Below are 121,896 nucleotides of genomic sequence, written 5' to 3' on the forward strand. Positions count from 1 at the left end.
GGCCTCTTGTCGTCCCACGTGGTTGGGAATTGTGTGACACATTAGCAGCCGTTGATTAGCATTGTAAAATGGCCATCTGCTTTAATTAATTGGTCCTTTGGTAAACACACGTTGTGTAATTTCTTTTATTTGATGTGTGTGTGTGTGTGTGTGTGTGTGTGTGTGTGTGTGTGTGTGTGTGTGTGTGTGTAGCCAGGGACAGTGAGTGCCATGGACTATGGACTGGAGAGACGAGTTGATCCAAACGCAGACGAGGTAACAGGTGAGTCTCTGCATGACCTGTATGAACATAATTCCTGTCAATCAGCTTATATTCAATAAGAGGCTTTAATGCATGGATCCAGGTGCAGTAAACGGCTCCTTATCTTCCTTTTCCTTTCCCCTGTCTGCTGTTTCAATCATTAAACTCACCTTTAACTAAAATAAATTCTCTTTTCTCTTCTCTCCTCCCCTTTCCTCTCCTCTCCTCCTCCTCCTCTTCTTTCTACTGCAGGCATTTTCCATGGCTCTCTTTTTGTATCCAGACTTTTAAACTGGTTATAAACACCTACACACACACACACACACACACACACAAACCTTGGCCGTCACTTAACCTACTTGCAACCACTTTAACTCTCAAACAGCCTTTTCAAGAATCATTCAAAATGTAGTCTAAAACTCACAATGGTCCACAAAAACCACTGAAGTACAAGAGCACACACACAAATACACCCAGCACAAATATCCCACTCTGTCTCTGCAGATGTAGATTTTAAATCTGTGATATGACACATAACCTGTTATGTAACATTTCATATATTTTCTCCTCCAGACAAAAACACCCGACTTCTACGAGAGAATCGTAAGTGAGATTTTGCAGCCCACTTCTTTCTCTCGTCCTGTTTCATCTCAACCAAGTGTTATCATTAGCAGCGATGGCGTTTTTATAGCCGTCATCTCTCTTCTGCTTCCTCTAGATGATCTTTACCCAGCAGTCCATCATGAGGCCCAGAGTGAAGTCGTCTGTGTCCATTGGCGCGTAAGCTAGTCCATCATATTTCCAGCTTGCCTACAGTATATCTGTGAGAAAAAAACAAGTCGCCATAGATCGGTTGCATCATACTGCACATCTCATAATAACAAACACACATTACTCTCACTGTATCGCCACTGACCTGCAAATGTAGGACAAGGGGAAGTCATGCAGAGATGAGATTTGACATGATATAGATACAGTAACTGAAGGTTTGGTGACTTGCTATCATGTCATCAGCCTGCTAGCATGTGATAAGCAATTTGTAAGATGTATGAGGAAGAACATACTTGTGCCAAAGCTGCACAATCCTATAAAATGTTTTTATTAAAATGATAATTTGCAGCTGGGAGCAGATCTACATTCAAATACATGTACTTATAGACATTCAGGGTCAGGTTTCTTTCATTCAGAAAGGCAGCAAAGATAGCAAAAATGTAAAAAATTCTGGATTCAAAACTAAAATCTTATTACTTATTCTTTGACCAGTGGCTGAACTTTCCATTCAATGTCAATAAGAACCGTTCGCCAGAATTGTACTATGTGTTGTTAACTAACAAACAGATAAGAACAAAAACATTAACTCCCGTAATAAATTTTATGTTTCAACATTCGGTCAAAAGAGAAAAGCTGCTTTAGTCACTAATTTACCATCTATCATTAGTGTCAGTAATGTCCCACTTTTGTTACCATTTAGTGGTGACTTGACATATTTGGTGACAAGATTCCTTTTAACACCTGAGTGTACTGAAGCAACAGGACGTAACTTTTAGGAAATGACATTACAGGAGATGTATTTATATACTGTTATAATGTCAGATATCTATTTTGAACATGATCAAAGTTCCAAAACTTTAGGTTGAACGTATGTAAAATGCTCCCAGCAAGTCAAAAGCCAGGCTTCAACCTGCTCTGAATGTTAAATTTGCAAAGTTACTTCTACTTTCTCCTCTTGATGACGTCAGATTGTTTGTGCATGCCCACAAACAGCCATCCGTTCGGTAGCCTTTGTTGCTAAGATTTTTGTTGTTCAGGTTGTCCACTTGCATATTTCGGTTCAGATTTTGGCTCTAACATGTATGGATGTATTTGAGCAGTTTTTATTTTGAGTAAAGATCCGGAAAAAGAAGTGAAATCGTATTACTGTAGTTTGTTTACGTAGCCTGCAGAGCTGCTAACCAATCAGAGTTGGCTCATCGGGAGGGGGGTCCTTAAAGAGACAGGCGCTAAAACAGCCTGTTAGAGACAGAGGCTGAGCTGAGGGGCTGCATAAAGGACCAGCATAAGATAAATAAGGTTTTTTTTAAACTGTAAGTCATGCAAAGATATTCCAGTAGTTGAGATCCAGCAGTCCCTTTGGTTGTATCATTGCCTGCTATTTTGACGCTCCTCTCCAGTAAATTCCTTTCCCTGTCTTTGCAGATTGGTGAAATACTGCTCCACCTACAACAGCCACGACCCTTTCCTCTCCAAGTGTCTTCCCAGCAACCCCTGGCTCACTGATGATGTCACATACTGGAACTTGAACATGCCCAAGTGAGTCAGCTAAGGATGACACATAATTTATATGTCATTCATTTAACAGGTGTTTGAGATTCAACTGATGGTTGGAATATAATTTACAATAACTAGTACAATTTGTTCTTTTTTGGTGATTTGTTTTTTCTTTATTTGTGTGTGTCGCAGTGTGGAAATCCCAACTAAAATGCGTGTGGAGAGATGGACGTTCAGCTTTGGAGAGCTGCTCTCAGACCCTCGAGGACGAGATGATTTCAGACTCTTCCTGAAGAAAGAATTCAGTGGTACGATGGTTGTTGTTTTAATTAGATGACCTACAAAAACATGCATTGAACAAGACTGATTAGAAGGGGCAAACATCAGCTTAGTAAACCTTTATCTCTTTTCTATTTAATTGTATTCCGTTGTCAAATATCTTAGGTGAGAACTTGGCGTTCTGGGAAAGTTGCGAGGATCTGAAGTGGGGAACAGCTGCGACAATGAGAGAGAAAGCCGAGCACATCTACAAGTAATGTCTTCATTTCTTCTCTGTGTGGAATACGTCCACAGCTATCTCTAATGACTCTAATTCACGGCTGTCGAGGTTTGAAATAATATAGTCAAGTGCAGCCGTCACTTGACTATATTAAGCTTTTTAATTTCACAATTTTAATCTCCTGATCCCAGGACATTCCTCGCCCGTGGTGCACCTCGGTGGATCAACATTGATGGAAAGACAATGGAAATCACCGTGAGTGGCTTGAGACATCCACACAGATACGTGCTGGACGCAGCCCAAACTCACATCTACATGCTCATGAAGAAGGACTCATATGGTCGATACATGAAATCTCCAGTGTTTAAGGACACGACGAAGAAGGCCATCTCTCCTGATGAGCACAAGTTCTCGTAAGTGGCAGCTTTAAATTCCCACGTTTTTGCATTTAACTGATGGCACTTTTTCTGAATATATTTAGTCTGAATACGGTTATCTCATCCAGCCTGATAAAGAACAAGTGCACAGTCAGAAATTGCTCAAAGAGTGACTTATTAGTACATCTGAAAAACCCAAATTCTCATCTCTCTGGCTGATAATTGGTCTCACTGCAGCTCACTGCAGCTACTTCATCCATCACTCTAAAAAACGTAATTTTTACCTTGTCTTTTCCTCCCTTCTCCTCTCTTTTATCATCCCTCTCAATCCCCCCCCAGTGACGCCCAGTTGGAGCATAATGCGAAGAACAGGCGGCCCAGCCTCAGCCCCATCATCCTCCGGCAGCAGGAGCAGGAGCAGAGGGCCAAGCTGGCCGCCAGCGCCCCCGTTGACATCACACAGGTCATGAGCAAACTCAGCAAGCAGGGCAAGGAGGTCCCTCCTCCTCCTCCTAAGAGATGAACACAAACACATGGTGCTCAGTGATAAATGAGTTTACATACTGACGCTCAGTCAGGGTTCTGATTATTTCACTTTATGTAACTGAATTATTTAGTGCAGTCATTTGAATAGGAGCTGTAGTACATTTCTTACTGATGATGTCTACATTTTAAAGCCATCGTAGTTATCCTTTAAAGCTGCTATAATCGAGATTTTTATATTAACAATGGATCAAATGATTATGTGTAACGTGAAAAGTTGCTTCTAGTGATGATTCCAGAGAGAATTATCACCCGAATGCAGTTCCCCACAGCATTATGGAGCTTTAAAGCGTCTTTCAGCTCATTGTTTTGGTTTTGTGGCCAACTTTAAAGTGCTCTCATAGTGCCATTTTTGGCAGCAGCATCAGCAGAAGAGCTCCAAAAAGCCACTTAAAACAACCTGCAGCACCAAACGGCAGACACGGTTAGAGACTAGCTGTTGAACATAGTGGAGCATTTAGCAGTTAAGAATCCAGATATTCCCAAAGCAGAGCAAAACATACCTTTTATGGAGAGAAAATATTAGATTTACATCCACCACATGTCCCGAATGCTAATGTTGCTTTGTATATGTTGGATGTGTAAATAGGCAACTGTTTGCTAATAAGTTCGCCAAAGTTCATAGCATGTTTCTGCTGACCCCAAGTGGTTAAAATCTCAGTTATCGCAGGTTTAATGATATTCAAACAAAAACTGACAGGCATATCCATGCTAATGTCAAAGAATCAAGAATATTTATTTCCAACATGATGTTCAGTGGAGAAAAAAACTCCTATTTGGAGGTTGTTTCATCCTCAACATGCCACAAAAAATCATTCAAACTCGACCTGGCGAGCCTCTGTCATGTTGGTGCAACAGAAAGTGTTAGTAAGTTACTTTCAGGGCCTAAAAAATTAGCTGTTTGCTGTTTGAGAAAGTGGAAAGTGAAGTTATTGAGAATGGGAATGTGCAATACAGAATATGAAATCATAATTTAGTTGCATGGTATTACAGCCAGAGTGTTGTAGACACATTAGGTGTAGTAGACGTATAGTGAAGTAAAGTAGGACTATTTTAAAAGGTCACTTCACTGTAATTACAAACATCATTGCACAAACGTTACCTCTCGTGGTATCTAGCCCTGCACTTATTTACATTTTGAGATGTACACTGCCGAGACTTTTTAAATGCTTTTACTACCACAGTGTTTCAACTAATGTCTCTTTTCAAATAAAACCAAAAGTATCTGCATGGCTAGAAATATGTTTTTAAGTGATTACAGTGAATTGACTCTTTAAACACACACAGATTTATTGAGAACTGACTACAGGCAGAAGACGATTGGACATTTTCGGACGTCTGTTACATTTCTGTCCATACATGCTGTAACCCTTGTCTGTCATATTGTTTCCCATAATGCATGTGTTGTACTGTCCGTCTTCACTGTCAGAGCGTTCTGTACTGGTCTGTATGTTTTCTGTGTGTCATCAGTCATAAGCTAATAAAACATCCACAAACCACCTCATGTTTATCTGTTTGTCCTGAGTCGTCATTCACTGTTTTCATCAACGTCATGACACACATTCCTCTTGTCCTTCCTCGAGTTTTCAACACTGTCTGCTTGAAGTGATTGATGACGATTCTGTCCTGATTATCGGCAATGACGCTGAACTAATCTCAGTTAAAACTAGAGACAGTACATGTGATGCAAAGATCAGCCATAGGTGCATACATAATGCACTGTAACATATGTATTAGAGCTGAAATTATTAATTGATTCGTTGATCGATTTAAAACTAATTTGCAGCTTTCTAAAAAATAATTGATTAATTGTTTGTTGGACAAAACAATTGACACTTTAAACAAAACGACTGTTGTATTAATCAAGAAAATAATCAGTTGCAGCCTCATATGTATCATGTCTAAAACATTATAAGAGTAAATCTTCATCTTGCATCATCATCATAATAGTAATACAGTAATAATGATAATAAATCTGATTTTAAGCACCTAGCATGTAACCCAAAGACACTTCACACACAGGAAAAAAGCAAAAAAAAACTGCATTAATGAAAAGTTTAGCCAAAAATATGGGTCTAGATTATATGATAATGTCCTATAACATCCATCACATAGCAGTATGAAAGTATTCTGAACATCATGATGTTGAAGTTTGTGTGATTAGAAATGCTTTTTCAGTTCCAGTACATAGTTTTTGCTACACAGAAACAAAAGTAAAGCTATAATACATCAAAATTTCTGAATAAATATGAATTTAATTAGGCTATAAATACATAAATATATACACTGAGCAGAGAACAACCCTGGTGCTTATTGTATTCTTATTGCCTTCAAGCATGTCGGAGCCGGTATTCTCCTTCTTTAACACATCTGTGGTTTTGTTTCCCCTGAGAGAGCTGCTGCTCTAAAGAAGTCTCTGATGTCAGGAACAAAAGGCCGTATGATGGTCATATCATGTCTCTCTCACTGTCAGAGGAAATATTAGCTGGTCATCAATACACCTTTTCTTAGTGCAATCAATGAGCTTTCATTAAGGTGTTAACAGTAAAACCACAATCTTCATTCATTTTTTCGAGCAACAGCTTTTAAAGAATAAGAGTGACTATGAGCAACTGTATTACTTGACCTTGCAAATGTAATTTTACCACATTTATGTCTTATGACTGTTATAAAAAGACATGATGCATGATTAATAGTTAATACTCTTATGATGCATGTGCATTACATGTGCTGTAGTGCATTATGAAGGTATAATGCATTGTAGGTATGAGCTTCATAGGATATTTCTGGTGATTTTCTATATTTTTCTTATTGGCAACATCATGTGCAGAACCAAAACCAACAATGAATTCATCCTACTTACAAATATTGTGTGTGTATCCAAAGCCTGACATATCATATTCCTCTGTGCTGTAGACCTCCGTTGTTGTCCAAAAACACGTCAATGAGTGCCACAGTGGCATCTGCCATACAAGGAACTTCTCTCCTGAGACTGAAAATGTGATCGTTGTTATTAGTCTTTTGGAGCCGTTTCTAACAAACTACTGTAAATGTAAACTTTGTGGTGAAGGAACATGTCACCCAGTGCAGCAGTGTGGCTCATTGATGTGTTTTTAATAGCTTTTGGTCAGCTACGGAGATCTATGGCACAAAGGAATAAGATATATCAGACTTTGGATACACACACAATGTTTGTAAGTAGGATGAATTCATTGTTGGTTTGGTTCTGCACATGAGATCTTTTCCTTTAAAGTAACATATGATCAGTCATTTCTTTCTAAATGTTTGGAAGGAATCATCTGCTGAAAACCTTCCAAAATACACACACACATGTATTTGGAAGGAAACCCTCTCTCGCCGCCCTCTGACTTGTTTCTCTTGCCCTTTGACCTCACAGCTGTGCCGCTTCACCACCCCCGTCCCCCACCTTGCTGTCTACTCTGGCATCACCGACTCCCCTTCTGCCAACGCCTCACCTTCTCTCCCTTTCCTGGCCCACACCCCAGTCTGTCCGTCCCCCATCAGCGTGGCCTTAGACAGCACCTCTGCCTCCGAGCGGCGAGTGGAGGCAGGTGAAGGGGAGCGTGAGGGGAACCCTGAAGCTCGACCTTCTGTAGGAGGAAACGTGTCCAAGTCTCGCATGGCTCTCTCCCTGCGGCGTCTGCTGAAACGGGGATGCACCCCATCCACCATGTTTGCCAGCCTGTCGCCTAAATGCCACTCAGCTGCCGGGACAAGCAGCCGCATTCAGCCAATCAGCCCGGATCAACCCAGCCAAGCTCCAACTAGGAGGATCGGCAAGTGAGTGTGAGACAAAGACAGTCACGTCTACAAAACTGCACAGAAAACAGAATTTACAACATGATCCCCTCACTGACAGTGCAGTCAGAAAGCATTGTGTTTTCTACAGTTATATATTTTCAGTCTTTCAGTTTGGATTTTAAATGAAACAAACACTTAAATATGAATGTTTAACTGGTAGTGGTGGTTGTGTGAGGGTGTTTCCAATGCACCAATCATCCTAAACATACAGACAATGCAGCCAAGAGCTTTTTTTGTTCTTGATTCTGAAGTCAGAAAATAAAAAAGTACAGGCCTGATGGTGTCTGTTGATGTCTGTGGGTTGTAGAGTATTAGAGCGACTATTAGCTTATCACAGAAGTGTAGCTATCGACCTCAAAAATTAATGAAATTAGTTGTGTTCTACTCCATCGACTGCAAAGGAGTTGACACCAAATTTAAAGCTGCATGAATCAATATTTTTATATCAACAATGGATCAAATGACTACACATATAAATTTGTTGCTGTTGTTGTTGTTAACTCTGCAATTCCCCTTAGCTCTAGTGTTTTAGGGTCCTTCAGCTCATTGTTTTGGTTTTTCAGCCCACAACTTAACTGTTTTGGTTTGTCTCACTGCGCTCATTTCCAGCAGCAGCAGCAGGCAGCGTTTTTCAGTGAAAAAGCTGCGATAAACCCACTGAATGCTACCTGTCAAACACCCAACAGCAGACAGACAAAGTTAGCGATTAGCTGGTGAGCATTTAGAAGCTAAAGAGCCAGACATTTCCTTCAGGAATTGGCAGAGACCAAACCAGAGATATTATGAATATTAGACTTATATTCAACAGGAGGCCAAAAACACTACTTAAAATGTTGCTCTGTGTCTGCTGTTGGCTAAGGTGTTTCCCATAACAGTTTTATAAGGCGATAATTCATTAGTATTGTGTTTACAGCTTGTTCCACCTCCCCCAAGTAGCCACATAAATAATAAAATAAAATAAATGAATACTGCTTTAATTATAATAATTCTATTTAAGTTTATATGTTAACTCGTCCAATTACTTTCTGTTCCTCTAAAATAGGGGAATATGTATAAAAACGGCTAAAAATTCAAGTCCCTCTAATGTGAATGTAAACAACCTCAAATTAAAGCTGAAAGTCAGCACTTTAACCACATACTTATTTTGTCATTTCAAATCCAACGTGCCAGAGAAAAGAGCCGACAAAACAAAAAAATCTCACTATCTTAATACTGTCTGACTGCATAGTATTTTAACAGAACATTAACGTCGGACAAGTGTCTCACTTTCTGCAACCTTTCACAGCTTTTTCCAGATTAAAGTGGATATTCCCCCAGAGTGCCGTATCTACCCCATAGAGTCTGAGGATGAGGAGGAGGAGAACCGAGCTGCCTCTCGGGGAGGAGTAGGAGCCAAAGAGATCATCTGTCCCTGGGAGAGCCTCACTCCGCAGAATGGGACGGGCTAACGGGCTACATTTACACAGGTATAAAAAGACAGGGGTTCGCAGATGCAATGTGTCTGTCTAAGCAGGCTGGAAGTAGATTTTTCCCATTTCACAGAGCATAAAGGGGTAAAATCTCATTGTTAATCGTTCCCTGTGTAGGTGTGGCTGAATTCTCACCACAAAATACAATATAAATACCAAACAACAAAGAGACTGACACACAACAATCAGTCTGGGACACTCTAGAGATGGCTGACAGTCTACAGTAGACTGAGCATCAAGTTTCACACCTTAAAGGAATATTTCACAAAAATCTCATGTTTTAAATATCAAACATTCACCATACCTGCAGGCTTGAAAGAACCCGATTTTATGACTGTTGTAACTACACCCACCTGAAGCCAGGATTTTAGAAATACTGAGTCCAAATTCCTCCAGTTTAATAAAATTCCTCTATAAAAAATGTTTGACTGTAAAATTTCCTAACTGTTTACATTTTTGATTTATTGATCTGCAAATTTTCTCTCATTTTATGGTCTAAATGCTATTTCAAAACATTATCCAAACAGCTAGAAGTATAATTCTTGTAGACAAAAACAATCCAAATGTAATTTGTCATCATTCAGGAATTTAATGGAATCAACACATTTTTTGTCATTAACTTATAATACGTAAGTTTTATTAATTTCAAATTAAATCAACTTAAAATGTCTAGTTTTCATTTTCAGACCATTTCTGAACATATTAAACCTGAGTTCACCTGATTTGAAGTATTTTGACTTGAAATCATGAGTTAAATTGAACGAACTGCAACTTGTTAAATTAAGTTTTTACAGAAACATTATCTATTCGCATACTTCCCAACATGCATTGTTTGAGGGTTAAAACTCTTCAGAGACCCTTCTTTTTCGTAGTTTGAAGAAAACATACATGATGGTAAGCTCGCTGTGGGTCTTTAATACACATTAAGATAAGTCATGGTTGTTTTAATGAAAACAATGCAAACTGTGATGGGTGTTAGTATCAAATTCAGTCCCTACCCCTGTAAGTAGCCTTGCATGTTGACTTTGTACTGACTCTGGTATAAAGTAGTTCCAACAACAACAAGTCCTTTGACTTACATGAAAAACTGAATCTTCAAACTGAGAAAATGTAAATAGAAAGCAAAGTCTGACCGTGACCTTTTATCAGTGTGACTGAACAGTTGTTGATTCAACTCAATACCTTTTGTTTTATGAACTTGATATCTTTAGTTATCTCAGTTTTACATTTTTAAGGCAGCAGGGAACTTACGTTAAGTTGAAACAGCTCATAATGTATTACAGCACAGTAAAAAAAAAAAAAAACTGAGAACATGACGTTGGTTTCTCAGCTGTAGCTATGGCCTCACAACTGTGTTTGCTGACATTGGTTGCAAACAACAAACTCACACACAAGTTGTATTCAACCATATTTCTGTATATTTGGTGTTTGGAACAAGCACAAGCCTTCACCTTACAAACCTACAGAAAATAAGTATTTGATACTAAAAACATTTGTTTTTGGTGGTGTATTCCTCTAACTATAGCCTTATTGTCACCAACCCTTACTGATGTGAGCACCAGCTGAGCCCGCTGTTCAGTTTTGTCAGGCTCAGCTCCTCCAGAAGACAACCGGGGGAGGGGGGTGTGTACGAACGTCCGAGAGCTTTTCAAACCTGAGCTGTAGCTTTCACTTTAAAACCTCAGTCTGTATCTTCTTCATGAACAGTAGCCCAACAGCAGCCTTACCCTCCTGCACACACCTGAGATCTTTTGTTTTTTGGCCTTGCAAGTTTCTAAAAAAAAAAAAAGCAGGCATGTGCACGGACATTTTTTGAGAGCCATGCAGGCCCACGAGACAACAAAAACTATAAATGGGGGAAAAAATATATGAAAAGGAAATTCCTATTAGCATCCTATCCTTATTGAAAACACATACATATACAGTATATATACATTAATGTTTACATCCAAATGAGCAAAGCCAAAGAAGACGGACATATTTGGACTCTGCCTGTGCACATGCCTGTTAAAAAAGTATAGATACTGTATTTATATATTTAATATATTGAATAATGATCAGTTTTCTGAAGTAGAGAAGTGTTCTTGTGCTGCTTAATAGACTTAGATGCCTCATCCCCAATTTGCTTACCTCTTACACATGTTATGTGAAGCGACTGGATAGATGCATTTTCAGGTAAAACGAGAGCACATGAACAGCTTGTCTACATGTTGGTTTTTTGCTGACCCACTCCTGTCAGATCTGCGCTCTTCACGACAGAGGAGCTAACAGGGGGTCGGGTAATAGTTTTGTATTTGGCTCCACTGCTGTTTTGTACACTCTGTGTAGCTGTCGTTTGATGTAAACTACCCTGAGCGAGGGGTTGATATTTTTCCTCGCGTGTCTCTCCGTTGCTGGGGGGGCAGTGCAATGTGAATTAACTGTCAGAATGTATTATCTTTACCATGTTTACAGATGCAAGAATGTGAAAAATACCTTAAATTTGTTGTATTTGATTTGTACATTCCATGGCTTGTGTCAAGTGCCTCAATAAATGACTGTCTTAACAAAATGTTTCGCCTTCTTAATGAGATGCTGATACATGTAATCTTAAAGGGTCAGTTCCCTCAAATTACAAAACTCTGTATCTCGACATGATGATAATTTTTCGGGCTTATTTGCCTCTAAGATTTGCATCGCCACCCCACAAAAATGGAGGTGAATGGAAGTGCATTTAATTAATTCAGCAGGAATGTGTCTCCAGAATCAGTGTCCTGTTTATTCTGAATAAGCCACAGAACACACTGATAACAGGTTTCAAAGGGACTATTTCTTTAGTGGAAAGTAGTTGAAAGCAATGAAAACTGTTCACAGTGAGCAACAAGGATACTTATTTTGTGCTGTTGAATTTTTCCATTGGATCACAGTGGAGGCAGATGATTCAGAGAACTCAGGCAAATAAAACAACAACTTCCTGCATGGGGTAGATACCACTAGAGGTAAATAAGAATAAAGAGTTTTTGTTTAAAGATCTCCAGAAAAAGTTTCATTATTTTGTTATAAGCCTTAAAATGACATCTCCTTCTCCTCCCTCATTAAAAACCCAGAATCTATGAATATGCAAATCTGTCTCCTACTAGTCCAATCTCAGTGTTTGTGCACTGGAGGCTTCAAGTTTTCACATCACACATAAGTTGAATACTGGACCATGATTGGCTCCAAATTAATTGTGATGTCACAAATCCTGCTCATAGGTGTACACCTCTTAAACTGAGATTTATGGTGAAAACAGAGAAACTTTCCTTCTTCAGTAGATTAATGTTAAAGAGTCCTCTAGTGTCACACTCTGCACATACATCATTCTGCACAGTGAAGCTCAAACAAGTCGGAGAACAAGAAGCAGAACACGTTTGACTGGACGAGGACTTTAAATTTGGTATGAACCAGCCCTTTGATGTTTGTCTGCTCTCTTACAGTTAACACCTTATAATTGTCTTTTAATGAGCTAAAATGATCAAGTGATTACACATTGCTTTACAAATGAATAACCAACTTATGTAACTCAGGTGAAGTAACCCTTTAAATGATTTGTTATTCAAGTGAAATACTTTTCAATGTGCAAAAAAAATTCCCTTCAGCCTCACATCTTGGTAAACGGTGATGACTGTGATCAACCACAAGGTGGCGATAAAGCAACATCAGTTGTAACAAGGTGTCAGCATAACCCTTCCTGGTAGATAAGATAGAGATCTAGGTGCCATAGTTCACTGAAACTTGAAATATTGACCATGAGAATATTTTTAAACATAATATTTTGATATTTTGTACAGTGTAAGACATTGTTAATAGACGCTACTATGAGGAATAGACCTTTAAGTGTGACCTCTCCTCTGCGTCGTGATAAAAAATCATACTGCAAACAGGACTGCACAGCCATCTGATGTCCATATAGACATTACTGCAGAGTGTATCTACATAAAAGCATTTCTGCCATTACACATCTTTCTGAGAAAACACAGCATCACTGAGGTTAGTGAACTGAGGCCAGAGCAGAGCTTTGATCTGTGTGTGTGTGTGTTTTTGGTGTCTCTGAGCAGAAACATCCGATCGCTATCTCACAATACCCACACAGGGACGTCCACACACAGTCCATTCATGCATTAGCTTACTGAGGAGGACAGAATATATGCAACACGCTTAACATTCATTTGAGGTGTGCATAATATTAAAATACATTTGCGTGGAAGCGTCTTTTAATGAAGCCCTTGGTGTTTGCTGTCGTACCTGAAAGTGTTTCTCTGTCAGATTGCCTCAGTTTGATCAAATTTTTTTACATTTTGTAGATTATCTGTCTGCTTACCTTCAATTTTTTAATTTCCAAATTATCGCTTGAATGTGCACAGCATTTTAAGCAGCCAAAACTTAACAATGTCAGCTCCTATGTCCTATATTGCTGCTTATAGATTTTAAAAAGATGAGTGTTGAAAAGGTTTCAAATTCAATCTAATGTTCATTAAAGGAATAGTTCAACATTTGGTGATGTTGAGAGGATTGATACGAATCTCATGTCTGAGCTGGGAGGCGATTAGCTTAGCATAAAGACTGGAAGCAGGAGGAGACAGTTAGCCTAGCTTGCCAACTAACACCACTAAAGCTCACTGATTAACACATTATTATCTTGTTTGTTTAATCTGTACACAAACAGAAATGTATAAACAATTAGTGGTTTAGTTATAGGCTATTTCTTAGCCAACAACAGCCTGATGCACACACATGGTCGGCGTGAACTTTGCTAGCTACCTTACAGCACCAACACATCCTCATAATTAAACAACAGTATAGGTCTAAAATTCAGCACAGGCATAGTTACATTTATGCCATCTAGTGGCCGTGGTAATACACTCCAAAATAACCCATATAAATATATATGTCTATGTATATATGTACCATAATATAAATAATTATGTTTTATGGTGTGACAACACTGTGGTTGAGGTCTGGTTAGGTGCAGGCACAAAAAACACTTTGTTAGGGTCAGGTAAAGATCATGGTTTGGGTTAAAATGATCACTTGAAACTTCCTTAAAGTTAAGCAAACTTTGTCATCATGGCAACAGTAAACACAACAATGTTATGTTTTTTTTTTAAAATGTCCTGACTCGTGGTTGGAAACATGACACTCGTGGTTTTAAACGGGAAGTGAGCATTGGACTGTACAGTACATTTGGTACACAGACAAAGTCCAGAGGTAAAGCTGTGTGAAAAACACAAAGTGAAATTTGCATTTGGTCTGAACACAACTTCAGAGGTGTTGGTTCACATATTTTTGAGCCTTGAACAGTTTTTATGTTAACCTAAGCTAATCAGCTCCTGCCTACAGCTGTACTATACTATACTATAATCTTTATTTTTTATGATAGCAGTGTATCAAACAACAATGTGTAATGTCAGAGGCATTGCTAGTAGTGATGAACCTACAGAGAATTATCAGTGACTCGGCTTTATAGTGAGTTTCAGCTCATTGTTTAGCTGTCAAACTGCAACTTCACAGTTTTGGTTCACTCTCAGCGCTCTCATAGCGTCATTTTAAGCTGCGGCAGGCAGCTGTTTCCAGAGAAAAAGCACTAAGAACTGACTGTACATTGCCTGCTCAGCACCAAACAGCAAACAAACACAGTTAGTGACTAGCTGGTGAATGGGTGGAGTATTTATCATCAGTTAATGCAGGTTTAAGGTACAGATATAAAAGTGATATCAAATCAAATAAGATGTCGTTCCTCACCCCTTTCATTTGAATTGAACAAGTGTAAGTGCACTCTGCCTGCCTTGAAGGGTAAACTGGACCAATAAACAACAAAAAACAAAGCCTTCATACCAAACACGTGTACACACACACTCACAACCTGTACACTCTCACACACACACACACACACACACACAGAGTCTCAACAGACATAAACTTGTGTTGGCTTCTGTGTGTGACCTCAGTGTGACATGATGAATGACCAAATCAGAAGCGTAATGAAACACTGCACATTCGCCTGCTGCTGCTTCCATGTATGCATCATGTGTGTATGCCTGTGTGTGTGTGTGTGTGTGTGTGTGTGTGTGAGTGTCCAGGACCTCAATCAGAATCACAGGTGACCCGGTGTCTCGCTGAGCCCCCGAGGTATGACAACACCAGATAATTACCAGTGACCCCCCACCTCGTAAAATCAACCAAGGAGAGAAAGCGAGTGGTGATGAAGAGGAGAAATGACCTTGAAACTGCTCCTATATTTAGGTGACCATTAATGGCCTTCTCTCGCACCTCCTCACTTTTCTTCCACTGATCAGACAGAGTGCTTTTTAGCTGCCTGGGGGCAGCTTTTTGTAATTGTTTTCAATGAGAGTGAAGCTTTTTGCTCACTGCTTTAGCGTTGCTGAGCGCCTTCAGCTCTATGCGCCTAACGTTTTTGCAGGAGCGCCCTGAATGCCTCGAGTTGTGGACAAACTGGTGGTGGCTTTTGCTAAATACCCACAGCTATATAACTTTACCAACCATAGTTATGGTCTTAACAGCTACTAACTAGCTAACTAATGATGTTAAAAAATAAACAGTACAGATCTGTGAGTTTACTTCACAGCAAAAAAACAAAAAAACAGTTAGGTTAGGGACAGGTGATTTGGTGGTTGCCTAGCAGCAATAAAAATAAAAAAGACAGAGCAATCTGCTCTTCTTTTAAATTGTAGGCTTCAACAAAAAAGGCAGTGTGTTATGCCTTGCGTTTTGCAACCTGCAAAAAGTGCTCTGCGTGATCGGGGCCTTAACCTTTAACCCCCCCACACACCCTCTTGACCTCCTTTAATTCTTTGTCCGTTCCTCCGTACCTGAGGGAATTTGATCATTATCTGAACGATACTCTGCTGATTCAACTCGACCATAAACCTGTCAGCATGCCTACATCTGTGAGGACTGGTTACACATGTTTCTGGGACACATTTACACACACACACACACACACATACACACACATACATTTATGGACACCCACGCATACAATCTTTGTCTCATGAGAAATGGTATTAATACCTGGCAGGCTTTAAAATGTCAGCCAGTCTCAAACAAAGTGCACAAAGACCCAATTTATTTATGGATCTGACAAGTCTCATGTCTTTCTGCTCTTGAGCTATTTTCGCTTTCAAAGTGTGTCTTTACAAGGAGGAGGAGGAGGAGGAGGAGGAGGAGGGGGAGGAGGAGGTGGGATGCAGATGAAGATGCAGACAGACGGACTGACCAAGTGCTGGGTAAACTGTGCGGGCCAGCGGCCAAAGAGATCAGCCGTGAAGCCCTGAGGAGTCTGTATTTCAACTCATACTTGGGGTAAAATGTCCCTCAGGATGCTTCTTCCTTTTCTGACACATGGCTTTGATAAAAGAGTTGCATTGGATGATAAAAATACCACAAATGTGGGTTAATCACAAATCTGCATGCAGCCCTGATGGCTGCTTTCTAATATGAGCTGATAGAGTTTTGTCTGTACTTCCTTTGTCTTTTCATTCGCACTCTCTGTCTTCCTCTTTTAGTATTCACCTCCACAGTCACACACACTTTAGTCCAATCTCCAGAGCTGTTTACTCATTGAGTGATGATTGCCTGTTTAAACATCTGTCCTCACCAGTGTACACAGCTACACACATGCACACAAACACACACACACACAGCTTAATGTCTGATTGTATCTCAGAAAGGCGGCAACCTCATTGTTAAGATCTGGAACTAGAAAATGCAACAATAATTAACATAGATTTAAAGTAATCACACATAATATAGTATTGGGCTAACAAAATGCCTTTTATGCATGAGCTGGTTGTGTTTGACTTGAGCTTCCTGGATTGGACACACAATTCTTATATTTTCTGTATTAAAGTAGAGTTTGTTTTATCTATATTCTCCTTCAAATGGAACTGCTGCAGTGTTGCACTGGACTTTGTGGTTTCATTGTGGAAATCTAGTAAACATTATGCTTGGCATTCCAGTCACTTACACAACAAGCTGACATACACACATTATCCTCTCTACAGATCCAACATTTTGGGATGGGTTTTTTGTCCTCAAAAAATGTGAAAAGTCTCTGCACACCTGAATATGTGACAAGTGTCTCAGTGGAAAGCACAACTCAAATGAAAATGAGAAAACTCCAGTGCACCGTCTTGCTTACTGCTGGAACATACTGTACTGTGCAAACATTTTAGGCACTTGAGATGTTTAGATTCTTATACATCACGCATTATAAATCGTGGAGGCGTCTGATCGGTCCCAAATTTATTCTGCAGCATGACAACAACCCCAAACATACAGCCCGAGTCATAAAGAGCTATGCTCAGCGACAAAAGGAACAAGGAGTCCTGCAACAGATGGTTTGGCCCCCACAGAGCCCTGACCTTAACATCATGCAGTCAGTCTGGGATTACATGAAGGGACAGAAGCAACTGAGACGCCTAAATCCACAGAAGAAATGTGGCAACTTCTCCAAAATGCAGGAACAACCAACCTGTCAAGTACCTTGAAAAACTGTGTGCAGGTGTACCGAGGAGAACTGCTGCTGTTTTAAAGGCAAAGCCGCTCACAGCAAATATTGATTTGATTTAGGTTTCTTCTATTTACTGAACTTTGCATGAAGTTAGATGATAAGTAAAAGATATTCATGGCATTATTTTTGAAAGCATCCTCACTTTACTTTTAGTGCCTAAAACTTTTGCATGGTACTGTACGTTTCAGGCAGTTAGATCTTGATAAGGACAAGCATCACAACAGTTTCATAAATACACGAAGGTTGATCAGACTGAAATGTTGTAAACTAATAAATATTCCAGCAGTAAGCGAGACAGTATGCAGGTTTTTTTCTCATTTTTATTCAAGACTAGCTAGATGTCATTAGCTATTAGCTTGATCATTAGCTAGTAGCTAACTGTCTGTCTGGTGCTAGCAGGTATCGTAGTGTAGGTATGTAATGAGAAAGCTGAAACTGAATCATACACTAAATCAATTAATTAAAACCAAACAATGAGTTAAAAGAGGCTAAAAAGTTACTTCTGTGTGTCTTTACCACCTTGACTGACCCTTATACCTTATACCGTATACTGTACTCATTTGATTTGTTGTTAAAATAAAATAATATTGACTGGTGCAGATTTAAGTTTGTTTAAGTCATGAGAACAGTCCTACTAGATGACTAACAAGAAAAAACATTTTTAAAAATACAATTTTAACAAGTTGGAATTTTATTGGTGGTGAACTAAAAGCTATCAAATGTGTCTTGTTAATGCCACAAGTAGGCAATAGGCGATGTGGATAATTTATCTTAGTCTTACCCAGTGATGTTGAAAATTGCTAAAATGCAGCTTTAATAGTTCCCTTCCTTCCTCAAACATGCATTAGTCCAAGAAAACAATGTTCCAATGACTGATTCTGGTGAATATTCAACTAAAATGTAGCTCTACCTTTGACACAGCAGACCTTACAATCCTAATTAACTGTCTGGAAAAAACGTGTCAGCAACACAGACCATGACTTCTAGTGCATATGTTCCCGTAAAAAAAAAAGAATCTCAGTTGTAGTCTGAAACGCTGGCTCATGTCTGGCTCTCTCTGCACTTGTTTCTGCTCCTCAAGGCTTGGTTTGTGGACACACTGTTTTAAATTTGCATTCTTCCTTTAGGGCACATCATTTGTAAGCATGATCATTTGTAAGCATAAAATCGTGTGTAATTGCTATGTGGATGACACTGCTTTGTGTCCCATGGAAACAAGGTGATGCTAGCGAACCTCACGCACACTATGGCTTGTTATTTCTCGGATATGAAGTGCTGGATGTGTCAGAACGTCCTCCAACACTGTGACATAAAATCAGAACACCATTATCAGTAACAAAATCCACAGGATCTATGTCAAGATTTTTGTGGTATTTGGCTTGGAGCTGTCTTTCATTAGTCAGATAGTCGTTCAGTCGTTCTTTCTTTTAGAACATCTCTAAAATTAGAGGTTTCATTCTTATGCTGCTCTTCAGATGGTTATCTATTCTTTTATCTTTAATCATAGACTAGTGTAACTCCCTCTACTTCACACTATCAAAGCTATTTTATTCCTGCAAGGCTTTTATCTAACTCCTGGATAGATCATATTGCCCGTATCATTGCTTGTGTTTAATGGTTGCCTGTCAGTTTTAGAGCTGCTGAGGTTTAAGGATCTTTGGGTTTAAGACCCAAGAGGGACCAGGCTTTAGCTTTCCAGTCTTGTCACTTTTCAATTTTTTAAAAAACATGCTTTTTTTAAACTTAAAGTATGTTTTATTCCTAATCTTTTGATTTCTTTTATAGCTTTTATAATATTTTCACTTTTTCTTCTTTTATTTTCGTTTTAGTCCTCATAATTACAATTTAGTTTCAACTTATTATTGTGAAACACTGTGATCCTTAAGCTCCCACACTTGAACTCAATTTGTAAGTTATTCCTGTCTGATATGAGAATACAGCACAGCAGTATAGTTAACGTTGGGCGTCTTTGCCTTGATTTCATCACTACCGGGAGCCTACATGCATGTAAGCCTGCGCAGAGAGAGATTGGGGGTTGATGATAGCAGACATCTTCCCTTCCCCGAAGACTAGAGTCAGAGCTTATAGGTGGACCCTGGAGCGAAGGTGGAGCTGATTAAAAGCTTAGCAAGCAGCAGTGATACTTGCAGGAAGCCGTGAAGCAGCGACTGCACTGGCAGAGCGGAATAAGAACAAAGCATTTTAGAGGCAAGAAAAGAAAAACAGCAGCATCAGTCGTTTGTTCAAATGTCTAAAATGACAGATGTTTAAGTTTACTTGACAAAGACATCTGGTGGCTGTGAGAATTATCATTCTTCCCTGTTTGGAGCAACGGCAGAAGCTGTGTGATGTTATTACAGAGCAGCAAACCCTCAAACTTAACCAATTTTTTTTTTTTTAACCCAAACTGAAATCTTTTCTTTACCTTAGTCTTGTTAGTTTTAAACTTAACCAACCCTTTACACAGTTGAAGCAGATCAGAAAATGCTCATGTGAACAGGAGTGGCTGCCGTAGGGCACCGCCCTCCTTGAGCCACAATTAATAATAATATTATAGTAATAAAAGTTATACAAATTTTCAATATTTGTGTGTTTGAAATATGGAATGCACCCAGTAATATGTGTTAAATATGACAGAAAATCATCTACACAAAATATATGCTTAGTTTCCTGCATGTCTCAACCGTGGGGCAATGGAGTAATAGTCCACAGGAGGCGGGACTGTGTAGCAGTTTAGCCAATTGCTGATTCACGATACGACTGTATGACATAAATTTAGCCAATCAGCGTCCTCAAATCTAATCTGAAAAGCGTGATTATATTATTGCTCCAAGCAGGATGTAGCGCGTCCTTGAGCCACTGCAGGACTAGTCTCTGTGGGCGCCATTATAACTACATGACAATGAGCACGATCACTACTCCTCCAAGACCCAAACCTAACTTGGTAAAATCTCTCCTCTAAGATCCGTTTGAGAGGAGATCAACCTGACCTCACAATCAGACAGCAGGCTAGCAAAAAAGGGAAGCAGTACATGCGAGTACACCAGAAAGGCCTGGTTAGCTGGAGTCATGCTAATGCCTTATTTTGCTTTCCGTGCTTGCTTTTTAAAACAGTGGGGACAGATCCAGTATGGACAGTTAGGGGAGTGGGAGATATGAAGCACATGTCACATGAGAAAGCAAGGAAATATGAGAACACCAGGGCACACATGGATAATTCTGTCAAGCTAGCCACATTAGGCAGAGTGAACATCGCTACCCAGCTGGATGATGGCCACAGGAAGTTTTGGAGGGCTTTTGAGTTGGCCTTGTGTGGGCATGACGAGAATGAGTCCACAGACAACCCTTGCATTTTCAGGGGATTGGTGGATTTTGTTGCCTCCGTAGACAGTGTGCTGGAGGAGCACCTTAAGACAGCTACCGTTTCAAAAGGCACGTCAAAGATGGTGCAAAATGAGCTGTTGGACTGCATGCTGTCAGTGCTAAAGGATTACATTCTGGAGGAAGTAAAGAATGCTGATTTATCGCCATTCAAGCAGATGAGATGACATTTCCACCCACTGCCAGCTGGCGCTTGTGCTATGCTACATCATCGCCAACAGTAACGTCCAAGAGCGGTTTTTCGAGTTCATTACCATCCAGAACGCAACCACCAACACCATCACTACTGCACTTCTGGAGAGGCTAAGCACCATACTCCCAAAGGGACAAAAAGCCAAACTTATTGACCAAGGGTTACTGTACAGGGTTACTGTAATGAGGGGAGCCACTGGCAGAGTGCAGCGTAAGATAATGGATGTCTACGAAAATGCTCACTGAATCCACAGCTATGCGCATGCAGCAGGCAACACATCCCCTGGATCGGCACTTTTTTTTCTGACCTTGGTGGATTTTCTTCTTCTCCAGGCTCCCCAGGGCTCCTGTAACACAATGGAAATTCCACATTCGTGTTGTAAACACTGTGTACCAGCACAAGGATGACCTCCTAAAGTGTTTCCAGACTATCAGAGACTCTGGGAACTTTGATCCCCCAACTGACAGAGAGGCTGGGGGCTTTGTGAGGATGCTTGAAGATGAAGCTTTCTGTTTTTTCCTGGCATTGTTCCACAATATCATGCCAAATGTGGACATGATAATCAACCAGCTGCAGAAAAGGAACATTGACCCTGTGTTAATTAAAGCACTTGCTCAGAGGTTCACAGCATACAAATGATCAGGTAAATAACTATTTACTATTGGCTGATAAAGCTGTTGTTGTCAGAAAGATGAGTTGTTCACCTCCAACAGTCTGTAAAAGCCAAAATCTACCTCGTCACCAAAGTGCATAGAGTTCATCACAACTATATTTGTTTTAATATTTTAAAAAGGAAAGAGAAGAGACATTCAGATTTGGTTAATAACGCAGGTAAAGTTGTTATTAAGCACAGTTTGTAATAACATGTGTATTCAGGTGTCCACCAGGTCAATCTAGAAGAGGCCTCGTTGTTATTGTAGATGGCAAGTTAGCAACTTAAACTTTATTTTTTTGACCTGGGCCTCCATTTCCTTTCTGTGTGGGGACAATGCATCTGACCAGCAGCACCAGCAACAGAGGATGCTGGGACCAGGAGAACAACAGAGCAGCACAGTGGCTCAGCGATTAATACTGTCTCCTCCCAGCAAGAAGTTCCTGGGTTTGAATCCCGGCTCGAGCAGGGCCTTTCTGTGTGGAACTTGTGTGGTCCATCAAAAACATGTATATTAGGTTAATTCTCCTGTCAGTGCCCCTGACCACCACACAATGGCTGCCCACTGCTCCTCAGGGATGGGTTAAATGCAGAGAACAAATTTCACTTTGTTGTATGATTGTATGTGACACTAAAACCTGATTTACAACAGAGGATGTTTCCCCCAGAATTGTTTTCCAGGCCTGGTGGTATGCAGCCCCCCCTAAAAAAAACAAACAAACAAAAACAGACACGGCACACAGGATGGCATATTGCCACAGCTAACTTCGGTCGAATGATTCAGCAGGCAGTCCGCAATTTATATTTGCATTTATATATTTGTTCACTCGGTAGATAGGTTTATGACAGAGCAGTCACAAGCAGCATGATGATTTTTTTTTTGTCATACATACGCATAGGAAAGAAATTCTGTGTAGAAGGCATCCTCACATATAACTGAAAATATGTGGTTTATTTATTGAAAAGCTCCTGTAGACATTGTTTTGTTAGGAAAACCAATAGGGAGTAAAAGATCAGGAGAAGTAAACATACTGTAAAGTGCAACTAGGAATAATGGCATTAAAACCTTTGGAGTCATTTACTTGACTTGGACATAGACATGTGTTCAGTCAGAATCACTTTTATCATAATAGCTTTATTGCAAATTTAAGCTGATGATGTACTGAATGTAGATTTGTTCCCACAGCACAGCGTGAAGTTCCCTGATGCAGTGTGTGAAACAGTGGAAGCTTACCCCATGTTGATCAAGGCCAAGCTCAAAACAAAACTGTCCCTCATGTATGAGAACAGTGAGTTCAAGGTTTGCAGTGGTGCAGTTTCATAGAGAACAACCGTCAGAGCACTTTCACAGAGACTGTCAATCTTCTCAAGATCCTCATCACCACGCCAGTGACAACAGCTGAATCCGTGAGGTGTCAGGATCAAGACCCTCCTGAGAGACACCATGACACAGGATCGCCTTAATGCTCTGGCTATGCTCTCCACGGAGAAGAAACTTGTCCTGACTTCAAAAGGAAGGTCATTGAGAGATTTGCCATTCAGAAGGGAGAGAAGAGCAAAATTCCTCTACAAATAAGCTGTCAGACAAACATGCAGGTTTTCTCACCATGTTGATTTTTCTTGTACATAGTTGTCCTCAATCTCATATGCTTAAATTAGTCATCAAAATTTAACTGGTAAATTAACAGTGAAAACTCCTCACAGCTGCTTTAATAAATAACCAGGTATCATACAGATGTACTCAAACTTTGACTGATAGTGTACACGTCATGTTCATGTTCAGCCCCAGTCTGGTGTTTTTGTGCTCTGTGCATAGTTGACAGAGTCTTCAGGCATACTTACATGGAGCAGGGAGTTTGCTTAAAATCCTTTATTTCATGGGTTTTACAAGCAGTTTTACATAAATTGAAATGCCCGCGAAATAAAGGATTTTAAGCAAACTCCCTGCTCCGCATAAGTGTGCCCAAGACTGTCTAGTTTTTGGTGGGCACCTTATTTCTTGCTGCAGTTTATTGTCTCCTCACCTCAGAGCACTTGACTCCCATGCTTATGTCCATTCAATTGTCTGAATAACAAAGACTTAACACCATTATTCCCTATTCCACTTCATGTTTACTTATCCTATTCTATATTATACTGAATTTGCCTGTATAGGTGACAAAAATAACACCCTGATATGTTTGTCAATGTGTTATATACGGCTTTATTTACTGTTGGAATAACATAATTGTTAGTAGTAGTAGTAAAGTGTTTTTGATAGCTTCTCTTTTTTTTGCATTAAATCATACTGGGATGTTTGCTGAAACTGATTGGATGTGGCACAGCTCTACCTAGAAAATTTTCCAGCAGCTGCCGTTGAATGTGAATTATCTTTTTATCTTTTTTCGAAGGCACCGACAAACGATGTCATCCTCCTGATAAGGGTGTCAGATCAGAAAACATTTATATAGACTGGTTTTGGAAGACAATGACAATAAATCAAAGCTCTCGATGCTTCGGCCAACTTCAGGTCATTCTCAGGCAAAAATATCTTTTGTATCCAGCACTAATCCCATTGAGGTTGTTTGGATGTGCACACAACTACTCTGACTTATTAAATTAAATATTTTGTCATTTACTTTGGAGGACTTGTTGGCAATGCAACTCGAGCTGATTGTCTGGACTAATTTGCAAGCTGCACTCTATCAGCCAAATATATTATACACATATTGATCACTTTTACAGCACATTTGGGTCTGGCTCCAAGCTACATAACAGATATGTTGACCCCATATAATATATCTATAAATAATCTAAAGGTGACAGTGCTTTTGCCATCAGGGCCCTTCGGCTTTGGAACGACCTGCCTGAGGAGATAAAGCTCGCAGAATCAGTGACTTCTCTTAAATCACTTCTTAAAAACCATTTTTATGGACTTGCTTTTATGTGATGTCGTCTTTTTACTGCCTCACTGTTTTATTTTTCATTATCTTTTGGTATTCTTTCTGTGTTTTTGTGTCTTCTTAATTTTATCTTGCTTTTGTTTCGTTTTGGCCTTACTGTTTGGCTTCCTGTTGTTAAATTGCTTTCTGAGTATCCTGATTTTGTTTTGTTTGTCAAGTCACTTTGTAAACTCGGTTTTTAAAGGTGTTATATAAATTTTGTTTTATGAGGTCACAGTGACCTTGACCTTTGCCTCTTGACCACCAAAATCTAATGAGTTCATCCTTGAGTCCAAGTGGATGTTTTTGCCAAATTTGAAGAAATTTCCCCAAGGCGTTCCTCGCGTTAACAAGACTTCATCTGTGACCAACATTTATCTTCCAAAAGGAATTATATCATTATCAAAACGCTACGGAGACATTAGAGCCAGCGGTAAATCACCAACAAACTGAGCAGATCAGGTATCAGATCATGATGAGGATAGATGTTGACCAGCCGACCCTCTCAGGAGTCGGGCTGACTGGCTGGTCTCACCTGACCAGCGGCTCCGAAACATCTCCGAAAATGCCGGGGCAAATTTCCAAATTAAAACTTAATAAAGTGACATAATAACTATTCTACAGCAACAATTACAACAACTTTTAGCCTGGCTCAAAATCTCATTCTATCATTTACATTTCTAGTGGTGGCCCAGCTGTTGCAGCCAGCCTAAAACAGTTGCCCTCAGGCACAATAACAGAATTGTCAAATAGGAGGATAATTCACAAAACTTGCCAAGACGTCAAGGAAAGTTTCTGATGTTTGGACTTTTTTAGTGGATACAATGTGAAGCGCTGTCCATGGTGCTGAATACTTTGCCAGTTGTTTCATACATGATTAGAGCTGCAACTAACATATTTCCACAATGGAAAAAATATGTTAGGGGAGGGAGACAGAGTGAGAATAGAAGGAAACAGAAATGATTTAAGAGGCGCTGGATTATTTACATGATATTATCATATGTGTATTATCATGGTTATCGTCAACATCGTATACGGTGACACTCCTAATCCTAACCTTAAAGTACTAACCCCCTAAACCTTTTCTTAAACCTAACAGTGTTTTTTGTGCCAAAACATAACCAAATCTTAACCATAGCATTATAACATCATAAAAAGTATGTATTTTTCAACAGTGGTAATGGATTTGGCACAGACAAATTATGTCGTCCTGCTGATAACTGCCAAGTAGGGGCATCAGATCAGAAAACGCTTCTTTATGTCGTTCTGGAGTGCACGGACCATCGACGTACTTTGTTGTTTGATTTTGAGGACTTGTTGTTGTTCTTGAGACGACAGTCTTGAAATGTCAGAAATTAGTGAAGAATGCCCATGATGACATCTTGTAATTGCCTCTTTTGTCCCATCAAAGCCCAAAGATACAGAAGTCACAATGAAGCAGAACATCCTCACTAAAAATGTTTTTCATTTTTGCTTGAAAAAGTGACTTAAAAGATGAATTTATTATCAAAATTACTGTTGAACTAATTGTTTTGGCACTACACAGTATGATGATGCAATGTGTAAATGCAGGACAGTGTGTACAGGACAGCTGCAGCTGTTCCGCTGCATATACTCTGGATTTGTTGACAATCTCAGAGAACCAATACTGTATCCGCACACAGTATGGGTTCTCAACAAATCCACGTCTCACAAAACATATATAACACAAATCCTTCTTGACAACACACAAAATTGTAGAATTAATTATTTGCCTGTCACCCAGCAAGCTTTTCCCAGCGAACATAATTTTGTTACTCGCTGAATCAATCTGAGTTAATCTGTAGATCTGATCTGGCTGCTGGCCGGAGAACATATGTTCTCTGCAGGGCTGGTTTACGCACTGTCCAGCTGCTGAGAGAGAGAGAGAGAGAGAAAGAGAGAGAGAGTCTATCCTTTGATGAATTACAGACAATAGCAGACAGATGTTTCAGAGGTATCACTGTATCTGCTACACACATCCCATACAGATATAGACACCTCAGTCACACATCTCACATCTCAAACACTCTATTTTAACACTCATTTGTATTTATAGCGCTGTGTTAAAAGGCCTGTCACCTGACCAAGCTGCCTAGTGAGGAAAAAAAAGAAGAAAACAGCTTTTATTAGGAGTGATGGTAACCTGCAAAAGACAGCGCTCTTTAAAATTATGAAACGCCTGTCTGACAATGTGAGTGAAAGAGGGGAGGAGAGCAAAGTGAAATTGTTTGTCTCTCTTCAGTGAAATTACTGTCACAAGTAAGCCATGAAGAGAGGAAAAAAGTAAGAGGCAGACAGTTCTCTCTCTTTCTTTCTCTCTCGCTCTCAGCATTACTCACTACTTTCTGCTCTCAGCACACAGACACACACATTTATGCATGTCAACACGATTCCAGTCAACATTACTTAAAAACTGTGTGTTTCTTTCTGCAGAACGAAAGTAGTGAGAATTATGATGGATTGATTTTTCCTGCTTTTCAGCTTCCTCACAGGCAGATGATTGCCTTCACAATGAGCACTTTGATCCGTGAATGAGATGAGCAGCAGACAATACAGAGAGACACATTTGTATGGGTGTAGCACTTCCAAGTTCATTGTGATATTTGCTTTGTCTCTTTGCTTTTACTGGCTCGTGTCTGTCTCTCTAATCCAAGCTAAATGTGCTGACTTTACAGCTGTGACCAAAGATTATTTTCATATTAATTAATATGTCGATTATCTTTTTGATGAATTTTTCAGGCGATAAAATATAAGAAAATAGTGACACAGAGTCCATAAAAAGCTAAATGCACTGGAACTTAATGAAACACAAGCAAATGAGCAAATCTTCGCCACTCTGACAACACATATGTTGCCTTAAGAAACCCCACTACAAATAGATAAAACAGATACACACAGCTTCTAGAAGACACTAAAAACTGATTGACATGCCTGTAATTAGTACAAGGCCACAGTGCTAGATGTACATCGCATCATAAAATTAGAATGTTCAAATTAAAAAGAAACATCTCAACTCAAACGTCCACTAGCTCTTCAGAGGTTTCAACTGCATCTCATAACGCTGTAACATATTTAGCTCATTTTCCATCACATTTGCCTCATCAAAATACCCGTCTTCCATAAACTTCCATTTTTTTTTGTACAACTTACAGCGTTTCACTATTTTTTTCATGTTTTCTGAATTTGCAGCGTTTTTTTCTATGCTGCATATATTGTTGACTGTTGAAATTGTTCCTTACATTTTATTTATTTGATATTAATTTTACAACGACAAAACAGAGAAAAATATAAAATCGTCAATTTGAGAAGCTTTAAAACGTGAATGCATTTTTTGCTTGTTAAACACCTGGTATAGTTTTTATTATTATATTATAATTATTAGTCATAATGACGACTAAGTCATCATGATGATATAAGGCCTCCAATTTTTCTTCCTTTGGTGAATGCAATGTGCTTCTATAATCAATCAATTATCAAAATATTGTTGATCAATTTTCTTTCAACTAACTAATCAATTAAAGTGATGCTCTAGTTCTGCACTCTCACAAAATTTGGAGACTTTCAAGTGATCCTACATTTCCCATAATGCAATATGACAGCATCTTTTGTTTTTGAGTGCTAAGACAGAGCATGAAGCAAATTTTAAAAGTGGTACATGTCAAATAAACGGAAAGATGAAAGCTGGCGGTGAGCTAGGCCCCACGAAGAGATCCAAAGAATCGTTCATGTCCAATGTTTCAAGCTAAATGGAAAATTCATGCTTATCGCAGAGATTTATGAATCTACTTCAAGAATATACAGAGATGCGAGGAAAAAAGAGAGAAACTGGAGGGAAATAAAAGAAAGACACGGATTTCCTGGTGAGTTCACACAAACATGCACCACACACACGGTCGGTGCGTATGTTGATAGCTAGCCAAAGCTAATATCTGTACTGTCTGTACTGGCTGTTCGGGCCGAACAAACAAAGACCGCACAAACAGTTTTGCAGTAAACTTCATGCAAATAACACAAGGATAAAATTCACTTCCTCTGTCTAGTAAATGCCTATATCTTTTAAACCCCCTGTTTGTAACGTAGACTTTCAGTTTCCAAAGTGAGAAAACTGTGATGGTATCATGAGAGGTTATTTTCTTTAAAAAGCTCCTCCAGAGCCGCTGCAGGATTGCCCCTTTAATTGACTCAATGTTTCAGCACTACTGAGTTCACTGTGATATTTGCTTTGTTTCTTTGTTTATAGGTGACTGGCTTATGTGCCTCCTGTCAAACTAAGGTAAATGTATGTTTGTTTGGCTTATGGACTTTGATTATGGACTAAAATGTATTCACACCCATAAGCAATGGACAGTGCCTGGGGGTCCTGACTGGAAAAACAATACTTTTAATAGGATTCATTTCAGACCTGTTGAAGGCAAAGGAAAAGAGAAAAAAAGACAGAGAGAGGGGATGAAACGACAGCGCAATATGGTGAGGTGATTTAGGGAAAAGAAGGCAGGATACATGACAGGATGATGCGAGGAGAGAAGGTGAATAATACCGAGAAAACGGGAGCAAAGTGGGCTGGGAGAGGAGGAGGGGTTGCGCTGAAGTGAGCGAGAGGGAGGAGAGGAAGGGAGGCAGGCTAAATCCTCACACCATTATTATCAGGACTCACATGCAGCCCCTCAGTGAGAGGAGATAGAGAGAGAGATAAAGAAAAGATGGAGTTAAAGAGGAAATGGAAAGCGGGATTACTGGTGTGACAGCACCGGCAGATGAACGGCGCGACGGTGAGAGAGAGAGAGAGAAACTCTGGTGGAGAAAAAAACAAAGAAACAAATCAGTGCAACAGGATGAGGACCTGCTAGTGCACAGCCGGCCCGACCCCGCAGACCTGCCATCTGTCCCGCTGTTCTCTCCGTGTTCCTGACGCTCCCGCCGTCAACCAACATCTGGATCACTTCGCCTCCATATGGGAAAGAGGGTGAAGAGGGAGGGGGGCCCAGAACCAAATCTTATCCTCCCCTCATCCTTTTTGATCACACAGGACCTGAAGAGGCACATCATCATCAACTGAGGGGATCCCTTACTGCGATGGAGTACCATCACCACAGGGGCTGATAACTGGACAAAAAGAGGGAAAAACTTTTGCTCCGAAGATGCAGAGAGTGTGCTCAGGACCTTTCTTTATCCGTCTGTGAGATTTTCTAACTTCCCATGGATCTGTCGTGTCTGTTACCCCCAAGCAGGGAGAGGGAAAAGGAGACAGAGGAGGTGGAGAGGGGGAGAAAGGAGGAGACAGCGGGGAAGCGCCGCCGCTGCTGCTGAAGTGTTACCGGCGTTTGTGCTCCTCCGCTGAAGAGGCATTTTATCACTCTTCCTCCCCCCTTCGCTCCTCTCCTCATCCGACCAGCGGGGAGCCTGAGGGATACAGACGGAGAGCTAAACACAGTGGGTTTATGCACATATGCACACACACTCTTAACACACAAACACTCCAGCTGGCTGCTAGTCTAGGGGCTCCCGCACCTCTCGTCGTCTGTCACCCTCCTTTTCCCTCACTTTCCTTTCCTTCTCTCTCCCGTTTTGATGTCCTGTCTTCACCTTCGTGACCACTTGTAAATGCTGTCACTGTCACAGAAAAAAAAAAGAGAGAAGTGAGAGAAGAAAGTGAGGAGTTAGAATGAGAGAATTTTAGGAGAAACAGTGAGATCGCTGTCACGTTGTGAAGTCCTCCAGGGGAGTGTGCAGACATCCAAAGCTGCCAAACACACGCACACACACACACACAGTCACTGATAATTCACACACACTCGCTCTCACACAGAGACTTGGTCTAAATGCGTACTCCTACAGGTGCTGAGAGGGGAGAGAGGCAGGTGAAAACCGGGTGAAAAAAAAGGAAAGAAACAGGAATAGAGAGAAAGAAAAGGAAGCAACATTTGGAGGAAAGCAGCCGGGGGAACGATGGAGCAGCAGGAGTTGAAGTTGGATGACAGCAGAAAGCGCAGGTAAGTCTCTCTCCTTCACACTCTTAGTCTGTCAATCTGATCTACTGTCAGAAATTCATAGTTTATACATAAGTGGGAGGGACAGACAGACAAAAAGACTAGAACAGACACATACGATTGCAGTCATACTTTCGATTTTCATAAGTGAAGGGTTTCCTCGAGAGAAAGCTCCCATCTGCTGCTGACAGAAACAGAACAGCCAGTTGTTACTATAACAGGAACTATTTTAAGAGGACATATTAGCATTTTTCACTCTGAGCTTTGGTGGTTAACTGCTTGTTTGGAGTGTGTTTGTGTGTGTGTGTGTGTGTGTGTACAGTCCATCCATACATGCACTCTTACTCCAATATGACTCATTTACTTATGGATTATTGATGATCCAGTTGCAGTGTTTTACTGTCGTATCAGTTATCTGGTAATGCTCATTGATTTGCACCATAAGCTGCATGCAGCAGCTCTCATTTTTCTCCATTAGTGGAGGAAGCCCTCTGCTCCAGTTTACATATATATCATGTTGCAACACCATGTACCACAGTTTCTTTTAGATGCACAGTTCATAGTTACATAGACAGTGGTTCCCAACATGGGGTATGGGGCCCTCAGGGGTCCCAAGATAAACTAAAGGGGTCACAAGATGATTAAAAGGATAAAAGAACCAGAAAATGACTATGCAAAAAAATTGTTTTTATTTACTTCTTTTAGGATTTTTGTCTGATATTTTCATTCTTTTGATGAAATACTGGATATTTTTGACCTCTTCAGCCTTCTTAAAATCCTTCCTGAGGCTTTTAGATGCACAGTTCATAATTACATAGACAGTGCTTTCCAACAAGGGTTCCCAAGATAAACCAGAAGGGTCACAAGATGATTAAAGGGAAAAAGCATATTTCTTGTATGCTATATTTATTTTTAAGGAATTTGTCTAACTTTTGCATTTTTTAATGAAGTACTGGATATTTTTTTTTTTACCTCTTCAGGCTTCTGAAAATCCCTCCTGAGGCTGCAAACTGCTCCACTTTACATATATTATGTTGTAACATCATGTACCACAGTCTCTTTTAGATGCACAGTTCATACTTACATAGACAGATGTCACAACATTATTAAAAGAAAAAGAAAACATACTGTATGTCTCCTACAAAAAATAATTTTATCCAATTTTTACATTTTTGTTGAAATATTGGATACTTTTCCCACTTTGGGATTTGCTCCAGATTGTGTATTTCATGTTGCAACATCATGCACCACAGTTTGTTGTAGCTGCTCACAGTTATATATACCTGTGGTTCCCAAAATGGGGTTTGAGGTCCCCTAAGAGGTCCCAAAATAAATCTGAGTGGTCACATGACGATTAAAGGGATAGTACAAGAAAAAAACAACAAAATACTTCTTGTTAGCGAAATTATATTTATTTTGTTGTCTAATTTTGGTAAAATACTAGATGCAGTTCACATATATCATGTTGCAACATCATGTATCAGTTAGTTTTAGCTGCTCAAATCAGTTACATAGACAATTGATTCCCAACTTGGGGTAGTCACCAAAGCGTCACAAGGCAATTAAAAATGTTAATACAAGACGAAATGTATTTCTTTTACACAAAATATTATCGATGTACTTTGACTTTTGTCAAATTTTAGGCCTTTTTGTGAAATACTGGATACTTTTGCTGCTTCAGGCTTCTGAAAATCTATCAGATGAGACAAATTTAGCTGTTCACAACACTTGTCCACACATACATACTACACCCGTCATAAGGGGCTGAAAGTAGACAGTAATTTTATTTTAAGACATCGCAGGCCAAACAGGTTAGAAACCGCTGACATAGATAATTAGGAATAAATGTGTTTGCCTATGTGAATGATTGCATATTTTGTGTGTTTGTAAGTGTGTAAAATGTCTTTTTTAAGCAAGTACAGCTGCAGATTTTTATTGCTTTACATTTGAGTGGCAGGGGGCCAAGCCGATCTAGAAATGCCCCCGTCCCGTCAACGTCACTCATCTCCACCGATACATCCGGCCTGCAACGATTTCCTGTAAAGCTGTCAAATCTTTATGTGTGAGAGCAGGAACCCACAGAGAGATGCGGTTGCCATATTAGCAGTTAAAACCCTAATTATGATAAATTTATGTGGCAGGCATTATGTGATATGTTTCATAATAAGCTCAGAGGTTAAGCATGACACACTCATTTATTCACATTGTGAGTTTAATTTGTATGTGGAAGGTTTATTAGCTGTGTGCGTGTGCTTGTGTGAGCTGCATGTGTAACACTCACAAATCAACCCGTGCTTCTACAAGTCATCCATAAGGAGGAGAGACGGAGGGATGGAGGGATGAGAAGAGGAGAAGAAGGGTGGAGCAGTTGAGCTGGTTGACGTTGACAGAGTGGTTCAAGCTCCATGGCGGTGTTTATACTGTCATATTCACCACCATTAATGTGACTGTTTTAAAAAATGACTTCAGAGATTGACTGGAGTCTCATTAATCCAAACTGACTGATTTTTTCAGAGTAGTGACTTGTATTGAAGTCTTAAACAATTTATAAAAATGTTTGCCAGGTGTCCACAAGCTTAATATAGAGTAGCACAAAAACCACACCTGATCAACAAATTTCATGCATCTGTTGCTCATAAAGTTTGTTAATGGAGGAATGTTGAATATATAAAATCACAGATGTGAATGTGTAGCCTGATAATCAGACTGAATTGCCGTTTAATTTTCACTCACTGACAAAAAAATCTGAGATCTGGGCAGTGATGGAAAGTGAGCTTCTTAGCAGCCTATCAGGAGAAAAAAATGCCAATATCAGGTGTGTTAGTAACAATTAGCAATGTTTTAGTCCATCTCTCAACACTTTCCCTGATTTTTTTGGCCACTTGGGGTGGAAACACACTGTAAACACAACATTAATATATCATCACCTTTTGAATTGGTATGGCCAACTTGTTTGCAAACAGTTTCTATTTAGACATTTATTAGAACCAGAGCAACATTAGCATTAATTTGGAGTCATATTTCTGGCAATCTGATGAATGTAAGTCCAAAATGTACTCTCCTTTCATTCTGTTTTACTCTCCACCAACTCCTGGGGGAAGTATCTGGCTCTTTAACTGCTAAATGCTCCGCTATGTTCACCCGCTTGTTGCAGAGTTTGTTTGTTTGCCATTTGGTGCAAAGCAGGTAGCGTAAAGTGGGTTTTTAAAAGAGCTTATTTGCTGCAACTGGAAATTATGCTGATGAGAGAGGTAAGAGTGAAGCAAAACAGGAAAGGTGAGCTTTGAAAAACCAAAACACTGAGGTCAAAGATGGTAAAACATTGAGGGGAACTGCAGAGTTAGTGTTACACATACACATACGATCCATTGCTAATGTAAAAATATTGATAATACTTCCTTTAAACCTGCATTAACTGATTTATTGACCACTTTGGGCAGCAGAAAAAACACTGACATATCATCACCTTTTAAGTTGATATGTTGAACTTGTTAGCCAATAGTTGCTTATTTCCACATCCGGCAGTTAGGGAGCAATATTATCATTCATTTGGAGTCGCGTTTCTGTCCACCTGGTGAACTTAAGTCCAATATTCACTCTTTTTTAGCTCTGTTTTTGCTCTCTACCAAATCCTGATGGGAATATCTGGCTCTTTAGCTGCTAAATGCTCCACTAACAGTCTGTTTGCCGTTTGGTGCTGAGCAGGTAGTGTACAGCGGCCGAAAAAAGAGCTACGGGAGTGCTGAGAGTGAATTAAAATGGTAGCTGGACAGCTAAACAATGAGCCGAAACTCACTATAAAGCTTTGCAAAGCCGAGGGGAGCTGCAGAGTTGGGTGATAATTCTCTGGAGGTTGATCACTATGAGTGACGCTTCTGACATTACACACTGTCGTTTGATACATTGGTTTTGCTAAAGATATTGATTATAGCTGCTTTAAGTAAAAGAAACACAAGTCACCCCCATAGAGTGCATGTAAAATCCTAGATGGCATATAATATCTGCTGCCACTGGTGAAAGATACATGGCAACAGTCATTTTTTCATACATCATTAACTTACAGGTGTCAGAGCTAAGCACAGTGAAGTAATTCTTGCATTTTAAATTCAGCCAGAATACCAGTATCAGAAAATAATGAAATCATTGCTGCAGAATAAATTTTCACACTGGGATTTCTTGGAATGATCTCAAGTCTGCATAAATGAGGCTCTAGAGAATCCTGATGTTTCATGCAGCTGTCAGAGCACCGTTCCTGCAGTAAGTTGATGAGAGAAGACCGTCTACTACATTAATACCAGCCCACTAATTCAAGCTCCCTAATTAATGCAATCAAATCAGTTTGGAAGGTGCGGTTAAAACAAGGTTCAAGCCAGACATGTTGATAATTCTCTGGTGATGATGCTCATCCCATCAACTAGATCCTCTCTGCTCATTTCCTTTCCGCCCCCTGGGGACTCAGTACAGGGACTCCATCATATTCTAGCTAAGTCGTAAAATGACTGAATGTTCCCCACTGTATCTACTGTATGTCCCAGGAGGTATATGAGACTGGAAGCACCAGCTGTACATGTGGTCCAACAGGTTCTCTCATAATATAATAATAATTATCTAATAATTATATTATTTATTTTCTTTATTATTATAACATTTAATTCTCTTTATAGACACCTTTGGGTTTACACTCCTTTCAAGCAGTGAACTATTTTTTAGCTCATGAAACACCTTAATCAAGACCTGTCATGGGTCTCATGATCAGAGAGGTGAACAGTTCAATGAAAGAATGTTTTTTTATTTTTTAGGATGTTTCATTTTTAAAAAATGGTCACAGGCCAATAAGCTTAAAGGAGACATGACCTGCTTTTTGTGATTTTCTGTTATTTTTACACTGTTATAATGTTGGATGTCTATGTTAAACATGGTCAAAGGTCCAAAACTTGAGGTGAACGTATGTAAAAATGCTCCCTGAAAGTCCAAAGCTCAGGCTTCAGCCTGCTCTGAACATTTCATTTGTTACCCCTATGTCCCCATTGAACTGACGTCAGATTGTTTGCCCGCAAACAGCTGTCCATTTCAGCCTTTGTTGCTAAGGTTGTTCCACAGGTTGTTCATGTTGTCCACTCGCGTATTTTGGATTGGATTCAGGCTCAAACATGTATGGATGCATTTGAGAAGTTACCATTTCTAATAAAGAATTAGAAAAAGAAGTGACATCTGACTTCCACTGATTGTTTATGTTGCCTTTTGAGCCACCAGAAGTCTGTAGAGGGGCAGCTTCTGGAAGCTAACCAATCAAAACAGAGTTGGCTCATCAGGAGGGGGGCCTTAAAGAGACTGGAGCTAAAATGGCCTGTTTCAGACAGAGGCTGAACTGAGGGGCTGCAGTATAAGATAAATAAGGGTTTTTTTAAAACTGTAAATCATGCAAAGATATACCAGTAGAGCGCCAGAATAAAAATATAGACCTGGAAATTAGCATGATATGTCCACTTGAAAATATTCAGAATTGCTAAATAACTATAAAATTCTTTTAGAGAGCTATGATACATTTGTATGGCAATAGCAAAGTGTGTTTTTATCATTCAATATATCATATTTGAATAATCTTGAAAGCTGTTAAAATCAACCTGCAACCAATATTAGAACCAACCAGTGGAGTATAGGAAAGGCTGCTCTGTTGTTACAGGTTTTCCCTTTTTTCTGTCAAGTCTTTGCTTCCCTCATTTGTGTGCACTGTCACACAGTACTCCCGTGGTTCATCTCTCCAATGTTCTATCTTGTGTCTTCAAAAACTTATCACTACAGCTGTATGCTAAGTTTTCATTAATAGTACACGGTTGGATGATTTTTGGATGTGTGTGTGTGAGTAGTCATGTCGATGCTGACACATGTACAGCCCTACCTGAGTCCCAGTGAGCGAGGAGAGACTTTATCCCTGATGGCAGAGCTGCACTCCATCTGGAAATCTACATAATGATAGAAATCCTGTTCATGCACCGCCACGCTCACTCACTTGATCTGCACACGTGAATATAATTTTGGAAAATAAGTGTGCATTATTTTATTAATCTTTCTCTCGCTGCCACTGTGTGAATCTTTTTGTATGTATTTAAAATAATTTTAAAAACTGTTGGCAAAAGATGGCAGTCTGCTGGTTGTTGTGTGACGTGTTTGTGTGTGATTGAAATTCATATGCAACACATTGTGGCTCACATCCTTTCTATGCCATAATCACACTCTGTTACAGTATATGGCTGCTAATCTGGAGCAGATGCACCCACTCTGTCAACTTCTGAACCACCACCCCCACCACACACACACACACACACACACACTGCTAATCTGAGGTGCCATTATGCTGCTTTTTCCCAGAGATTACACTATTAAACGAACACTTGATACAGCCATATACCATACCATATAGCCATACATTTAACTGGTTTGATTTTTCCTTCATTGCTTAAACATTTAGAGGTCAGTCAGTGCACTTAAGTGGTTTAAAAGTGAACAGTTATTTCCCAAAGCATTTGAATTAGCATTTAGGGTATAGGGGGGTATTTTAGTAGTACTAATTTTTGTTCATAATAAAATGACTATTATTTGTGGTAAATTGACCCACTACACTCCAGACATAACACACATTTTTCTTCAAAACATAGGTTAAGAAAGATCTATGCTCCTCGCCCTCCTTGCTTTCAGTTCGATGCGGACAATCTATTAAAAACGCTGCCTTAACCTTGTTACGCTCTGCACCTCAGCCTGTCTGAACTTGAAAAAAAACAAACAAACTGCTGTTCCTTTGCTTAAAAAAAAAAAAAAAAATTTACATCGGAGGAAGCAAAGACAAAAGTTAGCGTGAGAAAAGGCATCTATGGCGTGAGATTGTGAGAACTTTGTCAATTGCATGAGTCTCACGGCCAAAGCGTCAAAGACTTTAGAGAACTATTGATATTTACCAGTATCCAGGAGGTGCTACTTGGCCACCATTTCCATATAATCTTAATTTTCAAATACTCCCCCTCTAGGTTCCAGCAACATGGTGTAATTACTGTGTATGGTACTGTGTATGGTTATAAATCTATCTCAGAATATGAAAATATTCTCATCCACAGACTTTAATAATGTTAAGCAAAAACATCTCTCAACCCTCAGGATATGAAGATGTCTCTCTGTCAACAATATTAACTCTGTAATTCTGTAAGGTTGTAGAATTAGCAGCACAGCTGTGGTGGTGCATAAAAGGGGGTTGAGGTTAGAAATATAATCTGGTTTTCTGCTTCAGCTGTACATGGAAGTTACTTTCTTATTTTGTAATGTTTTATTGAACAGATTATTAGTGATGAATCATTTAAATAATATTTGTGGAGATCAGTTGAGACAAATAAAGTGATCTCAGTGAGTCAAAACAAACAATTTCAGGATTTACAAGAGATAAAATGATTTAAGTCAGCCACTGCAGTGTATAAAATGTTTATAAACCACCTGGGGGATCTGCTTAATCCCATTTCAGATTTTGAGATGTGGGTTTATTTATGTTTACCCTCCAATAATCCCCTCTGTCTATTTGGACTTGATAATATATCCACAATGGCCAAATTTTCAAAATGTCACTGTATGCAGATGACACTGCTCAATACATTTCTAATATTATCAGTGGTGTTGCACAATCTAGGAAAAATGTGCAACATCATTGACTTTTTGCAAACCCAAATATCTTGAAGAAAACATCACTGTGTCCATAAGATTGTGGAGCCAAACATCTTCCTCATAACATACTGTTCCACTTTTCTACTTATCCACTTTACATTTACTCATCCATGCACTTGGCATAAATAAAAACGGAAAATATAGGAAGAGAGGGCTGGTCAGATTATTACTGCGGTTGTAAGAAGGTTTTTTAAACTCTGTCGCTCCAGTTGCACCAAATCTGAAAATGAGATGAGAATCTCCTCAACAATTTAAAATTGGCTCTTCCACAGCATTTCATAGAAGTATTAAACTGATTTAATTTTCTTTGTGCATAAAAGATGGAGATTGATATAATAAATCTATAACAGTTATCTAAGAACAAGGCACACTCTCTCCCTCTGTACATGTTTAATCTTGTGGCGCTGTGGTCTTTACTTTAATCTGACAGCTTTCAAGTCAGATTTTAAAGTGTTGAAAGTGTTATAGAAATGTTAAGATCGCTGTTGTAACTTTTACGTAAAAAGCGTCTCGGGTTCTTATTCAGACACGAGACCGACATGTTGAAGTGCCATCAGATTAACATAAAGGGGTGCATGTCAGAAAGGCTTAACAAAAACACACAGATCCATGAATTATTCCTCAAAAAAGGCTGCTTTATAGCCGTCATTCTAGCTTTGACCATGTATTGACTGAGGTATTAATCTGTTAGCAGCATCTATGACAGGGATTGGATTGTCTCTCAAAAGTTCAAACTGTATGTTTATTTCTTTGGGCACCTAAAGCCCTGGAGTTTAAAAACCTCATTAAGATGGATGATTGATATGCCAGGAGCATGAACAGTAAGGAGGGGTGGGACACATTTAACCCTGTGTTGCTTTGAAAGAAGCTTTGAATCAAAGCTAGGAGGTGCTGTTAATTATCAGCGTGTCTCTGATGGCCACAGATGAGACAGACTGTCTATATAAAACCCTGTATCAAATATGGGTGTGTATGTGCAGATCTTTATTTGCTATAAGAAAGCCCACCTGCCTTTATCAAAGCTTCAAAGGTATTGATTCAGTAAGGAAGGATCTTCAAACAGCAAGCCTTTGATTGAAGTGGCTTTATCCAGATGCAAATGTTGAAGGTAAAATTGCTGTGAGTTGTATGGTGGATGCACACCAGATTTTGTAAGACAAGGTTGTTTTGTTTTTTTGTCTTCTTCAAATTGGGTTTCGGAGACATCTAAACAGTTTTGGTACATTATCTAGGTACGGGTTTCATGTTGCATTTCCTGTTCTGTATATAAGTCCTTGTGAAATGACAGAGCGTCTTTAGCTTCCATAATGTCACGTATTTCTGAGTGAATGTTTATATGTGTGTGGGGTATAATTACAAAGGGATTGTCAACTCGATGGCTTGAACGTGGGTATGACTTGGCGTGCATCAAGTCTCAGGAGAACCAGACAAGACTTGTTTTAAAAGACTGTTTGCTTCCACCCACATCTCCGTCAACCACCCTATTAGATCTGGAGGCAGGAACCAAAGGAGAAATTAGTCAATTTGACCACTCTCTTTTGTAAAAGTAAAGATTTTACCAACAGATATATGAACACACACAACTCAAACCCATAGTATTGCTCCACTAACCACTACAATCCACAAACTAATGAAGTCAAGTGTGGTTTTATATGATGGAGGGGGTTAGCCGGTTGCACAAAGCACATTTGATTGGACAAATTTATAGTCACATATACCTCCAAGTGTAGGATAAGTGATCAAAAAAAGAAAAGAGAGGGATTTTGATATTTAAAAACTTAAAAATGCTTTTTTGGCATAAACGTATTTTTCATTTCACTTTAATGTGAGAAGAGCAGTTTAAGAGCAGGGGGATCTAAGGATAGGCAGTGTCGTGTTTTGTGCCTTTGTCATTGGTGATATTGGACTGTATAAATAAAATTTACTTGAAAATTGTTATATTTTCTAAACTTGAATGTTTATATTGAACTCAGCTGATGAAAACACACATATTTAACTTGTAGAAAAGCTACATAAACTGTATACATACATTTTTATAATAAGAATGTATTCAAATGACAGTGTGTAATGTCTGAGGTGTTGTTTGTAGTGATGAACTTACAGAAAATTATCACCCAACTCTGCAGCTCTCCCCGGTTTTACAGAGCTTTATAGTAAGTTTCAGCTCATTGTTTAGCTGACTACATTTTTACTGTTTTGGTTCACTCTCATTGCTCTCATAGTGTTGTTTTCAACTGCAGCAGACAGCTGTTTTCAGAGAAAACACTCTAAAAAACTTACTGTACACTACCTGCTCAGCACCAAATGGCAAACAGACACATTTAGCTGCTAAAGAGCCAGATATTTCCCTCAGGATTTGTAGAAGTCAAAAACAGAGCTAAAGGAGAGTGAATATTGGACTTAAATTCACCAGCTGGACAGAAACACAACTTCAAATGAATGATTATGTTGCTCCGTAACTGCTTCTGCCATGAACTTCTGTTAAACCTGCTTTAAAGTGTTTTTGAAATGTCTGTGATATAAAATCACTGCGAGGTTAGTGTGTGATCACCCTCACTAATATCCTCATCGTGACTGTCACTGAATTTCGGTGCTTACAAAAATGTGTTTCCAGTTGGTTTTGACAATGTTTGAGGATATAATTAAATTCAAATGAAAGCCACAAAAACTGCACATAACAGCACCAGTACGTTGGTTTATGAGGATGTTACCTACAAATATGCAGATTTCATCAGCAATTAGTGTTGCAGCTGTTTCACTTGTTGTATTTTTGTGGCTTGGCCGATGGCATCACACCACGTGGAGAGCGAGGCCGGCTGAAGTAATGTAATGTAATGTAATCCCAGTGATGAGGGTCGACGACCTGTGTGACAGTTTTGGCATCCCGCTGGCACTCTGTGTGTGTGTGTGTGTGTGTGTGTGTGTGTGTGTGTGTGCTGAATCAGAGATGTGTAGAGATGGATAAGTGATTATAGTCATGATACTGGATCATGGAGGATTACATGCATGCACATTTGCACACATACGTAGTTTCACCTTATGACACAGGAGTCTAAATGCAGGGCTAATACTGCCATACAAAAGGGTCAGAGAGAGAGACAGACCAGGAGAGTGAAATAAGGGATGGATATGTACTGACGGATTATGAGGTATTATGTCAAAAATATCATAAATGTAAAGCAGCTTGTATATTTGACTATTGCTCTCTTTCTTTCCATTCTCCCTTCTTCTCTCTTCCTCTTTCTATCCTCCTTTTCAGGCAGTAGGCTGCCATCATGGCCATACCCAGGGGACATCCTTCTTCCTCTCCTTGGCCTCCTCTCTTCCTCCTCCTCCTCTTCCTCCTCCTCCTCATCTCCTCCCCGCTCCCCCTGCATGCCCGGCCGCTCCTCCTCCACCCGTCCATCAACGTGGCGGTGGTGTTCAGCGGCTCTAGCTACCAGAATGAGGTCAGAGGTCGTCTCAGTGGGGAAAACTTTGTTGACTTGCCCGTGGTGGTCAGCCCCGTGACCGTGCTGGTCAACGACACCAATCCCCGTGACCTGCTTACACGGCTCTGCGATACTATGGCAACAGAGAGGCTGCACGGCGTGGTGTTTGAGGATGATGTGGGCTGGGGTACCGGCGCTCAGGTAAAAATGATTTATGCATTTTTGGGTTTCCTGATAAAACATCCTCTCTAGGGTCATGGTGTTCAATCACCCACATCCAAAGCTGTGCAAGGCAACATTTTTATGTAAAAAAGCATCTGTCCCATCAGTTTAAATCACAAAGAAGAACTAATTGAGATGCCAAGCATGTACTATCTTTGCTCAAATTAAATTATGGTGTTTGCATGGTTCCTGATCGTAAAGGGAAAAGAAGTGACATCAAATCGTAAAAGAAAACTGTAAATAGTCTTCTAAAGACCAGGGGAAGGAGCACTCAAAGTAGTAAAATAAAAGTAAAATGAATGTAATTTGTTATTTCCACCGCTGACTCCTGTCAGAAAATAAGCAGTTTAAGTCTGAGGAATGTTTGAAGTTACATTACGTGAGTTTTATTTATGTCATCGGATCAGACAAACCTGTTCTTTGAGTTCAGCTACATGCAAAATTGCCTGGTCCACCTTAAAAACATGACTGAATACATACACTTGTCCCTGTTGATTAAGTAGAATGAGCTGTTCTGGAGCTTTCGACAGCACTGTATATTGATCTTGCTGGGCAGATGGATTTTGCCCAATTGTCATGGGCAAAATTATTCAGATATCCATTTTTTGAGCACTTTAAAAGCTACCCTGCGGACTTTTCTTGTAAACAAACAAAGATTCTGTTTACACTCAGTGTTACTTATCAAAATACATTGTGTGTACCTTTTCCACCCTCATTAAATTTATACAAAGCCATTTTTTTAAATAGTTTGAAACCTGCATTGTTTACATCTATATTTACTGGCAAGTAGTCTTCTTCTTACCTCTTTTGCTGGTGCATTGCTGTGAAAGTGTGAAACCATTGGCAGGAGTGTATATTATGAACAACAACCAACAAAACATGGACCCGCTTATAGAAACATTGCTCCATAGTGCTGCTAGAGGTCAAAAGCTGGACACTTCTTGTCCATGTTGTGTTAAAAATTGAGACTGAAAGTTGCAATTAATTTGAAATTAGGTCAAATTTTATTTTGTGATAAGATTGAACGTTGCAGAACAGTTTGACCCTTCCAGTTTCAACATGGCTATCAGTCAAATTTTATAATTTAATCTGAATTTAAAGATAGAGTAAGTGATTTGGGAGGAAGATTGTTCAATACACTTTTTGTCAAATTCAGCAAATATCTACTCATGGTCCGCTAGCTGTCTGTTCTGTGTGTGCGCTGACAAAAAAATCCAGTGTCCATACACAGCCGTGACTCTGTAAATGAGAAAAACAAAGTTGCTCGGGCTGAACCACGCAACACTATTCCAGCCAATCAGCAACAGGACAGGGGGACGTCATCAGAGCAGCTGTCTGTGTGAGGACATGACAGTCTTCTGTCTCCAGCAGCCATTGAATGGTGGGGGAGGGCTGGCGAACTGGAGTGAGAGACTGTGTCCAATTCACATAGAAAGCGTTTTCTCACGGTATGCTTCCATTTTATTAAATTAATCAATCCACACTGAATTCGAGACAGTCTCATGGAGATCCCCCATGGGTTTTATGCTCCGAGTTTGTTTCTGTCGCATTTAGTGAAGCGTAATCTGAGCAGACAGCCGGTCAAGTAACACAAATATCCCACTTTATGTGTGTTTTCAATTTATTAACTGTATCAATGAAACAATGAATACAAAATAAATAAAGAAAGTTCTGCTGTCAGTCAGCCTGGTGAAGGCAGTTTGTCCAGCAGCTGTCCTCTCAGCTCCCCAGGAGCTGCAGCTGACAGACGGCTGCTTCTGTGGACAGAGACGCTGAACGCAGGTCGAGTGAGAAGTGAGGAGGCCGCAGAGAGAGAGAGAGTGTGGATGGACTGTTGTGCTCATATGAGGCAAAAAAATTTTTTCTGCTCGTGATAAAGTGTGAGAGGAACAGAAGTGACTCTACAGCTGACGCATCGCTCTGGAGAAAAAGAGCGATGCGTCATGAACTACAACCTCATGAAAACTGTGTTGCTCTGTGATATTTTAATTCATGCAAACATTCAATCTGTCTGTTTGGTCTTCAGGTGGCAGAAGTGGCACAGATCCTGGACTTCCTCTCCACTCAGACAGCTCTGCCAATTGTGGGCATCAGTGGCGGCTCTGCAGTTGTCATACCATACAAGGTACTGTCAAAATAATAAATCATCTCAGCATTGGCGCGTCGTTACCCTGAAGCCCTAACTAGTCCTAGAGTAGTCGCCCTTCTTGCTATGTCACTGCAATGACACAAAAAATATAACCCAAAAGTGGTGAAATAACATGACTCACATATAAAGAGCAATTAAGAAGACAAGAAAAAGATTCTAGGAATAAGATGAACAACAACCTGTAATGTAAACCCTGTACCCGCCTTTCACATCCTCCTGTCTTAGTCAGAACTCTTCCACACCGCCGTCATTCAGCTTAAAACAACTTAAGTGGGTCAGAGCGGTGAAACCTACTTTGGCAAGCAACTCACTGCATGCAAATATTTGGATATGAGCAATACAGATGGGCGAATTATCAGCGATGACTGTAGCCATCGACCCTCATCAGCTCCTCTAATCCTTGGCTGGGAAAAGTCTGAGTTGTGGGAAGGGAAATTTTGCAAGGGGAGACAAATGCTACGGGCGATCTATGCCTCAATCAATCATCCCTGCGTACTTGAAGAGCAGCAGGTTTTTCCTGCTATGATTTATCATGTATCTCACTGATGAATGAAGATGAAGGGCAGTGAGCTGTGTAGTTAGATTGTAAAGAGGAGATTGATGACATCAGACGGATTCTTAATCTATACTTCTTTTTCTACTTTTGAGTTGCAAAATGGCTCCATCCCTTCTTCCTCTCATGCTCCACGCTTCCCCTCCTTCCTTTAATCGCTTAACTGTCATCATCAACACCTTGTATTTATAGAAGCAACTCTCACACATAGAAACACACATGCAAATGAACACCCTCACATGTGAGTGCACACACGGAGCCAAACGAGTGCATTCCTACACTGATCCAGCACAAGAAGCATCTAAACTGAGCTGAGAAGTGTAGCTCTGTGACTGCGAGTGCTGGATATCACCCTCAGGCAACATTTTGTAAACCATAGCATGTATTTATCAGCTTCCTGTTAATCAAAAGGTATGTGCAGATGTCACGGCATAGATGAGTATTAAACAGAAGGAGTTGTAGCTGCAGGAGGGTGATTGATTTGCTGTATTTTGATGGTGGAGCAGGAAAGGCAGAGTGAGTGAGTACGAGACAGAGAAAGGCGAAAGATGCTTTGATGAAGCTTGGCTGACAGCTGCCTGAAGGCGGTGTTTTACTGTCTCACAGATAAGTTTTCTTCTCCTCCGCTTTCATGAGTAAAACAGACGTTCTTGTTACCCCCACTCTTTTCCTTTTCTCTTCCATCATCTTGTGCTTTTTTTTTTCTTTATTTCTGTCTCTGTCCACTTCTCACCTTGTGTCATTTCACTTTAGCTTCTCTTCTCCTACAGCTTTACCATTTTCCCTTCATCACCTTTACTTCTTGACACATTTAAATCCAGTTTTTTAGCTTCTTTGTGCGCCGACTGAATCCATTAAGGATGTGGCTAGAAGCGAGAGGCCTGTGCTCCCTTCTGCTCTCTCTGAGCTCCAGGACCCCATTAAACTGTTAATTAGACCCTTCAGGAGGTTGAAACCCCCCACAGCTCTTATCATTCACTCAAAACTCCAAACCATTCACTTTACTTTTCCTTCTACTTTTCTATTTTGCTGCCTATTCCTTGTGTAACTTCTCTCTTCCCTCCCTATCCTTCCCCGCTGCACATTCAAATGGCAAGGAGGTGTTCATATTTACCCCAGATATGCTTTTGATGCTCATCTCAGGCAGTATTTCCACAGTGCAAAGTATCCGAAATGAAACTTTGCCCCAAAATATTTGGGGCAACGTTATCAACAATCTCTGGTTTGTAATTTGCTGAAAGCTGATCACGACTGTCTCAGTCTAGCTTATTTAACCCCTCTGCTTGACAGTAATGAAAGACAAAGGCGCAGATGGGACGTTATTTATCACACAGACAAGCCCATAAGTGTTGAATGACAGTTCTCTATATAGCACAAAGAGTAAAGCACTCTCCTCTGAGGTCTGCCTGTCGAAGGCCTCATTCACCCCTCCTCCTCACACTCCCCCTCGGTCTCGTTCTCTCTCTTACGCACTCCTTTGTTGTCAGCAAGGAGAAAAAAGCTTGTCAGAGGTGTCTTGCACAATGGGACAGGTGGATTGGACGGAGAAAGACATATGTGTGAGTGCATGATTCTCTTAGGGGATAAAAGAGCTCAATAGTGCTTGATTATCAATAGCCTGATGATGATGAATATCTTTGATGGCAGGTTTAAAAAGAAGCAGCAGCCGCCCGGGCCGCCTATTTATGGTTCCTGTCTCAGTGATCTCTCCATGGCAGACAACAAGGAAGGAGGGAATGAGACAAAGATGAAAAGATTGAAGGGAGGAGAGGAAGTGTGTCTTTTGTCAGACGGCACATATATCAAGCAAAGGTGAAGAGGAGGAAATGAGAGAGCGTGAGGAAGGGCTGAGAAAAGGCATAAAGACTGTTCAATAGGGCCTGTGAGGAAAAGAGAAAAAATATTGAAACATGTGTCTTGGAGGAGTTTAAAATCAGAGGTTGAGTATGTTTTCTCTTTGTGTGTGTGTGTGTGTGTTCCTTGCAGGCTGGCTGTGAGTTATTGCAGTGTGCTGGGTTATCATTAGAGGGTGCTGCATCCAGATGTTGAGTCATGGGAGTAGTAGAGCAGGAGACAACAGGGAGGAGAAGGAAAGGAGATGAGGGAGGGAAGTGAGGAGGGAGGACACTGGAGGGCTGCAAGACACACAAACAGGATGTGGTGGGTAGGAGGGGGGACAGCAAAAAACTTTAGGGGTCATTACGTGCTTCTTGTGATTTTCTGTCATTTTTATACTATTATAATCAATGTCAATGTTAAACATGGTCAATGGTCCAAAACTTGAGGTGAGCATGTATAAAAAATGCTCCCTAGAAGTCAAAAGCCAGAGCTTCAGCCTGTTCTGAACACTTTGTTTGCAAAGTTAGCTCTACTTCCTCCTCATGATGACATCAGATTGTTCGCTCATACCCACAAACGGCCGTTCGTTCTGTAGTCTTAGTTGCTACGGTTGTTCGTGTTGTTCACTTGCATATTTCAGGTTGAATTCTAGCTCAAACATGTATGGACATATTTGAGAAGTTTCCATTTCAAGTAAAGAACAAGAAAAAGAAATGAAATCCTCCTACTACTCGTTGTTTATGTAGCCTCTGGAGCCAGAAGCTAACCAATCAGAACAGAGGAGGCTCATTGGGAGGGGGGCCTTAAAGAGACAGGAGCTAAAATAGGCTGAACTGAGGGACCACTAAATGCTTAGTATAAGATAAATAAGGTGTTTTTAAAACTGTAAATCATGCAAAGATATTCCAATAGAGTCTGAGAAAATGTAGACCTGGAAATGTGTGTGATACATCCCCTTTAATGTCAACAACAAAACTGTGCAGTTTATTTTGCGAAAAATTTCACCGTCTGATAAAAAAAAAAGTCCTTAAACTGTTGAGTTACCTCAATGAGATCAGCAGTGCTTAGTGCCTAATGTAAAAGTGCACTATAGTCTGAACAGGAGAACAGGAGTGTCTATGGATTACTTTCTTTTTTAGCAGTAGTAGCAGTAGGTCCTTGGTCCCAAACAAAGCTGTTTTAGGAAAGGGACTGCTCCCATCACAAGCATGTAGCAAGCCAAATTTGTATTAAAAATAGTAGCTGATGGAATAAAAGACCTCATATACATGGATGTACCAGTTCTAGGGAGGTTAAGAGTGAGATTAAGACCCTCTTTACTGTCATTTCTCAGCACTCACATACATTTAATCAAAATTTATCCTCTGCATTTGACCCATCTTATAGTGCAGCGCCTGGGGAACAACTCCAGTTCTTATTGCCAGTGCCAGTTGTCAGGGACACTGGCAGGAGTATTAACCCCAACATACATGTCTTTGATGAGGTAAAACCTCTTCCCTGGTGGAAGCAAATTGAACTTCCTGTGTAAAAGGTAGTGAGAGTCCAATAAATTAACCTGAGTTTTCTGTGCGGCTCTGAATTGATAGAAGTAGCAAATATTCATATTGGCACTGTTAACTTTGTGGTTCTGATAAAATTCACCTACCTACTACAGAGATTTATAAAAACCCTTTCAAAACCCACTGGGCTATCTCAAAAATGCATTATCACCAAGCTTCAAATAGGGCTGAGTTTCTGAATAGGTGACATTTTGGAGATAAATTATTTTCACAGGACATATAAAAGAGAATAATTGCTCGTGTAAAACCAATGGCGTTTACTCGTTAGTAGTTGTTCAATAATTAGGGTGTAGTAAAACGGAGAAAAAGAGATTCATTAACTAAAGATGGCAACTTGCATCTGCTGTAGTGAAACACAATTACTCCTCACTGTTTTTGAAGGAATACATAGTGAATATTTGATCACTTACAAACCAGTTTTTGTTCATTACAGTTACTAACAACAAATAATGAGCGATCGTGGTTGTAGACGATGATTAAATCTGAAATAAACAAAGCCGACAGCTTTATGTGTTTGCCAGTAAATGGGAACAAAAGTGCCTTTTAAGTGTACACATGATGGATTTTTGAGGCAAAGACACTGTTGAGCTTGAGTATTGGAGCGTATAACGTCATTTATTACAATTTGTAGCTGTCAGTAGAAGATTATATTATAGGAGTTATAGTCTCAGTCCTTGCTGTAGTCTAAGGTCACACATTGTTTGTGATGTTGGACCGAAGTGATACAATGAGTCAGACGTCTCTCATTGGATCACAGTGTAGTTTCTGTTTTTGGGGTTTCTGTGGCCAGACTGACCCCCTTTCTCTGTTTGTCCTTCTGTACTTCTGTCTGTGCTCTCCACCCCCTCACTTCTGGCTCTCTCTTGGCCTCATGGTCCAGAAACCAGAAACTCCATAAACAGGTCATGAGAAGCCCAGAACCGCCACACAGTATTCCTGCTGGAAATGTTTTTTATCACTGGGAATGAAAGTACGTTAATAGCCAGGCCACCTCCGGGTTTCACAGCATGGCCCAATAATTTCAATAAAGCAGTCAGTCAAACTACTAATGCTGTGGCATTAAGGGCCAGATTTATTAAGAAAGTGGATTTGCGGTGGCAATCTGTGTGTATTTAGCTCCTTATTTGCGAAGGCAGTAGCTCATTACTGAGGTAAATTCAAACGCTCACTGTAAACATCTGATTAAAATAAAGAGCAGTTGCAGATTTTAGTGATTTTACAGTTGATGGTCAAGTTCAAATTCAAGATTATGTAATAAAAACAAACCACAACACTGTTTGTTTGCTCTTACAGTAATCTGATATTATGTTCATTAATAATTATTGCCTCTCTTTCCTCATAGTAATTGTTTAATATGCTCATATTTGATTCGTGTTCCTTTTCATCAACACAATGTTGCTTCTGGCTCATGTAAATCCCATTTGCATCATGTTTACGCTTGGAGAACTTTCCCTGCAAAACTGGCTGTTGTAAATTGCGTGACTTTAGAAGAATACATAATCAAATTCTGTTAGCTTGTCCACCTATTCTTTGCATAATCATCCCTTTAAATGCATGTAGAATAAGGAGAGAGATGTATCTTGTAAACAATCACTGTATGACACACAAACTTCAAATCCAGCCTGCTGTGACTGCTTGATAAATACATCACATCCACGTCAGAATGTGTTACACAGTGTAGAGTCAAAATGTAAGGACTGATTATGTATCAATGACTGAAAATTTATCAGTTAACCACTTCTGCCAACATAAAGAAGACATGAAAGTCCAATTATCTATTAAAACAAACATATGTTGACATCATGTGACAATTTTTTTGCACTCTATGAAAAGGATTGTTTCTATTTAAAAAGTCAGTTCACCCACATTACTGAAAAAACTTACTTTTCTACTTCCCACCAGTGGTAGCTAACCATTGCCATAGTTTTGTTTTGATGTTCTGAGGTTTTGAGAGATATCTGTCTCAGATTCCCGGTCCCATGCAGGACCATAGCAACCAGTGAGAACACTGAGGTCATGGTCCTTGGTAATGTTTTCGCAAATTCGAAGGGTTTAATGACATGAAAAGTTAGCATTGTACGTTTACATGCCATATTACAAATGTTGGGTTTCAAAACATCCTAAAATGTGATTGTTTTGGGCAAAAAAAAGAAGTAAATTCAAAGGGATTTTGTATTCTTTGCAGTACATAAAGTATGTGGCAGTAAACAACATTTAGACCAAAATGTAGGAAAATATTTATATTATATTTCAGAAATTATTTCCACAGTTGCATGAATAAATAATTATAAAAATTTGTTATTTAATTTTTTGTTTTTTACATAGTTTGGGCCCACGCACTCACACACATAACAGAATTTGGACTAATGACCTCTAAAATCCTGGCAGGTCTCAAAACTGTTGACATTGTGTTCTGTGGACAATTCAGAATAACCAGGACTCTCCCAGGAAAGAGAAGTTGCTGATGATGTTTTGAATTGTAATGCATGTTTTTTTTAAAATCATTTAGGTGAACGGATCCTTATAATTTTAAGTGTGTTGCTTAGCTTGTGTGTATAGGCTGATTTCAGCAGGGTGACCCTGTGGTTAAACCGACATTAATGTACAACTCACACGCAAAGGCTCACTGTAACCACAGTACTGTCTGCAATCGCATAATACAGATTAACCCCCTTTATATATCCTTCCATTGAAAACTCTTTATAGTGGGGTAAAAACCTCAAACATCTGGTTCAGGATGCTTTTTGGCTTGTGTATGTGTGCTTCACTGTATGGGCGTTTATCCATCTTACTGTATGCGCTCTATGCTAAGAGAATAGTCATGGTTGTGAGACGGACACTGGTGACATTTAGATAGCAGTTTACTAGTCACAGGGAGTAACCTATTACTCAGCCCATGAAAACAGTTGTATAATGTCTCCTGTGGCTGTGAAAGATCTTTGTCAACTCTGAGAAAATGACCAAAGTGATCGCCTGAGAAATCTCAGTTTAAGCTTGAAGTCTACAAATATTTAACAGAGAGCATTGAAAGATCAGTCCATTTAAAAGGCAGAGAGGGTCTATCAAGTTGCATTATTGGAAGTGTAAAATGCAGTGTTTTTGTTTGACGTCCATCAAATTATTTGATGGACTGCCATCACATTTTGTAAAGACATTCATGGTTCCCAGAGGATGTCAGCATCAACAAGTTGACATTTGTGGTTTTCGGTGAAATATCCGAACAACTATTGGATGGATTAGCATGAAATTTGCTACAGACATTCATGTCTCTCTCTCAATATGAATTTAATCACTTTGGGGATCCTTAACTTTCCGTTAATTTCAATATGTCCGGTACTTTGACTAAATACTCTCTAAACTAATGACATTCTCATCATCTTCAGCCGTTTAGTGCTGAATAGCAAATATCTAAGTAGCATGCTAACAACCTAAACTAAGAAGGTGAAACTGTAAACATTATACCTGCTAACATCAGCATGCTTGTGTTATCGTTGTGAGCATGTTAGCATGCTGACGTTAGCTCCACAGTGCCTCAGTCGTTTATCGCTTCACAGTACTGCAAGTGTGGCTGTAGACGTAGTCTCTTATACCCCATTTGTACCCTGCATCAACATGTGATCTGTATCTGGATGTTATATGAATAAGAAAAAACACACATTAATGCAAGATGTCAATGCACTCAGAAAGCATAGTAATCGGAATGCAGTCGGATCGGCCAGACCACATTTGGAGGTGGTCAGGTTCGCATTGTGATCAGATCCGTGGAGCGTGACCACATTCACAAGAAAAAAAAATCGGTCCAGTAAGTTGAAAGCCTAGCTCCGCCTTTTCCTGCCAACTGAAGCAAGCTCTGGAAAAGATACAAGTACACATTGAGATCCGTTCACAATGCGGTCACAATTGAGAAAACAAAAGCGCATTTTAATACCAGGTGTACAGTAAATGCAAAGACCCACAGATGTCATTATCCAGATAATGTATCCAGATATAGATCACATGTCAATGACAGGTGTAAATGGGACCTTGGTCATTTTTAATCTGTCTCTTGCAAAATCCTCAATTTTATTGAAGTTGAACACAAAATTGTTGGAGATCCTCTTTAAGTTAAAGTAGCAATACAGTCATCTACAAACGTTTAATATGTTTACTTATATATACTTTTATATACTGCTGGCAGTGGCTTTGTATGCAAAAACTCAATTTAAAAGTAACCATGGCTGAATGTAGTGAAGTAAAAAGTACAAGATTTGCCTGTGTTTCCATTCTTGAGATGGAAGCTTGCATAAATGCAGCCTTTAGAGAGTGCAGCATGACAAATGTATCGGAGTCCACGTGTGTGAGCGTCTGTGTGTGAGTGTGCGACCTGCTTCCTGTTTGATCGGCACCAGTCTTTCCACTGAGGGGAGGTATGGCACAGAGTTCTCCCCGTGGGAGGAGAGGAGTGTGTGAGCAACCACCATGTCCACCGTCCTCCTGTCACATTACCATACGCTCCTGCAGTAGGACTGCTAATTACGTCTGTGTGTGACAGCCACACTGCCAAGGCGGTGCGAACAAGACGGCTGGGAAGTGGAGGATGAGAGTGGGGGAGGGTGAACTTTGTCTTTTCATTTGAGTGCGTGTCTGTATGCGTGCGAAAGGGTTGGACACGGAAAATAAGGTAATTTCGTTGTAATTCGTCCTTGATATCACTGTGAAGAGGACAGTGGATGTCTTTCAACACATTTGCCTCTGACTTTGTTTGATTTTTCACAATTTAACTGCAAATTGGATAGTGATGCAACACTGATTGGCCCGGGGAGGGGGTGTCACCACATTATTTGTTTGTTTAATAGCTCAGACACAACTAATTGGATTTTAATGATACTTCTTCAAATGATGTATCTCACCTCTCCTCCGTCATATCAGCTGAAGTGGGACGCTACAGTTAACCAGGGCTGCCATTCAAGTGCCATTTTTTATTTATTCAGTGACAGCCTGACATGGTTGTGTACTGCTATTTTTACAGCTATTCTGGTGCGTAGCCCAGTCAGTGGTCTAGTGGAGTTTCAGCCTCCGGAGGTGAGACTCAAACAAACCCAGACTGAGATGAAACTGCTAAAACTGAATGAAGAAGAGTCTAGATGTGATATTCCTCTGGTATTCCTCTGGCTCACAGCTCTCTGGGGGCTTTGCAGAGGCTCTGAGCTGTGGGAGAATGAAGAGCAACAGGAAGGAGAGATGACAGTTAGTCACATCTGAGACGAGAACAGACTGAGAAGATGTGAGACCTGGTCCCAAATGGCACTTGACAGTTTAACACTGTCTGCTGTCTTATGTATGATATCTGCATACGTGTGTCAGTGTATTTTGAGATTTCCCAGACTTATAGGCCTATTTCCTCTCTCTAGTTAGTGTATGATGATGCTTTACAGTAGATGGATGTAAAGAAAAAGAGACCATATTACCCCAATCTGTGCTCTCTTGCGCAAGCTCCCTTTCTGTTATCCAATCAAATTCAGAGTATTACTTGTATTAAAGCCCTGCATGCTTTTGCACCTGCTTACATCACAGGTCTACTTGTGCCCTACAGCACTGTTAGGCCTCTTAGATCTCCAAACTCCAAGCTATTACAGAGTCTTGTCTAAAAAGGGCAGCGACAGGGTTGTGACTAAGCCTAAAATGTCACATTGGTTGATTTTTGTAAGTGTAGACTGAATGCAGTGTACACTTATTATGTCTTCAGTTTATGTTGATATACATATTTTTGTGTCAATCTGTCCAGTAAGCATGGTTTTGAGGATTTGAAGTCTACAAATTAGGGCTAAATTTGGTTGAAAAGCAATCATTCAAGCAGTCTTAGACTTATATTGTAAGTGTTCTTTTACGTCCTTTAAATGACTGTGTTTCAACATGTATTAGGACCTACTTCACACTGAAATATAGTCATTTAAATGCTATTGAAACAACATTATATTGCATGTAACCTAGATATCCAGAGAACTCATCCAATTTCAAATTGGACCCAGTTTTGTCTCAGATATCTAGGCATACAGTATTTGACCTGCAAATCACAGAATCAGTGCTTACTGAATATATACCTGATTCTCAGGTTTAAAGCACTCTTGTTATTATTTTATATAAATTTTATATATTTTACATTTGGTATTCATTTTAATACTTTGTTGTATTATTAAATAACTAACTCGATCATGTAACAGTAAGGTCACTCATATTTTCAAATTTTCCTCCTCTTCTCAATCATATATTCTACTTTATCTGAATGCCGTGTGAAGGACATAAGTGCTGTGAACTCCAATAACTTTCCATCTCAGCTGTTAACACACAGGCATACAGAGAGTATGTATGCAAATGTATGCTCTCTCTCTCACACACACACACACACACACACACACACACACACACACACACAAGCAGATACAACATCGGACCACCCCTTCTTGACAGAAAGAGAGCAGCAGGAGTGAGTGTATGCGGTTCAGAGACACTTGTACCAGATTGAGACTGAATATAGACAAAAGCTCTGTCGTAAAATGTGAGCATCTGTAAAGGTACAAACTGTAATATGAATATTCATGGTAACTGTTCCCTATAAGACACATCACTCTGCATCTGCATCTTTATTGCAGTGGGTTGCAAGTGAGTCTTTGACAGCTGCATACTATATCACTCCCAGTAGATTCAAGTTTTAATGCTTAATCGTTCATATGTTTGCTGTAAACTGTTATGGTCTTTCAAATGCTGCATTTTAGGACATCCTGGATATTTATGAAGATTTGTAAACCCTTCACAAAGCTGATTCAAGCACAGCTCACTCCCCACTTAGTCATTTCTTATTTCTGCACCTTATTTTTGTCACCTTTCATCAACTTAATTGGTTTTGGAAGGTTGTTATACTCTGTTGCTTATGTGACTTTTAACAGAGGCAGTTTTACAAGTGATTGTCAGCCTACTGAACTTTTTACACAATAAATGATCAACATGCACTGCCCACCTGGAGGTAAAGTTTCATCCAAATTTAAATGTTCCACAGCAGTAGCAATGTTAAAGGTGCTGCTAAAATGAGGAGCGGCAGACAAGTTAATTTGAAAAGCTTTCCTCTGTGTGCGTTTGTTGTGACAGAAAGTTCAACAGTCCTTGAGTGTTCGTTTGGTGATTTATTCAGGATATTTTACTTGAGCAAAGCTCTCACAGGTGAAGAATATTTCATGACCTGAGAGACAATGAAACGCAAAATGTTTTTTCTACATTTTTGAAAGATATTCTAGGGCATAAAGGCAGCATGTAGACACCAATTGAAACCCTCGTGAGAGCAAGCATCTACCCTGCTGAAGTGTCTTTGAGGAAAACCAGCTCTGGAAATGCTATTGGGTCATTCAGCTTTCACCCCATGAAAGACAATCCATGCCTGAATCCTTAAATGAGAATCTTTTGCTCTTCACAGGCCGAGGGATCGTCCTTCCTGCAGATGGGAGCCTCTCTCGAGCAGCAAGTTGTCTGCATGTTCAAGGTACAGAAATGTGGTTCAATGTTAACTGACAATCAAGCCTACTTTTAAAGGGTACATATTATGCGTTTTCTGTTTTTTTGTAATTTATATATTGTTATGATGTTGGATATCTATGTTAAACATGGCCAAAGTTCCAAAACTTGAGCTTAATGTATGTAGTAATGCTCCCTGCAAGTCAAAAGTCAGGGCATCAACCTGCCCTGAGTGGTTTGTTTGGTTTGTTCTACCTTGTCGTTCATGCCCATAAACGTTCCATAGCCTTAGTTGCTAAGGTTTTTCCATGTGTATTTTGAGTAAAGAATGAGAAAAAGTAGTGAAATCCTACTACTATAGTTTGTTTCATGGTTTGTTGAAGTAGCCTCCGCAGCCGACAGATGTCTGCCGAAGGGCCGCTTCCAAGAGCTGGCCAATCAGAACTGAGTGGGCCCTTGGGAGGGGGGGCCTTAAAGAGACAGGAGCTAAAATGGCCTGTTTCATTCAAAGACATTCCAGTAAAGCCCCAGATTAAAAATACAGACCTGTAAATGGGCACAATATGTCCCCTTTAATAGTATTTGGAGAAAAAAAATTAGGTTGTCCCACCAAATGGCTAGAGGGTAAAGCCTCTGACAACACAGTCTGAGGCCCAGCAGGCTGTTTAATACCATAATGGGATATCCTGACAATTAGCGAGGGAATCCCAGATTTAAGGCCCATTCTGGAACGATTACTACAAATGAACACAGACTGATTCATGATGGACTGCACAAATTCCCATGAGATTAGAGAGTCTGACATCACTGATGTTTGGGGAGAGTCAACAGGATAATCTCAGTTATGTTGTTAAATCTGTGGTACGCCAACTTTCCCTCATTATCTAGCGGGAACATTTCTGCAACTGCGAGACAAATCCATCTGTGAGATTGACCAATATGTGTGACACATTGTGTTTTTTTAAAATCAGTTATGATCTTAAACACTTTCTAGTTTGTTCCTGCCAAAACTTTAAAAAGTCCCACTTAAAAAAGGGGAATTAGACATCTTAACCTAGTCTAACGCCCACCAGGAATAGTTTTGGGAGGTAAGATTTGCTTTTTTGCCAAGAGTTACACAAGAAGATTGATACCACGCCCATGTTTTTACCGTAGATATGTAGCTGGAGTGGTGGTGAGAGTGGTATCAATCCCCTCATCTAACTCTTGGCAAGAAAGTGAATGAGCTTATTTCCCCAAAAATTATTAGTTCACCTCTTTATTTCTATATGTCTCTGTTTTAGCTCATGGAGGAGTATGACTGGGGCGAGTTTGCGGTGATCACCAGCTTTCTGCCGGGCTACGACACTTTTGTGGATATAGTTCAGTCCTACACAGACACGTCCTACTTCCTGTGGAAACTACAGGATGTTTTGTCTCTGGAAATGTCTGTCGGGGCAAGTGATGTGAGGACCAAGCGCATGCTGGAGCAGGTAGGAGGAGATATGAGACTCCTGGATTGGGTTGCTCCAAATATTTAAATCCATAACTAAGTTTGTGTGTAAATTTCTTCTTAAGTTCTTGGTTACTACTATCTAGTTTCAAACTAGTGATTTACTAAAGCGGGTACCTTTAAAACTTAAGAAATGTAGTAGTCATAATGGTGAAAGTTAAATAATGTGTAAAATGGTTGCTAGGAAGCATTGGTACACACTAAAAAAATCACTGGGTTAAGATTATACCCAGTTTGGGTCAATATAGCAGTTAATGTTACCCAGAAAGCCACTCAAGACAAGGGGTTGTTTTGACCCAGTTTTAGAGTTATTTTTTATTTTAATGTTGGTTTACTTAACCAAACTAAAGCTTGTTATAATATATTAAACTTCCTTTTTAAATGTAGTATGACTTTGTTAGCTATGTTTACATCTGCATACATGGAAAAATATGTGTTTTAGAGTTAGTAGAATTCATGCAGTTTAAAATGAGTTGGAAATATCTGATTTTGCTAACCTAACTGACGCGAGTATGTCATTTAGCTCGCTAGTCCAACATTATTGGCATTATTTTGTGAAATTCAATTTAAAATCTTTCTACTTTACATCATTATTAAACAGTATTTGATGAAGATGAGTCAAAATTCCTAAACTGGTCATATGTTTGCAAGGTAACCTTAGCTTTGTCAGTTGGTTCAGTTAGCTACGCATCAGTTACGCTTGGCTTTACTGGGTGTAAATATTTAGCTTAGTAACAACTAATCTTTATGTAAAAACTAGTTTGTGCAATCTGTTTTATTTGGTGAAGCTTATATCTACATTCAGTAAACACCTATGCTACGTTACAACTATGCTAAGCGTGAACAGCTGCTGCTAGGCTAATCTGCTCCTGATGATCTAGTGCTGCATGTAGAGCTGCAACGATTAGTCGATTAATTGATCAGTTGCCAACTATTAAATAAATTACCAACTATTTTGATAATCATTTTGAGTCACTTTTAAGAATAAAATTGTCAAATTATCTGATTCCAGCTTCCCAAACGTGAATATTTTTTGTTCTTTAGTCTTCATGACAGTAAACTGAATATCTTTGGGTTGTGGACTGTTGCTCAGGACAAAACAGACATTTGCCTCGGGCTGTTGGAAACAGTGATCCACATTTTTTACCATTTTATGACATTTTATGGACCAAACACCTAATCAATTAATCAAGAGAATGATTGACAGATTAATTGATAATGAAAATAATCATTAGTTGCAGCCCTTACTGCATGTTCAGGATGTGTTTTCTCTCTGGTTTGAGAGTTACCACTGACAGATTTATTTCCTGTCTGCAGATTGACTCCCGGGTCTTGCTGGCCTACTGCTCCTTTGAGGAAGCGCAGTTCTTGTTTCATCAGGCGGCTGAGGTGGGCCTGCTGGGGCCAGGCTACATCTGGATTCTCCCCAGCCTGGCTGTGGGCAACCCCGACAGCCCTCCACCTGTCAGCTTCCCTGTCGGTGTGATTGGTGTGATTACAGACCAGTGGAGGAAGAGCTTGCGGCAGAGGGTGAGGGAGGGCGTTGCCATTGTTGCCAAAGGGGCTGAGAGCTTCAAGAAGCAGCATGGTTTTATTCCTGAGGGACATGGTGACTGCAACAAGCCGGCTAAACACTCAGACAACAACACTCTGTTCAGGTGAGGTATACTACTTTGTTAGCCTGAATACAGTATGAACAACTGGACTAAACTACCCCACAGTAAAGTAATAATGTATATAATATCAGCCAATATTCTTTTACCTTTGAAACTTTAAGCACATTTTGTCGATAATACTTCTGTACTTTTACTTACTGTAAGTGAGACTCTAAATGCAGGACTTTAACTTGTTATGGAGTATTTTTTACATTGCTGCTTTTACTTCAGTAAAGGATCTGAATACTTCCATCCTCGCTGTCATTACTGATGCATAAACAGAAGAGCACAACTTCAGAGGACACATGCTGTCATAGTTTTCATGTGACTTCACCAGCAAACAGCATGAAGTATTTTGTACTTCTTGCATTTTGTCTGAAATGCAAATTGACCTGGATTCATTATTCGAAGCGCAATCAGTCATGGATGTATACTTTATAACAAACAGTGAAATCGCTCACTAAGAACACCCTGCCCTCCACCAATCACCTGACTCTATCATCCCCTAATGAGCTACTTTCAGTCTCCCACATTAGATTAAGCCCTCCTGGGAGAGCTTTAGGTTTAATTAGGAGGTGATCATTGTGTATCTGTGTAAATGAATATGCAAATTCTCGTGTGATGTAGAATCAAAGTTTCTTGATTGGATACTATATACTTTCGCTCTATGAGCTGATGACTTCATGTTTCTGTGGGCTGCAGGCAAATGCTGAATGTGACATGGGAAAGGAGAGACCTGTCGTTCAACAACCAAGGCTTCCTCTCCAACCCTTCCATGGTCATCATTGCTCTGGACCGAGAGAGACTCTGGGACAAGGTACTGGGCATCAGAAACTCAATTATAACATACTGGCGCTGAGACAATGAGACCTCAAATTCAGCACAGTGGACAGAACAAGACTGAAAAAACAGACAGTAATAAGCATCTGAAATACATCTACTGTATGGTTGTCCTATTGTTTGCTTACACGCTGTATTATAAACTGTGAAGTGTGGTTGCAACAGTACAGAAAAGTGGCAAGAATCCAGAAAGTCACTGGCACAGTAAACCATTAGATGATTTATCTGGGAAGGACCAATTGCATCAAATACATGAACATAGTGGAGCATAGGATTATACAATTACTGAGGCTCATAGTAAAAAGTTGATATTTGTGTCTTGCAGACTGTTGAGCAAGAACAGACTGAGATTACTCTGAGCGGCATGCATGGGAATAAATTACAATGTAATTGATTTATATATATTTCTCGCTTTCCTCTGCTGCTGTTGCGCCGTGCTGCTCTGTCTTGTCTGTCTGTGCGTGCGATGTCAGTGTCCTGCGTCAGACTTGGCAGCTCTGGCAATTAGGTTCAACCATATTCTTTGTTTATTCATTTTCATTTTTCCCATTTGTAACTGAGGGCTAAAAGAGCTGCAGCGCACTTTAATACTAATGTGGCAAAAGGGACTCATGCATGAATATATGTTCTGTTTTGAACTGCAGAAGACTAGAGACGTACTTTGTTAACCACAAATGATATTCTTCATTTATGATTGATTGAAAGTACTGTGGTTGTTGCCTTAGTAAAAATGGCACCTACACACCATTCCTGTTAGATTGCCACCTATTTGTGTTTGTGAAGAACAAATCTGTTATGCTCATATAGGCTAAAGTTGTGGAATTAAAACTGGTAGAATTCACACATTAAAACTTCAAGGTGCCAAATGTTTTTGCAGGAGGGCCAGATTTGGCCCAAGGACCGCTATTTGCCTACCACTGCTGTAAACTTTGGCAGGTGCATATATACTGAAACTATTCACATCACAGTCCACCCTGCATGATAGCGGTATATTAGCTGCTTGTGATAATAAAATCTTGATTCTGGCCCTGGTATTACTCAGTATTGGATTGGAAGCAAATTTTCATGTATCACCCACCTATTACACCAATTACTGTTGCTCTCTCTTTTTGGCCATTGTATTGTTTGTTGTACAATCGATAGTGAAGACACAGACAGGAAACAGAAGGGAGAGAGAAAGGGGTATGACATGTAACAAAGGTCCCCAGCTGGAATCAAACACATTGCAGTTATTTGACATGCAATGTAACCATTCAGCTATTGAGGCGCTCCCACTGTTGCTCTTTCTTTCTTTGTTCCAAGAGAGAAGAAAGAGAAAGAGAAAAAACAAGTTAAATAGAATAAGACAAGGCACAGTGAGAGTAAGTGGATTCATCAAGAATCTAAACTCCAATACTTGTTTCGTAAATAGCTGATATTTGGAGGTACAGTATGGTGTAAGGTAAGGTGAAGTGTAGGCGTAATTTCAAGACACATCCTTCTCTTTATGCTGTTTCATTGTCAACATTCCTTGCCATTTTCTTGAGCATTTTTGATCTCTGTTACACACACACACATTTTTCAAAGCCGGAGGGTGTATTGAAAAAGTGCAACTAAACAGAGAGACCTGAACGTAATCTCACAGCTACAGTTGAACTCATTTATTTCTGCCCTGGAAAGACCAACCTACTTTATCAATGTCACCTCCTGGCTGGTGTGTATGTATGCGTGTGTGTATGAACATGGACATGTAATTGTGCTGAATTGGGGGCTCTTGTTCGTGCATGTCTGTATGTGTGTGGATGTTTCTATCATACTTGTCCACCCAACAGCCTCACATACTCTTCATCCATTTGATATGTTCTCATGTTCCGGTGTGGTGTAGATGTACTGATGTTGTTCATTGACAACAAGACACCACTTAAAACAAGTTACCGTACACGCAACTAAAATCAATGAATCCTCTCTTCTTTTCTGTCTCTCCTCATCCTGATCTCTCACTCCTTGTTTTTCCCCTCCTCTTCGTGTCATGTAGCTCATCCATTATGATGACAGGTTGTGGTGTGCTTGCTCTTTTCAAGCCTCTCTCCTTCACTGTGACAACCTGAGGGTTTAACATGATGCTGTTCCTTATCAAGGGTGCTGGGTGACATTTTGGGTGGGAAGGTCCACTTTCTCTTCTGGGCCCCTGTCCTTGTCCTTTCTCTCTTTTCTTGAACTTCTAATTTCTACTTTTCGTCATGTAGAATTGACACAGGGAAAAGGAAGACTTTAAGGACTTAAAGCTGCAAAAATCTATATTTTTATATGATCAATGGATTACATTACCTAATGTAATGTGAAAGGGGTCACTCAAAGTGACAAACCCACAAGGATTATCACCCGACTCTGCAGTTCCCCTTAGTTGTAAAGTGCATTTTAACATCTTTCAGCTTGTTGTTTTGGTTTTGATGTGATTTTAAATAATTGTGACAAACATTAATTTGTTTAGAATGATAACCAGAAGTGTGTTTATGTATTCATTGACAGCCGTGATCTCCCACCCCTGACTTTAGCCTCGTCTGATCGTTAGAAGAACAAGGCTTGCTGAAAAACTTGAATATGTCTGTATAAGGCTGTTCAACAAGCCTGAGGCACAAGAGTCTTTGGCAAAAACTCCTCACATTAATTTTATAGAGCATATTTCAAATAAAAAGTACAAGAAAAAAACTCACATACTGTAGCTTTAAACAATAAATGTCCTTTGATTTCTAACATTAAGTATTCCAAAGTATTCCACTGTATTTTAACCCTACAACCCAATAATCAATTAACAGTTTTGACACCTTTAATGACAGGTAGATGACAGAGCTTCTACTTAAGATGCTAAATGAGAGGATAAAACATAGAAGAGTACCATAAAAGGCAGATTGAAATGATTGATTTTCACAACTGGCAACTCTGCTATTCTGTCACTCACAGATGGCCCTGAGAAACGAATGACAGTCTTGCACATCGTACTGTACCTCAGATTTGTAAATCATCCATACATCCATCCATGAGTGAGCTGAAGAACAAATCAAGAGTTGGTATGAAAAAGAGCTCTCATTAACGCCGTGAGGGAGCGAGTTTCACATGCAGTAAGTCAGTACTGGCTGAGCAGTATGGCTCATTAGGTTGGGCTGATGTGACAAACAGTCCTGTCTCTCACAGAGAAGGTTTCACTGAGCTTAGTGCCGACATCGATGCGATTACTCATAGTGTGATGTGACATTATACAGCGATTCTGGTCCGAAGTAGTTCCCTCTGTATTAAAAAAACTCAATGTTTTTTTTTTCAATAGCTATCTCGCTACAGTATCTGTCAGCATCTCAGTTTGTTGCTTCATTTCAGCTCAGTGAGCTTTATCAGTGCAGAAACATTTCCTTTCTATTATCGAACATGTTGTACAAGAGTATTAATTATTTTAAACAAAAGACAGAAAAAATATAGATAATAAATAGCACTAATCACTTGAACAGTTCCCATTTATGAACAGTGACATTTCAGTGTGTTTATTCAGCTGAAAAAAGAAAATTAATAATTGAATAATCAGTCAACAAAATGAACACAGATTGAAGGCAACACATACTGGGATGTATTATTAATGTGATGCAGTTGGTTTGCTCTTTGTTTTAGTTTCTGGCTTTTTTAAAATCCTTTCTAAAATTCTTTCTAAAATGTCTTATTCAAAGACTTTGAAGCCTCCTCAGTATGCATTAATGAACTTTGCTCCCCTTTCATCTACTCATCCTCTCCCTTCAGGTCAGCACATGCTAATTTTCCCTTAAAATATTAAAAAAGTCACTCATCCATGTGAAGGAGGGAGAGACAGGTGAGATGAGAGAAGGGGTGGCACACAGAGGAGGTCACAGCTGAGATTCAAACCCACACGATACTGATGAGTCCTTCATCTCCCATCCTCTCTCCTCAGGTGGGTACGTATGCTCGGGGGATCCTCCAGGTTCGCTACCCTGTCTGGCCTCGTTATGGCTACTTCCTAGAGCAAGTGTCTGATGACCGCCACCTTACCGTGGCCACACTGGAGGAGCATCCCTTTGTGATGGTGGAGAACGTGGACCCAGGCACCGGCACATGTGTGCGCAACACGGTACCTTGCAGGCGCCAGTCCAACCACACTGACAGGTACACACAGAACAACATACACACACACAAATGTACACTTTGACACATCTGCACAAAAATAAATATCAACCCAGTAGCCCAGTATCCTAGAAACTATACCCTTATTGGATGATTCCACACTTCACAATGTATGTCCAATGCCGTCATTCAGTGGCCAATGCAGTGTTATGTGGCCTTTTATGTCATTATTCCACCAGGCAGTTTTGACGTTGTAATTAAATATGCAACATGCTTGTCCAGTCAAATGCAGCTGGGGTTTGCACAGAGTAAAGATACCATGTCGGTTGTGTGGGCATACTTGTGCTTCAGTCAAAATGATACAGAACAAAACTAAGCGTTGTGTTGCTGAATGAAGATTCACTCCTTAAACTGTTAAAATATCAAAAGAAGGTCCTTTTTTTCTTATTGTAAGATGGAAACCCCTGCATAGTTCATATATCAAACAGTGGGCGTCCTCTTTTCTTAATCCTTTAGTGCTAGAAGTGTCGATTGCACTTATAAATGTTCTCAAGAACGAGGCGAGTGCTGCCATGAAGACAGCTGCTGATTTAATGAAATCCTACATGTGAATCGATTTAGTTAAATTCTATATGTAAGATGTATTTGAAAGAGACTGCTACTGTTGATGTACAGTATAGTCTGTCAACTGTTTTTATGAATTGCAAGGCAGGGTGGGTTGGACAGTGTGGGTGGATGAATTGCATGTTTTGTCTCGTTTCTTTCCTTTTAATTTTCTGTTCATAGTTCAGTGCAAATAATAAGAGGTTGACTGGGATAGAGAATCTTGTGTGCAAGTGTGTGTGATAACGTTTCATTGATTGTTACTGAGGTAAATATGAGAATTCAATGTAATATTGATTTCATGTGATACTGCCTGGCCTTATCATTGAATGCAATCTGAGGTTTTGCATAATTGTCAAATATTGACATTCTTGTTTGGCGACAGGGTTGATAAACAGACATGCAATTCACACTTACATACAAACATGCAGACACAGATAGGGCTTGGTGTTGAACCCCTGGATTTTTTTTTTGTACATGCTGATGTGTGTGAGTAGCACTGAGTATCGCAAACTTCACGAAAAGTACCCAAAGCTGGCACTGAATGTTGGTCAGGTTCATTTGCTTTTTGGCTGACAGAATAATTTCAGGTCCACTTAAAGGTGCAGTGTGTAGAAATGGAATATAATATTCATAAGTATGTTTTAATTAGTGTATAATCACCTGAAAATAAGAATCGTTGTGTTTTCGTTACCTTAGAATGAGCCCTTTATATCAAGATATGGAGCGGGTCCTCTTCCACGGAGTCTGCCATGTCACACCGCCATGTTTCTACAGTAGCCCAGAACAGACAAACCAAATGCTGACTCTAGAGAGGGCCTTTTGCATTTTTCACGAGTTTCGCGGCCACCCTAGGTTCTCCTACATGCTTGGAAGGTGAGGGGGAGGGGTATTCAGTTGGTTGCAATCTGCAACCTCACTGCTAAATCCTACAGACTGGTGTAGGATTTAAATCCTAAATCCTATACACTGGTGTAGGATATAGGCCCTTATAGATTGTGCAAAAATAACAATCTTAAAGTTCATTGCATGCCACACTCTGTGAGATGCAGACAGGTGACAAATTAAAGGAAAAACTGGTACAGGTCTGAGTGCTTGACCCCTACAGTGAGGGGGTCTGGTGGCTCTGTTATGCTTTGGGGGGCATTTGGCTGGCATGGTTTGGGTCCACTTGTCCCCTTAGAGGGAAGGGTCACTGCAAATCAATACAAAGTTATTGTGAGTCATCACCTTTATCCTATGATGAAACATTTCTATCCTGATGGGAGTGGTCTCTTCCAGGATGACGATGCCCAAATTCACAGGGCATGAGGGGTCACTGAATGGTTTGATGAATATGGAAATGATGTGAATCATATGCTATGGCCTTCACAGTTACCAGAGTCAACCCTCTCAAACCATTCAGTGATCCCTCGTGACCTATGAATTTTTTTTTTATATCAGTTTATATCAGTTTTGGGGCACATCAGATTGTGTGATGAAAGCCTGATTTATCACAACACTAAGGTGTGAATGGGGGAAAAAATGGATACAAACAGAGACATATCATCAAGCTTTGGTGATTCTACTGGTGATTCTTCTATATGTAAAAAAAAAAAAAACCCTCAAAAGTGGAGGAGAATGAAAGTGTATTGTGTGTAATTTTGTGTCATATTACAGTTGGTTGGTTTGTAAATGTGGGTTGCATCAGCAGTCACATTGTGGGGTTTTGGTCCTAAATTTCTAGCACTATAAGAATTTTAATGCAGCCTAAATTTGTCATCAGATAGCCCAAAATTGCACTGAGGCCTTTACTCACTTCCTCTGGCACTTCCAACCCTATCACACAGTCCTCATCTGCAGATTTCGTTTGCTCAGTTGCCATGGAAGTGCAGATGTTCAAACTCAAAAACTTGAGCTTGACAGTTCATTGTTGACCTACAACAGATGAAAACACTTCTCAACTGAAGGTCCACTTACTGTGCTCCAGAAGCTCCAGAACAAGCAAGTAAGTGGACCTTGAGTTGAGAGTGTTTTGTTTGGTACCATTTTCAAGGTGAAGAATGAACTGTCGAGCTGAATCAACATTTTGACAGTTTGGGAATTTTATTCAGGCAGAGTTCTTGTACAGCTGCTCATGTTTAGACAGTATTCATCATTTGAACATCATCTTTTGTTAAGAAAAAGCCTAGCTCCATGAAGAAATGATCACCACTTCAGAAATAAGAGAGAAGAAAGACGTTCACTGAAGAGGTAAACTGTAATTGTCACAATTTTATATTGAATTGGGGAAGAGGCAATAGCTACTGTAATGATGTGCATTGCATAGTAGTAACATAGTTTGAGTAAAGATATTGCTTTGCACAAACAAGTAACTACAGCAGGGGTTGGCGTCGGGGTGGAGGGGGGAGTAACGGTAGAACATTACGACTAAAAGCGTGTTTTTTCATTAATTTCGTCTTTAATGGAGACATGAAAGCAGATAGAAATTTTTTAGTATGTGTTGAGAAAAGTTAACTGGGTTGATAGCATGTTTATGTTTTTACAAAATGAAAGAAACTGCGCAACGGAGACAGTGATAACATATTTTCTGTCCGTTGATTTTCATACAAACAAGTAGATGAGCCTGACAACCAGGATACTGATGCAGTATTCTGGATACTGGTTACTGGATACTGATCCAGTATTCCATGTGCATGTCCTGCAGGGCTGGTAGCTTAGCTAACTGATTTCTAGAGGGTTTTCTTCCGATTAGCTACCACAGCTAACAGGAAGAAAGCCCTCTAGAAATCAAAAGACAAGTTTATTCAGTTAGTAAACTCATAGCGTACACAGATATAAGTAGTGTGTCATCAGATTTGCCTGTGCAATATTCCACATTTATCAGCAATAAGACAATAGAAAGAGGCTGGCCTCCTAACAAATTATCATGAGATATAGCTACTGATAGCTATTGGGGAAAAGAAAAGTGCTATCCTTTTCCTCTTCTGGTTGCACAGTAGTTGACGCACTTCCTTGGTGCTGTAAATCGAACCTTCATGTTCCCAGACAGAATTGCATAGTGAAAGTGAGAACTATAGGGAACCAATCTAAACACCAATGGTGTCATTATTCTATAGCCATTACACGGTGCCATCAACATTTACTTCATAATGATAAGTTAAAGCAAAAAAGTTGTCTATTTCCACTTTAAGTATGGTATTTTTTTAGTATATGTACCGAAGCTCAGGTTGTATATGACTTGTGGAACGACAACCAACCAATCAGAAACACATCAAAACATTTCAAATGATACCCCAGTCCCGCACACAGACATCTTTACCCTCCTTTGCTCTCTGTTCATCTGCCCCGGTGTTGCTCTGAGTAGACACGGCATACCTCCACAGTTCATTAAACACAGAGTAATTGTGTGTGCTGAGTGTCTAAGCACTTTAAAAACACACCTCCAGTGTCACACACAGATCGCAGCATGGCAGAAAACAGCCATTAAACAGCTATTATCTTCAACTACCTACTACTGGTGTTCATCAGGAATACACAATGTCTTCATTATGTTCAAACAACCACTGACAATAGAACAACTAGTTGATCATACATTTTATTGCAGGTCTGTTGTAAATCCACACAGGAATGTTTGACAACTTGAGCACGAAGACAAAACACAGAATAGATTTTACTGCCACCACTGGGACATATAATTCCCATTTAAAATCTTGTTGTGATAACTAAATTTCACCAGTTTTCTTGACTGTTTGCAGGAGTTGCTAAGGTATCCTGCTAAAATCAATAGTGTATGTCCATGGAGTTGAAAAATTGGAGCTCAAAATGTGACTAAAACACTCATCTTAGCTTGTCTGTGCTGTAGCAAACAAACCAAAAACAAACAAACAAACAAAAAAATCGTAACTCAACATTCACTTAATAGCTTTTTTCCATCGAATTGCTCCTTTGTTTTAGATGTATGATGTTGCCTGTAAAAGTGCTTTGTATGTGCTGACGATTTGAATGAAACTTGTGATTTAACCCCTATAAATTAAGGCAGAATAAGACTCCAAAGTTACCATGTTGACCCAGATTTGGCACGTCAGTCATGATTTAATGATTCAGCGGATAGTGGGTTTGTTTCTAGCTATGATTTTTTATTATTTTAGACAGTTGTTCAACAATTAATTGTACCTGGAATTATGAGAAATACATGCCCATCACCTTGTAACACTGCAGTCAAGCTTACAGTGATAAACCAGCTGCAACTGACTGTATATTAGTCAAACTCACCTGTCTAGATGATAGTAACCACCTGTTCCTCTGGATCTTTCTGTCTGTTTCTCTGCATTTAAAATTCAATTCTTTGCAAATTATATTCGAGACAAAGTGTGTTGCATAAAACCCACTGTTCCTCGATAATGTTGGAATAATTGGACATATGTTTCTGATTACAGTCTTTGTGTCTTCCCTTTGTGGCTCCCGAGATGAATTAATGAAGTTAGCTACTAATTTCAAGTGGTTTTCCGTGTTCATCATTGGTAATTGAAATGCTAATTCGTGATTATATAGCCTTTTTATGCTTGTTGTCTGTTGAATGTTTGTATCCATATTTCAAGATTTTCTATTTAGAGCTGTTTTGTTTCATTTGTGGCAGTTTTCTCGTACTTGGAAGGTACAAATGAAATTCATGAGTGGTCTAGACCTGTTTTATGACTCATACACAGTCTCTTCATACAGTGAAAAACACTAATTTGACCTGAAATAATAGTTTAATCTGAATAAAGTTTAAATATGATACTGAAATTAACTTGATAAAATGTATAACAAAAAACTCAATGTAAATTAATATTCTGTTCACCATATAATCACCATCATGCTGATTCAAATCATGGACTTCAGTTAATGCAATGACCTCGCCACAGAGAGAGGCTCATCCAAGAATCTATTAATATATTGTCCTGTTTATGTTCTGTCAGCTGACAGTTTTAACCTGCCACACTCACCACATCACACCCGCACTCATTTGGTAATTTATTTAAAGGCTTTTATGTACATATTTACTCTGTATGCTGATGTTTTCTCGCTGTTGGCGAAAGACCTCTTCACCCCAGCCTTCACATACTGTCTGCAGCTCCTCTCTGCGCTGGAGGCTCGTTATTTCTAACTTAATTCTCACCAGAGGATTTTCTTTTTGCCTGTTATCATGTTACTATGTATTCATGCTTTGATGTTGTGTACCTGCACACAACCTGGGGGCTTACCTAAGAGTAAAACCATGCCAATTCTAAAGCCATCTCCATTTGCCACACAGTATAATCCTTCTGACAGTGTGTTTGTATTTTTACTGATAAATTTGTGTTTTAGTTGTACACTGACACAAACATTTTGTATTTGATGTATTTGAAAATCAGTGGCAGGGAATCAGTAAGCTGATGCGCCAGATGGTTTGTTACACAGAACCATCTGAGAAGTCGTCCTTAATAAATGACTGATTGATTGATTGAAACTGTTTGAAAAAGGGTAGGCGCTTTCAAAAAATATCACCGTGTAGTTTCTCATAACATGCTGATTGGTCTGAACCCCTCTTGGTTCGGCCACAAGCGCATAACTTGAAGCCTGACAAGATGGATTCTCATGTGATCTTGTGAGATGCCTTGTAAGGTAAGGGAATCAGAGGATTGCTGTTTTATTTTTTAAAACTTTTTAAAACTTGCGTCACTCTGAAATCCCAAAGCAGATAAAGTGCCTCCCTTTGTATTTATATTGAAGGAAAATTGGCTGCTGCCTCACATCAAAGAAAATACACAACAAATAAACCCAGTGGTACGTGCACATGCAACCTGCAATCATATATCTTAACTTTGTGTTCAGTATCCATCAAAAACCAGACACTGGTTAAATAGAGAGGTGTTTTTAATGGTAGTAAAATGTCTTAGTTTTTCATATTTTAAGCCTAAAATAGAAAAAGTGCCATTGCTACAAAGAGGTACATAGGTTTATGTCAAAACTAGGATTGAGTAGGTTGTACTTTTAGGGATATTTCGACATTTTGGGAATATACACTCATGTGCAAACACTTTCATGCTATGTTACATGAGAAGATCAATACTACTTTTAGACATGAGAGTGGTATCGATCTTCTCATCTACATCAACTCGCAAGAAAGCGCATTTCCCAAAATGTCAAACTACTTCTCTAAGTTAAGTGTTGAAGGTAAACTTGATTAGACTGGGATGCAGTACACGTTGTTATGGACGTTATGGTAACTTTAACCCACCAACCCTCACGTGTAACTCGTGTTGAATTATTTGAGATTTATGATGTGTGATATGTGCACAGTTTTCACATTTGCATCACCTGAACAACAGAAAGCAGACTACTCAGCCTGTAAACGCTGTGCTCATGTTCACTTCAGTGTCTCCACGTGTGTATGTGTGGGTTATGTATTGGTTATGCAGATTGCAGCTCTGACAATGGCTGGCACATTAATTACAGAGCGAGATATGTAGCGGCTGTTGTTGGGCGCGATGGCACATTGATTGCCAGTAAAGAAGATTTATCTGTCTAACATTGGGGACATCTGTCATAGCATAGGACAATGTTATCCCATCTATACCCTCTTTCTGTTTCTCTTTGACCATTTCTCTCTGGCTGGCATGTCCCATTTGGACATTGACCAACAAACAGAAAGAGAGAGGGAGTGAAGACTGCCGCTAAATAAACCAGTTAATCTCACTGAGTGGTTTGAGAAGCTTCCCTGCAGAGCAGATGTTTAGCATGATTAAAACTTTTTTGTCTGCTCATTAAAAGCCCTTTTCTTTGGACAGATGATGGCTTCTTTTGCCAGAAAGCTGAGCCTACGTTCTTGTGCTGATTAAGAGCAGGAATTCCACACTAAATCCAAAATTTCAAATCTTGGTTATGTGATATGGTAGAGAACAACATGCAGTGACCAGATGCTAACTGTAAAGCAATTAGTTGATCATTTGACAGGAAATGAATTGCTGAAAAGTATTATTATTTGTATATTATTTATCGATAAGTATGCATCTTTTCTGCATTTTATATCGTTTAAGTAGAATACACTATTTGGCCAAAAGTATGTGGACAATTTCAGTATTATGTTCAATTCTGATGTTTTTCAACACCAAATACCAATGTTTTTTTTTTGTTTTTTCTAAATATCTGCACATGACAATTGTCCAATATGAATGTTAATGCCCAGGAATACTAGGCTGCTTGTCCACAAACTTATTGTGCTGTGTTGGTTTCGTCCACCTCTCCTAACCCTGCCCCTTAGTCCCAGTGAAGGGAATTTTAGAGCGTGCTTCCAACTTTGTGCCAACAGTTTGGTCTAGGGCCATCGAGGAATGTTTTTCCAGATTTGGTGAATAAGAACCTGGCCTGCACAGGTCATGGATGCCTAGTTGTAGTTAAAAGTCGGTGGTGCAAGATTAGTGACAGGCAAAGGGAGGTGTGGCAGGAAAATTTTCATTTAATTAAAACCTGAAATTGCCATTCCCTGCAATATAGAGCCTTCAATCATGACCAATAAAGCTACTCTTTCACTGTAAAGCTGAGTTTATATTGCACTATATATTAAAATATTAAGTCTCTTTCTGTCCTTCCTGAGTCTGCACTGTCACTTCATTCACATTAAGGAGGGCAATACAATTATGAATACACTGAAGTGGTTTGAATAAATGAGGCTACTCATGTAAAGAACGGGAGGGAGAGCGTGTGTGTGTGAGTGAGAGACAGAGAGAGGCAGGGACGGAAAGAGAGAGAGAGAGCATATGATCGATGATGGTCATCACATCAAGTCTGCGAGAGTGCTGGGCCGCGAGGGGATAAAATTCACTCTGAGACAGGATTTAAGACCTCCAGTTTTTCCGAGGAGATAAATTGAAATTCCTGACCCTGTAACTCATTTCAAAATGTATTTCTGAACAGCTCGTAATGGTTTTGATATGTGCAGGTCTGCTTACCCTAAACAAATCTGGTCAGAATGCTCAGTGAGATTTTCCCTTTACATGAACACTGCTAATATATTCACATTCAGTGTTTCCTGTGTAATAAGAGGTTTGCTGTGGAGGCAATGTTAACCAGGGGAGGAAGTCACCAAGGCATTGGATAATGCCTACTATACACTAGAAGACTTTGAAAAGACTTTAAAAGACTTAAGTCTGACACCCTCTTACATCTACAGACAATGTGTCATACATCACTGAGTTTAGTCACAGACTATAAGATTTTGCAAAGACCGGGGATCTTGCAGGGTCACTGTTTGCAAGACTGCAACTAGATTCATTTTGAGATTATTTCCCATCCTGCTCCTGGTGGAAAGTTACAAGAAGAAAAACTGTTGAACAATAGAGCAGAAGTAGAAGTCGCTTTTGGCCACAGCTGCCCTGAAAAAACTTCTTAAAAACAAGCCAAAAAGAAAATGTAAATCAATTAATTCATTCGGTCATGACTGAACAACACCTGTGAAGAGAAACAACAGATGCTACACACTGATTGTTCCTGTTTCTTAGATCATATCAGGTAAGACAATCACATTTCAAAAGGTGTCATCCTGTACTAGAAAGAAGCCTTAAATTTCCAGGTTTTCTAGGATGCATGGGAAAGCTTTACAGTTTATACAGCTGCCCACAGAAACCACCTTCAACCATTAACTATCTGGACACAGCACTTTCAGCTGCTGGATGTTGGAATATTTGTTTGGAAACTGCATGAAATACAGTAGAAACAGCAGCAACCTGGATAATTATACAAAGGCAGAAAGTCACAGGTTTAACTCCTCCAACTGGCCCGAAATCATGTTTGTAAAAGCAGTGGATACACTGCGGACACACAGCAGCTGACAGAAAGAAGAGGTCATATTATACAGAGAAATATGAACTTTTTCTGAGTGAATAAATGTTAATGTGACTTATAAAAATGGAACCTAAGGGCAACGAAAATGCTGAGCTTTAAAGTTTCACCAGGAGTCATTAATAACACCATCAAGCACATCATGTTTAATTAGGAAAGTAGTTTAAAAACACACACACAAAGGGCAACCATTTACTGCATATTGCCGTTAGAAACTGAGTACAATTAGCCGGATCAGCCACCGTCAGTAAATCAATACAAACACACATTATTAGAATGTAAACCATTAATCAAACCGATAACTAACAGCAGTCAACGTCAGACAACCTTATAATACTTTAGCAGTTACTTAGTGTTTCTGTAGTGTTGACATAACCTTAAAAAATATAAATATTAGCAGTTTGAATTAAACTGAAGCTCCCTGTGCTCTCTGGGGAAAATATTACACCAAACTTCCTTTAAGAAATAAGACATTAACAGTTCCACCATACATGTCTGCAAAAACACATAACGCTAGAAACACAAGATAAAAAAGGTGTCATATGTTCACAGTCTTCTTGTCAATTCGGCATCAATATAATCCATAAAGATAAACAGTATTTGTGCCTCCAGCCTCCGTTGGTTAGCTGAGCTGTTTTAGTGGGAGGAGACTGTGAGAAGGAGACGTGAACCGTTTCAAAAATTCAGATTTTTCACTAAAATATGCGCTGCTTTGTGGATCAGATACACGCTGAGTTAAACACAGACTCATAACACTTAATTCACTGTCTATCGTGTGTGTGAGATGGTATTTGAGGAGTTTTTTTCGGCTGTTACCCTAGTAACTAGTACCCAGTTTGCTGCTTCCCATTTGGTGCTGGAGAGAGCCAGAAACTTCCGATATTATTAATCATTTGATTTTATCGGTTCATCAAGACGAGAAAAAGACTATTAAGACAGCTTGGACTGAGTTTCGTGACCACTTACAGATGACTGATTGCGTAATGTTTTGTTTTCTTTTGTGATTTTTTTTGCCGTGGTGGCAAAGATTTTGTTGTGGTGTCCCGTTTATCGGGTGTTGACACACTTTTAGCTGCGTAATATGTCTTTGGTATCTTTGACAAATAAGCAATTTGAAGATGTCACCTTTGGCTCTAGGACTTAATGAACATTTTTTAAACTATTCTAGTCTGATCATTTATTGAATAAACGATTCATTGAAACAATACACAGATTAACCTGAAATCATAGTTTGTTGACTGCAAACATACTGTAGGACACTAACTTTCCTGTGTTTTCCTCATCATTCCTACACCTATCGCAGTTGTGGCAATTTCAATTATCCTCCTCTTCCTCTTTTTCTCTTGCCCTCCTTTCCCTCCAAACTGAAGCGGCTGTCATTCGCCGTGTGTTTCCTGCCTACCGTTCGGCTGATAGTCCTCCTCTTTCTCTCTGTGGTCCAACTCCCTCATGGTGCTTCCCTCCACGCTGCACTAGTTTCTGGGCATTTTATGGAGAACACACCACACAACACAACACAACAGCTGCTAATCCTCAGAGGATACTGTACTATATGTGTGCATGTGTTTGTTGGTGTGTCTGTGTGTGTGTGTGCATTAGTTTAGTGTGTATAATGATGACAGGTGGCCAGCTCCTGCAGCAATTAATTAACGCAGCTTTTATCAGAGCTATTGACTCTGGTGAAAGAAGCATGCCTTTCGAAAAAACACTTAAATTTGTCTAGAATGAACACTTAGACCAGTGAAAATAATCAGCTGAATATTAATTTCTTGTTTGACTCTTTTTTCCATTCAATCTATCATTCATTTATTCACTCACATGCTCTTATCATTGTTCAGCTATTATGCTGACTCACTGACATCTTGAAGCAGTCAGTTGCACGCACACACACACACACACACACACATACACACACACCATGACTCAGCCCTCATAGGTTTTAGGCCTCCACTATGGCTGCTGGATAGTGAAAAAAAAAAAGAGATTTATTTTTTGTGAGTGCACACTTATGCATAAATCTTTATGTTAGAAAGTGTGCCTCAGTTTCTCTCTCTCTGTTTTTGACTTTTAATGTCCAATGCTGCCCTTTTTTTTTTTTTTAACATTATTGCATGTTTTTACATTAGAAATGATCGGTTTTGTCACTTGTTTCATTCATCCTGCCATATTTATACATTTTACTATGGGCATAACCAAAGAAATGAAAAAAAAAAGGAAAAGATGTAAGGGGGGTCCTGCAGTATATTTTACTGTTCCACTCCATCTATTTCCGTGACCCATTTACTCCAGTTCCTTTTAAATTCCTCCTCTCTGTTTCTCAGCTTATAAGTGATTCTTTCATTTCTTTGATCTCTTCGACTGTTAGTTCCAGGTGTTAATAGATAGTGGTTTAACGTCCAGCCAATTCCCGTGTGACTTGTTTTAATGTGGCTCTGCGTATTATTGTATACAGATATTTTTCTCCTTCCCTCTCTATTTCTAATGGGATGGTACCTAATATAATATTGGACGGTTGCGTCTTTAAATGAAAAATGTTTGTGACTTTCTCCTGAACTTCCCCCCCTAAAACGTTTTCAACACTGGGCAGAAATGAAAAATGTGTGCATGGTTTGCTTCTGTTCCACACATTCCCTCCAGCATTCACCACTGCCTGGCAGACTTTGATATGATTTTTGGTGTTACAAAAAGCCTCATGTTAATTTTCCAGGCGAATTCTTTCCAATATTTTGATTGTGTTGTCTTGAAAATTCTTTTACAGGCTTCTTTCCAATCTTACAAAACTGTTTCCCCATTCCTCTTTGGTGTTCGCATGTACCTTTGTTTCTTGTCGGATTTTATACAGTTTTGAGATTTTACTATTTTCACTTATGTTTATAAATTCCAGTAACCCATGCATTCTCTGACTCTATTTTCTCTCTGCCATTTCATGAGATAGCTCCTTATTTGTAAATATTTATAGAAATTGTTACCTATTAAATTTAGTTGCTAATGTTTCAAATGAGTCTATCATATTATTTGTAATTATCTATGAGTACACTTGTAATCCCTATCCTGCCTCTTTTAGTAATTTATCCGGATCACTCACCATCTCTCTCAAATATTTGCCTTCTTTGTCAAGTTTATATACTTAACAATATGCCTCCAATTTATAAATGTATTTTCTACGCATCTATTATTTCTGTTGTATTTTTGCATTTCCTTTAAACCTAAGTAGAATAGTGTTCCAAATTCTATTAGTGTTGATTGTTTTTCTATTAGTTTCCATTTAGTTTTGACTCCATTATTCATCCATTTCATTATTATATCTACTTACGTAGCATGAAAATAGATTAAAAAATCTGGAAGGCTAAGCCCGCCCTTTTCATTAAGTTGGGTTAGCATACTAAGTCTTTTATACTTTCATATATAATTCGAAAGCATTTTTAAATCTACTATGTGGAATTGGTATTGGTAAGGTTTGAAATAACAATTGTTGAAGAATCATAATTTTTATAATTTCTACTCCACTCATTACTGATTCTGGTACCGTTTTCCATCTGTTGAAGTCTTGGCTCAATTTATTTTCCAAAACTTGATAGTTATCTCTATACAGGGTTTTTATGTCTCCAGTAAGAGATTCCCAAATATTTAATTTTCTTTAAATCCCATTTCAATCTATATCTATCTTTGAGTTCTGGTGATATCTGTTTTCTATGTTAGTGATTCACATTTATTTTCATTTAATTTATAGCCTGACTACTTGCTGTATTCTGAGATAGTTTCCATTAAGTTTGGTAAAGATTGATCTGAGGATGTTAAGTATATGATCACATCGTCTGCATATAATGCCAGTTTATGTTGTTCTTCTTTTATACTTACATCTTTAGTGTTGTTATTTTTCCTTATACTTTCTGAAAGTGCCTCTATGCAAATTGCAAATATAATTGAGAGCGAGCTGGTGAGAGAGGGTTTGAAAATCTTCTGGACAGTCTGCCATTAACCTTTACTCTAGACATTGGATTTTTATACATTCCTAGGAGCTACATACAAAACTGTTCCTGGAAGCCAAATCTACTTACAATCTCACACATAAATGGCCGCAACACTTGGTCAAAGGCTTTCTCTGCATCTAATATTAAAAGTAAAAGTTTTGTTATTATTCTGTGCATAGTCTATTATATTTAAAATCCATCTAATATTATCTGTCAACAGCCTACTGGGTACACTCCCAGAACAGATGTGTTAAAAATGTGTTCATTTTTTAAACACACCAGCATGTCTAGTTAAGGACAACACATTTTTTGTTGCTTTCAACACAATCAGTCTGTTAGCACATTTAACACATTTCAAATATTTCAACACAGATGTGTTAAAAATAACACAGCGGTCCTGTTCACACCTGGCATTAAAATGCGTCTTGGGTGATCCGATCACAAGTGGACAGCTCTAAGTACAGGTGTCAACACACCCAATACTCATTGAGATAAGATCATTCAGACCACATACGGAGGTGGTCTGGGCCACATGTGGCCAAATTCTTTTAGCAGTGTGTACGCAATGTGTCCTGGGCCACATTGAAGAACCGCATACTCAACTGACGTCCTCTGTGTAAGCACGTACTCATTGGCACTACAATGACGTCATATTAACATGCAGAAGAAGAAGAAGAGGAAGAAGAAGAAACAACAGGCAAAATTAATTGTCATGGATGGATTACATATGAAATACGCTGTCTGATTTCCATTTGGGCCGAAGAGTCAGTACAACAAAAACTGGATGATTCATATTGCAAGTGGGTGACTTATGAGGAAACACCTCAAGAATGCTTTCAGAAAAGCCAAGGACTCAAACAACAAGTCCGGTAGGAACAGGATAAGCTGTCTGTTTTGTGAGGAATTAGACAGGGTGCTAGGAGACCAACCATCATTTTGTCCTGGTGGTGACGTGTTGGACTCCGAGCTCAACAACCAAGAGCCTCTTTTCAATTCCATGATGGATGCCACTGTAGATGTAGCAGTCATGATGGACAACAGTACGTCTGCTGAAACAGAGGGTGACGATGGCAACAGTGATGGTATGTACCTAGTTTGAGAAATTAACTTGTATTATATTAAAATGCATTCAACAATCTGACCTTAGTCCTAACGTTATGAATGTGGTTAATGTTAGTGTTAGTGTGTGGTTATTGTTTTCAAGCTAACATACCCTTTACGTTAGCAGCTGGGGCTGCATGCATGTATCTGACATATGTGCATGTATATACACCACATGCTATCTATGTATATGTATAATAGTATAAGTAATATATAAAATATAACATGTACGTATGTAATTTGTGTGTTAGTTAATAGGTTTAGTCTGCTTTTGTCAATTTCACTGTGTAGTTTGTTGAGAAACTTTGAAACACTGTGCTGCATTGTCTTTTTCCACCCAATGAACGCTGGCTATAATGTCTTATTTTTACTTGTATTAGTAGATACTACTGGACCAGATGCTGCTGCTACATCGTCATTATCATCATTATCATCCCAATCCTCCTCCTCCTCCTCCTCTCCATCATCATCATCATCATTAAAGTGACCGTCTACTTGTCTACAGTGTCCAGACCAGATGGAAGACTAAATTCGAAATGACTTTGGAGGCCTCTTTCAAAGCCATGTGCAACAGCAAAGATGAAGAGGTGCTTCTGCAACGAGCACAGCATGCCCATGAAGAGAAACTGTTTGGGATGCTGATGCAGTCCATTGCATCTCTTTCCTCTACAATGAATTCTGCTCAACGCCCTCCTGGGCAGATGCCCTCTTACCCCTGGTATCAGCCAATGTCACCATCACAGTCTGTCCCCCCTGTCCAACATCCTCACCGCAACACACAGTTGAACCCACCCGGCAGGCAAGCCACTTGGATGCAGACGATAGCCCTCCGTCCTTTACCCTGACCCACCTATAATTTTTTTTTTTGTAAAAGACAATGTGTGAACATTTGTGTGCACTACAGCTTGTAGTGACATTATTGCACATTTTTGATTTTTTTTTTGCTAAATTCATAGTGTGTTTTTGTGCTGCACTGTTACAGTTTTAACATTTTATTTATTTTGTAAAAGACAATGTTTAAAAAATGTTGTGCTCTACAGTATTTGAATAAAAGATCTTAAAAACCTTTTCTTGAATGCGCATTTTTCCCTAGGGTCCTAACCTAAAACTACCAAACAGAGCAAACAAGAGTGCTCATATTTTATCTTGCAAAAGTGAATTTAACCTCCATATTTTTCTTCTTCCTCCATATTAAGGTTTATATTTATGGTCACTGTGGCATGATCTGATAAATCCCTTGTGCCTACTTTGCATGTTTCAAATAACTCTACTGTTAGGGGAAGTGGTGCAGGCAGACCCAAATACAGGAGACATCAGGCAGAGCAAGGCTGAAGATGAACTTATTTATTCGGGGCTTGTGAAGGCAAAAACAAAGCTGGCAGGTCAAAAGCAAAACAGAACAACGCAGAGCAGAACAAACTGAACAGAGGATCCAACAAAAGGGAACTGAAAACCAGGGATTAAATACAAACAGAACTAATGGGGGAATGGGCAACAGGTGATCAAACTGGGAATAGGCAAGGAGCTGATAGTCTGAGGGAAACACTGGGAGCAGGCTGAAGAGGCTGATACAGGACAGGTGTGTAGATTGCAAAGGAGGGAAACAGAGAGACAAAGAACAGACACGCCCAGTAAAAAAACAGGAAGACACAGACAACGGACTAACTAGTAAAGGCAACTAAAATAATTATAATGCCAGAATCTTTTAAAGACACAACTCAAATAAACCTTCCCCTATTCAGTCCAGTCTAAACAACCTGAGAGAAAATTCCAAAACACGGATCTGTACCATTTTCCAAAAACTGGTATATCACAACTTGGAATGTGAATTGCTTGATTGCACCTGGCAGCTCAGTGAAACCAGCCTGAAACACATTCACAAAACAATCTGGTAATTTAACAAACATTCTCATACTAAACCAGGTGAAGGCATTTCAGTTTACACCTCTGTTTGATCTTCCAATAGCATATATATTACAAACTAGGCAGTTAAATGACTGGACGAAGGTTCACTGCAAGGAGCAACAGAATCTCAAGTAGTCCTTAAATATAATCTGGAATTTATCTGTCCTCCTCCCACTCAGTCCAGTTCAACAATCAGAGAAAGAGCCGGAGGGCATCTGTTGGACTGGTGGAGGGACACAGGACAAGGCTGGGACAGAACCAGAACATCTACATCTTTTTTGAACATAAAAAAAGTTCTGTCTAATTTACATCCGTTGTAAATTGAGAATCTACCTGAATAACATGTATATGCTTGTTTGGTTGAGTTTAGCATCCGCCATGTATCTACTAGTCCAAGCTCTGAGATTATTCCCCTTAAAATTGATGATGCTTTGTCAGCTCTATGTACTTTGTTATTTGAAGAGTCCAATCTGGGACTTAATGTGATATTCAGGTCTCCTCCCATTACAGTAATTTCTCTGCGTTTTGTCATTAATAGTTCAATTATTTCAGACATGAATTCTGGGCCTTTTTCTGGTGGGTAGTATATGTATAAAAAAAGAAACAGTGATTGACTCTATTTGCCAAATACTAAAACGAACCTGTCCTCTTTATCAACAATGTAATTTTCCTCTTTAAAGGCTATGTGTGGTTGCATAATTATGGCTACTCCCCTCTTTTTTGATCCATATGAACTGGAGTAAATTAGTCCCTCAATCATTTTACCTAACTTTTTCTTCAGATGGGTTTCTTGAAAGAAGAGCACGTCTCCTTTAGCCTTCTTCAACTGAAGGAGAATCTTTTTCCTCTTAATTTTGTTATTTTGCCCATTAACATGAGCGTATTTTCAGCTTTGTCATGTCCTCTGTTTAGAGATTAGCTCGACCTCATTTTGGGTTGTCTTGAGTAGTGAGTTTAGGAGTAGAAAAAAGAATAAGAAGAGAAAAAAAGAAAAAGGAACAAAGGAAAAAACTTCTGCACAGGTTCCATTTGTACCAACTTGAGGTGGTGTGTGACTGTAACTGGTCATTACGGTGCACTGTATCAGCTGCCAATATGTGTTTACATATTAACCAAGAGATCCAGACCTTCCCCTAAGAGACGCAATATACTGTATTACATTTTACATTAAAAAAGTACGGCAATGTTGTTAGCATGCCTCCAAAAAGACCTATAGCCCCTTTAATGTAACTTCCTTAATTTTCCCAATTCTATAAACCTTTCATATATCCTACCCAAAGTATTGTCGTGACTCTTTGATTTACCCTTAATTGTGGTTTAAAGAGTTCCTTATGAATGTTAACCTAAAGTTTGTTTGTCCCATTCTCAACCCATTTTCCGCTGTTGCTGAGTGGCTCTCTATTAATTTTCATTCTATTATTTTTTCCTCTTTTTTCACCATTTCCTGTCCTTCTGTTCTCTTCCTCTACACCCCATTAAGTAGCGAGGCCACAGAGAGGAACTGTGTGTGTCCTTCACATGCTACACACCTTAATGGCCTTTGATTAGAAACCATCACAGTCGCTCAACCATCCTATGTGGGCTCTGCCACACAGCCTGTATGTGTGTGTGAGTGTTGGCAATTTTTAGGCGTCTCCCCCTTCTCTCTGAAATACACCTTGTTAACAGGCATTGATTTTAGCTAATGAGCCAGCCATCTCCTGCCCTTCACTTTGCAGCCATAGACAATGGTAACTGTCATTGCGAAAGCCCACGATTATTTAGCACTCACTCTCTGAAACAAAGTAAAACAACAGCTTCAGTCAGAAACGCTAAAGATAGCAACTGTCCCATCAGTGGGAGGGTTTTTGATCACAAAACCATATTTACTGTATATGTGACTCTGCTTTCTTCCTCACAGTATCAGCGGCCACTCTGAGTCATACACCAAACTGTGCTGTAAGGGCTTCTGCATAGACATCCTGAAGAAGTTGTCTCGCACCATCAAGTTCTCTTATGACCTCTACTTGGTCACCAACGGAAAACATGGCAAGTTGGTCCGTGGGATTTGGAACGGCATGATCGGAGAGGTGAGACTGAGGGCTGAGTTATTTAAAGAATAAATCCCTGTACGCAGCAGCCAGTGTGTGTTGAGCTGCTGCATTGAGTCGCGCAGTCGACAGACAATTATTAGAGCAAGGTGTCTCTAAAATGTTCATTCACTGATCTGAAATGTAGCTTAGGGCTATGGCATGCCCTAATTAAATTTAAGGAAAGTTAAGTGTGTATTAGATATTATCCAGAACAGAAGAACAGACTAAAACACTGAAGGTGGAGACTACTTGCAGTAAAAGCACATATTCCTTATTTAACCGCTCAGTTTAATCAACCAAATGAATCCTGTTGAGGAGGAGCTGATAATTCGCTGTGGGTTTTGTCACTACAAGCCTTGCACACACAGTTATTTGATCCCTTGTTATTGTGATAAAAACATATTGAGTTGCGTAGAATTACTTTAAAGAATGAACTAGCTTGCTTTGAAAGTTTCCCTCTACTTCCTCATCAAACTGATGTGAGATTTTTAACACATGCCCACAAACAGCCGTCAGTTCTGTAGTCTTTGTTGCTAATTTTGTTCCATGAGTTGTACATGTTGTCCACTTGAATATGTATTTCAGATTGGATTCAAGCTCAAACATGTGCGGATATACAGAGTGAGCTCATCGGGTAGGGGGCCTTAAAGAGACAGGAGCTAAAACAGCCTGTTTAAGACAGAGGCTGAACTGAGGGGCTGCATAAATGGCCAGTATAAGATAAATAAGGATTTTTTAAAAATTTAAATCATGCAAAGATATTCCAGTAGAGCCCCAGAATGTAAATAAAGACCTGGAAATGTACGTGATACGCCCCCTTTAAATTAGCTTTAATTCCCATCAAGAGGAAGCAGGATGAAGTGTGGAAACCTGGTGTCTCATGTTTGGGGAGTTTCATGCTTTCATGCCAGTCATAGAACAATTTAAAAAATGATTTAGATAATGGCTGAAATGCATTTTGTGTCTTGGAGTTGAAACAGCTCCTGAAAAGCCAACATTTTGGAGATACAAGGTTTTCACCCAACAGCCATATTTTATCAGCTCATCTCATGTTTTACTTGTAAAATATGAAGTAATTACTATAGCTTTCACACAGATGTAGTGGTATAAGTACCTCAAAGTTGTACCTGTGGACAGTACATGAGTAGATGTTTGTAGTTACTTCCCACCTCTGCACTACAGTACAGTTGGTATTAATGACACATAGTATATTAAGTGACACTGGCCTTGCATGGCTGAGAGTGTTTCTTTGATGGGTTTTATCTAGGTCAGTGGTGTGAGGCCATGTGTACACATATGGAGTGAATACACATGTTCTACACACTAAGCCACATCAAACACAGCTGGATGTGAAAGTGAAACACCTTGAACAGGTGTTCCTCAGGAGAGCCTTCTTGCTTGTGTTTTTGTGCCTTAAAGCACTCTGCTCTGGTTGTGCATCTACAGTAAGTGCGTGTGTTCTCCATTATGACAGAAAGATTTCTCTGCAAAATTCTCTGCTTTGCAGAAAAGCAAGCTTGAGCGCTCCTGAGATGTAGCGTTGTCTTGCTCTGGATGTTCAGATGATGAGACAAATATTTTTTCATTCATCTCTGCAGAAAGCCATTATTAGAGTGACGCCTTATAGTGTGGAGCACAAAGTGTGTGCTGCATTGTGGCTTCTATGTTCAAAAAGGATTGCTCATGCAATTCAAAATTTGCTCTCTTTTTAGCAAAGATGAGCTTTGCAGTCAGTCTTTTGGGACTCATGGAAAGCAGATTTTGTTGCAATAAAATATACCCATTCAGGTCTATTTTACATAATTTGAAGTATAGTCACCAAAAAAAGCCAGATACAAATACAGAATAAATACAGGAAAGGAAGTTTTATTATTATTATTATTTTTTTATGACCACTTTAAATTCCTCACTATGCTTTTGCAGTGCTTAATTTTATTTTATGTTCTATCTCTGTCTTTCCTTTCAGGTTGTGTATAGACGAGCTGACATGGCCATCGGCTCTCTCACTATCAACGAGGAGCGTTCGGAAATCATTGACTTCTCAGTGCCGTTTGTTGAGACAGGCATCAGCGTAATGGTAGCCCGCAGCAACGGGACAGTTTCCCCATCTGCCTTTCTCGGTGAGAAAATCAACTGCGTCTTCGAATCCTTTTCAGTTTGATTCTGTTAGTTCAAACGGGTCGTACATCCGTCATCCTGGAGTGTTGTGTGCGTGTTAGCCGTATTGCTGCCACCTTCTTTCTCACCACTTTCTCCCAGGATGGCCTACTTAAACGAGTTCTGTCTCTGCAGACGCTTCAGGAAACTTCCCATTAAGCTTTTATCCCGCCAATAACTGTGGCCTACAACTAAATCCCCTTACGTACTGCACACACACCTAAATCCCTTTTCCAAAACCTCAAACAACGAAATTCATCACAAAATCCTCAACGGTGTATTTCTGTCTTCTCATTTTCACATCAGTCTGGGTTTGTTGCTTTCTCCCTTCCGCTATCCTGCGACCGCACATGGTGACCCCCATCACAGGCTGAGATTTAGAAGCAGGAAGTACAAAAGACTTACTTTAATTCCTCACTTCTTCTCCTCCAGAACCCTACAGCCCAGCAGTTTGGGTCATGATGTTTGTGATGTGCCTGACTGTGGTGGCGGTGACGGTTTTTGTGTTTGAATACTTCAGTCCGGTTGGCTACAACCGTAGTCTGGTGAGCGCTAAAGGTGAGTTTTACACCTATTTGCTTTTCTGTCACAAGTGGAAGTTTTTTCTGAGTGTAGTGGATGATAGACAAGTAAATAATCACTATTGCATCATCACAACAGAGGGATACAGGAGGAGAACTGCCAGCAAGGCACGCATTCACATCAATTATAGATTGTCAATGTGTTAGCATATTCTGCTTTTTTTTAGACTGTAATATGGCAAGCAACTTTGGTACTAGTATTTGTTTGTAACTGGAAAATATCCAGATGGCCCACATTCCTATGAATTTAATTACATTGTGGCCCAGACCTGAAAAAGAAAAAAAAGGATCCATCAAATTCACTCTTGCAATTTAACTTGCATCCTACAGAGTATTTTACTGTAATCCTGTGTGCGTGCCACTAAATCCACCCTCATCTGCACATCCTGCAATGTTAAGAGTTCCTCAACAGGATTTTGGGGGTGAGGGCTAATCAATCCCAGAATGCAGCACTGACAGAGCGTGCCTCGTCTCCAGGTCCGAAAGGTCATTTTCCTGTTTTAATTAGCATTCGTCGCTGTGCTAATCGAAGTGTGATTGATGGCGGTGGCACCCTCCGTTGTTGCACATGAGCAACGGTGGCAGAGAGCGATGGAAACGGGCTGAGGCTGTGAAATTGTGCTGCTGTTTGGAAGTTTGCAGAAGGGCATGAGACGGCTCATGAATACTTATACGGTGAACAGTAGATGTATTTTGTTTGATGACAGAACATGTCGAAACAAATATGTGACTTAAAAATCGATCTAGTCAATCCGTCTTTGGCAAAAATGTATTAAAGGGTCAGTTCACCCCTGAAAAAACATATTTTTTCATTACCGCTCAACAAATGCCTGATGACATATTTTTTACATTCAACTGAAAAAGAGTTCGAACAGCTGTAAGAATTATGACTCCTTTCCATCAGGAGAAAAGGAGGAAATAATGTGATGTTATAGATCCATGAAGTCCACAAATGGAGGAGGTGGTCGCTCTCCGTTTCGCTTGATTTATTTTAACCATAACAACCTTGTTCCCTAACCTATTATTATTTTAACACTGACACCAATGTTTCCTGATCTTAATGTTATTTTAACCCTAACAAAGTCGTAGTGGCGTCAGATTAGAAGAGGCATATACGTGCAACCTGTTGATGAAAACCGTTGACAGCGTAGTCTATGGATCATCCAGAGTAACAGGGAACGAGATGATGCCACTGAAATCCCACAAATAAAACCAAAACTATCTGCTAAATATTTGTATTTTCCAACATGCTGCATATAAAACACTTCTGCAGGTTTACTCCACTATGTGTTTGGACATGATTTGTGGAATTTGGGTGAACCAATCCAGAGCCCTTTCTTTTCTTAGTATGGATGAGGAATGTCTCTGTATTGAATACAGGACTTTAATACACTGAAACTCTTACTCTCTCCTCCATCTGTTTCCTCAGCTCCTGGTGGTCCAACTTTCACCATCGGGAAGTCAGTGTGGCTGCTGTGGGGCATCGTCTTCAACAACTCGGTCCCCATTGAAAACCCTAAGGGGACAACCAGTAAGATCATGGTCCTGGTCTGGGCCTTCTTTGCTGTTATCTTCCTGGCGTCTTACACTGCCAACCTGGCCGCCTTCATGATCCAGGAACAATATATCGACACTGTTTCAGGGCTCTCTGACAAGAAGGTAAGAGACTGAATAAACGTAAAGAGTTTAACTTGTAATAATAACCTCAGAATCATTATGAGGCAATTATTGAAAGTCCGCTCAGACGTACAGAAAAGCAGGCTGTTTTTGTGGAGCGGTGATATATGGAGCGACGTCTTTGCATTTGAATCCAGCTCATCCCACATCATTTCTTTTCTTGTGTTCATCACTCCGCATCGATTAATAAACCATGAATGGGAGAGAAACAAAAGCCTCGCAGAAAACCTTTAAGATGAAGTCAAGTAAGATGAAGTCAAATAAAAGGACTTTGTGGTGAATGTCTTTGTCCTTTTTCTATCAGTGGGGAGTCCAGTAGCATGACTGATTGATCAATTACTGCCTTCTGTCAATACAGATGGTGTCTGAGTCTCGACTTGTTCTGTCAGTATTTTGGTCTGTTCATCAATATTCCCTCTGTGCCGTCTCCATCTCTCGTCTCGCTCACACTGTTAAAACAAGTTCGCAAAATGTCAAATGATTTAAAAACAGTCAAGCCACTGAGGAAAACAACACCCACACACTTTCTCTACCACTTAAATGTGTGTGTGTGTGTGTGAGAGAGACACACAAACTGGAAACAGGGCCTCAGAGGAGCTTTACAAGAAAGCATTTCATTCCTCACAGATAGCGAAAACAACTCCCAGGCAGGGATCAGCTGAGCCACCTCAGTGATCTATGACTGTATTAACTGACTATATTAACTTTATGCAGATTCATTATGTCCCACAGCATAAGGGACTAATATACATCACCCTGAAGAACACAACCTCAGCTGCCCCCTAATTCTGAGATCTTACAACAGAGCATTAGGCGGGTTTAGGTTGTAGGCAAGCTGCATTCACATCTAGTTTTAAAGGATAAGGCTGGTGTTATTCTATATTTTTTATTATCAGCAAATCCAATGAAAAGAGCTATGTAAATAAGATGTAGATAGATGCAAAAGGGACCCAAGAAGAGTCAGAAGTCAATCTGAAAACGACAGAGAATAATAGGACCGAGAGAGAAACACCAACACTGGCAGCAGCATGATGTGCCACCAATTAACAGGCAGCCAAAAACACATTTCTCTCCTATTCTCACCATGTGATAAGAGCTGATTATGATTCTCACTGCAATAAAATGGGGCCTTACCTGACCTGATTAGACTGATTTAATTTCGACCCAGTCCATCTCGGGTACCAGGTGGGGTATTGGTAACTTTCCGAGCTCAAGCCATTTCCAAAGACATACATTTTTTTAAAATGGGTCATAAATGTATAGTTTCACAGTTTAAAAAGATGAAATTGTTTCCTGAAACAGCAAGGCATTGTGGTTTTTAGCTAAAGTTACTCAAACAGTAGTATAGTGCATATATTGGGGACTATTTTCAGCTGCAAATTAATACACAGTTGGTGCTCTAGTGAGTGTTTACATCACCAGGAATGTTTTTAATTGAAATTAAATAAGCTACAATTCCCATTCCCTGTCACGTAGTGCAACAGTGTGGTTAACTGATGTGTTTTTGAATACATTTTGACATGTCACGGTAAGAAAAGCACAGGTGTACAGTACCAGTCAACAGTTTGGACACACTTTCTAATTCAAGGGAATGGGAAAGTGTATCTAAACATTTGACTGGTACTGTAAATGATAAAAAATAATTAATGATGGCTGAATTCCATCCAGCTGCTTCAGTTTCAGAGTTCTGGTATTGTGCATATTGACTGTCACACTGTCATGATGTACAGCTGAAGTGATTGTTAATGATATTAGCAACATGTTTAAAGCTGCAACGATTCATTGATTAGTCAATTGAAAGAAAATCAGTCTTTAACTACTTTGATCGAATAATTGTTTCAGACATTTTTTCAAGCAAAAATGCCAAATATTTGCTAGTTGCAGCTTCTCAGATATGATGATTTGCTGCATTTTTCAATCATATATGATAGTAAATGAAATATTTTTTGGTTTTTGACTGTTGCTTGTATGAACAAGCAATTTAAGGACATCACTTTAGGCTCAGGGAAGTTGTGATGGGGGGTTTTTCACTTCTTTTTGACATTATATTGACTAAACAATCGATTAATCGAGAAAATAATGTTCAGATTAATCGGTAAGTCAAAATGTCTGGTGGTGAAAAAGGCCTTTGGAGCTCTATGGCACAGAATAAATCAGGCTTTTGGCTACACAAACAACACTTGTTTGTGGGATCAACTCATTGTTGGTTTTAGTCTTTTCATGGGATTTACTGACAATAAGAAAAATGTAGAATATTGCCAGCCTTTCATTTCTAATTTGCTCTCTCTTGTGTGGGCTTTTGTTTGAACAGCTGATTATAAAAAAAAAAAGGCGTCCAGCATCTAAACTGAATCCACTGCACTCACAGCTGAAGAGTGATTATATTAACACACGTACTCACACCCACTCACACGCTCACATTTTGATTGGCCCATTCATTTGTGCTCAGCTCAAAAGGTCAATGCCGTAACCAAGATGAATAGATCTTTCCTGTTTATAGTCTAATTGAGCTCTTACAGACGCGTTCCAGCTTCATCCTGCGTTACGCGTTAGCTCGTGAAATGTGAACTTCGATCGGGCGCGGACCGAACGGGATCAGGATCATCTGTGGGCAGCGAAATGATTCAAACAGATACGTGTTGACTGATATAAGATTTAATCAAATTGATGTGAGCGGAACAGCATCCAGTGCATTCATGCAGCGTTGAGTTTGGCTGCTGATTAGATCAATTTTGGAAAAAAAAAGAAATGGAATAACTCTAAAATGGATTTCATTTAACTGAGTAGTCCCTCATCCTCTTTATTCCTCCCGTTCCTGTTTTCTCACTCCGATCCCCTTTTTCTCCTCTTTTTACAACTATTTCTGCTCCTCTGGTTCTCTCTACCTTTGTTCTTTCCTTTACCTCCTTCCTTGAGTCTCCTCACCTTTCCTCTTTTCTCGTTACCCTTCCGTTTCTTTTTCTTTGATTTCCTCTCTTCTCCTTGCCTGTCCTCCCTCTTCCATCACCTTTTTTCTTTCATTTTTCCTTTGCGTTTCTTCTCTCTCCACTTACTTCCTTACCTCTCTCCTCCTCCCTTTCTTTCTGCCCTTCTTTTTCTTACTTTCCTCTCATTCCCACCCCTTCTGTCGTACCCATCACTCCCTTCTTTCTCATCTGTTCCCTTTTTCCATTCATTCATATCTTTCCTTTCCTCTCATCCATCTGGTTTTACTCACTCCTCTGCTCCCCTCGCACACTCCTCTCTTTCGTCTTACCGTTCTTTCTCCTCTTTCTGCCTTTTCCTCACACTCTTTACTTTCTTCTACTCTTCTTCCTCTACTTTTTCCCTCTTCTGCCTCTTTTCTCCCTTGCTCTCTCTTCTTTCCTCATCACCTTCCAACTCTTTTAACTACTCCTTCCTTGCTTTCTTCTTTCTGTCATCTCGTCCTCTCTGCCGTCTTCCCCTATTCTTCTCTCACTCCCTTCAGTCTCTCTCCTCTCTTTCCATTTTCTCATTACTCCCTCCTCTCTTCCCCCCTTCTCTCCACTGTCCTTTCCTATTTCTTCTCCTCTCACTCCCCCTGGTCTTCTTCTCTCCCTCTCCTCATCTCTCATATCTTCTCCCCCCTTCCCTTTCCTCTCCTCCTTTATCTCCCCACAGTTCCAGAAACCACATGAGCATTACCCTCCTTTCCGCTTCGGGACGGTCCCAAACGGGAGCACAGAGAGGAACATCCGCAGCAACTACCCCGACATGCACACACACATGATGAAATACAACCAGAAAGGGGTGGAGGAAGCCCTAGAAAGCCTCAAAACCGGGTACCATTTTGCTTTACATTTTAAATCTATTACATCAATAAATATGAGGTTTTCTTTAACCGACCCTCCTGCGGGTGAAGATATTAGACACCAAAGTCACACATTTCGGTGATACAGATCGTCTTTGTGTTGTAGCATCTATTTGGGAATTAGGCCAATGTGATGGGTGTATTTTTAGATGAAAAAGTCATGTCTACTGCAGCTAAATTTGTATAGAAAAGTGCTGTCAAACATGACAAGCTCACATTCAGAACACTTGAAAACAATACACACATTTTGCACATTTTTAACGCATCAACCACAGATGTGTATACATGTGTTTACACTGATTTCCTTAAGACAGTGAGGGATGAAAATTAACTTTCAGAGGCCTGAAACTTGATGGTTAGTCCATCAGTGTGATCATTTTGTCACATTACCTCTAACGCCACCAGCAGGTCACAGTGTTTGCTTATCAAGTTAAAGATCTCTATATCTACAAGATGGATTGGCTCAAATTAGGTTCAGACATTCATGGTCTCCAGAACAAAACAAGCAGGTCAAAATTCGACTTTGTCCAATACTTCAGTTTATGACCAAATACTTTATGTATTACTATACCTTTGTCTAAGGAAGTGTCTCTGCTCACAATTTATAGTACCACATGTACAACCGTCACACAAACATTTCTACAAAACTGACTAAATGTTCACTTGGATGGATTACTAATCTTAAGCACGTTTCAAGTCTCTGCAAACTGATTCTTACTAATGAACTGAAAGCAACGGCAGCCTGTGAGGTAAGAAAGCAATCTAAAAACCTATGGTATGCTTTTGAAAGTAGACACCATTTTTATTTAATGGGCTAAAAGATGCGAATCCCCCAATGTGGTCCTTTTTAGAGGAATAGTTTGACATTTTGAGAAATCACAAATATAACTCTAAACTTGAATGAGAAGAGGAGATACCACTCATACATTTGTATGTTCAATTTGAAGCTTAAGTAAGCATTGGGTTAGCTTAGCTTAGCATAAAGACTAGAAATGGTGGGAAATAGTTGGCCTGGCTCTGTCCAGAGGTGAAAAAAATCTGCCTGCCAGCACCACTTAAACTCACCAGCAAAAACATGCTTGTTATGTACATACAAGTACATAACATCCCATAAAACCACAACTTGTCTTTCAAATTCAAATTGAATGAACAGATATGGGAGTGGTTTCAGCAAGAAAGAAAATAAGTGTATTTCCAAAAATGTCAAATGTCTCCTTTAAGAGAGAAAGAGAGAGTTATAAATGTAATGCTACCATGTAGGAAGGATGTATGAAAGATCTTATTAAGCACTGAAAGAGCCAAACATTCTTTCAAACAAAGACGATCTATTTGCATGCAGGAAACTGGACGCCTTCATCTATGACGCTGCTGTTTTGAACTACATGGCTGGGAAGGATGAGGGCTGCAAGCTGGTGACGATCGGCAGCGGAAAAGTGTTCGCCACCACCGGGTATGGCATTGCTCTGGAGAAGGACTCCCGCTGGAAACGGCCTATTGACCTGGCACTGCTGCAGTTCCTCGGAGACGGTGGGCACTGATCCAAACCTTATATGATATAATGCACACCTAATGCCTGCACACGCTTCCCTCAGTTTTATATGTTTGTGTTTATTTCCGTCTCACTGGCAAACTCCATGTGAACCACAGAACTGGCATCACTCCAGTTCAGTGTGAGCTGTATCGGCAGGGAAGTGGGCTTACAGGGAAGAGTTAATATCCTGCATAACAGCAGGGAGTGCTAGGGATATGATTATCTCTATTACACACACACATATTTCCTACCTACCTATATACACACAAACACACTCACCATGACGGCCGCCGGTGTGGAGTTAATATCCTCCCTCCTCTGAGAGCTTAAGAGCACCCCTCCGTACACACACACACACACACACACACACACACACACACTCACTCTGAGCTTTCCATGATGACATAATAAATAGTGTGTTTATGGTCAACATACGGTAACGGAGTAATAAAATGGGCCTTGCTCCCTGGAGGCCACTGGGTAGGACTCAGCTCAAGAGGTGGCCACCTGTTCAGAGGCCTGGAGGAGAAGCTTATGTAATGATAGTTAATGGAAATGTGTTTAAGCGCTCTAAATTCTTCTAATTCAGAAGGTGCTTCGTCAGCATGCTGAAATGCATTTTACACTGCGAAAGCATAAAGAAGATGACACATGTATGGATGTACATCGCAGGGAGAAAGTGATCCAATTTTCCCCTTTATACCATCCCATTATATAGCTTTAAGTTTCGGAAGAAACATTGTCCAAGAGTATCATATACATTCTGTATGAGCATGTTATGGCTCTTCATTTACTGTAAGCTATATGATGTTTATAGAGGGAAATGTTCAAACCCAAGACTCCACGTTTTTAATGCTGCACCATTCCAACAAATGAAAATAGTGTAGATGTTTTGTGCATCATTTCATACATATTTCTACAAAATAAAGCCTGGCAGAAAAGATAATTGGTTTGGGTCGACAGATATGGAGATTATTCCAGTCAAAGAATCAGGACAGGAGAGGAGATCCACAGCTAAGGAGGTTTATTGTAGACTGTGCAGAAGACATGCATACACCACGGTAGGACACTTATTAGGTTGAGTAAGTGTGTGTGGTCTACAAGGGAGAAAAAAACAATATGTATAAGAGTAACATAAGTGTGAGTTAATGTACTTTCAAAGCAATAAAGCTATTTACTGTACCCCTTTAAATCTAAATCAAAGGGAAATATAACTTAGCAAACTAAGCAGATAATTCGTAAAAGTAGGAAACCCCCTATGGCAGTACTAAATTAAGAACATTCAAATTACTGAACATATTTAAAGATACCACAACTGTAGCACATTGATAAGCTAACACCAATTAGCAACCATACAGTGTCCACCATGCAAACTAAGTAATTAAGAGACAATTACAGCAAAAACAGTAAAATAACTTAATTACAAACAACCCCACTTGATAAATGCTGCATGACAACACTAAGGGAACATGAAAACAACTTACAGTCTGCTCATTTACACACAACAGTGTCCAGAATTTGCTCCGCTGCTCTGCCTGCTGTGCTGTGCATGCAGACATAGACTTTGGACCAAATGTTAAATATCATGACTTTATTTTGTTCATCATCAGCACTTTAACCTCAAAGTCATTGTTTCATTTTAAATCCAGAGTGGAGCAATACAGAGCAAAAACATCTAAAATGTGTCACTGTCTTTCTGACTGTACTGTAGAACACATCCAAGAAAGTAGAGATGGTTATGCAGAAATGGTTATCTTGAGGTTGTTGTAAGCTGCTTTATGTCTTTCTCTTTCTTTCTCTGTCAGATAATCTCATACTCTCTTCCCCCCCCCCCCTCTCTTCCTGTAAACCTTCGTCTCTTCAGGAGACACCCAGCGTTTGGAGACGGTGTGGTTGTCGGGCATCTGCCAGAACGAGAAGAACGAAGTGATGAGCAGCAAGCTGGATATCGACAACATGGCGGGCGTCTTCTACATGCTGCTGGTGGCAATGGGCCTCAGCCTGCTGGTCTTTGCTTGGGAACACCTGCTCTACTGGAAACTACGCCACTCTCTTCACAAGTCTCACAAACTTGACTTCCTGTTGGCAATCAGCAGGGTGAGATTTGCAAGTTGATCAGTCAATTGATGGATTAGTTGTTTTGTCAAAGCTGAGCTGCTTGTTGTTTATGTATCCTCAGATGACTTGATTGCTGATTGCTTGGTTTGTGGAAGTGGTTTTGAGAAATTGCTTCGGTGATTTTTACATTGATTATTTAGTTAAGGGACTGATTAGCTAGCTGTAATTGGATTAGTTGAATAACAGCTTGGTTGAGTGATTGAAAAATTATTCTGCTGGATTATTTTGACTCTAAGTGGTTGGTTGGTTGGTTGCTTTTTTCATTTAATATGCTGTTTTACATGAAGTGGGTTTTATGTAATGATAAATCAGAGCAAATGGATATTTGCATGTAATTACATGGTATCATTGAAAGGCCTTGTTAAAATATTAGCTAAAATGGCACAGTATTCTTATTAAGAATGAGAGGGGAGGCAAGAGATGAGAGATAAAAAGAAAGAAAAGCAGCACTAATTCTGATGTTTACTCAGATTTTATCTTTGATTGCGTAATGTTCATTTGCATTGAACCCAAAGCAGTACTGAGTTTGTTGACGCCATTGTTTGGAAATGCGGTTATTGAGGTGAAAAGCTCTGGCTGAAGTTACGGCCAGGGAAATGTCTATGGACTCCAGCCTCTGTGTTCCTCTGCTGTGTAATTACACCATTGTGCCTGGATCTGGGCTTTATCAGATTAACGGCTAAATGACTATCTGATCATTAATCCGTATGGGGCGGACCCAAGGGCCAAATTAAATTTGGCTCTTTCAGGATCTTTCAGTCAACTGTAAGTAGAGAGCAGTCATGGGATTTGACTCTGTGTTTGTCCATGCAGTTAGAGACGGTTGGTTCTGCAGGGAACTTTAGGCATGTGTGTGTGTCCGTGTGTGTTTACTGGGGCAATCCTCTCAGCTTAAACAGTTTTTCTTTGAGTCCCGGGAGAATGCATAATGAATTTGTGACTAAGTCTTGCCTCAGTGATGAAATGAGATATTAATGAAAATCGTTTTTTATTTTACTGCCCGTGGTGTTTTTATTAGTTAGGAGGTGGGTTGTCACTTTGAGATGCACAAATGGTTGAAATCTCATCTGTGAAATTGTCCCCTTAAGACCACTAGGTTGGCTCAAGGTTAAACAGTTTGTGGCTAACTACTGATTCTATTACAAATAATTTGTTTATTAACACCCTTCTTCTCTTTTCCCTCTGTTTCTTTTTTCAACTCTTTTTCTCTCTTGACTCTCTCTTTTCTTTATCTTTTTTATTCTTTACCCATCTTTTGTATCTCTCAGGGTATTTACAGTTGTTTCAATGGAGTGGAGGATCCTGGACGTTCATCCGGCTTGGCCAAACCTGATCTGACCTCCAACTACGCTCAAGCAAACATGTTGAAGATGCTTCGCACTGCCAAAGACCTGGTCTCCACCGCCAATGTTGAGTGCTCTCTGGACAATGCCACCAAGACCATCGAGCATTTGAGTCGGCACGGCGGCAGCTTGCCTGTTCGTGTTCCGCAAGTTGCCACCGAGACCGTACCTGGAGGATTTGCTTATGTTATGGAGAATCACTCCTCCATCCCCCAGCGCTCCCTCACCCCACCTCTTGCTGCTGTTACCTCTCTGAAACAGCAGAGGGGTGTGACCAGGCCCACACCGCTGCGCTACACCCTCCCGACTCGCTCATCCTCCTGTCTATATGACCGGCCACTTCCTGTGTCTAGCCTCAGCAGCCCCCACCTGGCAGTTGGTGAGCCGCTCCCACATCAGCACCCCCACCACTACCAGACCACTGGGAGACTCTATGTAGACACTCATCCTCACTCACCGTTCATCCCTTACGCTGACCTCCAACTACCTGACATATACGCCTCTCACCCAGTCTCCTTGCCCCAAAATCAGCACATCCAAACAGGCTTCTCTCGACGGAAAAGGCGGTCCAAGAGTTTCCAGTGCGAGGACGGCGATGTGGAGAGGAGAAAACACAGAGAGGAGAAGAATGATAACACTCCCATCTGTCTGAGTGAGCTCAAAGCCAACCACCTCCAAGACAACCACATCTCTGCCCCCAGTGATGATAGCATCTACCCAGGGGAGGTGATGTGTCCTCGGGTAGAGAACTACAGCTCCTGGCCCCCAGAGGACCTCATGCTGAGAGGAAGACGCAGGCACCGCCGCCCCTCTTTCCTTAAAGCCACTTGGGGCAGTGAGCAGGTCCGCCAGCTTGACGAATCCCAGTCATCCCTTTCCAGCCAATCACCTTCAACCCTGCCAGACCTGTTCCCATGCAATATTACGCCAACTACACCGGCAAAGGCCTACAACCCCGCCCACCTCCGAAACAACTTGTGCCTCCCACGGAACCAGGCCTACCTCCACATACGGGAGGACCAGAGGAGGCCCAATGGGCGTAAAGGCCAGAGGCTGCGGTACTCCCACTCCGCCCACCTCCCGACGTATGGAGAAGCAGTGGGACATGGGACTGGGTTAGGGCGAGGGATGGTACGGAGAGCCACCAGCTTGCTCAGCAGACAGTACGCCCACTACCTGAACTCCTACCCTGGACTACCCCTCTACCATGGCCCCCTGGACCTGCAGCACCACACCCAGGCCTCCAGCAGCCACTTGAGCCCCAGCCCAGTGTGCCAGCTGCTGGCCTGTGGTGGTGGGCGATGTGGGGGCCAGCGGGCCCTGCTGTACCAGGACAGTGTGTATGGGGCCTATGGGGTCTATCAGGGGTCCCAGACTGGATCAGAGGCCCAGTCAGGTCAGGGAGTCGTGGGTCAGCCTGCAGGGAGCCCTTGTGTGCTTCGTCCCTGGAGACGCGTGTCCAGTCTGCAGTCTGAGGTGTGACGGGAAACCAAAAGGACCTCATAGGATGGACTCTAAGGAGTTATAGAGGACAAGACTCTTAAAGGTGACCACTGTGGAGGGGGTTGGGTAAGAGGGAGAGGTTATAACTTGAAGTAATTGTCGATTTTCTATGTGACTTTGTGTGGTAAAGAATAGTAGTTTGGATCTGCAAATTTTACAGATGTTTTAGGACTGATTTGATGTACACTACAGTAAGATAATAAGACTGCACTGTTACCAATTTATCCTGGAGAAAGCTGTGGAAAGCTGGAGTTGGCAGGTTTTATTCACTTGCTGCTTTCCCACAACAACGCTTGTGTGTTTTCTGTGCTTTAATGTGCACTAAGATTTACAACAGTCCACGGTGTTGGCGCATGGTTAAACTATAACCAGAGTTTTCATGCTGTGTGTGTGTTGTGTATATTTGATTGTGGATGGGTGGGATTCAGTCGTGGGTGTCGTTGAGTAGATGAACTGTTTACAGCTGAGAAGAAATAGTGGAGGAATAAGGGATTGTCTCTTCAAATACAGCCACCAAAAATGAGCAGCCACTGTAGCAAGATTCATGAAGATTCAGCTGCAATGTTCACGTGCAGAGTTTAATTCCAAAATGAGACATTCAGTTTTAAAACATTTTGACACCAGACACAGGAGAGCAACAGTTTTTTAGGATGAAATAATCATTTTGAGACATCTGTTAATGAATTTCAGGTAACTTCTCTAAAGATTTATAATGTTTTGGAGATAAACCCTCCACGTCTTCATTTAATGATGAATCACAGGAAGGAGAGACTTTGTGAAAGCAGTCCATATGAACACAATCTACAAAATGATGAACATATTGGGACAGCATTGACCAGCACTAGGTGTCTTAAACCATGGACTCTTGTTCCTCACTGGGTCTCATTGTGAGGCTACAGTACAGCACAACATCACGCAGGGCCTCACAATAAATAGATTCTGTATTCTAGGTACTATATCGATATAGAGAAAATGTGTTATTTGAGTGTCATATTCATGTATTCTACATATGATAGGAATTTATAGTCACTCTTAAAATTTTCTAATCACATTTCTGGCACATTCTGAGTTTTTCTTTTTGTAAAGCTGTTGCTGATTTACTGGAATATTTATTACTGTATTAACTATCAGTTGGCCTATATTAAGATTTTCATCACTTTCTCTTTTCCACTCTTTTATATTCCTTCATCATCCCTCTTTTTTCCCCATCCCCTCTAACTGTTTAATGATCAAATTTAAATGAGGTAATTGAAAGCTATTCTAGTATCTATATTACCTGGCTCCCTCACCCTGTAATTAATCACTTAAACCAATTAAAGAGCCTTTTTGGATGAACATGCATGTGTGCCTCTTTTTTGAAGAGCCTTTACGTTTCTGTTCACGCTTACATTGAAGAGGGAAATAGTTATGGAGAAGTGCTAATCTTGAAGGAATAGACATAGACACAGGGAAATACGCTTACTCGCTTTCTTGCTGAGCATTAGCTGAAAAGATTGATACCAATTTCGTATTTGTGTGGTACATATGAAGCTTCAATCAGCTGCATAGCTTAGCCTAGCGTAGCATAGCTACTGGAAACAGAGTAACAAGGTAACAAAATCCACCTACCAGCACCTCTGAAGTTTGCTAATTGACACGTTATATCTTATTTTTTTGAAGGATATTGCTGGTGATTTTCCATATTCTTATTATTATTATTATTAGAGCCAAACCTACACTGAACTCATCCTACTTAAAGGTATTGTGTGTGTATCCAAAGCCTGATATATCTTATTCCTTTTTGCTGTAGACCTCCATTGTTGTCCAAAAACTATTAAAAACACGTCATTGAGCCAAACTGTTGCATCGGGTGCCATGTTCCTTCACCCTGAACAGTTTGGGCTAATTTGTTTAGAAATGGCTCCAATGACTAATAACAGCGATCACATTTTCAGTCTCTAGAGAGTAGTTCTGTGTAAGGCAGATGCCACTAAGTATGTATGGGAACATGGTTCTATTTACAGAGCTTTGCTAGCTTGCTGTGCTACATATCACAACATCTAGACTTTGTACTACACTGTAAATTTCTCAAAGAACTTATATACAAAGTCCAGAAATTGTGATATGTAGCACAACAAGCTAGCGAAGCACTGTAAATGGAATCATGTTCCCATGCATCTTACACAGAACTACTCTCCAGAGACAGAAAACGTGATGTCTTTGTTTATTAGTCTTTGGGACTATTTCTTGGTGCAGTGACTTGCTGCTTTTGTATGGATTAAACAAGCGAGATATAATGTTACTAAGCTTATCTTTTGAGGTGCTAGTAGGTGGATTTTGTTAGCAGTTTCTTTTTGTTGCCAGTCTTTATGCTAAGCTAAGCTAACTGGCAGCTGGCTGTTGCTTAATATTTACCACAAGAGTGGTAGCAATCTTCTCATCAAACTCTCGGCAAGAAAGCAAATAATATTTTCCAAAAATTTTAACTTCCTTTAAGCTGGAGACAGAAGATGGAAAGATGAGAGGTGGAAGGGAGAGAAAAAGGCAATGCAGAAGATGAAGACGATCTGGTCACTGATCAAAGCCTCTGTCTCACATCTTGTCATATGGAGGTCAGTCATCAGTTGCAGCATCCTGGAGGAATATCCTTCTGGTGTTTGGGACACATGTTGGCTGTTGACTGACACAAATACAGCGCAGAAAAGAGATTGCACCAACAGCACTGATGTTTTTTAAGGCCCAAGCACGAAAGTGCCAGGGGCCCAATGCTCAAATGCTCGAAAACTCATGAAAATTGGCACACACGTCAGAACTGGCAAAAATGGCAAGCTCTGTAGTGACTGGGCTTGGGCATGGCGAGTGGGCTCCACAGCGCCCCAAAATGCAGGGAGCAATTCGGCGGGATCATTGTTCTCATCATTCTGGACATAATACTTTCTTTTTTTTAAAATTTTGCCCGAAAGAAGGTCAGCCATTCTGGATGTGGTGCGTCAATTTTCATTTGACAAACATGCTTGAGGCCTTTAGGACGCACAACAATTCACAAAACTTTGCACCCATGTTCAATATTTCGATTTGGGCGTGGCACATTGACTCTAGCATTTTTGAAGAACTAGGGGTTCTCGAAAACTCACAAGACTTTGCACGTGCATCAGAAGAGGCACAACTTGATATCTGATATGGGTCTTGAGCTTGGGTGTGGCAAAATGACTCAAGGAGACCACTCGAAAATTTCAAAGTCAGTGCCTCTACCTTTAAATTTGATGTAGATGTATGAAATTTGGTAGGCAGATGTGCTATCTCCGGACTTAAAAAAATGTCTCTTGGAGCCATACCCTAAGTCCAATAGGAAGTCAGCCATCTTTAATTTACTGTGCAATTTTTTTGCAAAGTGAAGCCATTAACAGGCATTGTACTTTAACAAATTTCACCTAAGCAATGTCAAATTTGGTAGGTGACATTGAAAGACCTTTGCGATGCTACATTCTGAAGCTTTTGAGCTTTCATGGAACACCCTTGGCGTGGCGTGGTAGCCAATTTTGTGAAAAACATGAAACAGGAAGTTGTAACTCCACTTCACATTTTCCAATCTGCTCCAAATTTCCCATGCTTGATAAAAGTCCAGGCTTGAACACATCTACATGTCAATATTGAGTCATAGTCATAGCGCCACCTACTGACAACAGGAAGTCAGCCTTATGTGACAAACATCATCCCATTTATATGAAATTTACATGGTGTGGTCTAGACATGATATACAGCAACATGATGTATAATTAGTGGGTGTTCTCTTGCGCTACATAGTGGGCCCAGGAAGTGATAGTTATCTCCTACATACAATGTCCAATATTCATGAAAATGTATATCTATGTCAGTTGCCCTCTGGTAAATGTATTGCTGCATTAATATTTCACTTATGTAGTTTTGCCTATGCGTAACAGGAAGTGAAGCCTAAATGACACATAGTTCATCAAATGTATACACAGTTTCCAATACATCATCTCCAGCGCCACGTACTGCATACAGGAAATAATATTTTACCTATTCACACAGTGTCTGATAATCCTGAAAATTCAGAGCCATGTTAACTTCAAGTGGAGGTACCAAGGCTGCCGTTCCCTCCGACGCATGCGGGGTGCGAAGGCCCGTTCATCGCTGTTTGCTGCTTTAATTTTTTATTATTATTTCTAATCTTCTATCAGTTGGAAAATTTTTGATCTTTTGACAAAGTTTCTTCAGCGCTCGCCTGAAGCAAATTTAGGTAAAGATAAGCTACTTCAACTAAAGGTGACCTGTTGCCATGGCAATTACTCTCTCTCTCCATGCTGTTGTCATGACGAGATAAGACTCCATTCAGTAGTCCAGATGAGTAATGTTGGTTGGTCCAAACATTGAGTGCTTTGATTTTTCCATTACTCTCTGCTTTGTTAGTGGAGCATTGCCTTAGATTGGACCATAATATTGATTTAATCCTCTGCTCAGTTTCTGATCTCATATTTTTGGAGTTCAAGGTAATTAGTTTTCTTTTCATCCCTGAAGAGCACAAAGATGCTCGGCATGCCAGAGTAATTATGTAATTAAGACATGCTTATTGATCTAACATAAAACCTGGATTTATGCAGGTACAGTGCAGGTGGATTTGAGCTTTTTTGTCCAAATATCTGAAAGTATGGATGGAAGGAAGGAAAGTAAAATAAGAAGGATCTGTCTACTGTTTCTATTTTTATCAAGTTATTTGGGTCATCATCATTGACATTTTCCGTTTTTAGTGTTAAGGAACAAATTGACTGAACAGAGCTCAAATAAAACTGCTCTGAATGTTTTTAAACTTGCTATTTATAGTAAAGAACAATTAAAAATGACAAACTCAAAGTTACAAGATCAAATGAAAGTGACATTAAACCCAACTCTGTATTTTCAAAACAAATTATTTTCCAAGATAACTACATTCTTGCACTCAAACCTCACATTTAATCATACACTCAGTATTAAACAGTATATTAGGATTCATTTTTGAATGCTTTCACAACTAAATGAAATGTATTTGAAAAAAATCACACCTTTAATTATTTGTTGAACGTTTTAAATGGTGTTGGCTTCTCTTAAGGACTTGGCTTACAAAACAGTAAAAAAAAAAATCGTTCATCACCATGTAGTCACAGTAGCTATAAAGCTTGACCCAGATTTTTGGAATTTAAATTTACGCTTACAATAGGACAATAACTTCTACTAGGAGAAGTCTTTCCAGAGAAGAATAAAATGTTAAAACTAAATCTGTTGCAATCTATTGTCAAGATTGTTGGATGTAATTAAAGTCTCACCATTGAACTGAATATTAGTCATTTCAAGTGAAAGACACTGACAGCAAGGTTGAATATTTCTCATGTACCATGTAAATGTTTCATTTATTAAAATATAATGTTACCTTTCCTGCAAAATGTATTAGCCAATGCAAATTACTCACCCAGTAGAGCTGTTTTAGACAAAAATTTAACTGTTTTATGTCTGTACAACTGCCATCTTTTACCAGTTTTAATCTTCACATTTCTTATATTTAATAGTGTTTAATTATGGTTACTTAAAGGAATAGTCAAACATTTTTTGTGAATATGCTTATTGGCATTTTTACTGAGAGTTAGACAAGAAGATTTGGTGCCACTGCAATATTTGTCCACTAAATATTAAGCGACAATCAGTGGATGGTTAACCCTGGTAAAACCACAGCTTGATGTTTTTAGACTTTGTTTTTTGTTCGAATGAAACAAATGAGATGTTACGCGTTAATTAGTGAGCTTTAGCTGCTGGTAGGATTTTAACCTTTGGACAGAGACACCAAACTAAAACCTTTCGCTTGTTTTGACAGTTTTTTCACACAAATCAAAAACAACACTTGCGACCCAAGCATGAGCATGCGAGAGCCTTGTAGGACATGCAAATTTACCAGTGGTTTTCGAGCAAAAATCTTTGTGAAATGTGACACTGCCACCATTTGCAATCTGCATGTAAGCAATGCTCAAAAATCACCTTTGCGAAACAGGCCCCAGGCTGTTTCCCCCTGTTTATAGTCTTTATGCTAAGCTAAGCTAACCATTTCCTGGCAATAGCTTCATATTCAACAGACATATAACTCAGATGACCAATTAAATGATTGCTACAATTCTTAGGCTTTTAATACTTTTTAGATGTAAGTATACAATAATAAGTTTTGATAATATGTACAAAGACAACTGGTGTTATCGCAAGCAAATTACCAGCACACAGCTGGTAATTTGTTTTTCACAGTGTATATAATTTCCTATGCTCACTCCTTTAATAACAACACAGTGATTAGTATTCACTGCAGTCACGTCTGACTCGTCACTCCAGTCACCAAATGCCTGGACAGATCACTGTGTGTGTGTGTGTGTGTGTGTGTGTGTGTGTGTGTGTATGTATGTGCCTTGGCTGCATGTGTAGTGGTTGCATCAGGATTGATGAAGGGCCTGTCTTGCTAAATGATGAAGGATGTGAGTCACGCATATGAAAACATCAATGGAGCACCTGGGACAAGCTGCAGACATCACACACAGACACTGACACATTAACAGCAATGCTCACACTAATATACTCATATGAACATGTGCACATTCAAATAATCTTTCTCTTAAACACATCTACATTCACTAACCTGAAATATGGCGCTTCAAACTCAGACAAAGATGAAGGAGAAGGGACAGAAAATGCAGTAATGAAGAACAATTAGCTGCCTTTACCGGCATGGGGATTTAATATTCATGTCAGGAGGACACAGGAGTCTATAAGGACCACCCCTGAAGCTAAAACATTATTCATTTATTCGCTCTTGCACACACGCAGACACACGTCACTTCATAATTTTCCACCAGGGACATTCAACTCTTTAATCCAAAGCATGCATCTGCTTGTTTTTGAACTCCTTTTTAAATACGATTAATGTCAAGAAGAACAAACTCAAATCTGATGGATTCTTAATCGCACAGATGCTGTTTATATGTATATAAACAACAAACAGCAACCTTGACAGGGTCGTCAGCAGCAACGGCTGGAGTCACAAGAGGGCCGGAGTCCGGACTCCTCACACCTCCCGCCTGTGAATAAATTGCTTCACGTATCGCGGCAACAACTCCAGATGCTCTGAGTCACCTTGAGACAAAAGGCTGGCTTGCCCTCCATGATAGGTGAGAGGGAGGAAGAAGAGAGTGAGCAGACGAGATAAGAAGACAAAAAAAATGTGGAAAGAAATGAAGAGAAGCAGTGAAATATTTGGGACAATGGTGGAGGATATTTGTGAGGAGGAGGAGGAGGAGGAGGAGGAGGAGGAGGAGGAGGTCTGAGCGAAACTAGAGATGGCGAAGGAGATGGCCAGGAGGAGGAGAGATAGAATAAGTTACAAGAGAGGCAGAGGGAGGGAGATGAGGTCGTTTTGAGGGGAGATAGAGAGAATAAGGGCAGGGAGGCGTAGGAAAAGCGGAGCGATAGGAGAGTAAAAGGGGAAGAGGGCAGCACAAAGGAGAGAGATATTAGAACAGCTGATATGAGAACAGGTGGGAAGCGAGCAGGAGAGCAGAAAGAGGGATGGATTTATTTCCGTGTGTGTGTGTGTGTGTGTGTCTGTGTTTATGAGTGTGCCACTGACAGAGAGAGAAAGGACAGAGGAGGAAAACCAGGGGAATATTGCAGGAAAAATCCCCAAGAGTGCCAAAAAGATCATAGACATCTTCATTTCCTGCCTGAAAATGTGCAATTTTGCAGTGATAGCTTTATGAAAGGAAGACACACGAGCAGCACAAAAACAACATCATTACTATTTCACTGACATACATGTAGAAACTTGACGTAAATGACAGCCGCTCTGGTTGTTTTGAGTTCCACTATCACATTAACTAAATCATCAAAGCAGTACAGCATTCTGAGTGTGACAGCTGTCTGTGCATATGAGGACACATTTTATTGTGCTACAATACGCAATTAAACTTTGAATTTGAGAATCTGTTGTGTGCGTTTCTGTGTGTTTGTGTGTGTGTGTGTGTGTGTGTCGGTCTGTGCAGCGGCTCCTCTCGTATCCGAGATGAGGCGATTGGATCTGCCAGCCAGCAGGAACGTTAATTACTTCAGCAATCTTCAGGCTCACTTCCCACAATCACTCCCATCTCTGGGAAGGGAATGAGCTCGGCCATTCAGGAAACCCAGATCCGGACCGAGCCTCCGATTCAAATCTGTTTTCGATGGAAAGAAGGAATAAGCGGAACAATACAGATGGGAGTCTGGAGAAGCGTTTTTCTCTTTGCCCTTAAAATATGAAATTTCCTTTCCACTTTCTAAAACAGCTGGGACAATGAGGGATAATAAAAGCTTTGATGAAAATCATCACTTCTGGGTGTTAAATTGAGAATTCTGGTTGTCAGGAAATTTTAACAAGAAGTTAAGTGACTTAATGAGAGAGATTGTATCTTAATTAACAAATCAAAGACCCATTTTTTAGGCAAACTACAGGAATACATTTGTCATTGTGCTAGTGTGCTTTCAGTCTTTGCTTCATGTAATTAACTTTTAAAATAAATCAGGCTGCTATTTCATTTTTCAAGTCAAAAATTTAAATGACAGAAGAATGATGGTTCTACATCTTGCTTTGCACCTCATGTGGTATTTTCCTCAGCTTCATATTGATCAGCCTGATTTTTCATCCTTCCAAACTGTCACCAATCTCTATTAGACCAGAGGCTCCAATCCTGCGGCGCACCAGTTTCTCAATGAGTTTTTCGGGGAGCAATTTCAGTGTGACACATCTAGGTCTGGGTTTCCATCCGGCTGTGTGTGCACAACCTATATATCATCAGCCGGAGCAGCCGCACCCAGAAACACAGAGGAACAACAACTCCTCTGTGCTCACCTCCATCTCGTCTGAAAAATAAATACGCTCTTTGGGAAGATCTTGATTCCTGCGCGAAAAGAAACTGCAGGTCATCAGATGAAAGCCACAGCTGTGATTAGCGGGTGTCGCGCTGCTGATGTCCTGTGAACGACACTATAATGTGCACACTCTCGCTTCTCCTCGTGTCCTTCCAAGGTGATGGCTCATGGGGTGTTTTGGCAACGATTACTTCAGCAAATTAACAAAACCCCATGATGAGCCGCCGACGGCACAGCCAAAGAATCAGGCCGCACACACATCCTATCATCACACAGTGCGAACAGACATCCTCTGGTCTGCCAGTAAGACACACACACACACACACACACACACAAACACACTGCAGGCTACAGAAGCCAAAACCATAGCCCTCTAATTAACCAGTCCCACCCTCCTGACCCAGTAGCCAAGAGCAGCCTTATTATCAGCCAGATCTTTACCCCTCTCCGAGTCTTCTCCTGCTCCGCTAAAATGAGGTTCAGCCCTCTGCTATCCTGGAGGAAGATCCGCCAAATGAGAAGAGAAGGGAAAAAGATATTAGTTAGGAAGATATTAATGGGGACTTGTGGTTTTCAAAGTTGTTGACCCTTTTTAACATGTGAGGGTGTGATGGATTCTTTGTTGGAGATGGGAGAGTCAGCAGAGATTGTAGGCTTTCTTCTCCCCTTGCTCAGAAACTTTGATTCTGTATTTTTTTGTGTCTTGTTGCTCTCATAGGATCATTCTAAGGTTAGGAGCACTGTTATTAGCCTTATTTTTGATGTATTATCACAGTTTTTGTTTTTACTTTACAGTCAGAAAGCAGTCAACACAATGAACAACAGGTAGGCTATGATTAGAGTTGTGTTGCTGGACAACCTCTGAAATCCTGTGAAAACAATCATTCTTGCATGTAAATGTACAAAGCAGAAACTGACATCCATTAGAAACAGTTTGCCTTGTTAACTATAAGATTTTATGTGAAATTCGTGCAACCTAGCATCCCAAGAAATTATCCATATTGGAGCCCATGAGTTACAACACCAATATTAAGTGCCAGTGCAGGAAGAAGTGTGCCCTTTACAGCATGTAGTGAAGTGTAAAGAAGGGTGATCAGCATGGTGGCTGTAGTGCTTGACTGACTTTCATGCATTTCATTGTAATCTGGTCAGGAAGGGTTGTATAAATGTAGAATTCCCAAAATGTAAAAACAATTATTCATCTTCTCATAGCTTCCTGGTCCACCATCAAGTCACTTTGTCACTGCATCACCGCAATGTGCTTGTGTCCCATAGAAAATGAATGGGGTCACCCATTCGCATCATGTTGTGCCACGTTCAGTGGGTATTCACTGTTAGTCAGCCTTGGTTTCTCCTAGCCATGACATGACATGCGCTATGGATATTTGTACTAAATTTCATGGCAATCCATCAGTAATTATCAAGACATTTAACTAAAAGCTAAAAATGTCAATCTTCTGGTGACGCTAGAGGATGAGTCAGTAGGATTCATCCTCTGGATACCATGAATGTCTGCATAATTTCATTGAAATCAGCTGTTAAGATATTTGAGTCTGGACCAAAGTGTTGGACCAACAGACAAACTACAAACACTGAAGCTTTTTAACATCTTTGTGGATGTGTGGCAAGTAAATGACCCACCAAAATATATAAAGTACCAGTCAAAAGTTTGGACACACTTTCTCATCCAAACGAATGGGAAGGTGTGTCCAAACTTTTGACTGGTACTGTATGCGACTTTGGTTCAAGGATCTCTAAAATGAGCACCGTCAGACCAGCAAAAGAAAAGAAGAAAAATAGACAAATGATGTATCCTGAGTTGAGCAAAGTCCATTTCAGTTTGTACCCCTGAGGAAATCAATGAGGAAGCAGCGACTATTAGAAATTTGGAACGATGATTCCAACCCAGTGGGTACAGGGACACAGCGACCTTCATTAGGACCGTAGACGTGCTCCGTTATTGTACACACACACTGACACTGACACTCACTCTCTCTCTCTCATTCATCAGTATTCTTGATAGAAATTGTTTTTTAGGCATCAGTCAACAACTGGCAGGGGAAATTTGTGATTGTTTTGTAGGTGAAATGAAAATAGCCAGTCGGGGTATAGACTCCTCTGTCTCACTGGGCTGCCACACAGGCCTAATGTCAACCCAAACATTTCAGAAACAACTTTTCACCTCCAGGTCTGACATTGATTTTCTGTTACACAATGCATTTGACATGCTTCCTTTCTAACTTGTCAAAATCTTTAAATACAACCAGTAGCTAAAAAACCCCTTCATCATGTATCACTCTAGAGTGCAGGCAGTTCAGTACAGGGGTCAAACCATTGAGCAAGGTCGATTCAGAGAGGAAGGACACATTCACTGCTGCAGAAACTGTACTTGTGACCTTCCACTTACACAGTCTATCACCCTGCAGCTTCCCTTATGTGTTGATTTGTCATATAAGCCCTTAAAGTGTTAAACTGCTCTGGAAAGATGAAAAGATGCCCCTCACATTCAACCCATCTCAAAGTTTTCCTTTTTCATTTCCTCCCATAGATTTCCATATTCTCAAAAAGGAAAACCATAGTGTTGTCCTTATTTATTGATTGTGGAATTGATGTGAAATGATATCGGAGATGAGAAGAGGTGATAAATAAAGCTCGAGGAAGGTCATGTCTTACACGAGAATGTATGTGTCGTGTGTGCGAGAGAGAGAGAGAGAGATCAGAGCTGAGTAGCAGATGAATGTGGACAAGTTTGCGCTTTAAGGGAGACGATAAGATGGGTATACCTTATCTGAGTCAGCACAAACCACCTCTGACAACAGTGATAGAATTTTCTACCTCTGTGTGTGTGTGTGTGGAGAGGGAAGATAGTATCCCTGCTTTTAGAGACAAGACCAATTTCTCTAGAGTGAGTTTCAGGCATGTGATACTGACTCACTGAACATCTCTCTCTTTCTCTCTCTGTCTCACTTTCAGTCACACAAACACACTCGTCCACCTGCAAAATCAGGTCATTTTGACTGAGGCTACATCCAGCCTCAGTCAATTAAATCTGTAAAAGTTTTTACATGTCTCCACTTCTTCCACAAATGTCCACAAACTGCAAACAATGTCATTTACAGATGTAGATACAGTGCCCTGTTTCACTTAATTCATAATTTTTACACATTTCATTCATAAAAGCAAATGTCATACAGTACTTGTGACCAATGCATGAGCTGGAAATTTATCACTGTGGCATGATATATTCTTCATGACAGTCGCCAGGTAAACAGGAAATACATTGGTCATGTTACAAAAAAATCTACCAGGAATGTGCACATATTTAATTGGCCAACACAGCCCCTTAGCAAAAGATGCAGCGAGTTTACTCAGGATTAACCTTTTTGCCCAACATCCTTTTTTTTTTTTTGCTGTTTCCATCTGCGCTGGTCTCATGGAAATGAAAGAGGGAGCTGTGTATTTTCATGAAGTGCTATTGTCTGCCATAGTGTGAGTGGAATACCAAAACAGAGATAAAAAGATGTGTTTTTGGATTTGGCCAGCATCATGTGGACAGTCTTCATTGCATATAAGTAAACTATATGTACTGTAACAAAGTCATATACTGATGTGTGAAAACAAATGTACACAGCTTGGAGTAAACATCAATTACCTCTGACCATACACAAAATAATGGACGTAGCCTCTGTGACATCAGCCATTGGTTTTTGGATTCCCATTTTGAAGCCTTGAGTTTGCATTTTGACCGTCATTGCATTTGCATTTGCTCCATCTTGGAACCAGAAATGTCCATATTTGGATGAGAGGGTGGAAGTGACCCTAATGCTGGCTGATAGTGGTTAGCACGGTGCATTTACAGTTCATGGTTAACTGTGATAATGCTAATGCTAATTTTTGCTAGCAAAAAACAGGCTTAAAACTATTAAAACAAAATGTATATACCAGAAAAACTAAATATCCAACTCCGTAGAGGGTCTTTTAGTACAAACAAATGCTGAACAAGACTTTTTAGGTGACCAAAATGTTACAATTAACTTTCATGAACTGAAAACACATTGAAATAGTGACGGCAACTGCTCGCTACAGCTACACCAATACTCTGGGGTCTGCCGTGGTTACCTAACCAATGTTGGCACCGTGGTAGCAACTTGTCTGTGATGGTACCCAACTGTCACTCAAATGCCCTTAATTATGCCTCACTTTAGGCCTTAATAAAAATTTAAATGGGTGAGTTATATAAAAGTTCACCCCCCATACAGTTTTCATGAACAGGGAACCAGGGAGACCAAAAGTGTTTTTTGTACCAGGCTGTAAACACGTTTATTTCTGCTGTAAAGTTGGGCATTTTAACATGGGGGTCTATGGGGACTGACTTGCTTTTGGAGCCAGCCTCAAGTGGCTTCATTTTTCAGCCCCAGAGGTTGCCGCTGGCTTCTTACTGAAAAAAGACATCGACTGAGGTAATTTTGTCTCTTTGTCTCTGCTGGTTAAGCTTTAATCTCTCTCTCTCTCTCGCTCTCGCTCTCTCTCTCTCTCTCTCTCTCTCTCTCACACACACACACACACACACATACATGCATGCATACACTCTCACTGACTTTACTTTCGTTCCCATGTCTTCACCTGAAACTCACATATATCTGAGACCCTTCATTTACAGAGGAGAGAACATCGCACTTTCTGATCACTCTCCCTGAGTCATCGGGTGCCAAGTGGAGGATGTGAAGCCCATCATACCTGTCAGCACTCGGGGAGAGAGATTACCATCAGGCAGAGATCAAACCAGACTCACTCGTTTGGATATAATCAGAGGAGTGGAAAAAATAGAGGAAACTAGGAGAAGAGAGGGGGAGAGACTAGGAAAGGAAGAGAAATGAGACAAAGAGGAAACATAGAGAACAGAGAAAGGCAAAAGATAGGGAGGAGAAACAAGTGGAGATGAGAAAAAGAGAAAATAAGGAAGCCAGTAAAAGAGAAGGAAAGGAAAGAAACTAAGGAAGAACAGAAAGTAAAGCAGAAAAGAGGAGAGGATAAGAAAAGAAAGGAAAGAAGGGATGAAAAGGGAAGGAAACAAAATGAGAGGTGGGGACAAGAAAGGAAATGAAAAGGCAGGCTAGGATGAAATAGAAGAGAAGAAGAGGGGACATGAGAGAAAGTGGAAAGGAAAAGAGGAAAGGAAAAAAGGAAAGGAAAGAGGCAAAAAGAGGAGGGGACATGAAAGACAGACGTGTGGAGTGCAAGGAAAAAAGGGAAAGGAAATAAAGAGAAAGGGATGAAGAGGAAAGGATATGGGAAAAGGAGAAAAGAGCACGAGTTAAGAAATAAAGTAAAAGATACCAAAGGAAATGAGAAAAGAGGAGGGAACATGAAAGGAAAGGGAAATGGGAGGTAAAGAAAGGATCAAAGAGTAGTAGTTAGAAAAGAAAGGAAAGGAAAGAAAAGGAATGAAACAGGAAAGAAACAAAAATAGAAGAGACATGAAAGGAAAGGAAAGGAAAGCAAAGAAGAAAAGACGAGGGGGCATGAACGACAAAGGAAAGAAAAGAGGAGAGTGAAAGGAAATGAAAGGAGTGGACAAGAAAGAAAAGAAAGGAAAGAAGAGAAAGAGAGGAGGAGGCTGAGACAGATGCACACTTGGTCAGCTCTCCCTGCAGCAATGAGAGGTGAACACACCCCAGCGGAGAGCTGCACACTTGCCAGCCTTTTTATATCGCTAATGTGTGTGTGTGTGTGTGTGTGTGTGTGTGTGTGTGTGTGTGTGTGTGTGTGTGTGGTAAGACTTAAGTCACATTCAGGGACACATGCCAGACTTAAGACCAGTTGATTGGGGACAGCTTGTGCAATTAGGGACAAAAACTGTGTCCCCAATTGATTGAAATGCTGATTTTTTGGGTAAATGATTATAGTTAGGATAAGGGTTAGGTTTAGGCAAGTATTGGTTATGGTTAGGGTTAAGGTAAGTCTCCATGAAATGAATGATAGTCTATGTAAATAACCCAAAAGTGACTTAAGTAAACCTGTGTGTGTGTGTGTGTGTGTGCAAGTCTGGGTTGGCGTAGATGTGACTCTGTCTGCACTGTCCAATCAGCCACGCTTCATTACTTTCTTTGTGTGCTTTTGAATCTGTTTATGCTTGAATTAGCGCCGCCAGTGATCCGTTCGTGAGACCCCGTCTTAGCCTGCAGAGCCGAGCCAGGACTCCATTCATCTTTACCTGTCTGCTGTCACCTCACGCCATCGACCTGATAACCTGATACAACAACACAGTGATAAGAAGGACGAAACAACAACAACTGCAGAGAAGGAGGGAGTGAAGAGAAAAGAAAGCAGACGGAGGAGGCTTCCTAATGGGTCAAACAAAGCAGGAAAGAAAAAAAAGACTGAAACTGAAGACTGAAGGAAACATGGGAGCAACTGAGTGAGAACAATACTTCAAATCCAACCAGACAGAACGGCAGATATTTGTACAAAGCAAGTTTTAGCAGGATTCATCTGAAATCGCTAATCGTCTGCCGCTGTTCTCTTGTTAAACAACACTGGGTCGAAGCGGGAAACCGCTGCTATCGATTAATATCCAGCAAGCAGGCGCTTCCCATCAACACAGGGCTGGGGTTGTTCTGTTTGTTTACTTATTTATTCATGCTGATTTCATTTCTGATGAGAGAGCCATTCGCCGTGCTGCGTTTAAATGAAGCCTGATGTATTCATCTATTACAAACACTCACACAGTAAGGGAGTAATTGCAGTGCAGCATTTAATACTCTTTAATTCACCGTAATCACATTATGCACCACCGATTTGTCTGTGTCTGTCTTAGGAGGCTTCTTCCTGTTTGTCTCATATAACTTTCTTTCGCTGCAAGAAAACTGATATGAGAGTAAGGCAAAAACGGTTTCATCCAGAAGTAGGTGCAAGTTATAGTTGAGTATCAAACCTCAGTACTTGTTTGGTGCTGAGTCCATTGCCTGCAATGAATATCAAAAAAAAAAAAGTATTGAAAGCTGGTATTAAATGTCAAATCATAATCTTGTAAGTTTTAAATTGTTTTATGTAGGTAAACGTATTTAGACAACATTTCATATCTGAGGGTTTTTTTTCTTTCGTTAAGGCTGCTCTAATCAATAATTTGATATTAACAATGGTTCAAATTACTCTGATTATCATCCAGCTCTGCAGTTCCCCTCCGCTCTAGCATTTTAGCATCTTTCAGCTAATTGTTTTGGTTTTGCAGCCCACAACTTTACCGTTTAAGTTCTTTAATCTCATCAACCTTATTTCCGGATATAGCAGGCAGCTGTTGTCAGTAGCAAGCCTTAGACCACCACCACCACCGTACGCTACCTGCCCAGCACACAATGGCAGACAGACAAAGGTAGCGACTATCTGGTGAACATAGTCGGGTATTTATTAGCTAAAGAGCCAAATATTGTTCGGTGGTGGAGACCAAAGCAAAACTAAAAGGAGGGTAAATATTGGATTTGCATTTATCAGATGGCTAGGAACATGACTCTGTGTCTGCTGGATATGTAAATATGCAACTGTTCTTCATATCTACTTCATAAGGTGATAATATGTCAGTGTTGTGTTTCAAAGTATATTTTGGTATCAGTATTGAAATTCTGGAAACATATTGGCACCTAGTTCCAGTAGGAAATAAACAATAATAATAAATAAAGATGTACCTACAGAGAATTATCAGTGACTCTGCACCTCCCCTTGGCTTCACAATGCTTTATAGCAATGGTTCGCTCTTATTGCTCTCATAATGTTGTTTTCAGCAACAGCAGACAGCTGTTTTGAGAGAAAAAAAATCAAAAAACCCACTGTACACTACCTGCTGAGCACTAAACGGCAAACAGACACAGTTAGTGATTAGCTGGTGAACATAGTGGAGAATTTAGCAGCTAAAGAGCCAGATATTTCCCTCAGGAGTCGGTAGAGAGCAATAACAGAGCTAAAAGAAAGAATTGCATTCACCAGATGGACAGAGACACAACTCCAAATGAATGCTAATGTTGCTCTGTGACTGCAGGATGCGGAGATAAGCAACTGTTTGCTAACAAGTTCGACATATCAACTTAAAAGGTGACAATATGTGTTGTTTCTGTTGTGTTCACAACTGGTGTCCTCAGCCCTCAAGTGGGCAAAAAAATCAGTTAATGTAGGTGTTAATGATTAAACTGCAAGCATATACAGTAATGTGTAAAAAGGCAAAAGGCTGAAGCAGAGTTCAGAGTAATTTTCTGGATATTGTCTCATCTTTTCTCACTAAAAAAAGTTTAAAGGTCACCCAGTTGATTTATTGTCACAACAAGTGTATTATCAAATATACTTCACTCCTAATATTTCAACTTAACTCATCAAATGTTTTGTGACCGAATCTGTAAAAGCATGTCTCTGTACATACAACAGTGAGTGTGCCGCTACAAGAGTGTAGATGGGAGTGTGAGAGGTAATGAATATTTCTGTGAGGTTTGTAAACTGTCTGTGTGACTCCCAAACCAACTTAAATGACTTCACGCTCTACATCCCTCCCCATCTCTTGTGCCCTGCAACCTCAGGAACAAAAAAAATGGACTGTGCAATAGCTTGAAAATGAAAGTCAAACTAAACCCTGCCTGTGGGAGGTTTCCCATGATATACCTGGACATAACTGTTTTTCTTTCTTTCTCTGTGTGTGTGTGCGTGCGGTTAAGGAGGGCAATTTGACCAGTTGACTGGGGACAGCATGTCTAATTGGGGATAAAATTGGTGTCCCTTTTTGATTTTTACAGCAGCTGCATTCAGCATGATGTAAAGTAGATTCTGTCTTAATTGGTAGGTTAAGGTTAGTAATTGGGGGTAGGGTTAGGTTAAGCCTCCAGGGAGGAAATTTAAGTCAATGCCTTAAAAGTGTGTTAAATGTGTGTGTGTGTGTGTGTGTGTGTTCTTGTGTGCACAATCATGTGTTCATGATAGAGCCCCCTTAGCTGAACCGTCTCTGTTCCCATCCTGTTTCTAATAATCATTTTTTGACCTTCAGGAATCAAAGAGGTTTTGTTTTACAAGGAAATTGTAAATTTCTATTGCCTTCTGGGTCTTTTTCAGCCATTTACTATATTACCCATTGTTGAAGAATGAAGTCAACTATGGCAGGAACATGTGTTGTAAAAAAGTTTTATCAAACATATATGAGAGATAAAACAGTAAAGTATTTCCCAATTTCTCTACTGTTAATGATGGACAGTGGTGAGTAACTAAGTACATTTAATTAAATAGCAGTTCAGTACAGTTTTGAGGTACTTGTACTTTACTCAAGTATTTCCATTTACTCTACTTTCTACTTCTACCCCACTACATTTCAAAGAAAAGGCATGACATTTTATTTAAATAGTACATTTAATTAAATTAGGTGTTGAATGAAAAGTGAAGTAAACTCAATGTGTTTTACATTGCAATTGCAAGTGCATTCAGCATCAAGCGACATGTGATTATACTAAAATACAAGAACATACTGACTTCACACATCCTCCAAAAGACATTAGTCAAGGTGTCATACAAATGTCGCAAAGATTTAAACCAAGTTGAAAATCTACAAAAAGAAAATGTGAATTAAAGCATATTTCTATCCACTACCGCTATGTGAATATTAGAAACTGGGCGCATCAAGATTGCACCAGTTGGCAGAGCTAATTCTTCCATCAGGTGCCATTAAACCACGAAAACGGTGACTTTTACACTGTGAGTAATTTGCAATAACTGTAGAAACAGTTTACAGCTTAAAAGGCAACTAATTATTACATGCAACCAATAGTGACCAAAGTAAAAGGTCAGGTTGTTGTGACTAATATATGTATTACAATTAATCCTTTTCTTTGACCTACACATATCTGTCATTAGAGAATTACTTCACACATTTTCTACATCCTACATCATCCACATTAGCTTCATTTGATGATGGCTGATCACACGTTTTAAACTATTTCTGATGATAACCTTTTGGTCTCTTTTTAACATGCCTTTATGTCTGAGTGGTTATTAATTCTTTGACAAAGCCATGAAAGTCAACCATTCAACAGATCTACTTACTATAAACAGAGATAAACATATCTGCATGATTGCCTCTAAAAATAATCAACCATTTGAAGCTGTTTGACCCCGACACGTCCTGCTTTAAAAACACTGTCTCCTTTGCTGACTGACTGACATTAAGTACCTTCCATATATCATTTCATGAAAAGCAATCCACACTCAGCTAACACTGAAGTATGTGGCCCCTGAAGAACCACGTGTCAAGCCAATGAGAAGGTTTGACAGTTTTCTCTCGAATCATCGTCCTTCAAGTAGCCTTTCATCTACCTCGCTTGTCTCTGAATGCAAAATCAGAGATGTGAGAAAAATGCAATTAATTTTCCACCTGCAGGAGATTTAGATCACATCACACTGATGCTAACAGAGTTATATTATAAAAAAAAAAACTACAAGTTCACACGCTTGCTTGAATACTGTATATGAAGTATGTGTGAATTGTAATGTTCCCCATGCTTTCTAATGTTCTTGTCCTCTAGGCACCCCCAGACTAATAGTACTCAGACTCCTCTCATCTGTCCAGCAATGTACAGTGGTCTATTACAGCTTCCTCTCTCTCTTTTCTTTACCCCTCCAGGGCTCAAATGAACAGAGCAGTAATGGGAACATCACTCGTCCATCTCCCTCTTCCCCTTCTGTTCACCATCTTTCTCTCGCTTTGCTGGGAGGGAGACCGAAAAGCAAGAGGTTAACGAGGAGAAAGAAGCGCTGTGTGGCTGTATTGTATCAACCTACACACATGGTCACATGCACACACTAGAAAAATTGATTCCCTGATACTGTAGATATCACTTGTATTGAGCTTCTGGTGTGAAAAACGGAGAATTTTGTATAAATAATGCTTCTACATTCTTTTTCTAAACAAAGATTTAAATTGAGATGCTATTGGATATTATATAATATGTCTTGACTTCTTAAAGTCCAACTGAAATCGCATTTAATCATCCCTCTTTGCAGTTAAAAATAATGTCACCATGTTTTTTAAATGTATTGTTAATAATTTTGTATTAGAATGACGAAAAAAAGGTCTTTGGAATAATATAAGAAATGCTCCTTCTTGCCTCAGCATGTCGGAGGCTTGTTTGATTGACATTAGCTGGCAGGCTACCGGTGTTACACCGAACATGCAGGGATGAAGTAAACAAACTGCTCTAGCCAAAAGTCATGGACAGCTAGTGTGTTGCTAAGAGAGATTTTGAAGAGCAATAACAAAATCAGCATCTAGCCAGACTGAAGCAACATGTAGGTATGTTTGCATGCTGCTTAATGTGCTGCAACAGCTAATAAGCTAACTGACGTTAGTGGTGCACTTTTCCCCTGTGAATGTTTGTTTGGTGACTCATTCAGCAAGCTAAGGCGCAGGACAAGACGTGTGTTCATGTTTGTAAGTTAGATAAGAAGAACACTTTAGAAGGAAAGCTTATGTGGGTTGTTGTTCAGAGTCTGTGTCTCTTGTGTTGTGTAGCAGGATGCAATCAGGCTCAGTGTGACTGTCTGCACCGCCTATGATCGAACGCCACATTACTGTTTTATGCAAGCTTTGATTTGCTGTATGGAAATAAAGATTCCAACTATGTTAGTGGATGGTGGAGCGGTATTTAATCACACTAATGTAAAACCAGGGGGCATAATCATGAAAACAAAGAATTTAAAATATAAATTTCTCCCTTTTGGCTTCTGATTTTTTTAAGGAGAACACAGGAGAGATTTACAAGAGAATTACAAAGCAGATGTTTATGCCGTAGTAGATAACAAAAGAGCAATTTAATTTCAGTTGGACTTTAAAAAAGCCACAAAAAAAAAGATTCAAAGCTTGCTAAATTGTAAGAATTATGAAAACATACTATGTTTTACACTTACCTTATACTATGTTTTCTGTACTAACTTGGTCAAAGTTATAAATGAGCATGGTAAAAATTATGTGATACTAACTTTACTGTCATTAGTCCAGAGTGGTTATTGGAGTGAGAATTGCACCTGTCTGGTACTGTAGTAACAGATGTAGTACCAGTGACAGCCAAGGTTTACCAGCATTTGGCTGGAAAGTAGTGTTGATTTTCCACCCTGATTGTGAACACAACCACGTTTTTCTTTCTGTGTGAAAGTTGCATCTGTTTATTGTTTCTGGCAATCATTTTGTTAATGATTATGAGCGACAAAGCTGCAGGAAGTAAGCAATTTCTTACAGAATGAGTTTTACAAATTGTTGACATGAATTTGAATTTAATATAGATTGTTTGCCTTGTTTGATTAATACAAGTTTAGGGAGTTTGAAATGAGGTGCAGTGATGGAAAGCCTGCCAGAACAACCAAAAGATGTAATTATTTCTGTTAATGATAAATAAAGTGAAATGAAGGAAGGAAAAAGCGAGCAAGAGAGTAAATCTGTTAGTCTACCCGGTGTCCCACACATTTCTGATCAGTAGTAGGTCGATGTAACCTTGCAACTGATGCTACACAGTGATTATACAGTTATGTTGTCTGTGGAGCGTGTGGAGAATGTGAGAGGTTTGTGCGTGTGTGTATTTAGGAGTGCTGCTATGTGTGCACTAGTATAAGAGGATATGACAGGTCAGTGCAGTTCTGTGCAGAGAGGGGAGAATCGACCTTGGCTGTTTTATTGAATTAAAGTTTTTTATTACAGAGTGAGACACAAGGGAAAGGAAAAGGTCAGGAACATTTTCATGAACTTAATGTTGCACTAACGGCTGCACTTTATACAGTTGGTGCTGTGAAATGTCTAGTGTCTAACTACAGTGTTGTTTGAACTACTTTTATTATTGTTGTTACAACAGTAGAAGCAGTTGTATTAAAGCTGGTATCACTATTGCAGTTGCAGAACACCTTGTGGTGTTAGTGGTAGAAGTAGTGACAAACTCATACTATTCAGGATTAAGAGGAATTATCACTCTTTGCCATCACCTCATTTATTTTTGGGAGTGTAATTTGCCAACATCCTCACTCCAATTTAATACCAATATTTGACTTAACAATGTCCTTCATCAGGTGTTGAGCTCTCTGGCTCTCAAGACTCACTTTCTGCCATGTGCTATGATTTAAAGCAAAAAATCTCAAAACACATAACACTTCTAACACTTGAAATCTATTTATAATTAAGTGTAAAACCCATGAAAAATTCACATTCTTAAACTCTCTGCCCTGAGTACTGCAGCTTGTCTGCCTGTTGAACAGCATGATCATTTATAATGAAAAAAACATGAAAAAAATTGAATAATTACAATTTTCAATGTAATTTTTGTGAGGAATCATTGATGTATATTTGAACATAAAATACCTGATGATTTAGCCAGTAAATATGTATTATGTATTTTAATATTTTACTTCCAGAAGTCTCTTTAAACATAGCACCACCCAAACAAAAGGTATCAGTCAAGGTTCATGGATTTAAGAATAACCCACAATCAATATAAGGAAGTCAGAACATTGTACCATTAAAAAAAATAACAGACAGCATTCAAAAATGGTTGAGTCAGGAGCGAATCGAGGCTAAAGCTTTTGCGTTGAGAAGAAAGCAACAGGAATACAAAGAAGGGTGTTGTTTAATGCTCCACAGAGGGTCAAACACCTTTGTAATGTGTGGATGAGCTGCCACAGTGCAGCACTACAGGGGCAGTGGATATGTTTGCAGGAACAGAGATTAAGCGAGATCACAGGCTGGCAAGTGGATGTGAGAGTGGATGAGGAGCTGATGGCGAGATTAAAAGAAGCTGAGGGGTGGGGGACTCTAGACAGAGAGTGAAAAAAGCTTAATATTTTACATTTGTTATATTCTAAAAAATGAAATATAGAGATACTAAAACATATACAGTACCAGTCAAAAGTTTGGACACACCTTCACATTCATGAGAAAGTATGTCCAAACTTTTGACTGGTACTGTATGTAAGAAATTGCCTCTGCACTTTTAACCATCATTGAGGCAAAGACAACATTGCTTAAAACTTAATATTCACTGCTCTGTACTTTCACTGTGTTAAAACCAGACAGTAATTGATCCACCTCTGCAACATCAAGGTTTTGTTCAAAGGTGTTCGAGCACTACAGGACAGGCACTCTTCTCTATCAAATACAATAACTCATCCCACAATCTCAGAGTTCATTCCACTCAGTAAACAGTGCCTTTTGTTTTCCCCACAACCCAAAATCAGCTCAGTTCAATCCAGTTTCACAAACATAAAAGAAAGACAACTCAAAAGTTGACCTGCTGATCCCCACAAAACAGAACAAACAAAAGTAGCTAGCAAAGCAACACAGTACATAAAAGAAGCACAGCAGAAATATCAGATAGCTTGGACCACCGTGTTTACATCTATATCTTTAAATGTTACAGTTACAGCTGAAAATGACAACAGAAATAATCAAGTTTCCAATTTCACATGTCTCTGCAATTCAAATCAACTGCCAGTTGTCTCCTCGGAAGTGACTGGTGCTGTTGGTGCAACGTCACAGTGATTCGGTCTATTCTAGCTGAGACACCCAGAAACCACACAGTGCTTTTGAATCATTCAAAGCCATTTTATAATTCTAACCCATTTACAAACAGAATCCAAATTACTTTGTAAGACCGTTTACTGCAAATGTTAGCAGCTCAGTAATTAGTATGACCCACAGCATAAAGCGGGCAAATCACTGATGATTACACATACACATTTTCCACACCCTGGGTAGATTCACTAATTCAGACGATATCAAGGTCCAAGTTCAGAGTTTTTTCAGCACTTGCTGTGACGCAATCTTCGCCAAGCTATCCTCAGGCAGCTGAGATGCGGCGGTGCACTGCCAGCTGTCTGGCTGTAATCTTTGGCAGGTCTGCTTTCTTCAGGTTGGTCACGGCCAACACATTTCGAATGCTGCCAAATACCATAACACCAAACCTGATAACACACCTACAAACAGACATGCGCAAACATGAATGTGTGTGCAACAACGTCATTGTTGCCTTGAGATGACAGAGGTAGGCTTGTTGCCAGTTGTGATGCCTGCACCAGCTGGAATGTAGGGGGGGATGACAAAGAGGACGCATTTCTGCAATCACAGTCACCACTGAGATGCCCACTGGGCTGCTGGGTAACAGTAGTACAGCGCAGCTCCCAGCTGTGACTTAATGCCACTGTATGAATGAGCAGAGCTGGTGAGTGACAAGCATGTCAACTTTCAATACATAAAAAAATGTTATTACATCCAAAAATATGAACCCTTGTATCGGCCCCTTGGAGTTACCTTACCTCTAGTGGGGCTAAAAAAGTAAGCTGAGAGTGGTGCTACAGGAGAGGCCATGGAACAACAGGTTTAGTCTCTTGCGAACATGATTGAGCTCAACAAATGTCATGACAAGCAGCCTTTTATATTAAAAATGCTGCGCAAAATTGTGTGAAATTACCTAACAGGAAAACTAGGCTGTCTGAAATTTTAAAGGGGTTCATCATCTGGGGAACAGGGATGTGTGTAGTAAATTTAATGGTGATTTGCACTTTAAATTTGTTTTCTTGTGTTCCAGTTGGAATTTTGACATGATAGTAGTTCTCGAGGAAAATTCTATCTAGTTTAAAAGATATCTTGCCTACTTCTGGAAAAGATGACTTACACTATCATCTTTTTACACAATATGATGTATGGAGGACCTAGACTTAAGTAAATGTGATGAGTGTGGCAGGTGAGGTAGAAATATAAGTGGTACCTGAACTCCCTTTGTTATTTGTTGCTCTGACTTCTGTG

General features: G+C 39.8%; 2 protein-coding genes across 5 annotated transcripts in view; both read left to right on the plus strand.

Annotated features, from left to right (window-relative positions):
• The window catches only part of LOC122970840 (regulator of G-protein signaling 9-like), a 19,092-nt gene extending 7,343 nt beyond the window's left edge, over positions 1–11,749 (plus strand). Inside the window, exons 9-18 of one of the 3 annotated variants that reach the window (XM_044337126.1) lie at positions 193–255; positions 815–844; positions 960–1,021; positions 2,438–2,551; positions 2,702–2,817; positions 2,954–3,041; positions 3,200–3,421; positions 3,725–3,848; positions 7,326–7,729; positions 9,036–11,749. In XM_044337126.1, the coding sequence (XP_044193061.1) occupies positions 193–255; positions 815–844; positions 960–1,021; positions 2,438–2,551; positions 2,702–2,817; positions 2,954–3,041; positions 3,200–3,421; positions 3,725–3,848; positions 7,326–7,729; positions 9,036–9,198 (1,386 nt within the window). In that variant the 3' untranslated portion in view covers positions 9,199–11,749. Of the gene's footprint in view, positions 1–192; positions 263–814; positions 845–959; positions 1,022–2,437; positions 2,552–2,701; positions 2,818–2,953; positions 3,042–3,199; positions 3,422–3,724; positions 5,439–7,325; positions 7,730–9,035 lie in introns of those variants that run through there. The other 2 variants (XM_044337128.1, XM_044337127.1) reach the window with 2 other exon arrangements.
• A 19,073-nt stretch (positions 11,750–30,822) lies between these two features.
• LOC122971653 (glutamate receptor ionotropic, NMDA 2C-like) lies at positions 30,823–98,541 on the plus strand. 2 transcript variants are annotated; one of them, XM_044338391.1, is made up of 16 exons: positions 30,823–30,928; positions 41,889–42,261; positions 44,309–44,407; positions 55,827–55,892; positions 57,148–57,336; positions 58,674–59,014; positions 59,714–59,828; positions 63,783–63,994; positions 82,274–82,442; positions 84,412–84,565; positions 85,035–85,160; positions 86,613–86,842; positions 90,503–90,663; positions 92,032–92,219; positions 94,088–94,320; positions 95,610–98,541. In XM_044338391.1, exons 2-16 carry the CDS (start codon positions 41,905–41,907, stop codon positions 97,164–97,166), a joined length of 4,197 nt encoding a protein of 1,398 aa, XP_044194326.1. In that variant the 5' UTR covers positions 30,823–30,928; positions 41,889–41,904; the 3' UTR covers positions 97,167–98,541. The 2 variants fall into 2 exon arrangements, with proteins under 2 accessions (XP_044194326.1, XP_044194327.1); XM_044338392.1 differs by lacking the exons at positions 30,823–30,928; positions 41,889–42,261; positions 44,309–44,407 and adding an exon at positions 52,974–53,042.
• Positions 98,542–121,896: the final 23,355 nt, after the last annotated feature.

This window comes from Thunnus albacares, chromosome 20, assembly GCF_914725855.1.
Source record: "Thunnus albacares chromosome 20, fThuAlb1.1, whole genome shotgun sequence".
In the NCBI taxonomy this organism is placed as follows: Eukaryota; Metazoa; Chordata; class Actinopteri; order Scombriformes; family Scombridae; genus Thunnus; species Thunnus albacares.

Coding starts and splice junctions, on each gene's coding strand:
- LOC122971653 (XM_044338391.1), top strand. CDS start 41,905: ATGGCCATACCCAGGGGACATCCTTCTTCCTCTCCTTGGCCTCCTCTC. Junction 59,829..63,782: donor GAGAGAGACTCTGGGACAAG/GTACTGGGCATC, acceptor CTCTCTCCTCAG/GTGGGTACGTATGCTCGGGG. Junction 86,843..90,502: donor CAGGGCTCTCTGACAAGAAG/GTAAGAGACTGA, acceptor ATCTCCCCACAG/TTCCAGAAACCACATGAGCA.